At 46.0% G+C, this 136,848-nt stretch overlaps 1 long non-coding RNA gene across 1 annotated transcript; it reads right to left on the bottom strand.

Moving 5' to 3' along the window:
* Positions 1-18,127: 18,127 nt before the first annotated feature.
* On the bottom strand, positions 18,128-87,612 carry LOC143711489 (uncharacterized). Its single transcript, XR_013194857.1, has 4 exons — positions 87,547-87,612; positions 86,846-86,942; positions 36,107-36,249; positions 18,128-21,055 (listed from the first exon to the last, which is right to left on the bottom strand). It is a non-coding gene; the product is annotated as an uncharacterized LOC143711489 (long non-coding RNA).
* Between the last annotated feature and the right edge of the window lie 49,236 nt (positions 87,613-136,848).

Raw genomic sequence — 136,848 nt, 5'->3', positions numbered from 1 at the left:
TTCATTCACCGGTTCACAACCTTTTGAACAAGATCTGAATATTCACATCATCCTTGGAAAACCGCTGGGTTGTGGTATTATTGGACATCGCTCCCCAACTCTGATGCTCCGCATCGAATGTCTGCACGCCGAAGAGATCTCTTTTCTGGTGGTGGAAGGTGTTTTGTATTTAATGTTGGTAACTGGGTTATCCTGCAGTTGTTTTCTTATGCTGTAGATGGCGTAATGTTACCATGTATACATTGAACATGTGGACAGTAAAAGAAGTCAGTTCTAAGCGTACTTGGTTTCCATTGTGTTATTTATAGCACCTCAGAATATAATGATATCCTGATAGAGAGACACAACAAAATTGGCGACGAGGTGTGGAAATATTGACTTTAACCTCAATGGAGAAGATTAACGTAAACAAGAGTACTTGCTGACATAGATGAAGAGTGCATGGTGTTGCAGAAGACACTAGCAACAAGCGAACAGTGGGCCAATTCAGGATGGCGACTATCAGGCATATTGATGCTTTTGACGAGGCCATCAAACAGTGGAAAAAATATATTGAACGGTTTGACCACTTCACAAAGGCAAATTATATCAACCAGGAGAAACTAGTACCAGTGCTGTTAAGTGTTATGGGCACTAAGACGTACTGCCTTCTACGGAACTTGATTGTTCCAGCTAAACCAGGAGAAAGAACATATCAGGAGATTGTGACGACGTTAAGTGAGCATTATTCATCAAAAAGCCCCTCATAGTAGTGGAACGATTCCGTTTCCACAAACGCAATTAACAGGAAGGGGAGACAGTTGCACAGTATGTAGCCGTATTAAAAAAATTCTCAGAACATTGTTACTTACACATTTGCAAGAAGCACTACGAGATAGATTTGTTTGTGGATTAAACAACGAGGCGATACAGAAGCGACTTTTCACAGAGGCTACGCTTACTTTTCAAAAAGCAAGAGAGATAGCTGTTGCCGTGGAAACCGTCGCCCACGAACCACAGCAGCTCAGCGGTTCCCTTAAAGTCAATGCAATGCATGTTTCCTCGCACAAACAGCAACGTAATTGTAAGAGATGTGGAAAAACTAACCACACGGACGAGGACTGCTGGTACAAGAACCAAGCCTGCCATTCATGCGGAAAAAAAGGCCACATCGGACGAATGTGCAGAAATAAATGGAACTTTGAGAGAGAAAGAAAGCACAAGAGTACGTTTATGTCAAGTAATCGACGTAATAAAGTTGATAAGAGAAGGGTAGTAGGGCAGTATCCTTGATTTCAAAAGGAAAATATGACAGTAACTTGCAGCATATTCCACTGCAGCCAACTGACATTATCTAAAAAACATACACCGGTGAAGCACTAGCGCCAGTAGGGGTTGTCAGTGTAGCGGTGAAGTTGAACAATCAGTTGGCGCGATTGCCTTTGTATGTTGTTAACAGTGATGTACCACCATTATTTGGTAGAGAATGGCTGAGAGCTATAAAGCTAAATTGGCAAGACATAAAAACAGTCAAACAGGGAGTCACAGACATTATGGAGAGTGTGTTAGAACAACACTTCCAAGATTTTGGAAAAGAACTAGACACCATGAAAGGAATCAAGGCAAAAATTACACTCAAGCCTGACCATACTCCAAAATTCTACCAGCCACGAGTAGTACCTTATGCTATTCGACCAAAAGTGGAGGAATTTGAATTTTCCCGTTTAACAGAGATGGGAGTGATTTCACCAATGCAGTACAGTGAGTGGGCCACACCGGTGATACCAGTTATAAAAAAAGATGGCTCAGTGAGATTGTGTGGTGATTATAAAGTGACACTAAACCCAGTAATTTGTGTTGATCACCACCCAATTCCACGCATAGAATATCTTTTGCATCTCTGGCTGATGGTCAATTATTCAGTAAGCTGGACTTTTCAAGCACTTACTTGCAAATGCCAGTGGCACACGAGTCGAGAAAACTACTCACCATATGCACTCAAAAAGGGGGCCCCGCCCGCTGCATTATTTCAGAAAGCAATGGATCAAATCCTTTTGGGAATTCCAAACACTCACTGCTATCTTGATGACATACTGATAACAGGACGAGATAATGTGGAACACCTCAAGACATTAGACCAAGTACTCACCAGACTGGAGAAATATGGACTGAAATTGCAGCGTAAAAAATTTGAATTTTTCAGACAGTCACTGGAGTATCTGGGTCACTACATTGACACAGCTGGATTACACAAATCACCAGAAAAGATCAAAGCCATAATGAAAGCACCTGTACCGACCAATGTAAGTAAATTACGCTCTTTTCTTGGGATGATCAACTACTATCGTTTCATTCCAAATCTGGCATCTGTTTTGAACCCCCTCAATGCTTTTTTTATGTACAGAAAAGAAATGGTGCTGGAGTGTGGCATGTGAACAATCATTTCAGAAAGGGAAGGATCTCCTTACTTCATCAGCTGTACTCACACATTATGATCCAGAATTACCCATTCGCCTCGCCTGTGATGCTTCCCCATATGGGGTGGGGGCGGTGATATCACATGTGTGCCCCGATGGGGAGGAAAAGTCGATTGCTTTTGCGTGCAGGACACTCAGTAAAGCGGATCTGGGCTCTGATATTAGCAGCCCATGTGTTATGATGAGGTGGAAGCAAGGAGGAAGCAGGATCCAATTGCAGCACACTTTATTTAATAAACTCAAACTACATAAAGACTCTGGCTAGGGCACAAGACTCAGGAACAGAACCACCAACATCAAGGTACAACAACACAACATTAAGAACTCACAAAGACTGAACAAGACACAGGGCTTAAATACATACTGGACTAACAACGAGACAAGGGACACCTGTGAACATTTAAACAATCAACCAATGACACAACAGACAGGGGAACACAAGGCAAGATCACATGACTAGAACAGGGGATCACATGACAGACAAGAACCAGGAACAAGAAACAAAACCCAAACCGTGACATAGCCCCCCCTCTATGGGCGGCTCCCGACGCCCATCAAAACAAAAAAAACACAAGTTCAGGAGGGTGGTGAGTGGAGGCGGTCTTGGGGGAGGGACGGAGGGCCAGGCTCGCACTGGGACCAGGAACCAGGACACAGGAATGGCGAGCCTGAGCCACAGAGCCTGGGTGGACCTGGCTCTTGAGCGACCAGGGCAGAGCAGGATGCGCAGGCGGTGGCCAGGGCGGTGAAGACCCCTCGGGCGGCCACGGCGGTGAAGACCCCTCGGGCGGCCACGGCGGTGAAGACAGTCCATCGGGCGGCCAGGGCGGAGAAGACAGTCCATCGGGCGGCCAGGGCGGAGAAGACAGTCCTTCGGGCGGCCAGGGCGGCGCAGACACCGGCTCAGGAACAGCAGACACCGGCTCAGGAACAGCAGACAACACACACACTGACTCTGGCTCAGGAACAGACAACACACTCACTGGCTCGGGAACAGACAACACACTCACTGGCTCGGGAACAGACAACACACTCACTGGCTCGGGAACAGACAACACACTCACTGGTTCGGGAACAGACAACACACTCACTGGCTCGGGAACAGACAACACACTCACTGGCTCGGGAACAGACAACACACTCACTGGCTCGGGAACAGACAACACACTCACTGGCTCGGGAACAGACAACACACACACTGGCTCGGGAACAAACAACACACTCACTGGTTCGGGAACAGACAACACACTCACTGGCTCGGGAACAGACAACACACACACTGGCTCGGGAACAGACAACACACTCACTGGTTCGGGAACAGACAACACACACACTGGCTCGGGAACAGACAACACACTCACTGGTTCGGGAACAGACAACACACTCACTGGTTCGGGAACAGACAACACACTCACTGGCTCGGGAACAGGCAACACACACACTGGCTCGGGAACAGGCAACACACACACTGGCTCGGGAACAGGCAACACACACACTGGCACGGGAACAGACAACACACACACTGGCTCGGGAACAGACAACACACACACTGGCTCGGGCTCAGGAACAGACAACACACACACTGGCTCGGGCTCAGGAACAGACAACACACTCACTGGCTCGGGCTCAGAAACAGACAACACACACACTGGCTCGGGTTCAGGAACAGACAACACACACACTGGCTCGGGAACAGGAACAGACTCTGGCTCGGAGACGGCCATCTTGTCCGTAGACACTGGTTCAGAAGCGGCCATCTTGTCCGTAGACACTGGCTCGGAGGTAGTGATGTGAACAGTCTCTGGTTCGGCCATCTTGTCCGTAGACACTGGCTCGGAGGCGGCCATTTTGTCCGTAGACACTGGCTTGGAGGAAGTGACATGAACAGTCTCTGGATCAGCAGAAGTGACTTGAACCGTCTCTGGTTCGGCCATCTTGTCCGTAGACACTGGCTTGGAGGAAGTGACATGAACAATCTCTGGATCAGCAGAAGTGACTTGAACCGTCTCTGGTTCAGCCATCTTGTCCGTAGACACTGGCTCGGAGGCGGCCATCTTGTCCGTAGACACCGGCTCGGAGGAAGTGACTTGAACCGTCTCTGGATCGGCAGACGTGACTTGAACCGTCTCTGGATCGGCAGACGTGACTTGAACCGTCTCTGGATCGGCAGACGTGACTTGAACCGTCTCTGGATCGGCAGACGTGACTTGAACCGTCTCTGGATCGGCAGACGTGACTTGAACCGTCTCTGGATCGGCAGACGTGACTTGAACCGTCTCTGGATCGGCAGACGTGACTTGAACCGTCTCTGGATCGGCAGACGTTACTTGAACCGTCTCTGGATCGGCAGACGTGACTTGAACCGTCTCTGGATCGGCAGACGTGACTTGAACCGTCTCTGGATCGGCAGACGTGACTTGAACCGTCTCTGGATCGGCAGACGTTACTTGAACCGTCTCTGGATCGGCAGACGTGACTTGAACAGGCTCTGGCTGGACGTGGCTGACGTGAAGCTCTGGCTGGACGTGGCTGACGTGAAGCTCTGGCTGGACGTGGCTGACGTGAAGCTCTGGCTGGACGTGGCTGACGTGAAGCTCTGGCTGGACGTGGCTGACGTGAAGCTCTGGCTGGACGTGGCTGACGTGAAGCTCTGGCTGGACGTGGCTGACGTGAAGCTCTGGCTGGACGTGGCTGACGTGAAGCTCTGGCTGGACGTGGCTGACGTGAAGCTCTGGCTGGACGTGGCTGACGTGAAGCTCTGGCTGGACGTGGCTGACGTGAAGCTCTGGCTGGACGTGGCTGACGTGAAGCTCTGGCTGGACGTGGCTGACGTGAAGCTCTGGCTGGACGTGGCTGACGTGAAGCTCTGGCTGGACGTGGCTGACGTGAAGCTCTGGCTGGACGTGGCTGACGTGAAGCTCTGGCTGGACGTGGCTGACGTGAAGCTCTGGCTGGACGTGGCTGACGTGAAGCTCTGGCTGGACGTGGCTGACGTGAAGCTCTGGCTGGACGTGGCTGACGTGAAGCTCTGGCTGGACGTGGCTGACGTGAAGCTCTGGCTGGACGTGGCTGACGTGAAGCTCTGGCTGGACGTGGCTGACGTGAAGCTCTGGCTGGACGTGGCTGACGTGAAGCTCTGGCTGGACGTGGCTGACGTGAAGCTCTGGCTGGACGTGGCTGACGTGAAGCTCTGGCTGGACGTGGCTGACGTGAAGCTCTGGCTGGACGTGGCTGACGTGAAGCTCTGGCTGGACGTGGCTGACGTGAAGCTCTGGCTGGACGTGGCTGACGTGAAGCTCTGGCTGGACGTGGCTGACGTGAAGCTCTGGCTGGACGTGGCTGACGTGAAGCTCTGGCTGGACGTGGCTGACGTGAAGCTCTGGCTGGACGTGGCTGACGTGAAGCTCTGGCTGGACGTGGCTGACGTGAAGCTCTGGCTGGACGTGGCTGACGTGAAGCTCTGGCTGGACGTGGCTGACGTGAAGCTCTGGCTGGACGTGGCTGACGTGAAGCTCTGGCTGGACGTGGCTGACGTGAAGCTCTGGCTGGACGTGGCTGACGTGAAGCTCTGGCTGGACGTGGCTGACGTGAAGCTCTGGCTGGACGTGGCTGACGTGAAGCTCTGGCTGGACGGTCTCTGGCTGGACGGTCTCTGGCTGGACGGTCTCTGGCTGGACGGTCTCTGGCTGGACGGTCTCTGGCTGGACGGTCTCTGGCTGGACGGTCTCTGGCTGGACGGTCTCTGGCTGGACGGTCTCTGGCTGGACGGTCTCTGGCTGGACGGTCTCTGGCTGGACGGTCTCTGGCTGGACGGTCTCTGGCTGGACGGTCTCTGGCTGGACGGTCTCTGGCTGGACGGTCTCTGGCTGGACGGTCTCTGGCTGGACGGGCTCTGGCTGGACGGGCTCTGGCTGGACGGGCTCTGGAACTGGTTTGACGGGACGAGATTCAGGCAGGACGGTGATCCTTGCAGACCGTACGGACCTTAGCGGGGAATCTGCCAAGCTGGACATCAGCCCTGAACGCCCATAGACCGATCCGGTGTCAGACCCGCTGACTGGCGTGACGCGGGGAAACTCAGGCTCTGCAAGTGCCGAACCGCCCAAGGAAAGGGCCAGATCAACAAATCCTTTCAGGGTCCAGCCAGTATGATCCTCCGGCATCACTTGAGCGATGTGCCAATCCAGCCCGCTACAAAACAGGTCCACGAGCTGGGCGTCATTTAGCGCTCCCAGATGACAACACGCCAAAAAGTCCCTCACATACCTCTCCAAGGGCTGGCCATCTTGAGACAGAGATGATAGGAATTTCCTTAAGGCCTGGTTGCTAACAACTGCTGGATCCATTGGCGGTGAGTTCTTCTGTTATGATGAGGTGGAAGCAAGGAGGAAGCAGGATCCAATTGCAGCACACTTTATTTAATAAACTCAAACTACATAAAGACTCTGGCTAGGGCACAAGACTCAGGAACAGAACCACCAACATCAAGGTACAACAACACAACATTAAGAACTCACAAAGACTGAACAAGACACAGGGCTTAAATACATACTGGACTAACAACGAGACAAGGGACACCTGTGAACATTTAAACAATCAACCAATGACACAACAGACAGGGGAACACAAGGCAAGATCACATGACTAGAACAGGGGATCACATGACAGACAAGAACCAGGAACAAGAAACAAAACCCAAACCGTGACACCATGACTATGTCTTTGAATATTAGAAAGCAGCCTTACATGCCAACGCAGATGGACTGTCGCGGCTGCCATTACCAGTGACACACACTGAAAAAACGGACACGGTGGATGTGTTCTATGCTGCCCAGGTAGCCACCCTGCCTGTCAGTAGTGCTGAAATTAGACATGACACCCTAAAGGATCCCACTTTGACACCTGTGCTGGACATGGTTTCAACTGGATTGTTTCAGAAATCTAAAAGGGAACCTCAAGACTTGCTACACTTTGTGACACGTCGCCACAAGCTCACAGTTGTTCAAGGATGTTTAATGTGGGGGAGTCATGTCGTAGATGGACCGGCTTCGCTACCGGGTGTTAACTGATCTGGTGTTAACTGATCTGCATTTGGCCCATCCTGGGGTGGTAAGGATGAAACATCTGGCCCGCAGCCATGTCTGGTGGCCAAGTATTGATGGAGAGATTGAATCTCAGTCCAAAGCATGCCAGTCTTGTCAGCGTATCCAAAATGCCCCCAGTCCTGCACCACTTCACCCATGGACTTGACCAGCTCATCCTTGGGAAAGGATACATGTAGATTTTGCCGGTCCCTTTGAAGGCCATATGTACTTCATTATTGTTGATGCGCACTCCAAATGGCCGGAAGTCTCAATTATGGATAGAACTACCACCAGCAAAACCATTCAGGTCTTACGAGGACTTTTCAGTCATTATGGCATTCCTAATGTCATTGTCAGTGACAACGGGCCAGAGTTTTGTGCTGAGGAGTTTTCACTTTTCCTGAAGGCAAATGGGGTGCAAAATATTCGATCTGCCCCATATCATCCCTCTAGCAATGGGCAAGCTGAACGTTTTGTCCAAACATTCAAAGACGCTCTAAAAGCTTAAAAAGGGTCAGCTTCAATCCAACAGAGACTTGATGGATTTCTGTTAACATACAGAAACATTCCGCATGCTACCACAAAGGAGTCACCTGCGATGCTATTCCTCAATCACAAACTAAGAACCCGGCTAGATCTTCTAAACCCTAGTCTTGCCAAAACAGTGAGTCAGTCCCAGGATGCCCAGCAGTTACGACGCCAAAAACACTCTAAGTTCAGTGAATTTATGTTGGAGAGTCCGTTCTTGCTCGTGACTACAGAAAGGGGAAAAAAATGGATACCTGGAGTGGTGATGTCCAAAACGGGACCTGTCTCCTACATCTTCAATGTGAGTGTTTCTGGAATCTGGAAACGTCATGTAGATCAATTACTGAAACAAGGGACTGAATCCTCTGAAACTCAGATGGAACCAGAAATTCCTGCTGGTCCTGATAATTTTCAGGCACATCCACTTCAGGAGAACATCGAGTGAAAGACTGACAATCTTGTGGAGGTGACGATTGACAAACCAGGGTCAGGCAACATTGACCAATCACCCCCGGGGACTGTACAAACGGGAGAGACTATTAAGCATTATCCTACCCGTCTCACTAGACCACCTGACCGTTATCAGGCATTCTAATATATATAAAAGGGATAGATTCATGAAGAGTAAGATGTGTCACTTAGTAGTGGTTAAAGTTGAATTCAAGAAAATAAATATTCCTTTTGTTGTGTTTGATAACCCTTGATTTAAGTTGGGAGGAAATGTTATGTATTTAGTGTTGGTAACTGGGTTATCCTGCAGTTGTTTTCTTATGCTGTAGATGGCGTTATGTGACCATGTATACATTGAACATGTGAACAGTAAAATAAGTCAGTTCTAACGAACTCGGTTTCCATCGTGTTATTTATAGCACCTCAGAATATAATGATATCCTGATAGAGAGACACAACAAAAGAAGGGTCCACTGCAGATATCATCCTGGTATGCCCCTGGTTAAACCATCACAGTCCACAAATCAACTGGGCCACTGGGGAAGTCCAGCGATGGGGAGAGATATGCCACGAAACCTGTATCTCCTCCATTGTCAAGAAACCTTCTCATCCAGCTCGTTCATCCAATAACTCTCAAACCATCTTCTCGCTGAACTTAACATCCATTTAGAGTCCCCATGTGACCAACCAGATGGAGATTCCTTCAGAATACGGGGAGTTCCAGGATGTTTTCATTAAACGACTGGCAACCAAGCTACCACCTCACCGGCCATGGGACTGTGCCATCGACCTGCTACCTGGGGCCACTCTTCCTAAGGATAAAATCTACCCTTTGTATATCCCGGAGCAGAAGGCCATGGAGGAATACATCAAGGAGTAGTTGCAACAACAGTTCATAAAACCATCAACATCACTTGCCGCTTCCAGCTTCTTCTTCGTTGGGAAGAAGGACCGAGTTTTCGCTACCTTCTCCCGCCGCTTCATCAAGAATTACAGTCTCCTAATCTTACCACTCACCTCTCTGCTCAAGCATCGACCTAAGTCTCTGTCCTGGATACCATCAGTCACGGAAGGTTTCAACCACCTACGAGAAGCATTCAACACCGCTCCTATCCTCACTCACCCGAACCCCAACCTTCCTTTCGTCATTGAAGTGGTGATTGGAGCGATGCTTTCGCAGCAGCAGGGTGAGCAACAACAATTATTTTCTAAGAAGCTGTCCCCGGCAGAGCAAAACTACGATGTGGGAAATCGTGAGCTCCTGGCAATCAAGCTAGCAGTGGAAGAATGGCACCACTGGCTGGAGGGAGCCAATCACAGGTTTGAAGTCATTACGGATCACCGGAACCTGGAATACCTTCGAGAAGCCAAGAGACTCAATCCTCATCAGGCCCGTTGGGCACTTTTCTTCACTCATTTTGACTTTTAGTCACCTACCGACCTGGAAGTAAGAAATGCAAAGATGCCTTATCACGTCTCTATCACACTGATCCTGAAACCAAACCTCCGGAGACATCCTCCCTCCAGCCATTGTGGTAAGTCCCATTCAGTGGGCCCTTGACGAACAGATTAGCCACGCTCACCGAACCAGCTCCGCCGAGAGGTCCGGAAGAAGAAGAAGTATTATTTATATAGCGCCTTTCCGTAGCTCAAGGTCGCTTTACATTGTACATTACAATACATTTACACACCCTTACACACATTACAAACACGTAGGACACATGTAGTCACATTATCCAAAATACATGTTAAATAGATATGTTTTTAGCTGAGTCTTGAATGTAGCCACAGATGAGATATTACGAAGTTTAAAGGGGTAGTGAATTCCATAATTTAGGAGCATTAACACTAAATGACCTTGCACCTACAGTAGACAACCGGAAACGATTGATGGACAATAAACCAAGTTCAGCTGATCTAAGAGACCGAGCAGGGCGGTAAGAGTAAAGTAGATCTGACAGATATAGAGGTGCAAGACGTTAGAAGACGTTAGTCATCTTAAAATGAATATGTGATGCCATGGGTAGCCAGTGAAGGTCATGAAGCAGAGGAGTAATGTGAGCAGAATGCCTGGTGGAGGTGAGAACACTTGTTGCTGAGTTTTGAACATACTGTAATCTTGAAAAATGTTTTTTGGGCAGACCAAGAAATAGAGCATTGCAATAATCCAGACGTGATGTGATTAATGCATGAATTAATGTTTCAGCATAAGCTAAAGTGAGAAAAGATTGAAGACGTGCAATATTACGAAGGTGGAAAAAAAAGAGTTTTTAACAAGAGAAGAATAGTCAGAGCCAAAATATAGAGTTGAGTCGATCAAGACACCTGTCACGGGTGTGGTGCAGGCAGAAGAAGAAGAAGGTCAAAAGTTCCAATTTCAAAAACTTTTACTTTCAATATAACATATAATATAACTCGCACGGATACAGACAGACAGACGGGCAGAAGGTTCCCCCACACACACGCTAAATAAAACGTAGAACAGACGAAGAGTGAATTAACTGAAGGTAACTAAATACAGACACTAATTAACATTGATTGAGTGAAGACAGGTGAAACAGATGATGATTAACTAGTGTGATGAGTCAGCTCAGAGAGGAAATATTAATAATCAATAATAACTGGTTATGATTAATTATGCATATTTGGGTCAGTTAATTGTATTAACTTGATGTAGATAACTTAATATTACAATCACTTAATCAGTTCGTCCAACGAACTCTTGATTATTCATTTATTCTAAGAAAAGGGTATCTTCCATGGCCATGGAAGATTAATTATTTCTTAGCATGAATAGTGCTTTGAGCATGTAACAAGATAAAAAATTGTATAAGAGACTTTGTTTTTGCAAGCAGTGAAGTCGAACCAAATACATGTTGTGCACAAGTTTTATTAACTAAATCACGAACATAACTAAACTAAACAAACATACATACATGTATACATAAATAGGTGGTGAAAGTGACAGAATGAAACCGGAGGTAGGAAATGGAACTTTGGAAAAGATCCATTTAACCATGAAAAGAACCATCAATATTATCATTTTCAAAGCACATTTTAAAATTGATACTTGCATTGCATGGCTTTGCAGTGGACACAATTCTTGAAGTTGTTGAAAATTGACGTCGTTGACGGTTCCGTGAGTGTCAAATGTTGAAGTTGCAACCGTTTCCTTATCCGTTGGATGAAGAAGATGATGAACTTGCATGGGTAGTTCGACTCTGTTCTGGTTGGAGGTTTTCTCTCTCTCCATGAGCACATGGCTGGTTGAGTCAAGGCCAGGGGAGTGTTGTCCCCAGTATCAGCAGAAGCAGTGTTGCGGCCGGATGAGAAAAACTAAGAGAGCGAGGTCACTGTGGACTGTCTCTAATAAAAGCCTGAGGAGAAAGTCCCACCTCCGAGTTTGCTTTACCAATGAGAAGGGTGGACTTTCTGGTGGGAGTTTCCTCTGTGGGCAAGATTTATGAGTCTTTGTCCTAAGTGTGGTTGGACCTCTGCCTTACCCTTTTTCTGTTCATTGATGCTCAGATATATATAACAAATCCACACTGTAGTCTAAGATAAGGGGATGCACATCAAAGTGTGAGTCATTAAATGAAGATTAATTAGGTAGGAGACATGATACAGGTGAGGTTACATTGACCGTTGGTTGGTTGTATAATATAACACATACCATAGTATATACATAATAGTACACAAGACAGTGAATCATTTACACAGTTGCTGGGATGCATGTTCATTTATAGATCAGTTAGTCTATGATTAATGCAGCAATGTCTGTATTAAAGATTGTTTCTTTCTTCCCATTGTCTCTCTCTTGCGCATGTGGCCAAATTCCTTTTTACAGCAATAAAAGCAACTTATCTGATCGTATCCATGGTAACCCAAAGGCCCCTCTTGCACCCGCTAGGGGGGTGGGGCCACAGGTCCCAGAGTGAGCTTTTAAAGATTATCTGTTAACCATAACAAATAATTGTGTCTGGTCCGGGTGGGAGATGTGACCAGGGTGGAGCCAGAGAGCTGACGAACCTAGGAAATGCCCAGGGTCCAGCAGGACATGGTGACGCCGCTGGCTCTGGTGACAGAAGTGCAGGCGGGGACACAGAAGGGCATGGGGAAGACAGAGGGAGGACCAAAGGGGAACTGAAAGGAGTGAGGAGTCCAACAGAGCGGGGGGTATGAAGGGACGAGGCGTAGCCAGAGGAGAAAAGTCCAGATGTGAGGGAAGGTCGACGAATGACCAAAGTGGATCCGGGGGGACGAGGGAGCCTGGCAGAATTAGGGAACTGAAGGGCCACGGTGGAGCTGAGGGAGGTAAGAGCCAAGGTGGAGCAGATGGGACGAAGACAGGGCTGACGTGAAGCTCAGGCTCGGCAGGGCTGACGTGAAGCTCAGGCTCGGGCGGGCCGACATGAAGCTCAGGCTCGGCAGGGCTGATGTGAAGCTCAGGCTCGGCACGGCTGACGTAAAGCTCAGGCTCGCCAGGTTTGACGTGAAGCTCAGGCTCGCCAGGGCTGATATTAAGCTCAGCCTCGCCAGGGCTGATGTGAAGCTCAGGCTTGAAGCTCAGGCATGACGTGAAAATCCGGCTGGTCAGGCATGACGTGAAGATCTGGCTGGTCCGGCATGACGTGAAGATCAGGCTGGTCAGGCATGACGTGAAGATCAGGCGAATCAGGCATGACCTGAAGATCAGGCTGTGATGGTGGTTGAGTGACTGTCACCATCAGCCTTACTCACTGTGAAGGCTGAAACACTCAAAAAGCATGTGGTCCAAATATTGGGCAAACGTGCCTGGAATTGCCGCCGCTGGAGCTTGCTGGTACAGATGTACGTCCAATCTGCACCAGAATACGGTTTTTAGGACGTCATCTGCCCAGCTTACCCCATGAGAAATCTCCAGGAAGCTAGCGACATATTCCTCGATGGAGCGGCAGTCCTGTAAACAGTGTATCAGACGATTGGCTGGGGTTGAAAGGAAGCGGGTCACTTCCATGCTTCTTTTTAAGTCCGTTCTTCTGTCACGGTGTGGTGCGGGCAGAAGAAGAAGAAGAAGAAGAAGAAGAAGAAGAAGAAGAAGAAGAAGGTCAAAAGTTCCAATTTCAAAAAACTTTTACTTTCAATATAACATATAATACAACTTGCAGAGATGCAGACATGCAGAAGATTCCCACACACACGCTAAACACAACGTAGAATGGACGAAGACTGAATGAACTGAAGGGAACTAAATACAGACACTGATTAACATTGAGTGAAAACAGGTGAAACAGATGATGATTAACTAGACTGGTGATACAAATGAAGACACGTGACATGAAGAAGGCAGACAACTGTGACAACAGCAAGGTTACGAACAGATGATGAAGGCTTAACATGAACTCCATCACTATCAAAGGACCGGTCCATTCTTTTGACTGAGGCAGCAGAGCCAATCACCAAAAGTCAAACACAAAAGAATCATTTCAGCATATAAATGGACAAAAAAAATACAACTTTTTACCCTTTTCTTGTTGTTTTACACAAAATAAAAATTAATAATGTAGGAAATAGTCTCAAGGCACTTAAAAAAAAAAAAAAACAACAACATCCGTTTTTCCATATAATAATAACTTAACCAGAGTCGGGGCCACAGCAGATCTACTGGAGGGGCTTTGGGTATATATATATATATATATATATATATATATATATATATATATATATATATATATATATTTATAGCCAGAATTTTATATATACAGGCCTATTCTGAGTTTCGGTTCATTTAGGCTATGAGAGGAGCTCCAGTTCACGCGCCGGCACCTCCGTTTCTTATCTGTCGTCTGCTATATTTACTTCTTATTTATTAAATCCAGGCAATTGGTTGATTAAACATTGATTAAAATTAAGATACAATTAATACAAAACGAAATTCAGGTTAAAGAAAGGTTTTGTGCTTTCTGTTTGATGTCTCTGTGAAAGTTTTAAAGCATCTTTTAGTGCCGCTTTCAGAGCGCTCACGTCCGTAACGGAGAACACGTCCGTAACATTGTTTTTTCCTCATAAATGCTAACACGAAAAAAAAAATAAATAAATGAATATTTTATGTACTGTGGAGACTGAGAGCCAACCTCTTACTTTGGTTTGCGCAGTGTAATTCACATAATCACTAAAACATATTTTGCCCCCTTAGTTATTATTATTTTATTTTTTAAGCAATCAGAAATCTGAGCTAGCCTACTTTTGAAACATCTCGCGCCACGGATGTAACAAATACTAATAAACAAATAATACAGTAAATTAAACATCTCCAGTTAACTAGCAGAGCATTCATTTCATTCGTTTGTTAAATAAGATGCGATCTAGCACGCTGAAATGAGTTTTTTTTTTTTTATCAAATGATCAAAGTGCTCGTTGCCGCTGCGATTGGTGTGGATACAGTGTTCTCTTGTGGCTTGTGCGGAGACTCTCTATTCGTTCAGGATATATCACAAAGTAAAACGCACACAAACCCTGTTTGATATACAACCACTGATAAACATAATTAGTTTTAATGAGGAAATACAAACCATTGAAACCATTGAAATACAAACAAAAATAAGTCGGATCGGATCTATGTATTTCTTCACGTAAAAATTCTCGCCACCAACACTTATTAGATCTCGTTAAACGAAAAATTAAACACAATGTACTATTTAAATCGATTGCTGTCCCACCCACTATTTAATATTAAAAAAATAACTAAAAGGGATATTTTATTGGGCCACGCCATGGCCTGTGGTAGGAGGGGCATCAATGACCGCTAGGGGGGGCACGGCCCTCGAATGCCCCACCACAGGGCCGGCCCTGAACTTAACCAAGAATAAAATCTTGGACCTCGTTAATATTACATCTCCATTGTGCCATCCTTAGGGCCAAATTCTATTATTCATTTCAGAAAATCTACACAATGTCAAAGAAGTAAAACAATGTAAACTCACAGTGATCCCAATACAGCTCAAAGCATTGCGGGAGTTCTTGAATCAGCAGTTTGTCAGCAAAATGACTTGACTGAATTGCATATCCTGCATATCCTTCATAACCACAGGTTTAAAGACTCTCATCGGGGACCAGGAGCTGTGTGTGCAACAAACAATCAGTATCTGTGGTTCAGTAGTGGCACAGAGGCCCAGACTGAATAATCAGCCTCTCTGTTAATATCCTGCCAGACAGAGCATTGAGCCAGAGCCAAACTCCCTTGCACATCTCACAGGGTGGGAGCTTTTCTAATTATTTGCATTCAAGGCCATGCCTGATCTCTCTTTTTGGATGATCTATTGTGCATTTTTAAAATTAATTGTTGAGGGGGGAAAAACTTTTGTATGATTTATTTTATAACATTAAACTTTTCAAATCCTGGAGAAAATCCTGTTTAAATTTTAACAATAACATTTTAACTTTGCATTCAATGTAAGACGGAGATGTTATATTACCTTTAATCCCTTATTGTATTTCCTAAATGTGACAGTTGAGGCCTTGAGACAAGAACCATAAGTTCATATTTTAAAATTTTGAATAACATTTTTTTAATTTGGACTGTGAACATTATATTATATATTTTTTATTTTACTTGAAGATAGAAAACAAAAGCTTCCCACTTCTAATGAGATAAGATTTTTCAGTGTCAATCTTAAAAATAAAAAGTTTAATTTAAATTTCTGGAATGTGAAAGAACTGTATATGTCCAGCAAATGTTGAATAACAGTATAAGTCCAATTCATCATATAACTTTAAACCACTGGGGATCTGATTCCTTTATCTTAGTTTTAATACAGTAACAGAACCTTAAAGAAAATATTAAGCATTTCTTTCTTTCAATTTCTTTTTTTTTGCTAATGTAAATCACAGAATACAGACAATACAGTACGAATAATGAAATATAAACATATAAACAGAAAATAAACATCAGCACAAACAATAAACCGTACATACTTACAATAAACAATTCATATAAACAATTAACAACAGTAAGAATGGTAAACAATGCATATTTACAATACAGATACACATTATCATTCCATGCTATGGTTCCATACTACCTCCATGCTAGTTTACCATGTACATCTTCCTTTTTTTTTGTTCCTTTAACTTTTATAATAGTGCAAATAAACAGACAACCTAAACAACATTGACCTCGCTTAGAGAGGGCATAAATAATCACCCCATTCATAAATAAATACCTATAAATTACCTAAATACCTAAATATGTTATGGACAATGTATCTAATTAAAATCATGCATGTAATAAAAAGTTAACAAACGGAAAACACTAGGCTATATAAAACCTGCCTGTAGGAGACTGTTGGTCAGTTGAAAGACTGACATAAATGTGCGCTTACAAACAGCAAGTATTTGGCCTCCTTGTTGCACATGCTACTTGAAGGTGTACTTCCTCTTAGGAGCCTCAGTGTCAGGCCCACGTGTTCTTCTGCGACTCACCTTGTGCTAGAAGTAAAAAGACATTAAGTAAAAAGACATTTACCATAGCGGACCAAAGACAGGCTAGCTGTCTTGCAGAGCTGTGAAGTAATTAAGTACGTGAGTAGGCTTTGGTTAGGAGAATGAATAAGCCATGTGTGTGCCTTTTAGGGGACCAAAGCACTGTGGTCTGTAATGCACTTGGTGGCCTACTTGATGCCCATCATCCTTCATCCATCCTCACAACATTTAACATTTACAGTGATTAGGCACATGTGCAGTCTTAGTGAATTGAAGGGATACAGTAGAGACAGCCTCTCGTAAGAGACAGCATAAAACTCTGTAAAGAGATGGAGTTTTCTTTGGGACACGTCTCCTTGCACACCTTGCCCTTAACAGAAACAAAGTCACATTAGCGTTTTTAGCTATAAAACACTTTAGAGCTATTAAAAGGCTTATTAAGGTTACTAGCTAGAATATATAACAGTGTACACAATCAATAAATGGTAATTCTAATGTTAGCCTACGTGATGCAGCTAGGCTGGCTTTAGGGACGAACCTAAAACATTTCAATTCATTTCTCCGTGGTTATAAGGTAGAGACATGCTTAAAACGTCCCCTGAATCCTCATTTTCTCAGGTTTCATGACTTAATCTGTTAAACAGAGTGAGCTATATGAACTGTAGTAGACGACGCCCAGTAGCCTACACGCCCCTCTGACTGTAACCTCTATCTTTAGGTAGATACTTTGTACATATACGGTTCTTTCCTTGTTTTAGCTCTCCTCTTCGGTTCACAACACATGTGGTTTCCCAGCAACCCCTAAATGACTTCCTTGCTCTGTCCTTCCATAATTACTACGTCATTTATTACCTTCACATCTATCCAATCACGTCCTTATGCTCTCTGTATAACAGATTGGTACTTACACACATTTGAGTTCTTAGATACTGTCTGCTTTAACTACCACCATCCTCCCCACCACCACCAGGATGGTCCTGTCCATACCTCCCAGGGGGTCGGCTGCGCCCCTGCCTTCGTCTTAAGGCACGAAATGCAGATCTGCTACCCTCGGATTATGGACTACGTACAAAGTACGCCAAAAATAACTCTATAAATAATTGCTTGCTGGTGTCACGGGTTGGTGTAGGCAGAGGAAGACGAGAAGTCAAATTTCCAAGAACAAAACTTTTAGTTTTAATAATAATTCTCAGGGTACAAACAGGCAGACGAAAAACACTCTTGTGAAAACAACTCGTAACATAGACATTAACAAGGTAACATCTACATCAACATCTTACAAGGACCGACAAGGACAGACTGAACAGAAGCAAACTAAATACAAGCACAAATCAAACATAACAAGGTGAAGACAGGTGACACGGATGAAGATAACGAAGAACAGGCTGGTAAGTGAGGGAGTGAGTACAGGTGTGGAGACAAGGAGGATTCTGGGGAGTGTAGTGCAGACTCAGACAGACAGGTGCAGACGAAGACTGTGACAGCTGGGCTGTTGTAAGACTGGAAAAACTGGAAGGACTTTAAGAGAGGGCCACTCTCTGAGAAAACAAAGGAAATTAACATTTGAACTCCCCCTCATGCATTATTGAGACGAAGGTCTCACCTCCCTCATCCTAATCTACATTTATCTCCCCCATTCTTCATCCTGGCAGAGATCTCCCAAACTCACACAAGAATCTAAATGGTTCAATGTGAATGATTATCATCAAGGTTTATACATGTTTGGTATTATTTGAAATGTCTCGGTGCGACTGGTACAATTGTCTCATTCCCAAAGAAGTAAATCAAAAGGTAATAAAGTTCTTAGGAAGTTTAGAAATATCTTCCACACTGGAGGGTGTGTCTTTGAGTTAACACCCTCTGACCATTGGACTGAATGCTAATTTTCCACTGCTAGCAAATGGTGACTTACAGGTAAATTCCACTGTGGATGATGTTTAGATTTGAAATGAGGTCTGGGTATATAATGAAACGCAGCGAGAGCTCGGGGCTCTTTTCTGTATCCAGATCAGCCCGTGAGGTCAAGAGCCGAGTCTCTCTGCCTCACGTATTTCTTGTCGGGTATTTTCCTCTTTGTTCTAGAGCATTTGATGTTTTGCATTGATTACCTTGGAATTGATCATGGAATTGTAATGATACATTTACCTGACATATTAAATTGTGATATTTGATTATTCTAATTGACTTTGACATTATTTTCATTCAAGAGTTTAAAAGAATAGTAAAACATTCGCTCACATTTAATGATGCACATTTATGGAGTCAGATGAAATAACGAGTTAATACATATGAGAAAATGTATTGCATTTAACCAAAAATACTTTGCCGCGAGAAAAGACAGTAACACGCAAAGACCTTCACCGCTAATTCGAATACCGCCATTGGATCGAGTTAGATGGCCTTACACTGTCAATAAATGAATGCTTTGTTACATCATTATATCTCCCAAGTCCCAAGTCCCAAGTATCTCCTGGTAGAACTATAAGACATATCTTTAGTGTTTCTATTAGTCAAGTCAAGTCAATTCAAGTCACCTTCATTTATAAAGTGCTTTTAACAGTATGGATTGTTTCAAAGCAGCATTAAAGTGATAATAGAAATTACGTAACAGATTGTTTAGGCTTTACCACAGCTCTAGGACAAGGCTATTGTCCAGCTAAAGATAGTCTTGACTGATTCACCTCCCTTGCGAAGATCATTAGTTATTAACTTAGGGGCCGCTAACATGACACAATTATAACAGAAAAACTCCTAACGCATTCCGGCTGCCCATCCGCACAAAATAGCGCCTGGTCTCTCGAGAACGCACTCCCTGAAATAGGTTCGAAGGTGAAAACGATTATCCGTTTTCTCTGAGCAACTCTCAAAAACGCAAACCCGCGAAAAAGCAGACAGCGTGCACATGTGCATCACGTTTATTATATACTGTTTGTATTTTTTTAAACAATATCTAATATTATTATCTAGTACATGTGTAAAAAGTCAGTTTTTCAAAAAAGTACAATATTTGCCTCTGAGAAGAAGGGGAGTTGAATAACAATCTAAAGTACTTCAAAATTATACTTTCAAAGTTTTATATATAAAGTCCAGCAACGGCTGTACAGAGGTGCATCCTCTGAAGGCCGCGTCGGCCGCGCACTTTGAAGGACGCGGCTTTCAAAAGATGCTGCCCCTGAATTGAGACACAGCTAAAGAGTGAAATGGAGGTCTGCGCTCTTATACAGGTCCTGATTGGAATGCTAATGAGGGACAGGTGCAGGTTATCAGTATTCAGGTGAGAGTGAGCGTTGGGTGTGTGAGACAGTGGAGCCTGGTGAGACCGTGACAGTTCCCCTGAGCGTGGTGCTCGGGTCACAGGGGATGCGATTCATGAAATAAAGGGTTGGGTCCAGGATTTCATCCCTGGGGACCCATTATCTTTCCTCAGGTCTGTACCCCTCCCTGTCATGATTCTGCCTTAGTGTTCTTGATTTTCCCTGGTCGTGAGGCAGGATCATGACAGAATCATGCTTTGTGTACAAGCACATGGCCTTTTGCTTGGGCCATGTGCTTGTGTTGTCTCGTTACGTAACCCCGCCCCCTTGTTATCCTCGTCTTGTCATTATTGGCTAGTCAGTTTCACCTGTCCTTGTCATTAGTGTTCCCTTTATAATCCCCTTGTGTTTGCTGTCCTGTGTCGGTTCATTGTTTGACTTGTCATATGTTGTGTGAGTCATTGCTAGATTTACCTGTGAGTACCGTTTGAGAGTTTTGTGTAGTGTATTTCTGATCCTGTTTCTGTTATTAGTTTATAGTCTAGTTTGTCAAGTGTTAGTCTAGTTTAGTCTTCCCTTGTCAGAGTTGTCCTTGTTTTACCCCCTCGTGGGTTTTGTTTTCCCTGTTTTCTGTCTGCAATAAACGTTCTGTGTTTGCATACTGTCTGCGCCTGGGTTCATCCGCCAACCACATGACACTCCCAGTCAACGAGGTATTCCAGTCAGCTTCCATGGCGTCGGGAGTCAGGGATTTCTCTCTCGCCATTGACGGTTCCGTTGCCCAGGATTAGAGGAAGAGGGGGTTTGTCTATGAGACCAGGCTCTGTGGGAAAATCAGAAATAGGATGGTGGTAAGGCTTGAACAGAGAGACATGGAAGGTACAGTGAATTCTATAGTGGGGTAGTAGGTGCAGTTCATAAGTGACAGGGTTTATTTGACAGATTATGGGGAAGGGACCAATGTATCGGGGACATAGGTTCTTGCTGGGCAGGCGCAGTCTGATGTCCTGTGTGGAGAGTCACACCTTCGGTCAGGGCTGGTAAGTAGGTAAGTAGGAATATTGGTCCTCCGACCTTGGACCTTCTGATAGCGCACTGCCCGGTGAAGGTGGTTGTGAGCTGTGTCCCAGACCCTCTCACTCTCATGGAATCAATGATTGACAGATGGTACTTTTGAGGGTTCCCTGGACCATAGGAACAGAGGGGGTTGGAGTACTCGTTGAAACGAAGTCTGGTTGCTGGCTGGTGGAGGAAATTCTGGGCGTAAACTATTTGGTAATTTACCTGATGGTAAATGGCATTTTTTTTTAAATGGCACATTCCTGGCATCCTTTGAGGAACCTTCTGATTTCCTGTGCCATGTATGGCCACCAGAACGGATCTTGTTGCAGCGAGAGGGTTTGATTGGTCCCAGAGTGACCAGTGGCCACGGGGGAATGAGCATACTTTATGAGAGGGAGGCATTGAGGTCTGGGTAGGTAAGTGTCATCCGGGAAATACCCCGGCAGAGCAGGTTCGGTGGCATTGGTATCACTGGTTTGGACTGATAATGAGACTGGCTGAGAGGACAGGTTCTGGATCCTCAGTCGTTTTATCTGGAGCATGGAGATGGGACAGGGCATCGGCTTTGACATTTTGGTCCATGGACGATAGGAGAATGAAAAATCAAAACGTGTGAAAATAATCCCCATCTTGCCTGTCTGGGGTTCAACATTTTGGCTTCTCTAAGATGTTCAAGGTTGTGATGGTCGGTGAGTCCTATAAAGGGTGACAGGCTCCCTACAGCCAATGCCTCCATTCCTCCAGAGCTAGCTTGATGGCGAGGAGCTCACGATTTCCAATATCGTAGTTTTGCTCTGCCGGAGTGAGCTTCTTGGAAAAGGCACATGGATGGAGTGGAGCACACCCCTGCTGCTGTGAAAAAATTGCTCCCACACCAATTGTTGAAGTGTCAACTTTGATCACGAATGGGTTGTTTGGATCAGGATAGATCAGGACTGGTGCACTGGTGAAGGCATCTTTCAATATTTGCAACAGCTTGGGTGATTGTGGGGGTCCAGGACACAGAATTGGGCATGCCTTTCAGTAAGGTGGTGAGTGGAGTGGTAATGAAAGTTGTGAGGCTCGTTTGGGGTAGAAGACGTCACTGAAGCGGGTATAGCAGGCTGGAATATCCACTGACTGCTGCTCCACAGGGCTCTTGATGGAGGTAGAGTTAATCTAGAGGATCTTGGGGTTGGAAGGAATAGGCCGAGGCAGGTCAGAGAAACATTGATCGGACTAGAAAAGGATGGGATTGTGGGTCACCAGCCATGGGCACCCTAGTATAATGCCCGCGGTGTGCTGTTGTAAAATAAAGAAAACAAACAGAGTGCACTTTCTGCCGTTTCATTCTCTGCAAACTTTTTTTCTGAAACGCGTTTAAAAAATGAACTGAATGAGACCACACAGACATGAGAGATATGTCTTTAGGAAGCTTGAAGTGTCTACTTTTAAATGAAGTAAGTTATATCGAAAACAATTATTCTCTGTATATATAATCCATATGAAACCAACGAGAGGTAGAGTTTTTCACGCATCTTGCTCATTATCTTTAATGTGACCACACCCATACGCTGTGCAGCCTTCACATGCAAATCGTCCACGTGTAAACGTGTACATGTAAATGCCCCATCATCTCGATAAATAAAGCATCAATCTTCATCCTTCTTCTGCTTTTCATCGAGTTTGAAAGACGTGCTGTGAGTTTACCTTGAATTTACCTCAGAGGAAGAACGCGATTGATCCAGCGGAGGTGAGTAATTTATTCCTACTTACATTAGTTAATGTGTTATTGTTACATAAACTTGAACACATTTTACAAGTTGAACTATTACCAGACTAAAATATGTCGATGGAAACATGTTGAAATTTGCCATCCATTTAATCCTACCCCACTTTAAAATAACATTAAAATTTAGCATGCATTTCTAGCAGGTAAAATGCAGTAAATATAAGACATCCTATCATATTTCCTCATCTTTCGCGTTCAAAACTGACTGCATCCACACAAGCAGAGTGCAGATTGCGTGCAGAGTCTACTGCCTTAGCAAATTGCATAAATTAATCCCGTTCTTGCCAATGTGTCTTTGTAAAAATGGGGATTTAGCAATAAAGCATGAAGAACAAATATAGACACAGACTGTGCATAGAGATCGATTTAAGATTCAAACTCTCTTCAGAACAAAAACATATCACACAGGTGAGTTCTTGTTTTAAAAGTTGATCATATATTATACGAGCAAAAGAATGCATTTCCCGAATTGCAAATGTGACATTGATTTGAACAGTTCAACAAACAAAAGGGTAATATTACGTGATATTTATATTAAACACATTATTATCAGTATTTTTTGCTCTATGTTGCAATGAAATAATAGTTCTAATGAAAGCCACAGCAGAACTGCAGCACACAACGGTGTTTCATGAACGAATCCACGGCTTTTTAACAAATCGTGAGAGTAAATGATTCAATGACCCATTTATAAGTACAGCTACTTGCTTCATCACTAAATTAATGATTGACTCGATGACTCATTCATTGAGACAGTGACTTACCGCCACCAACTGGCAGTTTTAGTTTAATATTTAAACGTATCACTTCATTTTTACCATCATTGCATATTTCTCTATTGAACTTTTTTATTTATTTAAAGCATTTCTTATTTTATAAAGGTATTTGTATAGGTAAAAAATGCTCTGTAAAAATCGATTTGAGGGGGCAAATATTGTCCCTTAAAGAAAAAAAAATATCTGCAGTCTAAGTGAAAGAGAGGGGGTATGCAGAAGGTTGTTAAATGCCTCACCGTACGAGACTCTAAAAAGTTTGAGAACCACTGCGCTATAATATAAAACACAGTACAATATAAAAGTCATGAGTGTTTACACTTAAAGGGGTCATATAATGCCATTTTTGTACAAGTTAATATGAATCTTTAGGGTCTAAATGAAAACTTTGTAATATACTTTTATTATAAACTATCATTAGTATTGTAAGAAAACACTAATTTTACAGCACGCCGTTTCTGTTTTCAGCACGCCGTTTCAGTGCATATGCCTTTAAATGATAATGAGCTTTGCTCACTCCGTCACTCTGTTCTGTGGGGCGTTTTGACAATGCATGTGTAGTGTTGCCTTGACAACAGTTGAGGGTATATTTTGCAACAAGAATGGCAGCGGGAGTCTCTGAGGACACACCTGTTCTACCATACCAATTTGAACCATAGTCGGACCCGGAACAAGATGACGGCCCAGAAGAAGTTCGACAATTAAGGCTCAAACAGGACGTTTCTGAATGGTTTGTTAACGTAATGTCACTTTGATCTATTTTTGTAACTTATGTACTGGCAGGGTAACTTAGAGTAGTGAGATACAGATGCTAACGTTATGTGTTTACTGATGTATAGGTTAGTTCGTTGACAGATTGATGTTGAAAAACTTTTTTTTTGGTAAATGTAGGCTTGTCAGTGATGCGTAACTGTCACGGAACGTGCAAGGCAAAAAAAAGGTGTGAGGACTCAAATGCAAGAGAATTGTTAATTTATTACAAAAATAAACAAACACAAAGCAAAAACCCACGAGGGGGAAAAACACAATGAATAAAAATGAAACAACTAAACCTTAACATTAAGCAGATCACGGGGAACGGGGAATCACGGGGAACAGGAGACATTAGACAAACAATCCGACAAAGACTGCAAACAAGAGGAGACTTAAGAAGGGAACAAATCAAGAGGGGACAGGTGAAGAACTCAAACAATAATCAGGTAACGAGGGGGAGGGATCAGACAACGACCAGAGCACATGGCCCAAAATAACAAAACACCCATGTGCAACACAAGACAGGACAGGCATGTGACACTACCCCCTCCCTACGGAGCGGCTACCAGATGCTCCATAAGACCAGGGCGGGACAGGTAGGAAACACCAGGTCGGGACGGAAGGAAACACCAGGGCGGTACGGGAGGGACAGACCAGGGCGGTACGGGAGGGACAGACCAGGGCGGTACGGGAGGGACAGACCAGGGCGGGACGGGAGGGACAGACCAGGGCGGGACGGGAGGGACAGACCAGGGCGGGACGGGAGGGACAGACCAGGGCGGGACGGGAGGGACAGACCAGGGCGGCACGGGAGGGACAGACCAGGACAGACCAGGGCGGGACGGGAGGGACAGACCAGGGCGGGACGGGAGGAACAGAATGCTTACTCCTGGGAGGCCAGGGCGAAGCAGACAGTCCATCAGGCGGCCAGGGCGAAGCAGACAGTCCATCGGGCGGCCAGGGCGAAGCAGACAGTCCATCGGGCACCCAGGGCGAAGCAGACAGTCCATCGGGCGGCCAGGGTGAAGCAGACAGTCCATCGGGCACCCAGGGCGAAGCAGACAGTCCATCGGGCGGCCAGGGCGAAGCAGACAGTCCATCGGGCGTTCAAGGCGAAGCAGACAGTCCATCGGGCACCCAGGGTGAAGCAGACAGTCCATCGGGCGGCCAGGGCGAAGCAGACAGTCCATCGGGCGTTCAAGGCGAAGCAGACAGTCCATCGGGCACCCAGGGCGAAGCAGACAGTCCATTGGGTGGCCAGGGCGAAGCAGAAGACCCATCAGGCGGCCAGGGCGAAGACACCCAGGAACAGCAGACACCGGCTCAGGAACAGCAGACACCGGCTCAGGAACAGCAGACACCGGCTCAGGAACAGCAGACACCGGCTCAGGAACAGCAGACACCGGCTCAGGAACAGCAGACACCGGCTCAGGTACAGCAGACACCGGCTCAGGTACAGCAGACACCGGCTCAGGTACAGCAGACACCGGCTCAGGAACAGCAGACACCGGTTCAGGAACAGCAGACACCGGCTCAGGAACAGCAGACACCGGCTCAGGTACAGCAGACACAAGAACTGTAACAGTCACAAGAACAAACACAGAAACAAACACTGGCTCTGGCGCTGGAACAGGCGCTGGCTCTGCCTCCGGCTCTGGAACGGGCACTGGCTCTGCCGGCTCTGGAACGGGCACTGGCTCTGCCTCCGGCTCTGGAACGGGCACTGGCTCTGCCTCCGGCTCTGGAACGGGCACTGGCTCTGCCTCCGGCTCTGGAACGGGCACTGGCTCTGCCTCCGGCTCTGGAACAGCAGACACTGGCTCTGCCTCCGGCTCTGGAACAGCAGACACTGGCTCCGGCTCTGGAACAGCAGACACTGGCATGTCCAGGATCCGAGACAGACGCTCCAGATAGTCCGTAAGTGCCTTGGCGGCCACACAAATGGGCATTTCCGGATCTGTCTCAGACTTGGCAGACTGGACGTACTCAGTCTCTGACTGGGCAGACAGGACGTACTCAGTCTCTGACTGGGCAGACAGAGCGTGTGCTCAGTCTCTGACTGGGCAGACAGAGCGTGTGCTCAGTCTCTGACTGGGCAGACAGAGCGTGTGCTCAGTCTCTGACTGGGCAGACAGAGCGTGTGCTCAGTCTCTGACTGGGCAGACAGAGCGTGTGCTCAGTCTCTGACTGGGCAGACAGAGCGTGTGCTCAGTCTCTGACTGGGCAGACAGAGCGTGTGCTCAGTCTCTGACTGGGCAGACAGAGCGTGTGCTCAGTCTCTGACTGGGCAGACAGAGCGTGTGCTCAGTCTCTGACTGGGCAGACAGAGCGTGTGCTCAGTCTCTGACTGGGCAGACAGAGCGTGTGCTCAGTCTCTGACTGGGCAGACGTGACGTGAACAGTCTCTCGCTGGGCTGACGTGACGTGAACAGTCTCTCGCTGGGCAGACGTGACGTGAACAGTCTCTCGCTGGGCAGACGTGACGTGAACAGTCTCTCGCTGGGCAGACGTGACGTGAACAGTCTCTCGATCTCTTTTAGATAAACGGTCCGACAAAGACTGCAAACAAGAGGAGACTTAAGAAGGGAACAAATCAAGAGGGGACAGGTGGAAGAACTCAAACAATAATAAGGTAACGAGGGGGAGGGATCAGACAACGACCAGAGCACATGGCCCAAAATAACAAAACACCCATGTGCAACACAAGACAGGACAGGCATGTGACAGTAACGTTATCTCAGTGTTAGGTACAACTGTCAGTGCTGAAACATTAACCATAACACGTTGTTCATTATAAATGTGGGATTATGAATTATATTGAGAGCGTCGTAACGTTACATAGAAAACATGCCGTAATATACCCTGAGTGTAAACATTAGCCGCATTTATCATGAAGCTGTCACGGTTTATGGATTCACTGTCTCTCTCTCGTCTCGCGTGCGGTTGTTGTGTGTGTGTATGTGTGTCTGTGGGCGTGGTCACTGATCACTGCTGATCAGCAGCGCCAGCTGGTTTCAATCCGTTTGTCCCTTTATAAGTTCAGTAACTGGTGTCTCATGTTGTCAGGTCGTTGTGGTTTCCCCGGTGTGTTCCTGTGTTTGTGTTCGTGTTGGATCGTGGATTCCCTGTGTCTTCGTCTCATCTGGATTCTTCACCTGCACTGGATTACCAAGCACTGCACTGGGTCTTCACGGGTTATCACCAGCACCAGTCGCTCACCGAGGTCCCTGTGTCACCTTCCATCTCGCGCTGATCGCCTGTCCTGCACCTGTGAAGAGAGTCCTGAGTTTTGTGTCTGACCTTCGTGTCTGCGTACACCCAAATAAAGAGTCTTTTGCATTTACATCCGTCTCTGTGATCCATTACAGAATGATCTGACCTGAATTATGGATGTAGCAGAGACCACGACTTGGGACGAGTTCGCCACTCGAAGCATCTCGGGGATGGATTCTCAAGAGGAGACCATCGCCAATTCAGGTCGGGCGATTCAAGCGCTCGTGACACAGGTGTCCGAGCTCACCCAGCAATTTCAACAACTCAGATTTCCCACTGCGCCACCCACACCGCCTGTTCAACCCATTCCACCGGAACCGCACCAGCAACGTGAACCTCGTCTTCCTACGCCTGAGGGCTATGCAGGTGAACCAGAGTACTGTAGAGCCTTTTTGACTCGGTGTTCGATGTATTTCTCGTTACAGCCACTGACGTTCAGCCAGGAACAGACGAAGGTGGCCTTCGTTCTCACCCTGTTGTCTGGGAAGACGGCTCTTTGGGAACGGCGGTGTTGGAGAACCAAGACCCATGCTGCACCTCGTTCCTGGCACTCTCCGAGGAGATGAGACGTGTGTTCGATCGGGCGGTAGCGGGTAGGGAGGCGGCCAGACTACTCGCTGATCTCCGCCAAGGTAACGGCTCGGTGTCGGAATATTCCATTCAGTTCCGCACCCTGGCTGCAGAGTGCCGTTGGAACGAGGAGGCGCAGTGGGACCGATTCCTGCATGGGTTGGCTGATCGTGTCCAGAGGGAGATATATATGCTGGACCTTCCCACTAACCTTAATGGACTGATCGAACTGGCATTAAGAGTTGACGCACGACTGGATCGCATGGGCCGCTTCCAGCAGAGGAACCCGTTTCGCGGCATGGAGACCCTGTGCGTCGACAATCTGGACACGGTCAGCCCAGCTTCCGATTCTGAACCCATGCAGGTGGGCAGAGCTCGGCTTTCCAGGGAGGAGAGAGAACGGCGGAGATCCCAGGGACTTTGTTTGTACTGTGGGAAAGCGGGCCACTTCATCTTCGCCTGCCCGGTAAAAGATCAAGCCCGGTAGTAACAATGAGGCTACTATCGGGTGGGATCTCAGCTGGGAAGACCTCATCATCACCATCATCATCTACTCTCCTTCCGGTAAGACTAAGGTGGGCGACCCACACGCACGACACTGAGGCTTTGGTGGATATGGGAGGGGAAGGTAATTTTTTGGACTCTGGACTGGCTCAACGTCTTCATCTTCCCATCTCCAGGCTCACACACACCATTTCCGTTAATGCTCTCAATGGACAACAACTTCCCCATATTTCTCACACTACTGAACCCATCACACTCATAACATCTGGCAACCACACTGAGAAAATTACATTTCTACTCGTGGACTCTCCACTGGCACCCGTGGTGCTGGGTCACCCCTGGTTACGGCAACACAATCCCAGAGTCGATTGGGGTCACAATTCTGTTTCCATGTGGAGTAATGTGTGTCATGAGTCATGTCTTGTGTCAGCGTGTTCGTCTGTTCCTGTGTCTGTGTTTCAGGAGGAGGCGGTGAATTTGTCTAACGTGCCCGAGGAGTACCAGGATCTGAAGGAAGTGTTCAGTAAGTCTCGGGCTGCTTCTCTTCCTCCTCATCGTCCCTATGACTGTGCCATAGAGTTAGTGCCAGGTCAGTCTCCGCCTAAAGGCAAGTTATATTCACTTTCTGTTCCAGAGAGGGAGGCTATGGAGAAATATATTTCTGATTCTCTAGCTTCCAAATTCATTAGACCTTCCTCATCTCCAGCGGGGGCGGGGTTCTTTTTTGTGGGAAAGAAGGATGGATCTCTGCGACCGTGTATTGATTACCGGGGGTTGAACAACATCACGGTAAAGAATACCTATCCTTTGCCGTTGATGTCTTCAGCCTTCGAGCGGTTACAGGGAGCATCCATTTTCACAAAATTGGATTTACGTAACGCTTATCATTTGGTTCGCATAAGGAAGGGCGATGAATGGAAGACTGCGTTCAATACCCCTAGGGGGCACTTTGAATATTTGGTCATGCCTTTCGGGCTGTCCAACTCCCTGGCGGTCTTCCAGGCACTCGTCAATGACGTGCTGAGAGATATGGTTGACCAATTCATTTATGTCTACCTGGATGACATTTTGATTTTTTCATCTTCTCTCCAGGAACACGTTCAGCACGTCAGACGAGTGCTTCAGAGGTTGCTAGAGAATGGGCTTTTTGTCAAGGCGGAGAAATGCGTTTTTCATGCACAGTCTGTTCCTTTCCTAGGGTACATCGTCTCATCTGAGGGAATGCGTATGGATCCTGACAAGGTTAAGGCTGTGATAGATTGGCCTAGTCCAGATTCCCGTAAGGCCCTACAGAGGTTTCTGGGGTTTGGCAATTTTTATCGGCGTTTTATTCGCAACTTCAGCCAGCTAGCCTCGCCTCTGACTGCCTTCACCTCCCCCAGAACGACGTACAGGTGGTCTGATGCAGCTGAGGCTGCATTTACCAAACTCAAGAGCCGCTTCAGTTCGGCTCCCATCCTCGTTGCCCCTGATTCATCACGTCAGTTCGTGGTGGAGGTCGACGCGTCAGAGGTGGGGGTAGGAGCAGTTCTCTCCCAACGCTCTCCTTCAGATGACAAGATGCATCCTTGCGCGTTTCTTTCTCATTGTTTATCACCTGCCGAACGTAATTATGACATTGGCAACAGAGAGTTGTTGGCAGTCAAGTTGGCACTGGAGGAATGGCGTCACCGGTTAGAAGGGTCAGGGGTAACTTTTATTGTTTGGACCGATCATAAGAACCTTGAATATATCAGAACCGCTAAAAGACTCAACTCTAGGCAGGCTCGGTGGGCACTTTTTTTCGGACGTTTTGACTTTTCTCTCTCGTACCGCCCGGGTTCTAAGAACATCAAACCCGATTCCTTATCTCGTATTTTTGACCAATCCGAACGCCCGGCTACTCCCGAGTGTATTTTACCTGAGACATTAGTGGTCTCCACTCTCAGATGGGAGGTCGAATCGAAGGTCATGAAGGCCTTAGAAGGGGTAACGCCTCCGCCCGATTGCCCACCGAATCGGTTATTTGTGCCGGAGGGGTATCGGTCCGACGTCATCCGGTGGGGTCATTGCTCCAGTGTAGCTTGTCATCCTGGGGTCAATCGCACCAGTTTTTTGGTCAAACAACGATTCTGGTGGCCATTGATGGCTCGTGACATCCACAGTTTTGTTTTGGCTTGCTCGGACTGTGCCACTGGTAAGACTTCCAATCGAACCCCAGATGGGTTACTCCAACCGCTGTCTGTCCCTTCGAGACCCTGGTCCCACAACGCGCTAGATTTTATTACCGCCCTCCCGCCCTCCCAGGGCAAGACGGTCGTTTTGACTGTCGTGGACCGGTTCTCGTAGGCGGCCCATTTTATTCCCTTGCCTAAATTACCCTCCGCCAAGGAGACAGCGGTAACTGTCGTAGATCACGTCTTTCGTTTACATGGCCTCCCGACGGACGTGGTCTCCGACAGGGGTCCCCAATTTGTGTCCAAATTTTGGCAAGAGTTTTGTAAATTACTGGGGGCGACTGTCAGTCTTTCTTCGGGTTTTCACCCCCAAAGCAATGGTCAGACCGAGAGAGCCAACCAAGATTTGGAGAGAGTGTTGCGATGTCTGGTTTCCAGGAATCCTTCATCCTGGAGTCAGCAACTCTCTATGGTGGAGTACGCCCACAATTCGTTGCCAGTGTCAGCCACGGGTCTTACTCCGTTTGAATGTAGTTTAGGTTACCAGCCACCAGTTTTTGTTAGTACAGAATCCGAGGTCGCGGTCCCCTCCGCTCACGCCTTCGTCCAGAGGTGTCTCCACAATTGAAAAAGAGCCCGTGAGACTCTTCTCCAATTTGGGGCTCGCACCAAGGCTAAAGCCGATCGCCACCGGTCGAAGCCTCCCGTATACGTCGTGGGTCAAAAAGTGTGGCTTTCTACTAAGAACATTCCTCTCCGGTCCGTATCTAATAAACTTGCTCCCAAATTTATCGGCCCGTTCCCTGTCACCAAAATCATTAGTCCGGTGGCAGTCCGCCTCAAACTTCCTCCTGCGTACAGGAGAATTCATCCCGCCTTCCATGTGTCAAAGATCAAACCCGTGTTTCATTCACGTATTAATCCGCCAGTCCCGGTTCCCCCCCCCCCCGCCGCGTCTCGTAGATGGGGAACCAACGTATTCGGTTAATCGTATTCTGGACTCGAGAAGGAGGGGACGCGGATTTCAGTACCTGGTGGACTGGGAGGGTTACGGTCCGGAGGAGAGAAGTTTGGTTCCTGCTAGAGACATTCTGGATCACTCCCTTATCGATGATTACAATCGACAGGTAAGGCCATCGGGGAACGCCAGGAGGCGTTCCTAGGGGAGAGGGTACTGTCACGGTTTATGGATTCACTGTCTCTCTCTCGTCTCGCGTGCGGTTGTTGTGTGTGTGTATGTGTGTCTGTGGGCGTGGTCACTGATCACTGCTGATCAGCAGCGCCAGCTGGTTTCAATCCGTTTGTCCCTTTATAAGTTCAGTAACTGGTGTCTCATGTTGTCCGATCGTTGTGGTTTCCCCGGTGTGTTCCTGTGTTCGTGTTCGTGTTGGATCGTGGATTTCCTGTGTCTTCGTCTCATCTGGATTCTTCACCTGCACTGGATTACCAAGCACTGCACTGGGTCTTCACGGGTTATCACCAGCACCAGTCGCTCACCGAGGTCCCTGTGTCACCTTCCATCTCGCGCTGATCGCCTGTCCTGCACCTGTGAAGAGAGTCCTAAGTTTTGTGTCTGACCTTTGTGTCTGTGTACACCCAAATAAAGAGTCTTTTGCATTTACATCCGTCTCTGTGATCCGTTACAGAAGCGTGCTAGGCGATTTGCGATTTGCAAAAGATTAATATTTAAAGGTTAATAAAACGTTACATTCACCTCTTCTGGATGTGTAGCAGGAACACGAATAGTTGGTACCGATTCTGTTTTCAGGACCAGCTTCTTTGCAAAACCAGATTTACACTGACCCTCGTTTAGAAAGCAGTCTGGTGAGAAATGATTAGCGCAGACATAAAAGCATTTACGTAGATCGTTGGGAATATTACCTTCAAAAATAAAACTCAGCTACTGCGTCTTCAGTGGTCCGAATTTAGGAACATTAAAATGACTGTTGTGTTCCTTATTACACCCAAGAACAGAACACCACAATCCCTTAGACGCCATTCTGCTCTGGTGTATCAACAATGGCGGACTATGATGACAGCTCGCTCAGGGCGGGTCTGTGTCGAAATGCTGCTGTCAATTAACAATCGTGGGAGGGGCGTCCGTTTTATTGACGTCACAAAATCGAACGGCTCAATTTGAGGCAAGGGAAAACATATAAGGAGATTAAAACAAAAACACTGGATGGATTTTTATCATGATGGTTGTGTACAGGCACTGCCAACACACAATTCAGTACAATCAACTTGTAAAAGTGCTATACCATTATATGACCCCTTTAAAGACAATGAATATTAGAATGTTCAGTTCAGACCAGTGTTTACTGTGAAATACTGTGTTCATGATTATCTGCTCAAACGTAGAGGTTTACAATGTGATAAACAATACTGTTTCATATAGTAAATGGTCTCTGTAAGCACTGTGAGTTGTATGTAACGCAACAAACATTACATGTTTTTTCTCCAAACTCACTTCATAATGTCAATTAACGTTCAACAATTTTAATGACATAAAATAACCAAACAACAAAATGAAAGTAAAGACAGCATCCCCTCACGGACGACTGCTGTCACATATAATAAAACAAAACACAACATAAGTCCAGGCCTGTTCCTCTCTCTGTCTTTACTGTTGTTGTTCCTCCTTTTAAGCTTCCGCTCCTCTGTGAGAGGTACGAGAGCGGTGCGTTGCGCAGGTGTCGCTCATTAGTAATCATGCCACCGGCCTCCCGCTGCTCTCTCACGGCCCTCTGCCTCGTCCTGCTCACCACATACCCCCATCGCAGGCCGGGGGTACACCCGAGACGATGGCGATGACTCCTCAGAGTTCGAGCAGTCGGCAGGAGTCCCCCGTTCCCTTCTCCTCCCCATCATGGCGGATGGCAGCAGCCTCCGGCTCATAGCTCACGGCTCACGGCGGTGACTCCTCCACTCCCTTACGAATGGCAGCCGCCCCTCCAGCACCCAGGCAGCCGCAAGCGACCTCGTCCAATCCCCTGGCAACTCACTTCAGCGCACCATCTCGAGCGTCCATGGCGGCGGACTCTGCTAAGCCATGTTGATGGCACTGCGGATTCCCCACAACGGTGAGGGCTCTTTGACAGCGCTTTCCTCCTTCTTCCGGGTTTCGGCACCAGTGTAATGCAGTTCTTTGTTGTGGGAAGGAGGCGGCGTGAACCGGCGAATGTTCAACAACTTTAATGACCAAACAACAAAACGGAGAAAAAAAAAGAAAGAAAAAACAACAACAAAACGAAAGTAAAGACAGCAGTCCCTCACGGACGATGAGTCCAGGCCTGTTCCTCTCTCTTTCTTCACTGTCGTTGTGTCATGTGGGTGAAGGAGAGAACCCAAACGCAGACGATATGCAGCAACAGGGATTTATTGAGGCACAAAACAGTAAACCAATAACCCACGGGGGGGCAAAACAGAACTGAAGGGCAGTACACCAAGACTAAGACAAGAGAATAAACTAGGACTAGACACTGACTAAAAAGACTAGAACAAAAGAAACAAACAGCTACACAAACTCACAATACTTATCACAAGATTCAGACAAAGCACTCACAAAGAGTAACACGCATTAGTTAACAATGTACCGACCCTGGACAGCAAACACAAGAGTGATTAAATAGGGAGAAACTAATGAGGGGAACAGGCGACACAGACTAGGTAATGACAAGACGAGGATAACAAGGGGGCGGGGTATCTAACCAGACAACACAAGCACATGGCCCAAACAACAGGCCATGCGCTTGTACACAAAACATGGTTCTGCCATGATCCTGCCACAAGACTAGGAAAATCAAGAACATGATGGCAGAATCATGACACGTCGCTCCTCCTTTTATGCTTCCACTCCTCGGTGAGAGATACGAGACCGGTTGGTCGCGCAGGTGTTGCTCATTAGTAATGACGCCACCAGCCTCGTGCCACTCTCTCACCGCCCTCTGCCTCGTCCTGCTCGCCACATCTTTATACTTCATATCCTGGAACGTCATAAGTCACATTACTTCTGTAAGGCATATTTGGACTTTTTCACGAGGGCGCCCTCCAGCTCCCAGTGAGTATTAAACATACACAACATTTCTAATAATTTATAGTCATAGGCCACCTGCATTGGAAAACCTGCAGTTTTCTGTTAGGTAAAATATTTTTATTATTATTATTATTATTTTATGAAGGCCTACAAGTAGGCACAACAAACCTTATGTTCTTTATATTCTTGTGAATTTTAAATCACAATTAGATTTATTCCCGCCAAAATCGTGTAGCCCTAGTTGCTCCCAATAACAGCATGTTCACAATTGTTTTGTTTATTTTCTTATAGGGACCAGGTGCCACTGATGAGTCCTGCTTACTCAAACTTTCACATGATTCTCTTCAAACTGTTTTTCTCTAAGAGCGCTGTCCCAACATCAGCAAGCTTCTACATGAACATGGTAAAATGAAAAAGCAAACATCTTGGTTTTTTGTCTTGTGTGTGCCTTTTTGTCCTTCGTTATGAAATTAAAATACAAACTATCAAAAAGCCATTTGTTTATTCTCCTCACAATCCCATTTAGCTAATTTAGCTGAAACACATCAATTTCATTATTATTCATACCCTCCCCACATAAGCCTTTCTGATACAAAAAAATGTCTTACAAATTTTAAATCAATATTTTGTTTTATCTGAATGAACGGGCAGGATGATTTTCACATACTTTTGAAGCTAAAAATTACCCTTTTACCTTATTGACGAAGTACATTAATTAGTGGTCACGATACTGGAATTTCTAACTTCAATACAACACCTTTAAAAATGTCAATATTCAGTATAATTTTCAATACCATGGGGAATTTTTTTTATCTTTTTTTGTCCATAAATTTTGTCAAGGCAATCTTTTTTTTATAGCTTAAAAAGCACAAAACTCATTGTAACAGTAATCCATTTGAAACAGAGGATAAACAATGTAAACAGTTAGTAATGGAGAAGTCTATATTGACTGTGACTGGAGCGGGAGAGCACTCACCTCTTCAATGGCAGCGGTAAGAGCTGAGTAAACAGGCAAGTAGGATTCACAGGACAGGGGATCACTGGAGTATCATAGGCAGATACTAGTAGTCTTACTTGGAGATCGCAGGAGTTTCACAAGGAAATCACTTGGAGTATTCTCTGGTGAGTATAGAAGGTAAGGAGGTGGTAATCCACGTTGGAAACCAGTCAAATATACAGCATTCCAATGGAAAATGGTGAATATTAAGAAATATTAGGATGACCAATCTGAATGAAGTATTCGAGAGACCTGAGTAATAATTATTGTAACATGTATAAATGACATCAGTGAATATACAATTTTTCGTGTTCTGCATTTATATTTATGTATCATACCCTATGGGTCTTCCTACATATTTATGTCTATCCATCCAAGTCCATTTTTTGGCTTTGAGCCATATTTCTCTGAAGTGTATTGTCCTGGCGCACCAGAGAGCAGATATCTCTCCCTGAGGCTGTGGATGAAATCTTGGCTCTCTGCTGAGTTCTGTCCTCTGCTGTGTTCCCATAACTCTGTGTGATTTACAGCGGCTCTGCCACACTGAGGGGTAATAAGCAGTGTAATTTGCTGGAAGGTGTGACTGGACTGAGTAACCAAAGCTGCAGCCTCTACAACACGTCCATGTGTCTCACACATGCAGGTGAGTGAGAAACAAACACAATCAAGCTGCCACATTTCTATTTCTTTCTCTAGCTTCCTCTGTAGTAAGCGCTCATCTGTGACCCTGTTTACTTTCTGTTTACTGTTTACTCTCCCTAATTGTGTTCTTCGAAATCAAATACTTTAAATGAGCACTCTCTGTGTTGTTGAGATCTATTACAAATTGCATTTTGAGGTGGTTATTGTAGATGTCCAGAGGCAATAAATCTACAATAATAAATGATCACCATTTATTATTGTGTATATATCGGCGGTGTCATTTGGTGTCACCAAATGACACCGCCGTGGGTGTATGAATGAGTGAGTGAATGGGTGAATGTGAGGCAACATGTAAAGCGCTTTGGTGGCCATTGGGTCTGCTAAAGCGCTATATAAAACATGCAGTCCAGTCCAGTCCAAATGATGTAAAGGTTAGAATGCCTTGTGTTACAAAACCCTATTTAAATTCGGCAGTAAGGGGAACATAACATAAAGGACACGTGAAACCAAAATACGATACATAATATTTATTTAAATAACCAAACTATCCATAACACGAAGGAAACGCGTATCAAAACAAGGACAACTCCAAAAGTATTGAAGCAACAAATATTGACAAAGCCAAAATTAAACTCACAGACTACAAGTCGTACTTGACAGCACCATGCTGATGATACGTTGGATTCAATATTAGAGGTGTGAATAAATTCTAGCCATTTCATTCTTATCCAACGTACAGTTAGAAAACGGAATAAAACTTGAGCGTTTGAGCAACCGACCACACATCTCCAACCAATATTGCTCTGTGACATGTCAACGGTTGCTTTGGCCAGGTGGTATTTATAGTATAGGGGGTGGAATGGTAACTGGGGTCCGTGAGGATGTAAAAAAAATTATGGCTTACTCTCAATTTATTTACAGTGCCAATAAGAAAGACAGTCCACATGCAGTGAAGTTTATATACAGGTGGACATAAAAACCTAAAAAGTACCACAAAAAATAAATAAACAAATAAAATAAAGACAAAAACTCTCCATAACATATCCACAGTGTACAAAGGTTTGCTTGAGGCAGCGCAGTTGCACTCTCGCTCCGACTTGGTTAACAAGTCCTGATTGTAAGTCTGGCCTCCCTTTTTATAGGACTCCGCCTTCTTTTGCAAACACCCATTGACAGTAAATATATTTAAGTTCTTACCCGTTACATTTTATGATTTACGCACCGCCGTCACCTTCCTGTCGTCATGTGCGCATTGCGTTGCTTCCTGATATCGTGCGCAACCATATATAATCTATATTTAAAACAGTTAAGTCTGGTTGAACTATGTATTTATTAAGTGAGATACTAAGTTTTGAATGCTTATATCTCCTAAATATGAATTTTGTCATTTTTTTGGAACACACCAGCTTATTCAGAACCTTAAGGCTGACATATTTATACTAAAAGCTAACAAACTTCAATTTTTATATCACATTTTGATGGCCTTTAATCAGCAATGCATACTAGTTGCACAGGGGCGGAACTAACAACCAGACTCAGACAGAGAGAGAGAGAATAGCAGAGTCATGACTTCACATTGTGAGAAACACACTCGAGGCACAGGCTGAAACACTTGTTGGACCACTATTTCCAAAACTCTTGGCACTGAGAAAATGTACTTTTGATAAGTCTGTTTTCTTGACATCAATCAATTGAACCGATTAGAAATAGTTACAGGGACGAAATCATTTTCATACATGACCACAAGCCCCCTGGAAGATTGCCGAACTTATATGATTGGACTGCGATTGACAAGAAAATAGTATTTCAGTTCCCCTTCAGGGACTACCGCTGCGTGAAATCGCAGTGGGAACGCCCTCAGCGTGACGCGTCTGAAGCATGAATGAAATCAGTCAATGGAGAGAATGAGCGTACGGCGAGTGACGTCATCGACCAGGAAGCTATAAATATCCCCTGAGTACACAATACGCCAGCTTTTAGTTACTTCAGCAGCTCTGTGTGTGTCTGAATCTGTCGATTGTGTTTGTCTGTTTTGTCAGGAGTTTTCACTATATATATTTTATATAAAAAAACCAATATGAGCGAGCAGTATAAGAAGTGTGTTCCCCCCTGTACACGGTACATCACGGGTGGGGATTCACACGAGCTAAGTGTGGCTTGTTTGGGAGTGCAGCAATGCCCAGTCGGCTCTCGAGGGAGTCGATTGTCAGCATTGCGAGCGTTTTCCCTTGAGAACTCTGCGCTCGCGGCGATCGCTCTTCGAGGAGAGTGATTTGCTGCGAGCTCCCCGAGGCTCGGGTCCCGCTTCTGTTGAGGCAGAGCGGCGGCGCTTGTCTTGGGGCTCGCAGATGGATCTCGCTGGCGACGTTGAGACGGGCTCCGCCCTATCTCAGCTATCTCCGACGAGATCTAGTGCCTCTCACCCGGCTCTGGAAGCACGCGCTGCGGCGGTTACTTCTGCCCGGGTGGAGGCACATGATGATGTTGAATTGAGATTTTCCAGTTCTGAGGAGCTGGATGTCGAAAGTTTATTATCAGAGAAAACTAGTTTATCACATTATACTGCAAATGAAGAAGGTTTGATGGATGTATTATCTCGGGCTGTTGAAAAGCTAAAAAAAATAAAAAATAACAGTATCGAGTGGCCAGCTGAATTTCTAGAATTCCAGCTGGAGTTAGGATACTACTTCATCAAAAAAAAAAAAAAAAAAAAAAAAATTCCTGACGTGCTGAACGTAAGGGTTCTGAGGGTGGTCCCTATCGTGAAAGACCTGAGTTCACTGCACAAGAACACGGTGCCCTGTCTTTTCCGATGCCCTCAGTGGTCTGCTCTACTAACCTTGCCTTCACAGGGCGTAGAGAGACTCGGCGAGCGATTTCCCGAGGGACGCTCGCCCCCTCCGAGGAGGGTTGTGGAGTGCCCAGACCAGCTGTTCCCTGCCAGTACGTTACAGGGCGCTGTGTCTGTCACTGGGGATGTTCAAATCAGATCCGAGGACGGGTTTGTCATGATAGATCTAAAGGACGTTTACTTCCATGTATCTATCCTCCCTCAACACAGGAAGTTCCTGAGGTTCGCTTTCGGGGGCGAAGCGTACCAATATCGGGTTCTTCCGTTCGGCCTAGCACTGTCACCCCGAACATTCACGAAGTGTACGGATGCTGCTATAGCCCCGCTGAGGTTACAGGGCATCCGCTTTCTGTACTATATAGACGATTGCTTGATTCTAGCTCAATCGGAACAACAGGCGGTTCGGCACCGAGATGTCGTTCTTGCTCATATCAAGTGACTTGGGCTGAGGCTCAACGCCAAAAAGAGTGTTCTTTCTCCATTACAGAGAACCACTTTTCTAGGTGTAGTGTGGGATTCAACGACGATGCAGGCACGATTGTCACCTGCTCGTATTGCTTTGATTCTCGCTGCAGTAGATCAGGTCAAGCTAGGCCAGTCATCCACTGTAAAACAGTTCCAGAGACTGCTAGGTCTCATGGCAGCTGCGTCCAACGTGATACCTCTTGGCCTCTTGCACATGAGACTGTTACAGTGGTGGCTCAGGACCAAGGGATTCTCCCCGAGGGGAAATCCGCTTCGCATGATCGTGAGTTTGCGACGGTGTCATCACGCCCTGATCATGTGGAAAGATCCTTGGTTTCTTTCCCAAGGCCCTGTGTTAGGAGCTCCTTGTCGTCGCGTTATGCTAATGACAGATGCCTCTCTCACGGGTGGGCTCAGGGTCTGTGGGAGGACCATCATCGTCTGTGGCAATTAAACTGCCTAGAGATGTTGGCGGTGTTTCAGGCTCTGAAACACTTCCTCCCAGACCTAAGGGGCCACCATGTTCTTGTCCAGACAGACAACACATCGGTGGTTTCTTATATCAACCATCAGGGGGGTTTGCGTTCTCGCCCGCTTTACAAACTGGCACGTCAGATCCTTCTATGGTCCCAGGGGAAAATTCTTTCTCTGAGAGCTTTTATCTCCCGGGGTATTTAAATCAGGGGGCAGACATCCTGTTAAGACAGGGGCCGAGGCCCGGGGAATGGAGTCTTCACCCCGAGGTGGTGGAACTCCTATGGAAACATTTCGGTCTTGCCGAGGTAGACCTATTTGCTTCTCGAGAAACATCACACTGCCCGCTGTGGTTCTCTCTCAGCCATCCAGCCCCGCTGGGGTTGGATGCGATGGTACATCCGTGGCCGAGGTCACGCTTGTACGCTTTTCCCCCGATCGCTCTGCTCCCAGGAGTTCTGGAGAGGGTTCGCCGGGACGGGCTCAGTCTCCTGCTAATAGCCCCGTTCTGGTCGGCCCGGGTATGGTTTGCGGACCTAGTGTCTCTCCTCAACGGCTCTCCCCTAGAGATACCGATCAGGAGAGATCTGCTCTCTCAGGCGAGTGGGTCGATCCTTCACCCCCGTCTAGAGCTATGGAGGCTGTGGGCTTGGCCTCTGAGGGGGCCCAGCTCATAGATTCTGGTCTCTCGGCTGAGGTCGTTGAGACCATCCTCCGATCCAGAGCTCCCTCCACGAGGAAGTTATATGCCGCGAGGTGGAAACTTTTCACCTCTTGGTGTGGAGAGCGCCAGCAGGACCCAGTTAACTGCCCGGTTGGTACAGTCCTGGATTTCCTGCAGGACCGTCTCTCCACAGGGTTATCCCACTCCACACTGAAGGTGTATGTGGCGGCCTTAGCTGCTTACCACACCCCTTCAAGTGGAGGTTCCCTCGGGAAACACCCGCTTATGTCTCGCTTCCTTCGTGTCACCTTGAGGCTGAGGCCTGCAGTTCGCACAAGGGTACCAGCTTGGGATCTGGCCGTCATCTTAGAAGGTCTCTCCCTTGCTCCTTTCGAGCCCATCGAGGAAGTTTCGGAAAAGTTTCTTACTCTAAAGACTATCCTTCTCGCTATCTCATCTCTAAAAAGAATTGGAGATATTCAAGCACTTTCGGTGGCTCCCTCGTGCCTGGAATTTGCTCCTGGTTGGTTAAGGCCTTTCTCTTTCCGAGACCAGGTTATGTTCATAAGGTTCCAACTGTTTCAGTTAGACCTATAGTTCTGCAGGTTTTCTGTCCTCCGCCTTTTCTGACGTCAGACCAGGAGAAAATTAATTTGCTGTGCCCAGTTTGGGTTTTGATGCTTACGTCCACAGAGCTGCCCTGTGGAGGAGACTGTTTGGGTCACCTAAGAAAGGGTGTCCTGCATCTAGAAAAAGGATGAGCAAGTGGGTGGTCGAGGCCATCCCACTTGCTTATGGTTCGGCCCATCAGCCTTCACCTTTGGCTGTAAGGGCTCATTCCACCCGGAGTATGGCTGCTTCTACAGCTCTTCTTTCAGGAGCTTCTCTTCAGGACGTTTGTGATGCGGCAGGCTGGTCCTCACCGCACACTTTCGTTAGATTTTATTCCCTCGATCTTAGCTCCACTCCCGGGGCTCAGGTTCTCTCGTCGGTTTGTGTCTCCTAATGACACACGACGGGGATTTGGTCGTATGGGGATGTGGGTATTGCGTTCCCACTGCGATTTCACGCAGCGGTAGTCCCTGAAGGGGAACGTCCCGGGTTACGTATGTAACCCTAGTTCCCCGAAGGGACGGACGCTGCGTGTCCTGCCATACTCTCGGCATCCCCTTGGGTCGCTGCTTCAGTAACTTTTAAGCTGGCGTATTGTGTACTCAGGGGATATTTATAGCTTCCTGGTCGATGACGTCACTCGCCGTACGCTCATTCTCTCCATTGACTGATTTCATTCATGCTTCAGACGCGTCACGCTGAGGGCGTTCCCACTGCGATTTCACGCAGCGTCCGTCCCTTCGGGGAACTAGGGTTACATACGTAACCCGGGACGTTTTTCTACTTCAAAATTTCATGTTTACTTCAATGTGTTACTTTCAATTTCTTTGTAATTACTTGTGAAATTAGGGCACAAAGAACACAGAAAAACCAGGACAGGAAACACAGTGAAAACGAAACCAAAACATAACATACATGTTACATCACCATTTGTTAAGATCCAAACTTTAACAACTACTAATGATTCCAACAAGAGTTGGTGTCTTTATTTTAGTTTGAAGCTGAATTTCTTCCCAGGGGGCTCGGTTTCAACTGAAAGAAGACCACTGTTAGTGACACTTACACGTCAGAATCATCTGTGAATAGTGGCTCTACCCACAAAAGAGGGCAATTTTCCTTTCTTTTTTTCTCTTTTTGTTCTCAATGACATATGCCTATCCTCTGTCCATTTATTGAAAGAACACATTGACACACACAACATTCTTCCTCCCAACACTGCATGGTCTCTAAGTGCTTTTAACTTGATGTTTTTGGCTCCCTTAAAAAATTGTGACATGCAATAAAGCTGTCAGCACACGTATTAATGATGGAAAGACAGGCAGGGGAAACAGCCGCTCTCCCATCAAAAATCTTTCTCTTCTGGGTATGTGCAAGTCTTTGCGGTGACGTCTTTCTCGCTGGAAGTTACTTTATGGCTGTGTCAAGACTGTACAAGCATATAAAGTTGTGAATTATTCAGGGAAAAAAAGATTTTCAAGGCTGAATGCTTTTTGCTGATGGAATTTAGATTTGACACTGGTGTGTCTGTGTGTGTGTTTTTTCTTTTTATTTCTCAGTAGTCAAGCTTTTGAAAGTATCTTTCAGACTGAAGCTGATGAAGAAATCTGTGGTACTTATAGGAACAGTTCTTCCCACAATAGAAATTCTGTCATAATTGATTCACCTTCATGTCATTCCAAACTGCAGGGCTTTGAATAAATTCTATGGAACACAAAAGACGATATTTTGAAGAATGTTACAGCTATTATTGTAATTTTTAAATTCAATCTCTTCATTATCACTTCAGAAGTCTTGGATTAGTTTTACACTATACATATATACTTTTTGAAGCTTGAAAGGTCTGGATCCAATTTCATAATATGGATAAAACATTCTTCAAAATATCGTCTTTTGTGTTTTGCAATACAGGTTTGTATTGACATGAGAGTGACTATGTTGAATATGCTTCTCTTTCAAAGTGGAACTTCAACACTGCATCTTGCATTGACGCTATGAGAAATGCATCAGCGTGACTGGTGTCTGAAGCATGTGTGACAAACATGAAAAATTTTTTGGACAACGCCAGTCCATGACGTCATTAGCGGAGTGACCATTAGTTAGGGCTGTGCGATATAGTTAAAAAATGTATCACGGTATAATGTTTTATATCGTTCGGTATCGATAATTATTGACATTTTTTATAACTTTTTTTTTTAAGACAAGTAGAAAAGTTTAAATTTAAAAAAAATTTTTAATTTATCCTCATTATTAAGGCAAACAACAAATTATATTAGTTTTAGCAGTCAAAAATAAAATGTAAACAAAAATATCTTCATGTCTTATATTAATAAAAGTAGATAAAAGATAAAAAAGTAAGTGTTAAAGAAACTCTTGAAGCTGTTCTTGAAAATGTTACAAAATGTGTGCAATGTAAAAGTGTACGAGGAGGCAGGGCCTCGTTCCTCGTCTCTCCCCCTCCCTTCGCCACCGGGCAGTCCGCAGCAGAAGGCCCACGAGCCTTCTCTGCCGTCTGCTCCTCGGTAGAAGCAGGTTGGTGTCAAGCACGCCCAGACCCCGCTCTTGGTGGCTACAATGCCACCAGACCCGGGTCCTTGTCTTCCACCTCGCTGCCCCTCCGCGGGTACGCCGGTGGTCCGAGTGGGTTCGTTGGGGCGGTACCTGGAGGCCTGGCTAGCGCTTCCGAGTCCGTCCCGGTGGCTCATCCGCACCATTCGGTTCGGCTATGCAATTCAGTTTGCACGCCGGCCCCCCAAGTTCAGGGGCATCCACTTTACCCGTGTGCGGTCGGTGGACGCCCCTGTCTTGCGGAAAGAGATCGATGTCCTGCTGGCGAAGGACGCGATCGAGCCGGCCCCTCCTGCCGAGATGAGGTCCGGATTTTACAGCCCCTACTTCATTGTACCCAAGAAAGGCGGTGGGTTACGACCAATCCTGGACCTGCGAGTCTTGAATCGGACCCTGCACAAACTCCCGTTCAAGATGCTCACGCAGAAACGCATTTTCGAATGCATCCGTCCCCAGGATTGGTTTGCAGCGATCGACCTGAAGGACGCATACTTTCACGTCTCGATTCTTCCTCGACGCAGACCGTTTCTTCGGTTTGCTTTCGAGGGTCGGGCGTATCAGTACAAAGTCCTACCCTTCGGGCTGGCTCTGTCACCCCGCGTCTTCACGAAAGTCGCGGAGGCGGCCATTGTTCCCATGAGAGAACAAGGCGTTCGCATCCTCAACTACCTCGACGACTGGCTCATTTTAGCTCACTCGCGAGATGTATTGTGCGATCACAGGGACATGGTGCTTCGGCACCTCAGCCGGTTGGGGCTTCAGGTCAACTGGGACAAGAGCAAACTCGGACAAGAGGAACGCGTCCAGTCAGTGCTCACCTGCCACAGGTCTTTTCGAGGCAGGACAGCGGTTCCACTGAAACAATTTCAGAGCCTCCTGGGCATATGGCAGCCGCAGCCGCAGTAACGCCGCTCGGCCTGTTACATATGAGACCGCTTCAGCGCTGGCTTCACGATCGAGTCCCGAGGTGGGCGTGGGACAGCGGCACGTTCCGGGTCAAAGTGACCCCGCACTGCCGCCAAACTTTCTCCCCGTGGTCGGATCCTGTGTTTATACGGGCCGGAGTGCCCTTAGTCCAGGTTTCCAGGCATGCTGTGGTTTTCACAGATGCCTCTGCCACCGGGTGGGGGGCCACGTACAATGGGCATGCAGTTTCAGGTCTGTGGACGGGGCCTCAACTGCATTGGCATATCAATTGCCTAGAGTTGCAAGCGGTACGCTTAGCCTTGCGTCGCCTCAAAGGGGTTCTCAGACACAAGCACGTAATGGTCCGTACGGACAGCACTGTGGCCGTTGCGTACATCAACCATCAAGGTGGTTTACACTCCCGTCGTATGTCGCGACTCGCCTCCCACCTCCTCCTATGGAGTCAGAAGCATCTGAGGTCGCTTCGTGCCATTCACATTCCAGGGGAGCTCAACCGTGTGGCAGACGAGCTCTCACGGCTGCCTCCCCTGCCAGGAGAGTGGCGACTCCATCCCCAGTCGGTCCAGCTGATTTGGAGTGTCTTCGGAGTCGCACAGGTAGACCTGTTTGCCTCTCCGGACACGACCCATTGCCAGTGGTTTCACTCCCTGTCCGAGGGGACCCTCGGCACGGACGCCCTGGCTCACAGCTGGCCCCGGGACCTGCGCAAGTATGCGTTTCCCCCAGTGAGCCTTCTTGCACAGACTCTGTGCAAGGTCAGGGAGGACGAGGAGCAGGTCCTTCTTGTGGCGCCATATTGGCCCACCAGGACTTGGTTCACCGAACTCATGCTCCTCGCGACAGCCCCTCCTTGGCCAATTCCTTTGAGGAAGGACCTTCTTTCTCAGAGACGGGGCACTCTATGGCACCCGCGTCCAGACCTCTGGAAACTCCATGTCTGGTCCCTGGACGGGACGCGGAGGTTCTAGGTGGTCTACCACAGGCAGTGGTAGACACCATCACTTCCGCTAGAGCCCCCTCTACGAGGCGCCTCTATGCGTTGAAGTGGAACCTGTTCGTCGATTGGTGTTCCTCCCGTCAGGAGGACCCCCGGACTTGCCCGATCGGTGTCGTGCTTTCCTTCCTGCAGGATGGGTTGGAGCGGAGGCTGTCCCCCTCCACCCTCAAAGTGTATGTCGCAGCGGTAGCCGTGCATCACGATGCAGGGGAAGGTAAGTCCCTAGGGAAGCACGACCTGGTCATCAGATTCCTTAAGGGTGCCAGGAGGTTAAATCCACCTCATGTTTCGCACTCTGTACCCTCTTGGGACCTTGCTCTGGTACTTAGAGCTCTTCAAAGTCCTCCCTTTGAGCCTTTGCTGACGGTAGAGCTTAATATCCTGTCCATTAAGACGGCGCTCCTGTTGGCATTGGCCTCTTTCAAGAGGGTCGGGGATCTGCAGGCTTTTTCGGTCGACGAATCGTGCCTAGAGTTTGGGCCGGGCCTTTCTCACGTTGTGTCGAGACCCCAGCTCGGATATGTGCCCAAGGTTCCTACCACTCCCTTCGTGGACCAGGTAGTGAACCTGCAAGCGCTGCCCCAGGAGGAGGCAGACCCAGCCCTGGCTTTTCTCTGTCCCGTCCGTGCCCTGCGGGTTTATATTGACAGAACGCAAAGCTTCAGAACCTCAGATCATCTCTTTGTCTGTTACGGAGGCCAGCAGAAGGGGAAGGCCGTCTCCAAGCAGAGGTTAGCCCACTGGTTGGTGGATGCTATCACCCGAGCATATGAGTCTCTGGGTGAGCCTTGTCCTCCCAGGTTGCGCGCTCACTCCACTAGAGGTGTTGCCGCTTCCTGGGCTTTGGCTCAAGGCGCCTCGCTGACAGACATCTGTAGAGCTGCGGGCTGGGCGACACCTAACACGTTCGCTAGGTTCTATAGCCTTCGTGTGGAACCTGTTTCCTCCCGAGTTCTGGCTACGGCCAGTGGGTCTAGGGAATAGGTTGTGTTGGCTTGCTACGCCACTCCGCCTCAAACAGCGGATACTTGCGTTCTTTGCTCTGTATTGCGCCATACGTTGGTGAGCCTCGTGAGTTCCTCCTTCACCCCTCCGGTGGTGGGCGTGGCGGACCGCCCGGCACCAGGTCTGCTACCTCTAGTAAGGAGTTGCTAGTAGACTGGGCGCTCCAGTGGTTTCTATTGTGACCCATGTTGCCACGTGCAGCTCAGCCGTGTCTTTCCCTTGACGGACTTGTTCGTCGTCCCTGTTGAATACGCTCCCACTTCCCTTGGATTGGGACTACCTCAGGGACTGCCATATGTTTCACTATTCCTTCGGGCTAGTACATTGTGTATTCCTGGCCTTCCTCAGTCAGGCTGGGGCTTCCGCAGCGTTCCCTCCTCTCTTGAGGGAACGCTTTCCCAGTGTTATCCAATTCCACTGTGCGGGTCTTGCGGAACAGCAGTGTGGTTCCCGTGCTAGCTCCCGCAACTTATTTCAAGAAACTGCTGCAGGGTAGCTTAGCTGGGCGCTGGAAGGGGCCAGCACCATGGCGTTTTATTAGGGATCCCAATTCGTCAGGGAACTCCCCCGACGACACGTTGGAGTTCCCAGGACGAAAGGGAACGTCTCGGTACAGGGGTACAGGGAACGGAGACGTGTCGTCCCTTCGCCATGTCGCTGTACCTTCGCGGAGGACTGGACACTGTTCGGCTCCACAGCGAAAAGCATTGCGCAATGTTTACTACCGCCATTTATACCCGCGCTGGTGGGCGGGTCGTGGAATGCAAATCTTGCATGCCCATGTCCATTGGCTCGTTTTTAATTCTCTCGAAGGCAGTTGGCTCCCTAGCGTGATCCCAATTCGTCAGGGAACTCCCCCGACGACACGTCTCCGTTCCCTGTACTCAGGATTACATACGTAACCGAGACGATTTTACGAATTGGCGACTGGGCTAGCCTAGCTAACTTATATCCTTTTCTCAGACTGTTAAAGTTAACAGCGTACCGGCAGTTCACTCTTTGGGCGAGGGGGGATTTGGGAAGGATGAATAAGATTCCGTTCCCATCCTGTGCAGTGAACTAACGTTACATCTTTTCCCCTCAGCCGAATATCAAGGATTCTAGTTTGCGTTGGACTTGTAGCTAAATAAAACATTTGATGTCAGATGCTTCATATACTTATTGACGTTTTCAACACATCTGTCTCTCGTACCCAGGATTAAACACTAGAAATCACGACTAGAATAATTTTGTTGACAAGGCCAGGGGGTAGAGAGAAGCTAGCTCTGATGGTGTTGGTTGGCAATGGAGTAGCCTACCATGCCAGTGACGTATTCGAATTTTGAAATCCAACATGTTGAAATCCAGCCAGTGTAACAACAACAACATTTTCAACGTACCATTTTATCCCTTTTAACAAATTCTGCCATTTTAATAATTATACCAATGAGAATAAATAAAATACATCTGTTATATCACATTTTTTCAAATTTCAGTTCATCTTTGAGGTAGAGCAACATGTAATAAGTAGGGGTGTAACGGTTCACAAAATTCATGTTTCTGTTCGATGTGACACAGTGGTGTCATGATTAGGTACTTTTTCGATACAGCAAAAAGAAAGAAATGCCAGAGAAATTTCCATGATTTATTTTTTAATTTTATTAAAATAAATTATTTTTAAATAAGTGTGGGTTCCCTTTCGAGAGGTCTCTGATATTGCATAAGTTAGCTCAGAGAGTTAGCTTAGTTAAGTTATATTATATTACATTATAGAATATTGAAGCAATTTTTTTTAAACGCAGTGCAACTGCACAGCAGACATTCAGCTGAGCGCCTTAGCTCACTCATTGGCTTGTGCTGCGGCAACTGTGAGAACCTATGGTGAGTTGGCTAGGATGCCACACGCAGCAGGCTGGACGAATGGTTCCTGCAAGGGTGCCGACAGGCCCCTCAGCAGAGACCCACCCCCTTCTTTTCAGAAGTGCATGGCGAGCTAACGAAGTCATGGAAAGCACCATATTCAGCTCGTCTAAAGCCATCCTTCTCCTCAACGCTCTCGAACAGTGACGGCGCTGTAGAAAAAGGGTACGAAGCGATTCCTTCCCTCGAAGAGGCGGTGGCCACACACCTCTGCCCGCCCACCGCTATGGGATGGAAAGCTAAGGCGATCCACCCATCGAAGCCTTGCCGCACCACTTCGGCCGAGCCTACGCCTCCACTGGCCAAGCTGTGTCAGCATTTCACACCAAGGCTGTCCTCCAGGTTTTTCAGGCCAAACTTCTCCGCTCGATGAACGAGTCTAGACCTGAACCGGAAGCTTTCAGAGACCTTTTTATGTGCCTACACATAAACTTTCTAGAGATGTCACATGAACTGTCACGAAAAGCTTCCCTCCCATACATAAAAGGTCACCACGTCTTGGTCCGGTTGGACAACATGTCAGTGGTTTCCTATATAAATCGCCAAGGCGGTCTCAGGTTGAGGAACCTGAACACCATGGCCAAACACCTCTTGCTATGGGCTCAGCTCAACCTGCGCTCGCTAAGAGCAGCGCACGTGCTAGGCATTCTGAACCAGGGTGAGGATATGCTATCCAGAGACAATGTCCTCCAAAGGGAATGGTCTCTTCACCCGCAAATGGTTCAGATAATATGGAGCATCTTCGGCGAGGCAGAGGTCGACCTCTTCGCCTCAGAAGACAACGCTCATTGCCAAACATTTTTCTCCAAAGACAGGGTCGCGCTGGCCCAGAACTGGCCATGCCGCCCGCTGTACGCATTCCCGCCGGTCGGTCACGATGCTACCTCAGGTCATCGAACGAATCAGGGAGAGCAAGTGTGCAGTGCTCTTGGTAGCCCCGCTCTGGAAGAACCAGTCATGGTTCTCCGAGTTGACTCAGCTGCTGGAATCAGCCCCATGGCCGATACCACTGAGGAGAGACCTCCTCACCCCGGTGAAGAGGACGGTCTGGCAGTCTGCTGACCTGAAGCCGCTTTCACTCAAAACTGCCCTCTTGCTAGCACTGGCATCAGTCAAGCGAGTGTGTGATTTGCAAGCACTCTCAGTGAGCGCTTCCTGCCTTGAATTTGGGCCCAACGACTCCATAGTCATCCTTAAGCCAAGGCCCGGGTATGTTCTTAAAGTGCTCTGGACTCCGAAAGAGACGTGAACCTGCTCTGCCCTGTGAGGGCTCTCAGAGTCTATTGGGAGCATTCTGCCCCCTTCAGGCAGTCAGAACAGCTCTTATGTACTTTGGAGGCCGCACCAGAGGTTGTGCGGTCACGAAAAGCAGAGACTGTCAAGCTGGATAGTTGACGCTATCTCGCTGGCTTATGAGTCGAAGGGCCGCCGTTCTCTCATAGGCATCAAAGGTCATTCAACGAGAGGCATGGCCTCGTCATGGGCATGGTTGAGTGCACACACACACACACACACACACACACACACACACACACACACACACACACACACACACACACACACACACACACACACACACAAAAAAAAAAAAAGGGTAACGTGCATCCCTGACATTGTGAGCTTCAGATCCGATTTGCCAAATTCACATTTAATCATACTTTAGAGGAATTTAGGCTATGTATTTTTCAGCCCTAAATTGTCTCTTTAGCGTGGCAGGTGTTCTGACAGGCTTTAATACTCTTGAAGGGCTGAAGGAGCCTGTGGATATCATATTTTACCACCCGCAGCTGCGGTTTCTGTGTGTTTCACTGGTGATTTTTCTCTGCTAAGCACTCAAAGAGGCCAAGTCCTCTGCATATATTAAAACTCACCTCAATCATCTAGCTGCACCTTATCAAAAGCAGGGCTAGACGGGGGAGGGGGGAGCATGTCAGGTGATGGTCTTCACTGTTTGAGGAAAGACTCATGGCAACCACATCATGTGTCACAATCTTGTCAGTGCATGTAGTATTTATTGCACTTATGTTTAGAAAGGGATTATTATTTTAATCATATGTAAACACATTTGTAAAGGAAATAATGTCTTTTACTATGGATTTTGTTTCTATTTTGCCCTCACAATATTTCCATGTTATTTATACATTATTATATATACAGTTTTACCCTTGAGAATATTACACTATAAAAGGTAAATATAAACAAAGACCGAAATAATCATAAACATTTTCTAACGTATAGCCTATACATTTTTACAAATTGTAGACGACTATTCGTCAGCTGTGGTGTCCTTTCAGTCACCATTTTGCTAATAAAATAGTTTCTGTTCTAGGTTGCAATTAAAAACACAAAAGTCTCAAAAGAGCATGCTTGAAAATAAATAAATTAGCGTGAAGATAATTAAGGTAAACATCAGAATATATGTATTGTGCGCTATTCCCAATCAAACTGTAATTTTGTCAAATTATATGTGAAAATTCACATAAAATGTTGCCTATGAAATTAGCCTTTACATAACAAAGAAGTCTGCCAATTTGATTCAATTGAATATAATTTCCACCACAGAATCTTGTCAACACAATACACAATTTGACATAAATGTACCATATATGAGTAGTATATGCTTATAATACAGCAGAGGTTACACACACAGTGTCATTTCTTATTAAATTCCAATGAGAGAAAGAGGCATGAAGAGAGATGAAAATGGGATGTCATCGACTTTTCTAGCCTGTTTGGCACATCAGTTCCCTTTCGAGGGAACTCAACACTGCGTCGAGAATCGACACTTTGGGGACGCTCCCTTAGCGCGCGCCTCTGATGTCAGAATGAAACTAATTCAATCCTGATTGGTGTTGCGTCGTGATTTAACATGTGACGGCATAACCGGATGCATAAAAGTGACGCTGACACACACACACACATCAGCTTTAGCTCTTCAGCAAGCGCTCTCTGTGAAACTGTCTGTCTTATTTGGTGTTGTTTATCTGTGCAAAGCTCTGTATTATGGCGAGTGAACAATACACTAAGTGTGTGCACCCCTGCCCAAGATAATATATATGCCACGGGTGGGGACACGCATCAGCTGTGTGTGTGTGTATTGTTTAGGGGCGCAGCACGCACTGTCAGCTCTCGAGAGGGCTGCCTGTGCACACTGTGAAGCACTTCCTATTAGAGTGCTGCGCTCCCTCTTGGCTATATTATTTCCTGATGATGGCCAGGCTCACGATCCCCGCGGTTCGGGTCCCGCGTCCATTGAGGCGGCGCGACAGCTTAGATCGTGGAGATCGCAGAAGGAACTCGCGGATGAGAACGAGACTGCTGAGGCACCTTTTCTCTCATCATCCGCAGATTCTATGACACTCGTTCACGACGCAGAAGCCCGCGATGCGGCTTCTTCTGCCCGTGACGAGTGCCCAGTGCTCGAGCTATCTGTTTATAAGGAAGTAGATGTGCTCAGCATCGGGAACGAGCAACATGAGTCACACTCGCCGGCTTATGTTTCTGCTTATGTAGAGCTCATGGAGGTTGTGATGGGTGCGGTGGCCAGACTAAATAAATATATAAATAAATATATTTATATATATAAAATATATGAGCTGGCCACAAAATAAGCAGGATGATCCCCGTCAAAATGAACTAGACGAGAGATTCCTGCAGCACCGTTCACAACCTCAGAGCCGGGGCTTACTGTAAGCCCCGTAAATATATATGTGTAGATCCTGGGAAAAACCCCATTCTTTAGGTATCTCACCACATTCATTATATGTTTATTCGAATGTGGTGGGTGCGAGAGAGTCGGGTTATGGCAAGTTGCCGCATATGGAGGAAGCTTTAGCGTGCTATCTTTCTCCTGAATCCGGCATCTTCACTTTAAGCCCCGGCGCTGCCCAACAAACCGTGCAGGGACACCTCTGCACTGGTTGGCTGGGCTTATATGGTGCAGGAAATCGATGTTGCTCTTCCGCCGTTAAAAACGTTTCGGGACACATCGGTTTCCAGCGAACGCAGGCTGCACTGTCCGCCCCACATTTTTGCGTCCAGGCACATTCGCGTTCGCCAATCGAGAATCTTTTTCGGTCCAGCCCTTCCGGAAACCCGCTTCAGGGGGTCGAGAATGAATCCCGATTAATACCCGAAGCCAGGCTCGAGAGCCTGGTTCCTTTGGTAAAATATTTAGAAAAGAAAAGGTCAGGCTGGAGCGTGCCTGCACTCTAGGACGATTTTGCAGGCGTACCAGGCCGATCTTCTTAAAGATCTAAGTGAGGCAAATATTTCCTGTTGGCCGCTCCGCTATCTCCTTCTGGCCTGTTTTCCAACGCTGTCACTACAGGCGTTGACAGGTTTCAGGAAGCAAAAAAAAAAAAAAAAAGAGAGCGTTGCCTCTAGAGGCCCTCCTGCGGGAGTTTGGCAAACAGATGAAGCACTCTCAACCGAAGTCCTCCAGCCGTCCTTCAGGCGAAGAGGTCCTAATTGTAGGACCTCTGAGGGCTGCCCCCCCATCCCCCCCCCATCCCCCCCCCATCCCCCCCCCCCCCAATCGAGGTTGTTCTAGCAGCAGGTGCCCTCAGGGTAGAAGATGTTGTCACGCCGTCTTTGACGCTTCGGGCCACATCGATTTCCAGCGAACGCACTCCGTGGCGTTTGCCCCAAAAGCTTGCAACAGGGCACCGACTATGGTCACAAAATCTGTATCGACTTTTATCCTGCCGGTCCTCCGCTTCAGGAAGTCGAGAATAGTGCTCGGAAAACACCCGAGGCCAGTCTCGAGGGGCTGGTTCCCTTAGTAGATTTTGTAGAAGAATGGCAACGCCTTCCGAATATATCTCTATGGGTACAGATTGCAGTTCGGTGCCCGACCTCCCTAGTTTGCTGGGGTGGTACCGACTGCAGTGATTCCAGAACAGGCTCGGGTTATGGAACAAGAGGTACAGACTCTACTGGAATTTCGGGGCCATAGAATGTGTTCCCCTACCAGACAGGGTTTTACAGCCGGTACTTTATAGTTCCAAAGAAGGATGGCGGACTGAGGCCAATTTTAGATCTAGGGCTTTTGAATCGTTCTTTGAGGAGATTCAGGTTCAAAATGCTTACTATTCCCATTATCGTGAGCCATATCAGATCCGAGGACTGGTTTGTCACGATGGATCTAAAAGACTCTTATTTCATGTCTTCATCCTTCCATGTCACAGGAGGTTCCTGAGGTTGCTTTCGGGGGCGAAGCATACCAATATCGGGTTCTTCCGTTCGGCCTAGCACTCTCTCCCCGCACGTTCACAAAGTGTATGGATGCGGCTCTGGCTCCACTGAGGCTTCAGGGCATCCGTATACTGAATTACATCGGCGACTGGCTCATATTGGCCCAGTCTCGAGAAATGGCAGTTCGGCAACGGGATGTCGTCCTTGGCCACATTCAGAACCGGGGGTTGAGGCTCAACACTAAGAAAAATGTGTTGGACCCAGCTCATACCCAGTATAGAATTCGGTTACGATGCGGGCACGTATGTCTCCCGCTCGTATCGAATCCATCCTGGCCATGGTGTCCGGGATAAAGCTAGGCCAGGCCATCACCGTAAAGCAATTTCAAAGACTGCTGGGCCTCATAACAGCGGCATCCAACATAATTCCTTTGGGCCTGTTTCACATGATGCCTCTTCAGTGGTGGCTCAAAGCCAAGGGTTTTTGCCCCAAGGGGAATCCGTTCCATATAATAAAGGTTACGCGCAGATGCCTTCGTTCCCTATTAATATGGAAGAAACCTTGGTTCTTGTCCCAAGGGCTAGTGGTAGTGGCGTCATGTCGCCGGGAAACTGTTTCGACAGACGCTTCCCTCGCTGGCTTGGGCGCGGTCTCGGACGGCCGCTTTGCCAGGGGTCTGTGGCAGGACCATCATCATTCTTTGCATATAAATTGCCTAGAGATGTTGGCTGTGTTCAGGGCTCTGAGGAGCTTCCTCACAGACATCAAAGGTTACCACGTCTCAGTGGTAGCTTATCTAAACCGACAAAGAACACTCAGATCGCGCCCACTATCCAGATTGGCGCATCAGATCATTTTATGGCCCCAAGGGAAAATATTATCTATAAGAGCAATATATGTCCCGGGGGATCTGAATCAGGGAGCGGACATCCTGTCGAGGCAGGGGCTGAGGCCCGGGGAATGGACATCCAGAGGTGGTGGAGTTCATATGGCAGAGGTTTGGACCAGTGGAAGTGGATCTGTTTGCGTCTCGAGGGACGTCCATCCCACTGTCCACTTTGGTTCTCCCTCACTCATCCAGCCCCGCTGGGGTTGGATGCCATGGTACAGGCCTGGCCGAGGCTTCGCCTGTACGCTTTTCCCCCCGATCGCTCTGCTCCCGGGGGTCCTGGAGAGGGTCCGTCAGGAGGGCATCAGTCTTCTTCTGATAGCCCTGTTTTGGCCAGCCCGAGTATGGTTTTCAGACTTAATTTCACCCCTGATAGCTCCGCCATGGCAGATTCCTCTGAGGAGGGGTCTGTTGTCTCAGGCGGAGGGCACTATTTTCCATCCTCATCCAGAGCTGTGGAAATTGTGGGTCTGGCCTCTGAGGGGGCTCAGTACCTAAATACTGGTCTATCATCTGGGGTGGTCGAAACCATACTTATCTCTAGGGCTCCGTCTACTAGGAGATTATATGGCCTCAAGTGAAATATTTTTCTACTTGGTGTAGAGAACTTGAGTTAGACCCAGTTAACTGCCCAATGGCTTCAGTTCTGGAGTTTCTTCAAGATTGTTTATCTGCGAATCTCTCCCCTTCCACACGTAGGGTGTACGTGGCTGCCATTGCGGCGTTCCATGCACCACTAAATGTTGGGCCTTTCAGGAGGCACCAACTGGTCATACTATTTCTCCATGGTATTGGAGGATGAGACCGACAGTCAGGTCCAGGGTTCCTTCCTTGGACCTGGCGGTGGTTCTCGAAGGGCTATCCCTGGCTCCCTTCGAATACCTCCAGTCGGCTTCGCCTAGGACCTCACGTTCAAGATAGCCTTTCTCTTACCTATTTCTTTAAAGAGACTGGGAGATCTCCAAGCCCTGGCATTATCGCCAGTTTGCTTGGGGTGTGCCCCCGGCGGAGTTAAGGCCCTCCTGCATCCGAGACCCAGCTATGTGCCTTAAGTGCAATTTATCATGGCTAGGTCCATGGTCCTGCAAGTATTTCATCCTCCACCTCATGTGTCGGCAGAAAAGAAGAGGTTCCTTGCTCTGCCAGTCAGAGTTCCGAGTATTACCTTGAGAGGTCCTCTTCTTGGAGGAGGTCGGACCTACTGTAGTGTGTTTTGGATCACCTATTAGGGGCTCCCGGCTATACAAACCATAAGTAGGCCTACAAGGTGCGGAATTTCCCTTCACCTTTGGCCGTTAGAGCTCATTCTACTAGAGGCATGGCGTCCTCTAGGGCCCTCCTTTCGGGAGTTCCCATCAAGGAGATCTGTGAGGCAGCCGGTTGGGCTACCCCACACACTTTTGTTAGGTTCTATAGTCTGCACCTCCCTAGTACGCTTGGCGCACACGTGCTCTCGTCCTAGCTGAGTGCCTGAATCAGTTTCACTCCGGGGCAGGCCTGTTTTCGGTGCGTGGCTTAGTGGGCATTCGTTCCCCAAAGTGTCGATTCTCGACGCAGTGTTGAGTTCCCTCGAAAGGGAACGTCTCGGGTTATGACTATAACCCTTGTTCCCTGAGAAGGGAACGAGACACTGCGTCATCCTGCCACGCCCCTCGAGGCCTTAGAGCGTCTTGCTTCATCGCGGAGCTGATGTGTGTGTGTGTCAGCGTCACTTTTATGCATCCGGTTATGCCGTCACATGTTACATCACGACGCAACACCAATCAGGATTGGATTAGTTTCATTCTTACTTCAGAGGCGCACGCTAAGGGAGCGTCCCCAAAGTGTCGATTCTCGATGCAGTGTCTCGTTCCCTTCTCAGGGAACAAGGGTTATAGTCATAACCCGAGACGTTTTGTGTGCAAGAAAACGTCTCAGGTTACGACTGTAACCTATGTTCCCTGAGAACAGGGAACGAGACAAAACGTCATCGACGCTATGGGGAACGCCTCAGGCGTGACAGGTGTCTAAAATCACTATCAAATCACGTCAATCACATTGACCGGCGACAGCCCGTGAATCATTAGAGTAAATGATTAACGTGCGACCTGGAAGTATATAAGGGCGCCTTGCAAACATGACAAATCACCTCATCGACGCTATGGGGAACGAAATACCTACTCCGCCATGCTGAGGGGAGTGCATGCCCAAGGGCAGTGACAACTGTCAGAACCAGCAACTTCAAATGAAACTCTAGAACCACTCAGGTCACACTGGGCTGTCAGTGACAGCATTCCCTACGGTCATAGCCAAAGCTAAAGCCACGCAGGAAAACCTTCATAAACATGGTTAAATGAAGGCCTACCTGGGCCTGCTCCGGGCCTGGAACCACAACTTCCAATTAGAAGGGGTCCCTTCCAGGGAATGTGGCTAGGGAACCCGAAGGAACCCCAGCCAGTCACTATTCAGGGGAACGTACTCACCCCGAAATGCCACCAGGACGGCCTGACCTGGCGTCAGAACATAGACACTAGTCTGGCCAATTCCTGTCTGTCTGAGACAGAGCCTCTGGGCAAATGCCTTAAGTAAGGCATCCAGCGCGAGGGACTGTCAAGCTGGCAGCGAACCACTCGGCCCGGATCACAGAGACGGGATATCCCGGAGAGTATGACTCACCATAGTGCTTTCCAACCCTTGCTAGCGAGGGGAGTTTCTCTACTCGATCCACGGATCAACCCAGTGTCTGTGTTTCAAAACACTGAGGAGGCCTGTGAAGGCCTGAGGGCTGATCTAACTGGGAGGCCTCACGAGAGGCCTACGACCGTCTGACCAGACTCAGGAAGCCTCATGCTCATAGAGACCCTCGGTGAGGGGAGCACAAGGTCCGCCTGGTAGGCAAACCAGGCTGTAGGCAGGAAAGGTTCCGGGAGGGAACCAGAAGCAGAGAATGAACACTTTAGCGAGTCAGGGCGCAAGCTCGCCTTCAGCAGCTGCCTACTAAGGCTAGCTGAGACTGATAGCAAGAGGTCACTAGCTTCATAACCCCAGCACCATTAGGGAACCATTCACAGGGAGGCCTGGAGAGGCCTACTACCTGATCACCACCATCTGTGGGAACTCATCATCAGGGAGGCCTGGTGAAGCCTACTACCTGATCACCACAATCTGTGGGAACTCACCTTCAAGGAGGCCTGGTGAAGCCTGCTACCTGACTGTTCCCATTCAGGGAGACCCAGTAGGGCCTAAACCCTGACCACCACAACATTTGGGAAAGTCACCCTCAGGGAGGCCTGGTGAGGCCTACTACCTGACCGTTTTCATTCAAGGAGGCCTGGAGGAGCCTACTACCTGACAGCCACAATATTTGGGAGCTCACATTCAGGGAGGCCCAGAGAGGCCCACTACCTGATAGCTAACGTAAGTGGAAATTCACCTTCAGGGCGGCCGGGTGAGGCACACAACCTGATAACCACAGTATGTGGAGAACTCACCTTCAGGGAGGCCTGGTGAGGCCTTCTACCTTGTAACCACAGTTTGTGGGGAGCTCAACTTCAGGGAGGCCTGGTGAGGCCTACTACCTGGTAACCACAGAATGTGGGAAGCTCACCTTCAGGGAGGGCTGGTGAGGCCTACTACCTGGTAACCACAGTATGTGGGGAGCTCATCTTCAGGGAGGCCTGAGTGGCCTTCTACCTGGTAACCACGGGTAGCTATGAACCCTGAGTCCGGGTGATAGTACAAGGTGGCCTGCTAAGGCCAGCCAGCTGGGGACTCACCTTTCAGGGAGGCCTGGTCGGGCCTACTATCTGATAGCAAGTCATATTCTGCTAACATACACTGAAAAAACACCACGGCCAACCACGTAAAGTGAGCTGGCCTACAGCGCCCTCTTGGGGGCTGCCCAATCAAGGAGGCCTGCTGAGGCCTACTACTCAATGGCGCAGCCTTCGTTGGCAGATAAGCTGTTCACACAGCGCCTACAGCATCCTGGTGCCTAATCACATTGCCCATGGCAGTGTACTTTGCAATAAAGCTAGCACCCTTAAAGCAAGGGGAGTATAACATACGCCACTCTGCCTCAATGGAGGCCCCAGTTAGTCAGGGGCCTACTATCTATGCATGGGAGTCAGCTCAGGGCAATGCTCTAGCTTCAGGGGAGCGTACTTCGACCAACAAATCACAGGGGAATGAGGTTACCAGGGTGCGGGCCTGCCAGCGGCTCTAGGGGTGACAGAAATGTATCTGTGCCCAACCTAGGGGAGTGGGGCTTGAAAGACAGCCAACTACCTGCAAACCCAGCGCTCGAGCCGTAGCTCAGCGAGGTAAGTGAAGCCTATACTGGCGGCCTAATCTGTAGGTCAGTACTGCACGGCAGGGTTGGGCAGGAGACCCAGTCTTCTTCGTGAAGCGAAAGACGGCCTAACCCTGCTCAACAAAGACATAAATATCGCGGAGGCCTGTTTGAGGCCTACCATGTCCTCAAACCATCCTCTGCACCACGCTGTATTACTCTAGTCGCCCCAGAATGCAGAGAAGGGGGCGGGCCTTGGCCTAACGACTCCCACGGGAGGAGGCTGTTATACAGGGATGCTAGAAACCTACATTCAAAACGTGAAGAGTCAGAGGAAGAAATGCTAAACTAAGCAGAGCGCCTCAATTTCCCAGGTACAGACTTGGCCAGCTACAGAGGTGGCCCTGGTGAGGACCAGCCAGCAAGCATAGATCTATCTGAGGGCTCGGAGGAGCCAGAGCCACTAAAGAATATAGTCTGTATTATTCCATACAAAGGGCTGCAGAATCGCTCATCCTACTGAAAACTGAAACAGAGCTCAAGGGGCGAAACACTCAGGAAAGTCAAAACGGTCCCGTGGGCCGGACATCAGATCTATCTGAAGCACTAGCGTCAGTCAACACTCTAAATAAAAACTTCTAAAAGAGAGAGACCAACTACTCTACCCTGAGGTGGCTTAGCAGCCTGAAGGCTAACACAGTTACCGTTCTGGCCACCTAACAGGGAACTTCAGGGCCCTAATAATCCAATAAAGTTCTCTTACCTTAATACTTTGACATGACCCCATAACTCTATACAGGGAATGCGGTCTGTAAAGAGACACATTTTATTTTTTAATCACAAAAAATACTCTCCAAAAGACCAGTCAGCTCACCTGCGGCGTGCAAAGTAAAGACCCGCCAGATAGTTCTTTTAAGAACCCGGGATCCGCCACTTCACATGCCTGAAAGGGGCGTTTCCACAAACCAAGCCTAGGTGGGCCGTCAGAACATAGTTCTCATCATAGGCCCACTCCCGCTTGCCGGGGTACGGACGCGGATCTCAGCGGTATACAGATATACCTTCGCCTCCCTGAACTTCCCCAACACCGCCTCTACGGAGGTGCCGAAGAGTTCGGAAGGCGAAACCGGCGAATCGAGGAGAAAGGCTTTTTCTTTCTCCCCGATGTCGGCTAGATTTAACCACAGATGCCTCTCCGTGGCCACGATCGCCGCCATCGACCGTCCGATCGCGGCAGCGGTTTGCTTGGTAGCCCGGAGAGCCAGATCTGTGGTGCGGCGCAGCTCAGCCACCGCCTCAGGGGACATCCCTGCCCCCTGGTCGAGATCCCCCAGCAGGTCGGCCTGATACGCCTGTAACACTGCCATGGTGTGGAGTGCAGCACCAGCCTGACCTGCTGCCGTGTATGCTCTGCCATTCAAACGAGCCGTTGTTTTCAGCGGTTTGCATGGCAGGGTTGGAGCTTTCAGTGTCGCTGCCCGCCCAGACATGAGATAGTTCACGAACGTCTCGTCAATGGGCGGCATTGACACGTACCCATGCTCTCCGATCCCCTCAACATCAGAGAAACTGGCCCGCTGATGTCGATGGATACGGGCAGAGTATGGGTTCTTCCATGCCCTCTCGATCTCCATATGTTGATCAGGAAGGAATGGAAGGCTCACCTGAGCTGGTGGTGTATGGCCGGGTAGAAACCGATTGTCGAGCCTACCGCGAGCGGTCTCTCCTCTAGCGCGCTGCCAGGGCAGCTGCAGTCTGTCGGCAGCGTGCTCCATCACATCCACCAGCTCTGCATACACGGGGCAGGATGGCTGAGGAGGTTCAGGATCTACCTGATCATAAACCTCCTCAGCCATCTCCTGCATGTCCTGAAGGGCATCAACTGCAGGTACAGTCGGTGAGTAATCTTCCCCATCGACCTGCAGTTCGCCCTCGTCAGCCGTCGAATCATCGGAGAGGTTTACAGCCCTCTCGAGGCGATCGACGAGCTCCATCTGGGAGCCCCATGATGTAAGTCGCCGCTCGGCCTCGGCACGAGCAGGACCTGCACCATGAGGACCAGACGCTGAACCCCCTTCACTCGAGAAGATGGCCAGACGAGAGCGGAGCGTTTTAAGAGAAAAACGCTCGCAGTTCGCACAGAGGGCTCCCTCGAGAACCTCCCGTGCATGCTCTTCTCCCAAGCAAAAAACGCACAGCTTGTGTGTATCAGCCGGTGTCAGAAACCTCGGACACGGGTCGGCACACTTACAAAAACAATCTGCCTTAGCTGTGCGTTTCATCTTTCTCTTACCTCTTCCGTATACTTTGAATAGCGTTTCAAACAAACAGTCCCTGAAGACGATGAGATGATTTGTCATGTTTGCAATGCGCCCTTATATACTTCCAGGTTGCACGTTAATCATTTACTCTAATGATTCACGGGCTGTCGCCGGTCAATGTGATTGACGTGATTTGATAGTGATTTCAGACACCTGTCACGCCTGAGGCGTTCCCCATAGCGTCGATGACGTATTGTTGAGTTCCATTCGAAAGGGAACATCCCTCAGAATGAGATCTTAATTAGTGTCCTCCATCATGCCACTCTGCCAACACACAGGACACACACAAAGGATATAAAAATCTTTTTCACAGTATTATTTATCAGCTGTGACAATTTATCCAGAGCAATCACTGCCTGGTAAAAGAAGAAAGAAGAGGGGCAACATCAAATTCTTCTCTGACCTTCTTCTCAATAGAATGTGAACACTTGGAAATGAAGATGGAAGGCCAGACTACTGCGAGAAAGAAAAGGTGAGCTTTTTGTTGATCCTTAGATAAAGTGGTCTCCATTTTTACAGGAACATTTCCATATCATTACGGCTTTAAGTAACTGGCAGTTTCTCATCTTTAGTTCTTGCTGTGTTATGTTTTGGAAATTCAACCAAAGTTAATTTGGAGAACATTCTAAAAAGATTAGTAGACTACACTTTGTATGTGATGATGTGATTTCAACCTGCATCAGTTAGTTTTTAATCGCTCTGACATGTTTGAGGATTTTTTAATTGTTTACTTCTATGCCATTTTGTTTAGACTTTCCTTAAACAGCCAGAAAAAAGAACAAAAAATTTAAAAACTGTTATTGTTGTAATGCACGATTAAAACTCTTTTCATAATGTGATTGGTTCAGCCTCTAAATTAGAATTTTTTGAAAATCTGCATAATTCAAGTCAAGTCACCTTTATTTATATACAGTAGCGCTTTTTACAATTTCAAATTGTTTCAAAGCAGCGTTACAGAGATAACAGGAATAGTAAAGTTGTAATAGTATTGTTAAATTCAAAATTAAATGTTAAATGTCCCCAACTAAGCAAGCCAAAAGCCAATGGCGAATAAAGGCGAATACCAAAACATAAAGGCGGAACCAAAACTCCATCAGGTGACAGAATGGAGAAAAAAACCTTGGGAGAACCCAGGCTCAGTCAGGGGGCCAGTTCTCCTTAGGCCAACAAACGAACAGTGTATGAATATGATTTAGGCGGCATAATAGGTCAGAAGTCAGATTGGATCAAAACTTTCACAATATTTATCCAGTTCATCTGGTTAGGGGTCGGAGTCATCACGCCGGTATGGAGATGAGTTTGTTGAGGTGTCCATGAGGTCTTCACAGTGTTGATGAGGCTGGCACTTCATAAGTGTACTGAACAGGAGATTAAAAGATTTAGCGAATCCTCCAATATCATCACATGATATTGTAGGATTCGCTAGTTATAAATTAAATCTTTTAATCTCCTGTTTTGGCTTTTTTAAATGTTTCTTACTCTCCATAAATTTGCTTGATTGTCTTGATTTCTACAGAATTGTAATAGAGTTTTACATTTACATTAACAGATCATTCTAAATAATAAAGATTTTAGCGGTTTAATATATATCTTTAATAAAATAAGAATAAGCATAGCCAAAAACGTGGAATTAGCAATAAATAAAGTTAATGAATGATTGAATGAATGAATGAATGAATGATTGAATGAATGAATGAATTAATGAATGAATGAATGAATGAATGAATGAATGAATGAATGAATGAATGAATGAATGAATGAATGAATGAATGAATGAATGAATGAATGAATGAACGAACGAACGAACGAACGAACGAACAAAACGAACGAACGAACAAATGAACACACATGGTATGCTGAAAACTGACTTCTTTTTGTGTCAGAAGATTTAAGCAAACGTGAAATGTTCTCTGATGTGGTGATGTGTGAGGTTAATGGCTTTCAAGCATTGCCGTGCTGACTTTTTAATCAGTCTCTTTACAATTCTGCAGAGTACCATTGTTCTTCTAACTGAACAGTAAAGGCTTACAAGGTTTATATAGAAGATTTTGAAATCCTTATAGTTGGCTTAGAAAGTTTTGACAATGTCCTTGACCCTACATGTTTCTGCCTCTCTTTGCTCTCCTTTCAGAGAAAACTCTAAACTCAAAATAGTGCTCTGAAAAAATTTAACAGTGTTCATGCCACATTGATCATGTTCATCCATTGCTTTTGTAGGAATGACCTCCTATGACCTCCTATTCATAGCACACAGAGATATAGCTCATGATGAATCACACCATTACCAAGGATTAGAGGAGGATTCTTCCATAGAATTTTATTTCAAAATTTAGATAACATGGAATGTAGCTGATTGTCTAACTCAGACTTAAACAATCTCTCAGTGATCCTACAAATTCTGTATTTGCATATTGTGAACCAAAAGAGCAGTGCGTTATTGATTGTTGAAGATGAAACAGAAAGGGCTTCTCTATTCATTCTTCTTTGAAGTATCCAGGTACTATACATAATGCATCATATTCTGCTCTCTCCACAGACAATATTATCTTTGGCAAGGTTTTCTCTCAGACACATATTGAGAAGACTCTTCCCAGGTTCAATAAGGAATCGCTCTGAGGAATGATGTCAGAGTTCCACAATTATTACCTTAGCCCTTTCCTTTTGTAAAGCCTCATCTTGTCTGATCAAAGCTTCTTTTTGAAGCCTTTATTTTCCAACTCTCAACGACCTTTTTTTTTTCTGTAGAAAGTTTCCAATTGACCTTGTTCATGATTTTAAAAACACTTTTTTCAAAAGTTTAAAGAGACTCAACTGTATATTGTTGACTGCGTTTGTGCAATATGTCTTCAGGGGTCAGACCTTTAATTTTCCTGTTGACCATTTCACTAAATCTCATCTCATGGCTTGAATGGCTATGGTCTTAATTTTGTCATTCTGGAAATCAACATTTGTGAGATTAATTCCACTGGAACAATTGAGGTTTATTGGTATTTTCCTTTACAGCAAAATAAGCTTACTTGCTATTACAATATCCTTATTGTTTTAAGACAATCATTATGTGGAAAGAAAATATGCATGACTAATGAAAGCACAAGATCACGCTTTAAAACAATATAGCTGCGTTCCAAGTGTGAACAATTCAGAATGTCCAAGTGTGAACAATGCAGAATGTTTGTTTTGCTTTTTTGTGAAATAGCAAAACAATTTAAAAACGTCTCAGGTTACGTATGTAACCCTGGTTCCCTGAGAGGGAACGAGACGCTGCGTTGAGCATTGGGAACGCTCTGTGTGATTGCGTCGTGAAGCACGTGTATAATCAGTCCAATGGAAGAGCTAGACGTCATAGGCGGGTGACGTCATAGACCAGGAAGCTATAAAGCACACCTGAAAACAGACCGCGACAGCTTCTGAAAAAGCCTGAAGCAAGTCGATCAGGGCATGCAGGAAGTATGGCAGGAAAACGCAGCGTCTCGTTCCCTCTCAGGGAACCAGGGTTACATTCGTAACCTCTGACGTTCCCTTTCAAGGGAACTCGAGCTGCGTTGAGACGCGGTGGGAACCCCATACCCACAACACCATAAAGACAAATGCCCGTTCTGTGTGAAGTCCTTGCGCACACTAAGAAGCAAGCAACCTAGCCCCAGGAGTGGAGAGGTGTAAGTCATAAAATCTGACAATGTATGTGGTGAGGACCAGCCTGCCGCATTACAAATGTCTTGAAGGGGAACACCCGAAATTAAAGCCTAGAGGCAGCCATACTCCTGTAGAATGGGCCTGAACAGCCATAGGTGAAGGCTGTCCGGCCGCTTCATAAGCAAGTGAGATAGCCTCAACTACCCACTTGCTCATCATCTGTTTAGATGCCGGGAAACCTAACTTAGGTGACCCGAAGCAGACAAATAATTGTTCGGATATACGCCACTGAGCAGCTCTGTGGACATACGCATCCAAAGCCCGGACAGGGCGTAACAGATTAAGTTTTTCCTGATCTGGGGTATTAAAGGTGGAGGACAGAAGGCCTGCTGCACAAATGACCCGCACATTTAGTAGGGACCTAGAAATACAACCCGACCTGGGGTGAAGAAATACTATCACCATAGCAGGTGCAAATCCAAGTACGTGCAGGCCTCAGCCTCATGTACCACGGAGAAGACGAAATTAAGGATCTCTCCTCAGAGATAACCCAGTAAAGAAACATTCACACAGAAATCAAGTACTGTACCCACGGGGCAGAAACAAGATTCAGAAGGGGTTCTCTGCACCAGGCAGAGAACAGCATATTTAGTCTTCTCGTCGAGGAAGCTGTAGACCGGAGTATGGTCTCCACGACCTCGGTCGAGAGACCTGAATCTATGAGCTGGGCCCCCTCAGAGGCTGAGCCCACAGTATCCACAACTCCAGAGCTCCCAGGAGCAAAGATATCGGGAAAAGCGTATAGGTGTTGAGGCAACCACACCTATTACATCACATCCAGTCCAAGCGGAGCTGGATGCGTGAGGGAGAACCACCAGGGCAATGCATTGTACAAGCGATGCGAAAGGTCGACTTGTAGTTTGACCGAAGTTCTCCCTAAGAAGCTCCACCACCTCGGGGTGAAGTCTCCATTCCCCGGGCCACAGCCCCTGCCTCAACAGAATATCTGCTCTGATATACGAGACCATCAGTGTGTTGTCCGGACCCTTCGCCGAGCAACCACTCATGATTGCCCCCGAATGTGAGGGAAGCATCCGTCGAAAGCATTATGCGTCGACAAGAAGCCCCCAACACTGGGCCTGGGCGAGGAACCAAGGTTCTTCCACATGACCGAGGCACGAAGGCATAGCCGCGTGACCTTGATCATGCGAAAACGGATTTCCCCTCGGAGAAAACCCCTTGGTCCTGAGCAACCACAGCAGGGGTCTCATGTACAGAAGGCCAAAAGTAACTACGTTGGACGCAACTGCCATGAGCCCCAGCCAAAGACCTTTCACCGAGCGGCCACTCATGACCGCCCCCCATCCTGTGAGGGAAGCATCCGTCGATAGCGTGACGCGTCGACAAGAAGCCCCCAGCACTGGGTACGGGGGCGAGGAACCAAGGTTTCTTCCACATGGCCGAGGCACGAAGGCATAGCCGCGTGACCTTGATCATGCGAAAACGGATTTCCCCTCGGAGAAAACCCCTTGGTCCTGAGCCACTACTGCAGGGGTCTCATGTACAGAAGGCCAAAAGTAACTACGTTGGACGCAACTACCATGAGCCCCAACAGTCTCAGAGACTGTTTTGCAGTGAGTGACTGAACTAGTTTTACATTCTCTACGGCTGTGAGAATCGCAGAAATACGTGCACGAGACAGACGTGCTTGCATTCTTGTTAAATCCCATAATACACCTAGAAAAGTGATCCTCTGATCTGGGAGGAGTACACTCTTTTTGGTGTTGAGCCGCAACCCCAACCCCCTTATGTGGGACAGAACGACATCTCGATGTTGAACTGCCAAAAGCTCGGACTGAGCTAAAATCAACCAATCGTCGATATAATTTAATACGCGAATGCCCCGGAATCTCAGAGGAGCCAGAGCTGCATCCACGCATATTGTAAAAGGTGCGGGGTGATAACCTAGGCCGAAAGGAAGAACCCGATACTGGTATGCTTCGCCCCTGAAAGCAAACCTCAGGAATCTCCTGTGATGAGGATGGATAGATAAGGAAGCGTCCTTTAAGTCTATTGTGACAAACCAGTCCTCGGACTGAGTCTGTGACACAATCATATTTAGCGTAAGCATACTTTGAACTTAAGATACTGAAACCTGCTGTTTAATTGACGCAGGTCTAGAGTAGGACGCAACCCCTCATCCTCTTTTGGAACAATGAAGTAATGGCAGTAACACCCTGAGTGTCTGCCGGGAGGAGGAACCCCTTCTACAGCTCCTTTTGCAGAAGTGTCAGTACTTCCTGCTCCATAACCAAAGCCTGCTCGGGGTCCACCACAGTGGGGAGGACCCCTAGAAATCTGGGCGGACAAGAACCGAATTCTGAACCCTTTTCTATAGTGTGCAGGACCCACCGAGAAATATGTGGCAGTAGTTTCCACGCTGCCAGAAATTCTACTAGGGGAACCAGTCTCTCAAGACTGGCCTCTGGATTTGTTTGAACAGTCACTACGATGCCCTGAAGCGGCGAACCAGCAGAGAACAACCAAACTGACCGTTCTACGACCCTCCTCGGAGGATCATATGGGGACGCTGACACCTCTGTGCCCTGAACGGCGAACCGGCAGGGAACAACCGAACTGGCAGCGCTGCGACCCTCCTCAGAGAGTCGCACCCCAGAGGGCGCCGAGGAGAAACGATTTCTCAAAAACCATCCCTACCCCGGAGGGGACCACCCTTTAGAAGCCTGATAGCCTCGGCGTGCAGGACCCACCGAGAAATATGTGGCAGTAGTTTCCACGCTGCCAGAAACTACGATACCAATTCCTCGGAACTGGAATCGCCAGCACTGGATCTGGCAGGTGAAAGCTGAGATAGGGCGGGGCCCGTCCCAACCCCCGCTGTCAGATCCGTTTGCGAACCCCAATAGTACCAGAAAGCTGATGTGTGTGTCCCCACCCGTGAGGCTTCCTATTTGTCCAAGCTTTTTTTAGAGATAAAATAGTCCTCAGATCTTGCATATCTCTAACTGGTTAGACTGCTACCGCCACCCAAGTCCCCCTCGATTGTGGAGGACCCAAATGGCGATGCTCGTTTTGCACTCTGTGCAGCGAGGAGCTTAGTAGACCGAGACTACCTTACCCAGCAGTCTCAGGAACATTAGATTGGAGTGGAAGAAACCTCAGGAACACCGCTGAATGGTTTATTTCTTAGTTTTTTGAAAGCGGAGCGTCCAGAAGAACAAACATAATTTTTATCTTATTTTTCTTTCTTTTTAAATCAGAAAAAAAATATATATATAATATATATATATATAATATAAATATATCACTCCGTGGCCACCAGCAGGAAAACAACTGAACTCGCCGTGCTGCGACCCTCCTCAGAGAGTCGCCCCCCAGAGGACGCAGAGGAGAAACGATTTCTTGAAACCGTCCCTCCCCAGTATAGTTTATCTGTTTTTGCACGACGCAATTCTCGAATAGCGTCAGTGGTGACAACCTCACATTCATCCATGTCTTTATAATTCACCCACCAGCGCTGCCTAATAAAATTTTCTTTATTTATTTAAGATGGCTGGTGGGTAACGTCGGGGTTAAAAATGATGACGCCGACTCGGGAGAGAGAAAGCTAGCAAGCATCTCTTTAACCCGAGGCACTGTCATACCATAATACTTAATACCCATAGCATTACTATAGTTAGACGTTTGGGCATTCAACACATAAAATAGAAACCGGCTTATTCCACGATCTCAACGCCTCAGTGTGGTGTGGAGATAGGGAAAAAATGGCAGTCCCCAACGAGGAGGCTGAGATACAGAGAATTTCTGTTTTTAGATATATTTCATCTAATAAACTCTCTTTTTCACTCTCATAATGTTCAGCTGGCCAGAAATATTTAACTAGCAACAGCACTAGATAAACCTCCTTTTAAGCTCCTCTTTATTCAACAGAGTTATGAGCTGACTTATTTATTAATTTATTGAAAACTCAAACATCTGTCTTTTTCTTAATATCTTTATTTGTTTTGTTCTCTTTTTTTTATTTTTAAACAAAACACTAACGATACCAATTCCTCGGAACTGGAATCGCCAGCACTGGATCTGGCAGGTGAAAGCTGAGATAGGGCGGGGCCCGTCCCAACCCCCGCTGTCAGATCCGTTTGCGAACCCCAATAGTACCAGAAAGCTGATGTGTGTGTCCCCACCCGTGATATAACGTGGGCAGGGAACAACACGAAGCTGCTTGCTCTCTTTTGCCATAATATATATATATTGCAACTTGACAGACAACAATAAATATGACAAGGACAGAATACACAGATCGCTTGCTGAAGGCAACAGAAGCTGTCGCGGTCTGTTTTCAGGTGTGCTTTATAGCTTCCTGGTCTATGACGTCACCCGCCTATGACGTCTAGCTCTTCCATTGGACTTATTATACACGTGCTTCACGATGCAATCACGCAGAGCGTTCCCACCGCGTCTGAACGCAGCTCGAGTTCCCTTGAACTTCAGGGAACTTCAGGGAACTGTAAACCCATTGAGTTGACTAAATGTACAAGTTTCACAATGGCTCAATTCAAAATATCCATTTGACATCTGATGTGGCTTTAATGTTTTTACACAGCTCATCAAAACATGTCAATTTACAGGACTGTGTGCATCCTGCATTGAAAGAAAAAAGTTCTTCATGCCTAATTCACTTGCCTTTCATAGTTTTCTCAATTAGTGAGGTCATTATGCTCTTTCAGGCTGCACTATTAATGGCAAAGTCCTTGGAACTTGCAAGGTTCAGAATAAAGACTATTTCCTTTCTAACACTTAGTAACACAGTTTAGTCTAAATCAGACTTCAAAATCTGTTTCCTCCAGGAGTAAAGGAGCATACACTTATCTTATTTCTCTTGATGGCAGAAATGGAAAGAGGAATGCTAGTGCTCCATTTCAAATTCATACAATAATCGCTCTACATTTTACATAATTGTATTGTTGATTGCATTTGTTAGGTCAAACTATTCAACTTACTTAAAGTATAAATTTTAACTTGGTTGCAAGAATTGCATACCTTAAACTATATGAAAATAAATGTAAAAAGCCTATATAATATTTAATTTGAGGTTGTATTCAAGATTTTCTGAAAGTTAAATGCTCTTTAAAAAAAATAAACTTCTGAATATGTAAATGGCTATAATCCTGAAACAGATATGAAAGACCTGTTTGTGTACATATTTCAGCACAGTATACCATACAGTAGGTCTACTATCTGGGAATAAAAATGTTTATCTGTTATAATGGCGAATATATCGGATGTGTGTCTAACGTTACCTCTGAGTGCAGGTGAGGACACATTCGAGCTGCATTCGGTGCTGTTGGAGCTGGAGTCCGTGGAGAAGCAGATCCGTGGTCTACTAGAGAGGCAAGCCGAGCTGCGAGATCGGCGATCAGCGCTTGAAACATCACGCGCCGATGCTCACAAGTCAGTGACTTTTTGACTCCGACTTCATCTACTCTGTGTGTTTCTCTGCACAGGACGCAAGCACCCAGGACGCGATCATCCCTGGCTCGATTCACTCCAGCACCGACACAACACCATGGACCCGGGGTGATCCCACAGTGGAAGACACGAGCCAGGACCAGAGCAAGAACCTCTCCGCCCCTCTCGGTCTTCGAGATCTCCACCCGGAACCGCTTCTCCACTCTTGGGGAGTCGGAACGCGACGACGCCGTGATCATCGGCAGTTCCATCGTCCATCATGTCCGTGCTACCTCAGGTAAGGGTAAGGTCCGTACTCACTGCTATCCTGGTGCTCATGTTCTAGATGTCGCTGCACATGTTCCCGAGATCTTGAACGGTGACGAGCGCGTCGGAGCTGTTGTGCTGCACGCGGGAGTGAACGACATCAGGCTGCGGCAGATGGAGGTTCTGAACAAGGACTACAGGAGCCTGATCGAGACGGTACACAGCACATCGCCTGAAGCAACGATCATCGTGTCTGGACCGCTTCCCACGTAACGACAAAGACAGGAAAGTTTCAGTAGATTATTTGCACTAAATGAATGGTTAATGTCATTGTGTAATGAACAGAAACTGCTCTTTGTAAATAATTGGAATCTGTTCTGGGAGCGACCTAGGTTCTACCGTGCTGATGGCCTGCACCCTAGCAGAATCGGAGCGGCTATTCTGTCGGACAACATCTCCAAGACGTTACACACCATCTGACTAGTAAGTCAAAGTCCAAATCACAGTCTTTGCTGTCCCAACTTAATTGATATAAGTAGTGTAGAACATTATATAGAAACTGTGTCTATTCCTTGTTTAGTAAGGCCAAACAATAAATCTACTAGGGCTGCAACAACTAATCGATAAAATCGATTATAATCGATTATGAAAATCGTTGTCAACGAATGTCATTATCGATTAGTTGGTCTGCTTACGTCACGGGGAGCGTTTACTGGTACGCACACACACGCAAGGTCTCTCTCCCTCAGGCGCTCTGCCGAGCGCGCGCGCTACACGGTTTGGAGCAGTCTCTGTCTCGCATGCGCGCTCTTGCTTGCGCGCTCTAGATTTCGGGAGTTTGAACTAATTCGCGGGCATCAGGGAGCCGCAATCAATATGCGGGGGACTCCCGGGACTTCCGGGATCTTGGGATGTCTGTATTTTGTCTCGAGCATCAGGTTGCGCAATCAGTTCGCTCGCAACGTAAGTGATGGATTAAAATAGCGCTACCGCAGAAATAGGTTAAATTAAAACGGTCTTTTCAAAGCGAAGCACTAAATATAAAGGCAGTTAATAACAGCAGTAGTAAAATATTGTTTTTTAGTCACTGTACTCAGTGGTTTTCAGCGAATGCTTGTGCACTAATGCATAATTTCTCCTGTCCTTTACTCAAGCCTGTTAGCTTGCTGGGTAACGTTACCTCCATTCCGTTCTCTTTTTATAGCATTTGTCTACTAAGTTTTAATTGTTTTTCAAACGCGATCTACTGCGGCTCTACGTTCACACAATTGTTTTCAGTCTTTCTATATTTATTTAATCAATTTATCCTTATATTATTCTTTTATATATTATATATAATATATATTATATTCTTTATCCTTATATTCCTTATATATAATTAATTTTAAATAAAAATTAAATGAATTATATATTTTAGATGTTTTTAGTTTGTTTTTAGTTCAGATATTCACATCTGAACAACATGTCTGTGTAAATTTGTTTTAACAAAAATTGTGTTAAAACATAATATGTTGGATATCATTTTTTTAACAATAATCATGTTTGTCAACTTGCCATCAGCAATTATCATTAAAAACAATGCAAATATTGATATTAGTAAAACTCAATGTGTGGCTTTTGCACTTTTTAAAGTACACTTTTACACATAAATACCCTGATTTACGGTTTTATTTAGTTATAAAAAAAAAAAAAGCTAATTTAATTTCTATCCGATTAATCGATTAATCGAAAAAATAATCGTCCGATTAATCGATTATCAAAATAATCGTTAGTTGCAGCCCTAAAATCTACTGTAGGATCTAGGAAAAATCTTATTGTAATTAAACCAGAAAATCTCAAAATCAGTGAACAAAAACAATTTCTAAAGCTAGATCTTCTAAACATTAGATCGCTCACACCTAAGGCGGTTATTGTATATGACATGTTCACAGATAATAGTTTCGATGTATTTTGCCTTACTGAAACCTGGCTTAAACCAAATGAGTATTTCGGTCTAAATGAGTCTACTTCACCAGGATACTGTTATAAGCATGAGCCCCGTCTGATAGAGGTCTTCACGGGTCCAAAAATTCATGCCCGAACCGGAAGAGACCCTTAATGTGCTACATCGAACCGGCCCGGACCCGTCTATTATTTCAAAGGTTGGACCCGGACCCGTGCAGATCCGAGAAATGCCATAAATGTACTGCCCGGACCCGACCTGGACCCGTCTATTATTTGAAAACTGGACCCGAACCCAGCGGGAAGACACAAACCCGACTGTCACATATTATTTCACACAAGTTGCGAAAAATAAAACTTTTTGTCTTACCTAATTTTAGTAGCAGTCGTCTCACTTCCTTGTAACGTTACCTGACTGACTGTGATGCATTACAATCCACCAACAAGAAAGTTCTATCCATGTTATTTCTCTCGTTATTCCAAGCTTAATCCACTCATTATTTCAGCTTTAAAAGTCCATTTGATGTCACAGTGATGGATGGCAAATGCAACTTTGCACATGTACATTCTGACTCGAGTTAACTCGACTCGTTTTGTTTGACAATACTTTAAAAGTCAACAAGAAGTGATGTCACCCGACATCGCTTAGAGCACCTTTAATTATATCATATGGAACCAATATATACCATATGGAACCGATATAGATATTGTACCACAAAATAATGATGTCACTGATCATTATATGGTAACGCAGTGCTCAGATGAGGAGGAAGGAGGGTCTAGCTAGCCTTCGTTTTGTTTGACAATATTTTAAACGTCAACAAGAAGGGATGTCACCCGACATCGCTTAGAGCACCTTTAATTATATCATATGGAACCAATATATACCATATGGAACCGATATAGATATTGTACCACAAAGTAATGATGTCACTGATCATTAAGTGCGCGGATGAGGAGGAGGGAGGATCTAGCTAGTGCGCGGATGAGGAGGAGGGAGGATCTAGCTAGTGCGCGGATGAGGAGGAGGGAGGGTCTAGCTAGTGCGCGGATGAGGAGGAGGGAGGATCTAGCTAGTGCGCGGATGAGGAGGAGGGAGGGTCTAGCTAGCCTTTGTTTTGTTTGACAATACCTTAAACGTCAACAAGAAGTGATGTCGCCGACATCGCTTAGAGCACCGTTAATTATATCATATGGAACCAATATATACCATATGGAACCGATATAGATATTGTACCACAAAGTAATGATGTCACTGATCATTAGGTGCGCGGATGAGGAGGAGGGAGGATCTAGCTAGTGCGCGGATGAGGAAGAGGGAGGATCTAGCTAGTGCGCGGATGAGGAGGAGGGAGGGTCTAGCTAGTATGCGGATGAGGAGGAGGGAGGATCTAGCTAGTGCGCGGATGAGGAGGAGGGAGGGTCTAGCTAGCCTTTGTTTTGTTTGACAATACCTTAAACGTCAACAAGAAGTGATGTCGCCGACATCGCTTAGAGCACCGTTAATTATATCATATGGAACCAATATATACCATATGGAACCGATATAGATATTGTACCACAAAGTAATGATGTCACTGATCATTAAGTGCGCGGAGAGGAGGAGGGAGGGTCTAGCTAGTGCACGGATGAGGAGGAGGGAGGATCTAGCTAGGGCGCGGATGAGGAGGAGGGAGGGTCTAGCTAGCCTTTGTTTTGTTTGACAATACCTTAAACGTCAACAAAAATGTATGTCGCCGACATCGCTTAGAGCACCGTTAATTATATCATATGGAACCAATATATACCATATGGAACCGATATAGATATTGTACCACAAAGTAATGATGTCACTGATCATTAAGTTCGTGGATGAGGAGGAGGGAGGGTCTAGCTAGCCTTCGTTTTGTTTGGCAATATTTTAAACGTCAACAAGAAGTGATGTCACCCGACATCGCTTAGAGCACCTTTAATTATATCATATGGAACCAATATATACCCTATGGAACCGATATAGATATTGTACCACAAAGTAATGATGTCACTGATCATTATATGGTAACGCAGTGCGCGGATGAGGAGGAGGGAGGGTCTAGCTAGCCTTCGTTTTGTTTGACAATACTTTAAACGTCAACAAGAAGTGATGTCACCCGACATCGCCTAGAGCACCTTTAATTATATCATATGGAACCAATATATACCATATGGAACCGATATAGATATTGTAGCACAAAGTAATGATGTCACTGATCATTATATGGTAACGCAGTGCGCGGATGAGGAGGAGGGAGGGTCTAGCTAGCCTTTGTTTTGTTTGACAATACTTTAAATGTCAACAAGAAGTGATGTCACCCGACATCGCTTAGAGCACCTTTAATTATATCATATGGAACCAATATATACCAAATGGAACCGATATAGATATTGTACCACAAAGTAATGATGTCACTGATCATTATATGGTAACACAGTGCGCGGATGAGGAGGAGGGAGGGTCTAGCTAGCCTTCGTTTTGTTTGACAATACTTTAAACGTCAACAAGAAGTGATGTCACCCGACATCGCTTAGAGCACCTTTAATTATATCATATGGAACCAATATATACCATGTGGAACCGATATAGATATTGTACCACAAAGTAATGATGTCACTGATCATTATATGGTAACGCAGTGCACGGATGAGGAGGAGGGAGGGTCTAGCTAGCCTTTGTTTTGTTTGACAATACTTTAAACGTGAACAAGAAGTGATGTCACCCGACATCGCTTAGAGCACCTTTAATTATATCATATGGAACCAATATATACCATATGGAACCGATTTAGATATTGTACCACAAAGTAATGATGTCACTGATCATTATATGGTAACGCAGTGCGCAGATGAGGAGGAAGGAGGGTCTAGCTAGCCTTCGTTTTGTTTGACAATATTTTAAACGTCAACAAGAAGGGATGTCACCCGACATCGCTTAGAGCACCTTTAATTATATCATATGGAACCAATATATACCATATGGAACCGATTTAGATATTGTACCACAAAGTAATGATGTCACTGATCATTATATGGTAACGCAGTGCGCAGATGAGGAGGAAGGAGGGTCTAGCTAGCCTTCGTTTTGTTTGACAATATTTTAAACGTCAACAAGAAGGGATGTCACCCGACATCGCTTAGAGCACCTTTAATTATATCATATGGAACCAATATATACCATATGGAACCGATATAGATATTGTACCACAAAGTAATGATGTCACTGATCATTACATGGTAACTTGCATAATACGTACTGCTGAAATTTGTCATGTTGCGCCACGTTATCGACCAGGCAGAACAATCCTTCCAACCACTATAGATAGATTCTCAAATAGCTTACCTGATCTATCTCAGCTGCTCTGTGAACCAGAGTACTATTTCTGCCATTCTGAATTCCGCCTTTGTTTTATCCTTCATTAGCTAAATATTATATTTGATGTTTTGGCTATTCTGGATTGTTTTTTCTTTGAAACACATCTTGGAGTTCTCATGGCAACAGGCCTGTACACAACAGCGATAAACTAAAAACGGAAAGTTTTTCGTTCGCGTTTTTTGAGGGCAGACGACAACATTGTCAAACCTAACCCCGTGTACATGGATCTGCGAAAATGACTAAAACACTGCATTCTGCCGGCAGACCAGTAGTTAGCGGTCCCTTTGTAAAGAAAAACTACACACCTGTAGACTGAACGCGTAATACGCATGCGCATGAAATCACAGTTTTCACAAATTAGCATTTTTGTAGTTTACAAAACTTTCTTGTAGTTTACTAGTCAATAACAGTATAATTTTCAAAATCTTGCTTTTTGAATCCCGTTCTAAATAGTTTGCATTTTCAGACCCCCAAAACGCGGTTGTTGTAAATGGACAGCCAATTTGCATAAAAAGTTTTCTGCTTTTAGATGAAAAGAGTGTCATGTAAATGGCCTCTCAGACTGACTCAAGAGTTTAACAGACTGGATACTTTATTTAATAAAACATGTATTTATTCATTTATCTATTTATTGTACATAACAGAACAGATTATGCATATAAAAAAAAGACATCAATGTCTTTCTAAGAGAATATTCCTGTCTTAATTGATAGTACGTAATCTATAAATGGTGTCTAACAGAGTGTTTTTTGTTTTATCTTAAAGGGGACATAACACACGCAGTTTCTGCCAATCTCATGTTAATCTTGAGTACCTATAGGGTAGAATTGCATCCTTCATATCTCTGAAGACTCTTTAATCTTATCAGATTTATAAAAGACAGATTTTTTCTGAAAATAGCCGAGCTCCTTGAGACGTGCCGTGCAGCACAGCCAACGGCTTCTGTTAACCGAACTTGCACGTTAATGGGCGCACTCTTGCTCTTTCTCTGGTTGTGTGTGCATGCTCTTCCGGGAGAAGTGCCCATACTAGGAATTCCGCCCCTTATGATGTCATTCAGGGCCATACTCGAAAAAAACTTTACAAAGTGTATTTGGCACAGAAATACTCCATCATACATCCAACTCGTTTTTTTAAACTTTGGCTATGTTTAGCATGAGAATCCAACTCTTTAACAGTGTAAATAAGTCAGAATGCATGAAATAGCATTAAACATCCCCTTTAAAATTCTAAAGATAATTTAACTTTTGTTTGGAGAACTTAAGCAAAACAAATATTGACCTACATGAAGTAATATTTTGGCTTGCATGTGTCTAAAGGAAATATATTGACCATAGTCATATAATTTGTGATCTACACAACAAACTTGATTTCCCAATTAATGTAATTCTCTGAAATGCAGATTATATTATAATTATGCAAATATGAATGAATGAAGTACGCAAAAATTATTTTTGATGTTGAATTAACTGAAATGGAAGTGTGCATCATGTTTTTCAGTGTATTGTGTAGTTTCCATGTTTTAGTTCATAATGTACAGGTCTTTTCTGTCTTTCTTTTGATGAACATTGAAGTATCTCTCTGATCAGACAACATTTAAAACAGGATAATAAAGAGAGTATGTAATCACACCACACTGCATCATCTTCATGGCTGTCCTTTAGATCTCTTTTTGTGCCATAATGTTATTCACTTCAAATGCTCTAACGGGCATCGATATTGTGCTCTGATCTATGAAGGGTAATGCCAGTTAATGGAGGAGCAGATGATCTGTTCTTCCTCAGTCTATGGAACGTAATGGGGCACTGAGGAAGAGCTTAAATCTGAACCCTGACAACACTGTAATCATTCATAATGTACTGCCTGATTGGAATGTATTGCTCTATGGTAGTTTGAACTGTTAAAGGTCTATGGAAGAACAAGATTGTAAACTCAAATTTCACTGCATAACCAAACAACCTTTACTAAAGCATAAATAAAGCACAAACACAAGTAAAGAAAGAGAAAATGAAGACAAAATTATGACATGGTGGTTGTGAAATTGTCACAGCTAGTGTTGCATAAAGTGCATGAAGACGAAGGTTCAGAGCCCGTACGTAATGTTTGTTTGGAGAGGTAGTGGGGGGCTGGGCAGGGCCAGCAAGACAGACAGAAGACAGACTGGTTCTAGGCAATAGTACTAGGACTAGAAAAAATGTCCTCCCCAAACTCAAAACCAAAGGGGTCTTGGCAAAAAACTCACTCTCAGTAGCTTCACTTCCACCAACACTCCCTTGGCGATGGATGGCTTGGCAGGCTAACACACCTGGTCAGGTAGGCGCTACACGGGCTCCATAGCGATGTGATCCTCGGTCACTCTTGGGGGCGCGGGCTACGTCACAGCATTATCCTTCACACTGGTGGGCTCAGGCTGTCGATCCTAGTTGTCTGGGTGGTTCTGGCTGGGCACTGGATCGGGAGTGGGGCTGGCAGCATCCTCAACGGTGAACGCTGATCCGTAGGAAGCCAGCACCCACTCCACATGAAGTGAATTGTCATGAAGCTCCCTCTAGGAACCTCCCCGGACAACTATGCACGTGTGGCGGTGTTGAGATGCAGGAAAATACACTGGCAGTCATCTGGGAAGGTGGTCTGATGGCCGAGATCCAAAAACTCCTCTAAATGTTCCAAGAGGTAGCATTTCCCCATGCTCAAGGCACATAAGTTTAACTAAAAACCATGAAGGGGTGAAAAATGAACCAAAAACATGAACTGACAGAAGAGATAAAATAAAGTTTCAGCAAACACATAGCTAAATACTTTGTTGGTCCAGTGTTCTGTCACAGCTAGAGTTGAATAAAGTGCTCGAAGACACAGGTTCATAGCTCAAATAGGGTTTAATATTATCCACAGGTAAATCCAAGCAAGGGCGTAGGTTTAGGGGGGGACGCTAGGTACTTGTCCCAATCAATATTTTGAGATGACAAATTTGTCCCCACCAATATTTAGCAAGCTCCTTTGAACTGCTATTCTGATATTTGCGCTGCATTTGGATCTTTGCGCTGTATTTGGATCGATTCCAACGGCCAGGACGACGACAGTACAAGATACGCCGTAATTTGATTGGCGGCAGGGTATCTGACAGGCAGGCTACACGCGCGGGCCGGGACTACTTTTTGTGCTTGCACTCACTGGCAGCGAGCGGGTCGGAGGTGTGTGTGTGTGTGTGTGTGTGTGTGTGTGTGTGTGTGTGTGACGACGCCGACGGTAAGTTACCAGGGCTGTCTCTCTGCCTGCCATATTCAAAGGCTAGTGTAAAACATTTATAATATTCAGTTTTTTTGCCCCTTTTTGTACTTTGTAGATCAGCTATGTCACCCAAGAAGAAGAAAGGGGACATACGAAGCTTTTTTCATAAAGCAGAGTGTAAGTAGGCAAAAATAACTAGTCACACAAATAACTAGCAGTTAGTAGTAGTGACTGACCAGGCTTTCAAATGCAGATTCTACTGTGGAAAATAGTATTAACTGGTGATCCTGGTTACCCAGGATATTGTTACAGTTAAACCTAGCTTCTGCAATCTTTCAAGGTTAGGAGCATTAATTAGGGGTGTGCAGCACGGATAGACTCATAGAAGTCGGGCTATCATGATAGAATGCTAACTTACGTTAGCAAGTCACTGAATGTTAATTAGCCTACCTTAACTTAGAATCTTGCAGTCATAAACAGTGGATCATCTGAGACATTTTTCGTTTCTACATTCTGTTTATGTAATGTATTTGTGAGTGTAGCCTACTTGCTAGCCACATGTGCTGGAAAAATATGTTGGCAATGTTAAAAGGGCAAAAGTTAACACTGTTGGTTATTCAAATATAATGCATCATTATTTGATTGATAATATCCAAATAAGAATATCTGGTAGGAGGGTTAAACTTGCTAGCCATATGATAGACTACAAAAATAATTTACCATTTTGTATGCAGGAAAAGACAGCATCAAACCGCAACAGATTTACATTTATTCATTTAGCAGACACTTTTTATCCAAAGCGACTTACAATTGAGAACAATAGAAGCTGTAAACCTAGGATAACAATATGCAAGTTTTATGACCCTTCCCAGTTTAATCTAATGCACTTTTTTTAAAGAATAGAATGGGGGGAGGGGGGATGTCCCCACCTACACTAGGCTTTTACACTAGGCTTGTTTGCTGCGGTCCGAGGCCGAGCGCGATTGATCCCGGCGCCCTCCGCAAAATTGGTCTGTTTTCACACTCAACTTGATTCTATCAAACTCTGGTGTGTTTGCGTGCATCTTACGTCATTGCAAACGTGCACGGCGCATGATAGAAAACACGACGCGGGTCAATATATTTCAGCAGTATGTTTTTTATTAATTTGGTGCTATTATGCATAGCTGAGTAAACAACACAAAAGGTTTATTGTGTGTGTGTGTGTGTGTGTGTGTGTGTGTGTGTGTGTGTGTGTGTGTGTGTGTGTGTGTGTGTGTGTGTGTGTGTGTCGCATAAGCTGTCTTTCTGCTGCTTGCAAATGGACTCTTTTAAGGAGACAGTGGATTTCCATTAATTTGTTGCCCTGATTGCACGCACTATGCGCGAATACACTGCAGACTCACTCTTGCTCGTAGGTAAATCTTCATATCTTACGTGTGTTTTATTTAACTAAATACATCATAATCGGCTAAAACGCTTGCGCAGCGGCAGGATACTTTACTTTCTGAACAATTGCGCACCCGAGTCCGTGTTGCTTGCACATACACGCGAACCGCAGCACGGTTCGGGATCAACCGAACTCAGACCACCTCCTCCAAGTAGTCTCGGGTTCGATACCCCAGTGAGCAACCGTGCCCCGTTCCGAACTAAACTGCCAGTGTGAAAGCCCCCTTAGATAACACTGGACACTGAACTGAAACAGAACTGAACATATAGGTGATGATGATGGTGATGGATGAGTGCACAGATGAACATAATTAGTGTCTGTGACAACAAATCAATGATAAAGGCAGACTATGACGAAACACAAGGAGTCAAAACAAATGTGATTGTGACAGAAATGTTAGTGGTTAGTGATACCTGTGTGAGTTTGAAAACTAATTACTAAAATCCATTAAAAATTACATTGACACCAGTTGACACTAATAGAAAAAAAGTCTAATAAAATGTGCTACAATTACTTTGGTGTCAGAATACCTTTTTGGATTACTAAATGTTGGGATAAAACAACAGTGATAGCAAGCTGGTAAAATGTAGCAGGAGAAATGACTGTCTGTGACTGTTAAATAATCTTGATTTCAACAGATAAGGTTGAAAGCACTGAAAGGTCATCATATAGAGACTAATGATCAATTATTATTGGCTTAAATCAGAAGTTTTTAGAGATGTGTGATATTAATTAATTTCACGTAAGAAACCACTTTTCAGTAAATTTATGTTTCGGACTAATGGAAGTTAAAAAATGACTTGAAAATCACACATTATGATTCACCATGGTAGTATCATGTAAAATACCAGAAATGATCATATTCTTTGGTTGAACTATGGCTTGGGAAAGGGAATAGTTTGGATAAAGTAATTTAATAATTTCAATCTGATTTAAGAAATAGAACCTACTTCACTTATTTTATGTACTTACATAATATGTAATCTGCTTACTATTCAGTCGCCGGCAGTTTAATACCTTTGTACATGATGTGCATAGCCAAATAATATTCCTGCTGTATGAAGATAATGCTGACACCCCCCTGACCTCTGAGTCAACGTTAATTTAATTCAGAACTGATACGTCTAAGAATAATAATTCAATTGTTATATCTGGATGTCAGTTGGGTGCTTTAATTTAATACACAAGGACAATCCTTCCTGCAGATAAGATGACATAGTTTACTAAGCTAATGAAACGCTATTAGTGCTGTTTTAAAGAACCTTAAGGGGAAAATGAATGTGACATTTAATTTGCGTGTCTCTCTATATGTCACGTCCTTCATAGTTTTGATAAGATACATGATGCAAGTAATAACAAACACGGATACTTTAATAAACTCTATAATGCACGAAGAATAGTTATCACATTACATATAGACGCGAACAGGCAAGGGGCTGAACAGAACAAGGAGAATATATACAAAGGCTTAACAAGGCTTAACAAGGGAACACAGATGAACGTAATCAATAATCAAGGTGACCAACTATGTCACAATGAAGACTAAACTGAAAGGGTAAACTTGAAGCCAAGATATGTGAACAAAAACTCAACTAACCAAGACAAAACTCGACGACAATGCATCCCTGAAGTGCCAGCCTCATCAGCCCTGTGAAGGCCTCATGGACACCTCAACAAACTCGTCTCCATACCGGCGTGATGACTCCGACCCCTAACCAGATGGAACTGGATAAATATTGTGAAAGTTTTGATCCAATCTGACTTCTGACCTATAATGCTGCCTGAATCATAATCATACACTGTTCGTTCGTTGACCAGAGGAGAACTGGACCCCTGACTGAGCCTGGGTTCTCCCAAGGTTTTTTTTCTCCATTCTGTCATCTGATGGAGTTTTGGTTCCTTGTCACTGTCGCCTTTTTCGCCTTTCTTCGCATTGGCTTTTTGCTTGCTTAGTTGGGGACATTTAATTTTATATTTAATAATATTATTACAACATTCATTTCCTATTACTATCTCTGTAAAGCTGCTTTGAAACAATCTGTATTGTAAAAAGAGCTATATAAATAAAGGTGACTTGACTTTAAGGACACAATATTTAAATTGAAGCATAACTTCGATTGCATTAGTAGGGATTATTTATCAGTAGTCTCATAACTTTGATAAGGTTACTACCATCCATTAGCACCCATGGATGTGGATTAATTCATTCTAATTATAAAAATAATAATTCTTAGTTTGCCTTTGTCTCTCTTTCATTTATTTTCTTTTTCAATTTATGAGTGTTGGGGGGTATTCGAGTTTCAATCAGATATTATTACCATACTCTCCATCACTCCAAACCTTTTAAAGTGGTAAAAGAGTGTGTGACGATTTGGTTTCTGGACCCATGCTCAGAAGCATGCAAAAATAAACTATAACCACTGGGACCTGTCAATTAAACCATAGTGCATTAACTCTCCATAATTAACTAATTGTGAAACTAATGTGTTTAAAAACAGAGTTTACCCATAAAACATACCCCCATCACAAGCCCACCACTGACACCACAGATAGATGACCCAACTACACAGTAGCACAGTAGTTGACTGGGTACTAATCTTCTTAAGGCTTATTTGGGTGGACTTGGTTCCTTGATACCAAATCGAACTGAAATTGTAAAAATGTGACAATACCAAACATTTTGCAGTACCAGTAGTACAGGGTACCATCTTTCAAATGGTCCCATTCATATTTGTGTTTTGCGCTCTAACGACTGTTAAAGATTTTTATTTACAACAGTATTTGTTTATTTACAATTTTAATTATTGTAGTAAAACATGGACATGTCTGTCGAGTGCGTGATCATTTATGTTAGTCAAAATCCACTTAATACCACTCAAAAAACAGTTTTCCTGCAACACAAATTCACTTTGAAATTTTCAAATTAGTTCAAGAGAGATTGTTCTCGTTGTTTTTGCTATCATAATTTCATTGGAACCATGAAATTGTACCGGTACCAACTACTGAAATTTTAATTGTGTGCCAACACTAAACAAGCACATTAAAATAAATTTTTACAATGATATCACAGCAGTTTAACTCCAACCTACGTCTCATCTAATACAACATATGACAAACTAAATAACTTAACACTTAGAAACGTCCTGCTGAAGACATTATTGCGATGGTGTTTCAGTTCGATCAGCTACTTCTTCCAATGTTTCGGTAAGAGTTATTCTGTTATTTGTGAGTTTAGATAAATTTTCATGGACTTCTAATTTGCATTCTTCAGTTCCTGTTTTTCTTTGTTCAGTTTTCCCGCCTCTCCTTTTTTATCATGGTAACTAATATGATTTGCCATCACGTTCAGCTGTGTCGTCGTTGATCAACTTGTTTACCTGTGTATTTAAGTTCCTGTGTTTTGAGTTCTCATTTGTCTGGTCATGTTAATGTTAAGTTGTGTTTGCTCGCTTGCCTGTCTTTTGGATTTTTTACTCATATGGATTATTAAAGCCTTTTAGAACTCGATCTTCATCTTGTTCTTCCTACAGCCCAAATGTGACCGTTGCATTATCTGACTCAGACTTGAGTTGATACGGTAAAACCGCTACTATCATCATTACGGTTCATATCACTGTGTAGCCTATACAAGTGTGACACTCACAAAATAAGTTTTGTTGAGAATTACTTTTTGTTTCCTTTCCTAATGCAATAGCATTTTATTTTATTTTGATTTATATAATTGAATATTAAAGGTATTGTAGGTAGAAATCCCCAAAAATACTTTTTTCCAATTTTTTTCAAACTGTCTTTATATATCAATGCATAATTAAAATGTAAGTACTCTGGAAAATAAATTATAAAAATCGAGTTTCTGTAGTTCTCTCAGGACTGTAATAAACACAGCTCATTATTCCATTCGGGACGAAAGAAATGATTGGCTGGGGCGACTGTCACTCTCCCTCGCTACCATGGATACCACCTCTGCTGATACAGGAGGAGCCCAAATGCGCGCACCCGTTTGAAAAGGAACTAGTAATAACAAACAATTATGGCAGAGAAAGAACAGTCACAATTCTCAGTAACGTTACCTGCATATAGAGGCAGCGAAGTCAAACGAGTTAAAAAAAGGAAGACAGTATTTGAAAAGGCTGTGAACAAAAAGTATTTGGATAAATAAAGAAATCATAAGAGAGTCGGTGTGGCTTTCCAGCGTCGGCTACAACTGAGTGATCTCAAGGGGCTGAAAAGTGACTCCATGATGGCTTTATTTCTGCTGGACAGGTAATCTTGCTGTTTTCATTTTGATGGCATTTATTTTTTCATGAAGCATGTATCACTAGCACACCTAGCTACCTAATATTAGCTACCTAACGTTACGTAGCATAACTAACGGTACTGGCTTAGCTATGACAGTGTAACTTTGGTGTCGACTAGTATAACGTTACTGTTAGTGAGCCAGGGTTGAGACGATAAATAAGCAATAGGCCTATCTGCAGTCGAAAGCTGTTTTATTTAATTTCGCCGAATCTAACTTTAGGTTAAAAAGTTTAGGGGATCTATTTTTATACCTAGCTTTACCCTCTGCCTAAACTGTGTTCCTATTTTCACCGTGAACTCTACCTACTCCGTTTTTTCACGTTTGGTTTGTTGTTATATGCTCTACATATGTTTACATATGTCTTTATGTTGTATCTGTATGTGCTATACAATCTATGTTGTGTGTGTGTGTGTTATATTATCTTGGGTCTGCAATGCAGTTGTGAGAAGGTGTTTGAGTGTATGTAATTCAGTTTATCTGTAAACAATCTTATGTTATGAATCTTACAAATTCACCTTCATCACAGTGTAACTGATAGTAACGGCAAACGTGTATCAATGAAGCTATTTATAGCTTTGCCTTATATTGAGTTTGATTCCATTACGAGCTAGTAAAATATTTTAAACTTTACAAGTATCGTTATGCGAGCTGGATAGTGAGTACTAACAGCCATGTTAATTGTTTATATTCATACTGATAAAGTTAGTTATTTTATTACTTGTGATTCTGACATGATGTCACTCAGGGCCGTGCAGAGACCTCTGGAGGGGCAGGTGCTCAAAGTATAAAAGGGGGCACATGCGGAACAAGGCTTTAAATAGGGCTGTGCTCAAAATATCAATACAGTAATATATCAATACGGATGATTCTGTATTGATACAGTAGCAAATGCATTGATGCAGTTTTGAAAAAGAAACAGAACAGAAAAGACAAATTTTACGTTTAAAAGTTAAAAAAAATTATGAATGTGCAGTGTGCACCTATTAATAACTCTGGGATTAGAAACTGAAGTATCTTAAGTTGTCCCAACCTGATGGCTTTTTCTTCTCTGTTATACAGAATAATAAAGAACAGCTGTTATAGTAAACTGTGTAGGACCAAATCAACGTGGCCCATGTTTCGTATAGTATAGTTTTATTTAATGCCATATCAGCATCTATGGCTATTTTCATGGCATAAACTAATTTACACAAATACAAGAGTTACATTTATACAATGAAAATAAAAACAAAGCAAACAGAAACAGCAATTAATACTTTACAAGATTTTTAACATTAATGTGATACCTGTTCTGGTACATTCTTACTAAAGTCCTTAAGTGCGTTTGCTGCCTTTGCTGTTGTTGTTACTGCTGCTGCTGCTGCTGATACTGCTGGAGCTGATCTGAGACATTAAAACAAACATATAGAGATATATTAGCTGATTAAATCATTTTTATGTAACCATGACAAGATGTAAAGACTGCTGACAGTGTTTGGAACCTTCACTAGCTCACTGACCTGCTGTAAAGCTGTAGATTCTGCCCAGGCCGCTATAATATAATAATATTATAATAGTGGCCTATATAATATTACTAGGGGAGATGTTCACAGAGGCTTCTGCACACAAAACATAAGATATTTGTAAGCTAACGGTATGTGATAATAAGCCTAAACTCTTACCAGATTTGTGATGATAATTTTTATGGCACTATACGTTTTTTAAATAAATACTGTAATAATAATAATAATAATAATAATAATAATAATAATAATAATAGTTTAAAGTAAAAATAATAGTTTTTAGTCAAATAACATAAAAAGACCAGACCTCTCGACGCCCGTGAAACTTTTCTCCCTCAAACAGCAAGCTAACGTTACTTCTACAGCCTACACACAGCAATATAAACAACATCTCAGCATGCTCTTCACGTCGTTCTTGTAAAATAATAATAATAATAAGTAAACAAACATCAAAATCACTTCGCTGAGAATAAAACACCACTTACCAGCAGCCGCAGAGTTGAAGATATCCTCTGGCAGTGCGCGTAGCCGCGCGAAATCAAAAAATGCGCGTGCAGCGTGAGGAATCGTCCCGGACGAGTTCGTCAGGTGAAAGGTCATCATGTGGGTCATTATATTTACGGCTAAATTATTATTCATTAATTTTACTAATAGTTAGATTGGGCAGGCATCCACAAAAGGGCCTTTAATTACAAAAAAAAGGAGAGGAAATTTTGCCTTGACAAAAGGGCACTTTGGGCACCAAGGGGCAAAAGGGCAGGTGCTCGAGCACCCAAAGCCCCCCCCCCCCCTCTGCACGTGCCTGATGTCACTACATCTGGTAAAGCTGGTAAACACGTCCGACTCTTCCAGCTGAGCGAATGGCCGGGATCGCGCGTTCATTTGTTTTGGGGGCGTGGCTTTGGAAGGAGCCGAGTAGGGAGGGAGTGGGAGTTAATGGCATAATGAGCTGTGTTTATTGTAGTCCTAAAAGGACTACAGACACTCGATTTTTATAATTTCTTTTCCAGAGTACTTACATTTTAATTATGTATTGATATATAAAGACAGTTTAAACAAATTTTGACAAAAAGTAATTTTGTGGATTTCTACCTACAATACCTTTAATGAGAGGGTACGGAAAAAGCACAATGACATGTATTTCCTAAAATGGACACAGGGTGGCAGTAATCGCGAGTAGCGTCACACGGGGACATTTAACGATGCGCAGAGCAAGATGAGCTCATAATCCGAGTCGGGATTCATAGGCCGTTTCTCAAAACCAAGAATGCAAAGAACGGACTTGTGTTCTTGGGGAGAACGCTCTTGCTAGTTGTTCTTGGAAGAATGCACTTACGAGGTGACGAGCACACAGAACGCTGCTGACAGTTTGAGGCGATGTGTTCTTGCTGGTATTGCGCAATACCACCGCACAGCGTCGTCTTCAGTACCCAAACATAACAAGAATTATTGATGATAACAGCCAGGTTTTTAGCATGACTGGCCCGTTGGCTCGCTAGCTACACCCGCGTGCGCGTATGGAGATTCTTCACTACCGAAAATGTTTGAGCATATTTTCGATTCGCCATAACTTTTCGTAAAAATGGCAATATTTGAAATCTACACAGTAGATTTCTCGCATCAAATGCTCTCAGAAGTTAATTTAGTGATGAAATAGCATACGAAATTGTAGAAAAACGACTTCGTTGTTCTGCCTTTCTGCTCCCCGCTCCTTCCTTGAATGCCGAAATGAATACTGGGATATTTCTGCCGTCAAGTTCACACAAGTTACCAACCGATGCATCCTCGGTAAAATGGGCGTGTCAAGAACACTTCCGGGATTTTTAACCGTTCTTGCCAAAATGCAAACTTGTGTATTGAGACAGTACTTGGGCAGCGACTGATGACGTTTCACAAGTCCACAAGCACACAAGTACAGACAAGAACGCATATTGAGAAACGGCCATAAATTTTGGGGCATCTCGCCCGGGGGGCGGGGTTACGTCCTGCGTCACATCTCTTCATGCGGGTTCTCGTCGACCAGGGTCAGCGCGCACACAGGCAGGCACAGAACTAGCTAGCGAACCTAGGTCTTAAATCGAATAAGTTATGTTTACAACACGTTTTTTGATGGAAAAGTGATGTTTAATTTCCATTGTCTTTGTTTAGTGAACGAAAGCGAAATTAGGAATTGCGGTCTTTCAGTTTGTTTATCGTTACCTAGCTACCATGGGTTTAAGTTGTACAAGATGTGCTGTAGCCTTAATTACAATGGCCAAGTCGCGTTTCATATTAACAGATGAATAGGCTTCGCTCGGTTTATTAAATACATCCAACCTTAAATGTCTCTTACAAACTATGAAGGGACAATGAATCAATCAATACACTGACATGGCAATGCTAGACAGATAGCCTACTTTGTTTGCACAGCCCTACCGTGGTTTTGTCACTTTTCTCTCCACTCCTAGACCTACGTCTGGTGACAGCGGGGAAACTTTTACCTCGATAAAGTTAGGCCTACTTATTGTATTGCAGAAAAGTAAACTCCAGTTAACCAGTTCATGTTTCTTCTTTAGGTGATTCAAGCAGTAACGACTAATTAGACTCAATACTGCTATTACAGATGGAATTATGAAATAGAAACAGGCCTTAATGCAAGATTTTAATCATGTAAATACACAATACATTTTTTTTGTAATGTGGGAAATATATACAGCATTTGTCAAATTTTCCCTTAAACCCCCCACCTCCACCCCCTTACCAACAACACATGGATCAGCATTAGTCAGCAGAGTACAAATACATGGGTGAAGTAATCATACAAAATAAACACACACACAAAAAGAAAGAAACAAAAAAGAAAAAGAAACACCTATCTACAAGATATAGTGAAGCAGTGTGGCTGTGCTGATCCTTCAGTACAGGTCCTATTCACCAGGCTTCTTGACCCAGGCGTTGCTTGTGTTGCCCATGAGGGAAGCATGAGGGACTTGTCTGTCTGCCAGGAGACCTGGTGCGCCTTCTGTGTTGCTCGAAGCCAGGGGAAGATGGAGTCCTACAACATGTGAAGAAAAGGTTAGGGTTACAGTGTATGAATACAACTTTGTCTTGTGCACACACGCGCATACCAAGGTTATAATCGTTATATAATAAATAATTTTTTACTTTAACACTGAATGTTTGCTGCTTCAATCCATTAATCCAGATGAGTATGCAATTGACTGTATAGACTAGAGTAAATAGGGTGTGAATTCTGTATAGATTTTTGGTACGGCGGTTGGACTTTGTAAGAGGTAAAGGAATTTCAAGGGGGTGTGATTAAAAAAAAAAAAATTGTATGATGTTTTTGTTGAGTTATTATTACACAATACTTATTCTGACCTTTTTGAATCTTGCCCCTAACAAATAACCCAAAAAAACTAAAACTAATAAAAACTAAACTGAAACTAAGCATTTTCAAAAAAATAAAAAATAAACTAAACTAGCCAACACACTTTAAAAAATAATTAAAACTAAACTGAATTTGTAAACAAAAATTCAAAACGAAATAAAAATATAACAAATGAAGAATGCAAAACTATAATAACCCTGGCGCATACACACACGCACACACAAACACGTCTTCTTGCATTCTGGCCGGTCACGTTAACTTCCCACTCAACAGACGGTCAAGATTAAGTTACTCTATCTAGCTATTCTAACTCTATCTAACAGTCGAAATCTTAACTAAACAGGAAAACAATCTAACATGATTAAAAACTTACCCTCCATCGTGCAAAAAGATGTAACGTTACACAGGCCGGTAACGTTAACTTCCCACTCAACAGACGAGTCCAGAGAGACGGTTGGAAAAACTATAGAATCTTTGACGGGTGCGCGCTGACCCTGGTCGACGAGAACCCGCATGAGAGATGTGACGCAGGACGTAACCCCGCCCCCCGGGCGAGATGCCCCAAAATTTACGAATCCCAATCCGAGTCAATGGAGAATGAGCAACTGTGTTCCTGCGTCACTGATTTCTCTGTAATATTTGATATATTTCCAGGTCAGTTACACACCTTTTATGTGACTCCAGATGTGTATAAACTTATATGAATCCATAGTGAAGTGTGCTCCATAAGCTAAAAACATGTCAAATGTGTAAACAGTTCAAATTGACAGTACGCAGTTGAGAAAATGGCGGTCGATGCCCGCAGATTGTTTTTTATTTATTTTCTATGGCTTCGGGGCATTTGTGGGTTATTTCAGCGTGTGTGGAAAACAGCTATATGTGTTAAAAGGGTAAAAAGTTAATGTGAATGTACAGCATAAGACCAGTTACGGCTGCGAACATGTTTAAGGGCGCACGTGTGTTAATATTACAATAACACAGAGTAAGTTCATAGAACTGAGTGCCAAAGTTATGAGGCAGAGATGTTCATTTTTGAAGTGTGTTTTATAGTGTAAATGTGACAAAACTTAACTGCAAATGAGAATTATCCTGTTGTATAAAGTGAACACTTATAAAACAATTTAAATGGAAAATGTGTGTTTTTGGTTTCATACAGAGTTTGATAAGCTAATGTTTGTAAAATATGTGAGTATACATTTATCTGAAAACAGACCTTTCAAGAATATATTGCTTCATGTTATCCAAATGTGGATATAACCTGTGCTTAAATGCAAAGCAGACAAAATAACAGAAAACAACTCATGATTGCAGATGCAAAGTTAAATTGAAGTTGAAAATAAAATAATCCGAGTCAATGGAGAATGAGCAACTGTGTTCCTGATTCACTGATTTCTCTGTAATATTTGATATATTTCCAGAGCACTCCTAGGAGAGGATTATATATATATCTGCCAGCGGAGACCTAGCCGGGATCCGCTACAGATTCTTGGGGGCTTGTCCGGGATCCTTCGGTGCCACCTAGCTGAGCGGGAGCCGAATGATGACAACGCTGAGCAGTGATTAACCCTGTCCAGCCCTGGAACTGCGAACGAGTGGAGGTCTACGATCCGGAGCTGACTGCATCATCGTCGAATTGTGTTGCTAGCCGTGGGGAGACGAGAAGCCATAATGTCACGTGGTGGGAGGAAAAGCCTAGTGTGGGACATTAGGAAAAGCTTACTCACCCTGTCAGCTGGAGAGCTTCTTCAGGTCGCCAGGGCGGTGGAGCCAGTGTCGAGCGAGAACCAGTCAGAGCTTGTTGAGGGAGACGAGGAAGGATGTTACGATTACATCAACTCATTCATGTACAGTAAGCAGTTACTTGACACGGAGGACGAGGGAATGGTTCAGTTGTTGATATTGAAAGACGCTATTGACGATGTGGTGAAATGTCGTGATGATGATGTGTCGATGTCAAATGTAAAAGGTGATTCTGAGTTATATACTGAGCGGGGTAAGCTTGATGACCGTGTTGATTTTATTGAAGGTTCAGTCATTACCCAAACAGCCCTTGAAAACACCACAGACACTCACAAACAGAGCCACCACACATTCAATGTAGCTAGGGCTGCGTCACCTAGTGATATTGCTGAACTAAATTCAGGCCCAATAGCACCAGCAATTTTAAATGCACCTGACACAGCTAACACTGAGTTACTTTAAGTGCTAGCTAGCTATGAAGAAATTAGCAAGAAACTCATACAGTGCTTACCAACACATGCTGTACCGCCACAGACACAGTTAACTCAGTCCTTAGACCTTCTTCAACAGCCAGAAAGAAAACCACCGGGTGAACTTGTCTCTCAGTCGGCACGTGAGGGAATGGTGCCCTTAAGGGAACTCAGCTACCTGCCTCGGAGAGAGTTCAAAGTGCAAGGCGGACAGATCGGTGACCAATCTTCAGACATCAGCTACAATAATGTCTGTAGACAAATTGATGATGGAATCAAAGAAGGATTTCCCGATTCAGAGATTGTTCGTGGTGTGCTGAGAATCATGAAACCAGGCATATTCAAAGAAATGTTGATAAACAAAGACGACATGACAGTGACTGAACTCAAGGTGTTTCTTCAAACTCACCTAAGAGAAAAAAACAGCACAGAGTTATTTCAAGAGTTGATGTGTACGAAACAAGATGAGAACGAGACAACACAACAGGTTCTCTATCGATTGATAGGTTTAAAACAACGCATCCTGTTGACATCAAGGCTGGCTGACACTAACATTAAATACTCTACATCTACAGTGCAAGATGTTTTCTTACATACAGTGTACCAAGGCTTTGGACACAAACACACTGACATACGCAGAGAGCTCAAACCTTTGTTGACAAACAGTGGGGTCACTGATGAGATGATTCTGCGTCATGTGATGAAAATCACTAGTGAAGAAAACGAGAGAATGAAAAGACTTGGCTCATCCCGCCGACAGACTGTAACGAATGTGCACAGCGCACAGCTTGAGTCGGATGTGGTAAGGACACCTAGCACAAAGTCAGAGAGTGTAGAGTCCAAATCAAAGCAAACAAAACCAGATTCTTTGAGAGAGCTCACGACCAAAGTAGAGGAGCTCACCAGACTGGTTGAGACTATGCAAAAACAAAACCAACAACAGCTAACTCACAATGGGCGTCAGCACAGTCAAAATAGGACCCCATCAAAACGTGGAAACCCCTATGGTTGTCCAAGCTGCGTGGAACAAGACAGACAAGACTGTAAACACTGTTTCACATGCGGGGAGGAAGGACACCGTTTAGCAGGCTGTTTAAAACGACCAAAGAGACAGGGAAACTCCAATCGGGCACTGGAGAGGGACATCTAGTGGCCGGGTCTGGAGATAAGTCCCAACCAGAAAGTGAGGTCAACAATGACACAAAACGCCCCTCCTCACCCTCAATCCCAGTAACGAGAAGCACATTAAGTCACTGTAACCAAGTAGCTCAGCTCCCTCCACAGTCACCACATGTAGCTAAAGCTAGAGCGGTTGCTAGCCTAATTGGCAAACAGGCCCTAGTTCAGAGCTGTCTAAATGGTTTAGCAGTCACTTCTTTGCTCGACTCTGGGTCACAAGTCAGTATAGTTAGTCGTTCCTGGAAAGAAGAGTACCTACCTGACCTCAGTATTCACTCAGTCTCTGAGATCTTGGGAGAGGAGGAGCTGAAAGTTATTGCGGCAAATGGCAGTATCATTCCATATGATGGGTGGGTAGCTATCACAGTGAACTTGCCAGGGAATTTAGACCCCAACCTGTCGATTAGTGTGCCTTTCATCATCAGCAGCTACCCCATGGATAGACCATTGATTGGCTTTAATGTTTTGGAAGTGCTAAATTGTGGCAAACCAGAGAGACTAGTGCCAGTACTTGCTAGCCTTCTTAGCAATGCCATATCTGTTCCCAAATAAACAGCTGAAGCTCTTGTCAGATTTATTCAGACAGCAAAACCAGTTATGCAGCAGGGACGCTTAAGAACAGGTGCCAAGGATATCGTGCTCCCAGCTGGTCAAGTGTTGTGGGTGAGATGCCGGGTTCCGTCAAACATGGATGCCTCTACCCGATTAGTGTTGTTGGAGACGGATGAAGATAGCCTACCGTCTGGACAGTGGGATACAGGGCCAGGTTTGTTTGAAATCCAGAACCCAACAAAGCCCTATGTCACCATTCCAATTGGTAATAACACTAATCATGACATCAAAATACCACATAAAACAGCTCTTGGGATCCTGCAGCGTGTTGAAAATGTTGTGGAGGCAGATATCCTGGACAAATCACTGCCTGCAGCGACTGTCAGTCAGGTCACTACCACTCAGGTCAGCAACTCACATCCATCTCTGTGGGACCCACCTGTAAACCTCGACAATCTGGAGGAAGAACAGCAAGAGGCTGCTAGAAATATGCTTCATGAGGAGTCAAACGCCTTTGCAAGGGATGGAAATGACCTTGGCTGTATTCCAAATCTGCAAATGGTGATCAATCTCAATGACGACATTCCAGTGCAGAGAGCGTACACATCCATTCCCAAACCACTGTTTAAAGAAGTAAAAGATTACATTCAAGATCTTCTTGTAAAGGGTCGGATAGTGAAATCTAAGTCTTCCTATTCTGCTCCAGTTGTATGTGTGCGGAAGAAGGACGGCACTCTCCGTCTCTGTATAGACTATCGTCTCCTAAATCAAAAAACTGTACCCGACAGACATCCTCTGCCGCGAATACAGGATTTGAAAGACACGCTGGGTGGGTACTCAATGTTCAGCATACTGGACCAAGGTAAAGCTTACCACTAGGGGTTTATGGCAGAAGGATCACGCCATCTCACTGCCTTCATCACTCCCTGGGGGCTTTACGAATGGATACGAATCCCGTTTGGACTTTCCAATGCACCTGCAGCTTTTCAAAGGAGCATGGAGGAGATGTTAGGCTCTCTGAGAGACGAGTACTGCATCCCGTACCTGGATGACCTACTGTGCTACTCCAGATCTTTCAGTGACCACGTGGAGGTGATTCGCAAGGTCCTCCAAGCACTGCAGCATCATGGGGTGAAGCTACGGCCAGAAAAGTGTGAGATGTTTCGGAAGGAGGTTCGCTATGTTGGACGCTTGGTGAAACTCAAGTTCCTTGCTCTGAAGTGGGCAGTGTGTGAGAAATTTAGAGACTATCTCTTCTATGCTCCACATTTCACCATTTACACTGACAACAATCCGCTTACTTATGTCATGAGCCCTGCCAAACTCAATGCAGTTGGACATCGCTGGGTTGGAGAATTGTCAGAGTTCCACTTCAATATTAAATACAGACCTGGGAAAAACAATATAGATGCTGACACGCTCTCACGCATCCCACTCGATATTGACAACTATGTAGCTACATGCACGGAGGAGCTGTCTCAGGATGTGCTGCATGCGACTTGGGAATATACGTGCCCAAAAGAAAGATGTAGCATGGATCGCTGCACTTTACACCTCCTCTGCTGATGTGATACCACAGCCTAATTCACTCTTGCCCAAAATAAACCATGAAGAGCTGGCAAAAGCCCAACGAGAGGACCCTGGAATAGGCGAAATAATGAGATGGAAAGAGGCAAATAATGTTCTTACTGATGAGGTAAGAAGTTCAGTGAGTGGGCTCACTCGCAAGCTTCTTCATGAGTGGAATCAACTACATGTGGAGAATGGAGTCCTGTACCGCCAAACATCAGAGCGAAAACAGTTAGTCTTACCTACCAAGTATCGGTCAGTTGCCCTAAAGCATCTCCATGACAACATGGGACACGTTGGCACTGAACGTGTGCTTCATCTCGCCAGAGAACGTTTCTATTGGCCACATATGAAGAGGTGTATAGAGGAGTATGTCACCAGGAAATGCAGCTGCATAAAGCAAAAGAAACCCACCACACATGTGCGTGCGCCAATGGGTTGTCTGACTTCTACTTCCCCTCTTGATCTGGTTTGCATAGACTACCTACAGCTGGAGAAAAGCAAAGGAGGCTATGCGTACATTCTGGTAGTAATAGACCACTTTACCAGATTTGCCCAGGCTTACCCCACCAAAAACAAATCAGGACAAACTGCAGCTGAACGGATATACAATGACTACATCCTTCGTCTGGGTTATCCAAATCGTCTCCACCATGATCAAGGACGTGAGTTCGAGAACAATCTGTTTCGCACTCTTGGACGGCTGTCAGGGGTCGGACACTCACGCACATCTCCATGCCACCCACAGTGTAACCCTGCTGAAAGGTTCAACCGTACACTGCTGCAAATGTTACGGACATTGACAGACAGAGAAAAGGAGAGATGGAAAGAACATTTGTGTCACGAATCAGTGACACACAAAGGATATGTGGATAAATGGTCAAAAAGGATGACGGAAGTGTATAAGATTGCAAACAAATCCAGCCTGGCATCAAGTGCAAAGAACAAGTCCTACTATGATCAAAAGGTGAGGGGAGTGGTCCTCAAACCAGGAGATCGAGTACTGGTCCGAAACATGGGTGAGCGAGGTGGACCCGGCAAGCTACGCTCATACTGGGAGAAGAGGATCTATGTGATGGAGTCAATCTCGGACAATCCGGTATATGTCATCCATCCTGAGGGAGACCCAAATGCAAGGAAAAGAACCATACACAGAAACTTGCTGCTGTTAGTGAATGACTTGCCAGTTGAGAACCCAGCACAGCCAGCTGACTCTGTTGTAACCCGCCGTCAGAGGCAAAAGCAGCCTCAACATAGGGTAAACTCTGCTGACAAGGATGGAATATCGGACACTGATGAGGAGGATGAGTGGACAGGAGGTTATTGGCTGAGAACACCTGTAGTCAGGAAGGAAAATGATCAAGTTGGACATGACAGATCAGCGGCCTCAGAGAGAGAGCAAAGTACGTTGTCAAAGTCATCTCCTACAACAGTGCCTGGTCAGACTCCAAAGAAACCGACCATGACCCACAAAGAATGTCCAGATACATTACTGATGAGGGAAACCGAAACGATGGACGCATACTTACCAGATGGACGAGAGGCACCTGTAAGAGACTACATACACACGGGTGAGACAAACCTACCTGAAAGAGAGCACGAACAAAAAAATTACTGAAAAAGAAGATAAATTGAGCTTAACGGATAGAGAAGTGGAAGTAGTGGGAGAGGAATCACAGACAAGTAAACAACTTGAGAATGCTTACCTATCCCAGCTTGAAGAGACAAATGGACAGGAGGAGCAAGTACAAGAGGAAAGACCGACTTCTCCCTCTACTATGACTTGGCCTGCAGAAGGGACACACAGAGAGGCTAGGAGGTCGGCCAGAGAGAGAAGGCCGAGGCCGATATTCACTTATGAGTCACTGGGCCAACCCTCATTACAAACCCATGTAGAGTCCATTTCCTCACAATCTACCTCACCCTCCCTACCTTTCATGCCACATTTGCATAGCCAGTTCATTTTACCTACTGCTTATACACCTCATATGTACATGCCTTATACATATCAAATGCCCGTTACTACACACGTTTACTAAAAAACAAACAGAGTAGGAGTTTTAGTTTTGTTTTTATGGGTAAATGTCGGGAGACATTTTTGTTTGTCGGGGTGGATGTGACACTCACAAAATAAGTTTTGTTGAGAATTACTTTTTGTTTCCTTTCCTAATGCAATAGCATTTTATTTTATTTTGATTTATATAATTGAATATTAATGAGAGGGTACGGAAAAAGCACAATGACATGTATTTCCTAAAATGGACACAGGGTGGCAGTAATCGCGAGTAGCGTCACACGGGGACATTTAGCGATGCGCAGAGCAAGATGAGCTCATAATCCGAGTCAATGGAGAATGAGCAACTGTGTTCCTGCGTCACTGATTTCTCTGTAATATTTGATATATTTCCAGGTCAGTTACACACCTTTTATGTGACTCCAGATGTGTATAAACTTATATGAATCCATAGTGCAAGCAAGCAAGCAAGCAAGCAACTTTATTTATATAGCACATTTTTTAAACAACAGACGTTGCCCCAAAGTGCTTTACAGAATAATAACATGGAAGTCATACAACAAAACAGACATACTTTATTCAAAAGCTAAAGAAAATAAATACGTTTTTAAATAAGACTTAAAAGTTGTAATCGATGGAGCTGACCTCACATGGAATGGGAGACTATTCCAAAGTTTGGGACCTACCACGGAAAAAGCACGATCTCCTTTTGATTTTAAATTACAACGAGGTACCTTTAAAAGTCGTTGATCGGAGGACCTGAGAACTCTAAAAGGAGAGTAAGGAACTATAAGATCACTGATGTACTGGGGGGCAAGGCCTGACAATGCCTTGTAAACAAACAAGAGAATTTTAAAATCAATCCTAAATTTGACCGGTAGCCAATGTAGGGATTGCAGTACCGGAGTAATATGTTCTCTCTTTCGCACCCCCATTAAAAGCCTTGCCGCTGCATTCTGCACTAACTGTAGGCGGACAAGAAGAGTCTGGGGGAGACCGATATATAAAGAATTGCAGTAGTCAAGCTTAGATGTAATAAAAGAATGAACTACAATTTCTAAATCCTCACTAGATAAAAAATGCTTTACTTTAGCAATTGATCTCAGGTTAAAAAAGCTTCCTTTGACAACAGCACCAATCTGTTTCTTAAAGTTAAGTGATGAGTCCATAATCACCCCTAAACTCTTTACATGATTCCTAGTCTTTAGGGATAAAGAACCCAAATGATCAGGAAAGCAAGAAGAGATGGGAGAGTCTAAAATCAAAACCTCAGTTTTACTCTCATTTAATTGGAGAAAGTTGCTAGATAGCCAGAGTTTAATGTCACTGTAACATTCCTGTGCTTTGTCCAACGAACAGGTTTTATCTAAGCTCACAGGAAAGTAAAATTGGAGATCGTCTGCATAGCAATGATATGAAATGCTATACTTTCGAAAAACACTGCTTAAAGGAAGCATGTAGAGCGAAAACAGCAACGGTCCCAAAATCGACCCCTGAGGGACACCACAAACTAAAGGGGCCAATGTGGAAGAAAAGTCTCCCAGATTCACAGCAACTGTCCTGCCTTTTAAATACGAAGCAAACCACTGAAGAGCTATACCCTGCACACCAACCCAACACTCCAGGCGATTGAGAAGAATTTCATGATCTATTGTATCGAAGGCAGCGCTCAGATCCAATAAAACCAGAGCAACATGTGATCCAGAGTCCAACGATAATAATACATCATTAGTGACCTTGAGCAGTGCCGATTCTGTACTATGACAGGTCCTAAAGCCTGACTGGAATGTATCTAAAATATTATAAGTATTCAGATATGAATATAACTGTGAATAGACCACTTTCTCTAAAATTTTCGAAATAAAAGGTAATTTAGAAATTGGCCTATAGTTGTGATATACTGTATGATCCAAGTTAGGTTTTTTTAACAAGGGATGAAGAATTGCATGTTTAAAACTATTGGGTACCACTCCGTTCATTAGAGAACTGTTAATTATAGCTGTTAGGCTAGAACTCACAGTAGGAAAAACATCTTTAAAAAGATGAGTAGGTAGAACATCCAGTCTGCAGCTACCTCCGTTCATTTTAGAGACAATATCTGCCAGCTGCGCTGGTGAAACTGGTTCAAAGTTAGAAAAAATATTAGACAGCGCAGGATTAATTAATGAACAGGAATGTACAGGTACTATTTCACTTCTGATCTTCTCAATTTTCTGAGTAAACAACAATAAAAAATCTTCACAAGTCTCTTGTGTGGCATCTCTCATAACATTCCTTGAGGGGTTTAAAATAGAATCAATTGTGTCAAATAGTACTTTTGGCCGATTTGCATTATCTGAAATTACCTTAGAGTAAAATTTCATTTTTTCCTCTTTTACTACTTTCTGATAGTTAGCCAAAGAATTTTTTAATATCTCAGAGGAAACTTGAAGTTTATCTCTCTTCCACTTCCGTTCAGCTTTTCTAGTGAAGTGTGCTCCATAAGCTAAAAACATGTCAAATGTGTAAACAGTTCAAATTGACAGTACGCAGTTGAGAAAATGGCGGTCGATGCCCGCAGATTGTTTTTTATTTATTTTCTATGGCTTCGGGGCATTTGTGGGTTATTTCAGCGTGTGTGGAAAACGTCTACGGTTACGTATGTAACCCTCGTTCCCTGAGTAGGGAACGGAGACGTTACGTCGGATGACGACGAATGGGGTTTCGCTTAGAAAGCCTATCAACTTCGAGTATTACAAAACGAGCCAATGGCAAGGAAATGCCATGGGTCTGCGGAATTTGCATGGCGTAACTCCGCCCCACCTCGTGGGTATAAAAGGAGGAAGCCGGCAGCAAGCAGATATGTTTCTTCGCTGAGGAGCCAAGACTGAGCTCAGGCGATCCCCGCGGTACAGCGGAAAGTGGCAGGCAGACGTAACGTCTCCGTTCCCTACTCAGGGAACGAGGGTTACATACGTAACCGTAGACGTTCCCTTTCGTTGTCACTCCGAGTTACGTCGGATGACGACGAATGGGGTTACCAGTCTAATCACGCCACCTTCTCAGCTGTCTTCCAGTGCCCTGCGTAAATCGAGATCCCTGTCAGCCTGGACAAAGGACTCCATATAACACAGGAATACCAAGGTACACTGGGAAGCATATCCCAAGCTTAGGGGAAGTATGCAATTAATGCCAGCCCGGAGGGGGGGGGACTTAGAGAATACACATTTAACCCGAAGGAAGCATATGGAAAACACTGGGGTGTCCAGCCGCAGGTGGAATATTTCAACCCCAGGGGTGGCAAGGTGGCTTGCCAAGGGAAAGACACACGCTCAGAGAGGCTTACAGTGGAAATACACATGTGGGGGTCGCTCAGAGGAGGGACCATGCACACGGGAGGCACCTAGCCGACGCACAGGCAATAGACACTGGCGCCGACGTCAGGAGTGCTGGAGGAGCTCAGGGCTTTCGGAGAAGCTCACCTGAGGAAAATATCGCACGTATCCAGTCCGTGGAGTGGAATGGCGAGCAAGCGAAGACACCTGAGCGGGTCCGGTACTAGCTGGTTGAAGCGAGTACACGAGAGGACACATCTGGTGAATGTGTTAGGTGTCGCCCAGCCTGCAGCTCTGCAGATGTCTGTTAGCGGGGCGCCATGCGCTAGAGCCCAAGAGGACGTCACACTCCGGGTGGAGTGGGCAGTCACACCAAGGGGGCACGGTCGACCTTGCTGCTGTCAAGCCAAAGCAATGGTGTCCACTATCCAGTGAGACAACCTTTGCTTGGAGAGAGCCTTTCCCTTCAGCTTCCCACCATAACAGACAAAGAGCTGGTCTGAGGTCCTGAAACACTGCGTTCTGTCTACATAGGCGCGGAGAGCGCGTACTGGACAGAGCAGTGCCAAGGCTGGGTCTGCCTCCTCCGAGGGCAGCGCTTGCAGGTTCACCACCTGGTCCCGAAAGGGAGTGGTAGGAACCTTGGGCACATATCCAGGCCGGGGTCTCAGGATCACGTGAGAGGAAGCCGGCCCAAATTCCAGGCACGCTTCGTCAACGGAGAATGCGTAAAGGTCCCCAACCCTCTTGATGGAGGCCAGTGCAACCAGGAGCGCTGTCTTCATAGACAGGAACTTAAGCTCGACTGATTGCAGGGGCTCAAAGGGAGCACTCTTCAGGGCAGTTAAAACCACTGAGAGGTCCCAAGAGGGAACGAGAGGAGGACGAGGAGGATTTAGTCTCCTCGCTCCTCTCAGGAACCTGATGATCAGGTCGTGCTTCCCCACCGACTTACCTTCGATGAGGTCATGATGTGCGGCAATGGCGGCAACATAGACCTTCAGGGTGGAGGGAGACACTTCGACGGGTTCCACTTCAACGACAGGTTCCACTTCAACGCATAGAAGTGTCTCGTGGACGACGCCCTAGAGGAAGTGATGGTAGCCACCACTGCTGGTGGTAGGGTACTCAAACCTGCCTCGTCCCATCCAGGAGCCACACGTGGAGGTTCCAAAGATCGGGACGAGGGTGCCATAGGGTGCCCCGTCCCTGAGAAAGAAGGTTCTTCCTCAGAGGGATCGGCCAGGGAGGTGCTGTCGCGAGGAGTACTAGTTCGGGGAACCAGGTCCGGTTGGGCCAGTAAGGGGCAACCAGAATGACCTGCTCCTCGTCCTCCCTGACCTTGCGCAAAGTGTGCGCAAGAAGGCTCACTGGGGGAAACACATACTTGCGGCCCTGCGGCCAGCTGTGCGCCAGAGCATCCGTGCCGAGCGTGCCCTCGGTCAGGGAATAGAACTGGGCGCAATGGGTCGAGTCGTGAGAGGCAAACAGATCTATCTGCGCGTCCCCGAACTGGTCCCAAATCAGCTGAACCTACTGGGGATGGAGTCGCCATTCTCCAGGGAGGGGCTGAAGCCGTGAGAGCTCGTCGGCTGCACAGTTCAGCGCTCCGGGAATGAAGATGGCTCGAAGCGACCTCAGATGCTTCTGACTCCATAGGAGGAGGTGGCGAGCGAGTTGTGACATACGGCGGGAGCGTAGACCACCTTGATGGTTGATGTACGCTACAGTGGCGGTATTGTCTGAGCGGACTAGTACGTGTTGACCCCTGAGCAACGCCCGGAAGCGGTGCAGGGCAAGGCGTACTGCCAACAACTCGAGGCAATTGACATGCCACAGCCGCTGGGGTCCTGTCCAGGAGCCCGCAGCAGCATGTCCATTGCACATGGCGCCCCAGCCCGTGGTGGAGGCATCTGTTGAGACAACAACATGCCGGGAAGCTCGTGCCAGGGGGACACCGGCCCTGAGAAAACCGAGGTTCGCCCATGGGGTGAAGAACTGACGGCAGGTCGGAGTAACTGGTACTCGGAACGTGCCGTGTTGCCATGCCCACCTCGGGACTCGGTCGCGAAGCCAAAGCTGAAGCGGTCTCATATGAAGCAATCCGAGCGGCGTGACCGCGGCTGCAGATGCCATATGCCCCAGGAGCCTCTGAAAAAGTTTCAGTGGAACCGCACTCTTGCCCTCGAATTGTCTTAGGCAAGTCAGCAGTGACTGCGCGCGCTCGCTCGTAAGCTGCGCGGACATGGCGACCGAGTCGATGTCCATACCGAGAAAAGAGATCCTCTGCACGGGGCAAAGTTTGCTCTTCTCCCAGTTGACCCGAAGGCCCAGACGGGCTAGGTGCCGAAGCACTAGGTCCCTGTGTTCGCAAACCTGATCTCGAGAGTGAGCTAGGATCAGCCAGTCGTCGATATAACTCAGGATGCGAACCCCTTGTTCTCGAAGGGGAACAAGGGCCACCTCGACGACCTTCGTGAAGATGCGAGGAGACAGGGCTAGCCCGAATGGGAGAACCGCGTACTGGTATGCCTGCCCCTCGAAAGCAAACCGGAGGAACGGTCTGTGTCGAGGAAGAATGGAGACATGAAAGTAGGCGTCCTTCAGGTCGATCGCTGCAAACCAATCCTGGGGCCGTATGCATTCGAAAACGCGTTTGGCGGTGAGCATCTTGAACGGCATCCGGTGAAGGGAGCGGTTCAGCACGCGCAAGTCCAGGATTGGCCGTAACCCACCGGTTTTCTTGGGGACAATGAAGTAGGGGCTGTAGAAGCCGGACCTCATCTCGGCTGGAGGGACAGTCTCGATTGCACCCTTCGCCAGCAGGGTGGCAATCTCTGCTCTCATGATAGGGGCATTGCCACCGACCAAAGTGGAGCGGACTCCCCTGAAGCGGGGAGGAGACCGTGCGAACTGAATCGCATAGCCGAGCCTGACGGTACGCGCGATCCAGTGGGACAGACGGGGAAGCTCTAGCCAGGCTCCCAGGAACTGAACCAACGGGATCATGTGAGCCACAGGCGTCCCCCCGGAGGGACAGCGAAGCGGAGTAACTGGCCCAGATGTGGACGGCATAGCGGCCCGGAGAGGGGGCACAGTTAGCAACCGCGCCCTGGCAGAGGGGGCCAGGGGAGGACCAGGCTGGTCGTCCCGCGGGGGCCTGCTCTTCCAGGGGTCTGGCGACAGAGGGTGACAGGGGCGAAGCGGTCCGTGGACGGCACGCCGTGTCAACCGCCTCTGGGACAGAGGGGGGCGAGGAGAGCACGGCTTGTGGGCGGCGCTCTGTGTCGCCCGAGAACTCTGTGAGCTCAGGGAAGAGGGGATTGTTTCTGACTTTAACCACATTAGGGTGCTGCCCACCCGTGGGTGAGCAGCGGGGAGTGGAGAACAAAAGATTCTCCCCCGGCCCTCCACCGGGGGAAGGAGTGGTCCTGCTACCACCTCCTGCGAAACAACCATCATCCCTGAGCAGCCCGTCTCAGGAGCGCCGCTTGGCCCGGCGTTTAGCGGGGGGCGGGGCAGGAGAGGGCTGTGGCACCTTCTTACGGCTTCCTCCGCGACCGGCCCTGGGTGGAGGCTGCTGCGTGGTCCGGGCGGGAGGGGCGGGAGCCGCAGGAGGGCGCCCTCGGCGGGAAACAGGTCGAGGCGTCTGCCCGGCCGGCAAGGTGGAGGCAGCAGCGGGCCGGCGGGGCAGAATGTGTCTGATGGCCTCGGTCTGTTTCTGGGCAGTTGAAAACTGTTGGGCAAAGTCTTCAACTGCACCGCCGAAGAGGCCGGCCTGGGACAAGGGGGCGTTAAGCAGACGGGTCCGCTCAGCGTCCCGCATGTCAGCCAGGTTCAGCCACAGATGTCGCTCCTGGACCACAGCTGTGGACATCACCAAACCCAGGGAGCCGCGGTAACCTTCGTCGCCCGGAGAGCAAGGTCGGTCGCGGCGCGCAGCTCATCAAAGAGCCCTGGGTTTGTCCTACCCTCGTGCATGTCTCTGAGCATCTGGGCCTGGTAGACCTGCAGAGTGGCCATAGCATGCAGTGAAGCAGCCGCCTGTCCCGCCGCTCTGTAAGACTTCGCCACCAGGGTCGACGAAAATCTACAGGCTTTGGATGGGTGCTTAGGCTCGCCCCGAGAAGAAGCACTCTGAGGACATAGTTGCATGGCAACAGAGCGTTAAACCGGGGGAAGCCCAGTGTACCCACGGGCAGCTGCCTCATCGAGGGGAGGAAAGGCGGATGAGACCAGCGAGCGGTCCCGAGAAGACAGGGGGGTCTTCCAGGACTTCGAGATCTCATCATGCACATCCGGGAAGAAAGGTATTGGGGTTTGCCGAGGACGAGGGTCGGCGGCCTTACCCAAAAACCAATCGTCCAGCCGCGAGCTCTCAGGACAGGGTGGAGGCCTCCACTCAAGTCCGATGCTCGCGGCTGCCCGGGAAAGCATGGCCGTCATCTCCGGATCAGACTCGAGCACAGCCGTATGCACACCGGAAGGTGGCAGCTGTGACGAGCCCTCACTTCCAGAAGAGTCAAACCCGCCTAGTGATGCTGCAACAGACATGGCTTCTTCCTCTGTAGCTTCAACTGAAGCACGCGGCCCACCAGAGGGTAGACCCGCGGGAATCAGCAGTTCACTAGCGGGCACCGTCATTGAAGAGGGGGGCTGGGGTCGCGGACACATAGTCGGCGCCTTGTTCCAGACCGTAACCCTCAGATCACCCTGGCCACCAGCCGCAGGACGGGGGGTGGATGAGGGGACTCTCACTCTTGCGAGTTCACGGAGTCTCGACCGTAATGACGCGATGGTCATGTTCCCACAGAGAGAACATGAGTCATCCACGAGCGCTGCTCTAGCATGATCAATGCCCAAACATACTATGCAACGCTCGTGCCCATCAGAGTCCGATACCAATCTGCCGCAACCAGAAGTACACGGGCGAGACATCTTTAAAAAGACGTGCCACGTGTAAGCTCTTTTAGTGAGAGAAAACTCAAGTGTTGAGGCACCCGGGGAGAAACGCACCAACTGGCAGACCACTGCAACAGATCAGCAGGAAGCACGCTCTCGCCGTAGATCGCCGTCACACCAACACTCGAGGTACTCGTTTGTAAAGCTGACAATTCAGAGATGGCTTGTGGAGAGAAGAATACACTTGGCTCCGAAGCGAAAACATATCTGCTTCCTGCCGGCTTCCTCCTTTTATACCCACGAGGTGGGGCGGAGTTACGCCATGCAAATTCCGCAGACCCATGGCATTTCCTTGCCATTGGCTCGTTTTGTAATACTCGAAGTTGATAGGCTTTCTAAGCGAAACCCCATTCGTCGTCATCCGACGTAACTCGGAGTGACAACGAAAGGGAACAGCTATATGTGTTAAAAGGGTAAAAAGTTAATGTGAATGTACAGCATAAGACCAGTTACGGCTGCAAACATGTTTAAGGGCGCACGTGTGTTAATATTACAATAACACAGAGTAAGTTCATAGAACTGAGTGCCAAATTTATGAGGCAGAGATGTTCATTTTTTAAGTGTGTTCTTATAGTGTAAATGTGACAAAACTTAACTGCAAATGAGAATTATCCTGTTGTATAAAGTGAACACTTATAAAATATACATTTATTACAAAAAATACTCTTTTGATAAGAGAACAAAGATGACAGATGTTAAAGAGACAAATGCAGGTATGATTGATGATAGACCAAAAATGTGATTTAAATGGAAAATGTGTGTTTTTTGGTTTCATACAGAGTTTGATAAGCTAATGTTTGTAAAATATGTGAGTATACATTTATGTGAAATCAGACCTTTCAAGAATATATTGCTTCATGTTATCCAAATGTGGATATAACCTGTGCTTAAATGCAAAGCAGACAAAATAACAGAAAACAACTCATGATTGCAGATACAAAGTTAAATTGAAGTTGAAAATAAAATAATCCGAGTCAATGGAGAATGAGCAACTGTGTTCCTGATTCACTGATTTCTCTGTAATATTTGATATATTTCCAGAGCACTCCTAGAAGAGGATTATATATATATCTGCCAGCGGAGACCTAGCCGGGATCCGCTACACAAGTGCTAAGAAAGACTCCAGAGATGAAATACAGACATGGTTGAGGGTGGGTTGAGGGTGTTTTGTTTCTGACTTGAGCCAATCTGCACACTTGTTACATTTCTTCTTCCATCTCAAAACAAAAACAACTTAAGAGGAGAGTATAGCTAATTTTCAGGTTCACCAGCTGACCTGCAGGACAATTATGCAGATCCTGGACCCAGCAGTGCACCTGAGATTTTATTGCAGACAGCAGTTTTAACGCTGGACACCAGCCAGTACTTCCTCTGACCATGAGAAAATAAGAAATTAGATGCATTCAAATGAAGTAGGGCCTGTGGGTCAGCTGGTGAGTCATATTCGACCGAGTACAGGAATGTACTTGTTACTTTTTAGCTACAATATTATTGGCAGAACCTTCCAAGTTATGGATTAAGACTTTCTATTTAGATTTATTCAAATTGACTTAGAAATGAGGAACATCACAAGCAATTACTACATGTTAGACTGATATTGATATTGAGATGTTGACTAGCAGTCAAACTCAAAGGTGCTGTTTTTGTGTTCAAACCCCAGACAAATCTATTATAAATATTGACAAATAACTTCTGCAGTTCCTTCACAGATTTTGGTTGTAGTCAATTGGTTACTAACTGGACCTAAACAGATCAATATGAATTCCCTGGGGACTGAGAACATTATGAATGAAATTGTGGTGGTGTGGAAGTCACACTTGGTATTGACACATAACTGATTCCCATAGACCCAAACAAACACACAACATTGACACAACTTTGATACAACAAGTTTGATACAACCTACCAAAAAGATTGACATCTCTTCATTGTGTAGTGAAGACTGTCACAACCCTGTCACAATATTTTGGTTTGACTAAGGTTCAGAACCATTGATTAAGGTTCTGCTCACAATCAGATGTGAATTTTAACCCTTTTTAAATTTCAACACTATTTTGATGGCTGGTCCATCTGTAGAGAATGTGCTGGGGATTACTAAATATTGAGTAATTGCACATGTTTAATTTTCAGGTTAGTAAATAATGACACTAAACCCACCGTTTTTGACATTTGTAAGATACATACATAACGATTCAATTACCAATATTATTATAATACTAGTGTAATACTGTAACATGTAGTAGTGTTTTAATAAAGCTTATTATTATAAGAACAGTGTCACAAGGGAGAAAAACAAAACATGGCATTAAAGTTGAAAATTGTGTCTGAAGTGAACATGGTCCACAAATCACTCGCGTATAACAAATTCAGTTATAGACAAGTTAAACAGATATTTTTTTGTAAATACCCAAGCCTCATCTATCTTTTATAAAACAGAGAACACGAAAGGCAAAGTGATATTTGCCTGTAATTGCATTCAGCCCCCTATTTGTCAACTCAAAGCGAAAACTTGCAGTCTTTAGGGGAAGTTGATGGTCTGGTGTACCTTAATCGGGATTGTGTGATGTGCCTGCCACTATTTCAAACATAAACTCCCAAGGGTTTGTATATTGGTAACTGGGCAGCTTCTCACTTCATCGAACGCTTCAGCCAGATCACTATATTGAAAAGTGATAGAAAGGTCAGAATTTACTTCAGGGCTTTTCTGGGTAGAGCGACAAACCAAGGCAGCAATGAAAATAGCAGGAACTCTAACTGGTAACTTGACCAGCAGACCAAGAAATCCATGAATTGAGCTTCAGCTGCCATGACTAGCTGAGTACTAAGGGGTTCTGTGGAGAACATGTGAAAAAAATTGTTTTACCACATCTCAGCCAAAGCTGTGGTTAATTGATAAAGCATCAAGCTGCCAAATCTTATGGGGGAACAGGGAGAAACAGGGAAACTCTGTTTCTCTGAAGACAAAGATCAGTTCTTATGAAGAGCTAAATAAACATGAAAGGGGAATATCATCTTTAAGTTTACAAGCGTCTTATGCTTTATTATTTATAATGCATTATTACAAACGTGATTATTAATCATTTAATGTCAGCAAGTCAAAAGAACAAGCCTACCTAGACAGCAATAACAATACTGACATTTAGTCTTACCTCTCTTACTCTTAATATATTATAATACATAACTCTTGTATCAATTTTATGTACTTATGTTTGTCTTTTATTGTTCAATATTTGTGTTGTACAAATACTATACCTATTGTTTAATAAAATAAGTGTTGTGATATTTTCAAGCATCTCCATTGATGCTAATCATGGTATTCCAAATTTTATAAGCTGAATTGGACTATTTACCAAATATTTACTTGATTATTGTAGGTGTGAAAGTTACCAACTCATTTCAGCATTTCCATTACGATAAAGTCACAAATATTTACAGAGTTAGAGTAATGTTAAATGTTACAGTATGCGTGTGTGAAGACTGTTCCCTGTAGCTCAAATGGCCTACATTATCATGTTTCCAGTCTGGTGTACATCTCTTCTCGCAAATGTTTGTTGCTGGTTTCTTGAAATAGGATGCATGGTTTTTGCATTATTGAATTGAAGGGTTTTGTGCTAAATTAATGAGATTCCCTGTCATGAATGTCAGAGAATCTCCTGACAGTGGATGAGAGAAGAAAATATATTATTTTTATAAGAAAAAATAAATTTAATCCCATTTCACACCCTGAACTAAAAAGTTCCGCCAACAGTAGAAAAGGTGCTTTAGTGCCTTTAGTGCCTAAGACCAGGTTTGAGGTTTATAATCTGTATTCATTATTCCTGTATATATACATGCCCAGCAGTTTTTAAATTCTTTATGATGTGTTAATTTCAGGGGCTGACAGTAAGTCATCTTAGACATTACCTTATATAAACCTTTAGTGTTCCATACACTACTTATACATGTATGTAATCTCTCTGTCAACCACAATATTGATCTTTTGGCATTTAGTCATGCACTACTACTAACACTAACAGTTGAATGATATATCCACTAAGACCAAGTTACATTTAATTTAAACTAGCATGATTAGGTTAATGTATAAATGTTCGATAGTTGTTTTCTCAATCATTATCACTCTGATCACGTTGTCTAGTCGAGCAGAGATGATCAACAGAGCAGTATGCTGATCAAATTCCCAGTCCTTCAGTGTAAGTCATAATTACATTCACTGACACTTAGGGAACTCACTCGCTTCTCTCTGCTCTAATTTTCTCTTTGTCATTCCAGTCAGTTTGGCTCTGTATAACCAACTAATCTCCACGGTTACCATAACAACAAGATTACTCAGTCATCATGCAAGAGAAATGTAACATTGTGCACTTAGTCCATATCTGTGGTCAAATTTAAACCTTGTAGATAAGGTTTATTATACTGTATGGAAATTCAAACATCTTTGAAAACTGTACTGTTAGGATCTGAGAATCTCAAAAATTGAAAGATTTGAATCATTTGAAGTTATTTGATGTTTAGTGGCCCTTTCTGATGCAACACATCAATGGGAAGGAAGCAAACTGCCTGCTGGCTTCATTTTGCTGTATGTTTTTCTCAGGACTTTTGACACATCTCGGAATAGTTCGAAAGATGACAACAGACGTCGTCTTCTTGTAATCTGCTATTGGTGAGTAGCTACCCTAATCTTTTTGAAGATTAACGTCTCGGGTTATGACTATAACCCTTGTTCCCTGAGAAGGGAACGAGACACTGCGTCGAGAAATCGACACTTTGGGGACGCTCCCTTAGCGTGCGCCTCTGAAGTAAGAATGAAACTATTCCAATCCTGATTGGTGTTGCGTCCTGACGTAACATGTGACGGCATGACCGGAAGTATAAAGGTGACGCTGACACACACACATACCAGCCTCTCGATGAAGCAAGATGCTTTAAGGCCTCGAGGGGCGTGGCAGAACGACGCAGTGTCTCGTTCCCTTCTCAGGGAACAAGGGTTATAATCATAACCCGAGACGTTCCCTTTCGAGGGAACTCAACACTGCGTCGAGAAATCGACACTTTGGGGAACGAATGCCCACTAGGCCACGCACCGAAAAAAGGCCTGCCCCGGAGTGAAACTGATTCAGGCACTCAACTAGGACGAAAGCACGTGTGCGCCAGGTGTACTAGGGAGGTGTAAACTGTAAAACCTAATAAAAGTTTGCGGGGTAGCCCAGCCGGCTGCCTCACAGATCTCCTGGAGGGGCACTCCCGAAAGGAGGGCCCTAGAGGAGGCCATGCCTCTAGTCGAATGAGCCCTAACGGCTAAAGGTGAAGGCAAGTCGCGCACCTTGTAAGCCGAGGTAATAGCCTGAACAATCCAATTACTAATGGTTTGCTTGGATGCCGGGAGCCCCTTCTTAGGTGACCCAAAACACACCAATAATTGGTCCGACCTCCTCCAAGAAGAGGACCTCTGGAGGTACACGCTCAAAGCTCTGACGGGGCAGAGCAAATGAAGCTTCTCTTCTTCTGCCGACACATGAGGTGGAGGATGGAATGCCTGAAGGACCGTGGACCGAGCCGTACTCGTAGAAACCTTAGGCACGTAGCCCGGACTCGGGTGCAGAAAGGCCTTAACTCTGCCAGGGGCAAACTCCAAGCAAGCTGGAACCACTGCCAGGGCTTGGAGATCTCCCACCCTCTTAAGAGAGGTAATAGCTAAGAGAAATGCCAATTTCAGCGTAAGATCCCTAGGCGAAGCCGACTGAAGGGGTTCGAAGGGGGCCAGGGATAACCCTTCGAGAACCACCGCCAGGTCCCAGGCGGGAACCCTGGACCTGGTCGTCGGTCTCATCCTCCAAGTACCACGGAGAAAACGTATGACCAATGGGTGCCTCCCCAGAGGCCCATCACTTAATGGTGCGTGGAAAGCCGCAATAGCAGCCACGTACACTTTAAGCGTGGAAGGGGAGAGACCCCATAGAGAAACGATCTTGCAAAAACTCCAGAACTGAACCCACCAGGCAGTTTACTGGATCTAACTCCTGTTCTCTACACCAAGTGACAAACACATTCCACTTGAGGCCATATAATCTCCTAGTAGACGGAGCCCTAGACCTAAGTATGGTTTCAACCACCCCAGCTGACAGACCAGCATTTAGGTACTGAGCCCCCTCAGAGGCCAGACCCACAGTTTCCACAGCTCCGGGTGAGGGTGGAAGACTGCGCCCTCCGCCTGAGACAACAGATCCCTCCTCAGAGGAATCTGCAATGGCTGAGCCATCAGGAGTGATATCATGTCTGAAAACCACACTCGAGTCGACCACATTAGGGCAACCAGATGTAGACTGATGCCCTCTTGACGGACCCTCTCCAGGACTTCCGGAAGCAGAGCGATCGGGGGAAATGCGTACAGGCGAAGCCTCGGCCAGGCCTGTACCATGGCATCCAACCCCAGTGGGGCTGGATGTGAGAGGGAGTACCAAAGTGGGCAGTGGGACGTCTCTCGAGACGCAAATAGATCCACTTCCATTGGTCCAAACCTCTCCCATATCAACTTCACCACATTTGGATGAAGTCTCCATTCCCCGGGCCTCAGCCCCTGCCTCGACAGGATGTCTGCTCCCTGATTCTGAACCCCCGGAATATACATTGCTCTGATAGACAGTATTTTCCCTTGGGACCAAAGGATAATCTGATGCGCCAGTCTGCACAGAGGGAGCGATCTGAGTCCCCCTTGTCGGTTCAGATAAGCCACCACTGATGTATTGTCTGATCGTACTAAGACGTGGTAACCTCTGATGTCTGGAAGGAAGCTCCTCAGAGCCCTGAACACAGCCATCATCTCTAGACAGTTTATGTGCCAAGAATGATGATGGTCCTGCCACAGACCCCTGGCAAAGCGGCCTTCCATGACCACGCCCCAGCCAGTGAGGGAGGCGTCTGACGAAACGGATTCCTGGAGACATGACGCTCCCAACACTGGCCCTTGGGACCAAGATTTCTTCCAAATTTGTAGAGAACGAAGGCATCTGCGCGTTACTCTGATCATACAAAACGGATTCCCCTTGGGAGAAAACCCCTTAGTTTTTAGCCACCACTGAAGGGGCCTCATATGTAGAAGGCCCAAAGGTAAAATGTTGGATGCCGCTGCCATGAGGCCCAGCAATCTTTGAAATTGCTTCACAGTGATGGCCCGACCTAGCTTTACTCCTGAAACCATATTTAGGATGGACTGGACACGTGCGGGAGATATGTGTGCCCGCATCATAATCGAATTCCATACCACACCCAGAAACGTTGTTTCCTGGGCTGGTTCCAACACGCTCTTTTTCGTGTTGAGTCTCAACCCCAAATTCTGAATGTGGCCAAGGACGACATCTCGATGCCGAACTGCCATTTCCCGAGACTGAGCCAATATAAGCCAGTCGTCGATATAATTTAGTATACGAATGCCCTGGAGTCTGAGAGGAGCCAGAGCTGCATCCATACACTTCGTGAACGTGCGGGGAGAGAGTGCTAGGCTGAACGGAAGAACCCGATATTGATATGCTTCGCCCCCGAAAGCAAACCTTAGGTACCTCCTGTGACATGGAAGGATGGAGAAATGAAAATAGGCGTCCTTTAGGTCTATTGTGACAAACGAGTCCTCGGACCTGATTTGGATCACAATGATGGATATAGTTAGCAGCTTGAACCTGAACCTCCTCAGAGACTGATTCAAGTACCTCAAGTCCAAAATCGGCCTGAGCCCGCCATCCTTCTTTGGAACTATAAAGTATCGGCTGTAAAACCCTGACTCTCTGTCTGGTAGGGGAACACATTCTATGGCCCCTTTGACCAGTAGAGCCTGTACTTCTTGTTCCATAACCCGAGCCTGTTCTGGAACCACTGTAGTTGGTAACACCCCTGCAAACCTGGGAGGTTGGTGACCGAACTGCAGTCTGTACCCTTTTTCTATTATATTCAGGACCCATGTAGAAATATTTGGAAGAAGTTGCAACTGCGCCACTGCACACTGGGAGGTATTGCTGAAAAGCTGCCGACTGTTTTTTCGCCTCTGGAAACCTGTCGACGACAGTGGAAACTGCGTCGCCGAACAGGCCAGAAGGCGATATCGGAGCATCCAATAAAAAGGAACGATCCTTATCCTTCATGCCCGACAGATTTAACCACAAATGCCTCTCCGTGGCCACCAAAGCTGACATGGAGCGGCCAATGGCACGGGCCGTCTCCTTAGTGGCACGGAGAGACAAATCTGCAGCTCTTCTTAGCTCGGCAATATCAGCAGGTGTTGGTCCCTCCCCCTCATCTAAATCTTTGAGAATGTCGGCTTGGTACGCCTGCAAAATGGCCATCGAGTGCAGGGACGCACCAGCTCGACCAGCCGCAATATAAGCCCTGCTCACCAATGCAGAGGTGTCCCTACATGGTTTGCTGGGCAGCGCCGGGGCTTTAAGCGAGGATGCCGCTTCGGGAGAAAGATAGCTCGCTTCCTCCACACACTGCATCCTGCCATACCCCGCCTCTCTCGCACCCACAACGTTATGATAATCACAGGATGTGCTATGTGAGATGCGAGATGAGTGGGGCTTTTCCCAGGATCTAACTATTTCTTTATGGAGATCTGGGAAAAAAGGCAAGCCCCGGCGCTGAGGTTGTAAACGGTGCTGCAGGAATCTCTCGTCTAATTTACTCTGACGAGATTCCTCCTGCTCATTTTGTGGCCAGCTTATGTTGAGTCTGGCCACAGCAAGCGTTACAACCTCCACCAGTTCCTCATAAGCGGGAACAAGAGACGGCGAGTGTGACTCATGTTCCGCGCTCCCGATGCTGAGCACATCCACTTTCTCGGAAGCAGACAGCTCAAGCACCGGGCAGCGCGGGCTTCTGCACCATGAATGAGCGTTATAGAATCTGCAGATGACGAACGAGAAAGTGCCTCAGCAGCCATTTGCAGAAATACACCGCTCCCGGTCAGAAACAACCAATCAGAGCCAGGAGGAATGTCTTAGCAGTGTCAATCACGCTCGTGTACGCGCTGATCACCCCTCTCTTGCACAGCGCGAGCGTGTACTGTCGTTCGTGACTCTCCTGTTCAAACTCGTTCATCCAAATGAACGAATCTTTTTTCGAGTCATTTCGTTCATTCAACGAACGAAATGACTCGAGAAAAGATTTGTTCATTTTGAACGAGTCTTTTTCGGAGTCATTTCCTTCATTCAACGAATGAATGACTCGAAAAAAGATTTGTTCATTTGGATGAACGAGTTCGAACAGGATCACGAACGTGCATCACAGAACAGAGCAAGGCGAGCATTTGTGCTTATAAACTTAAAGTTTTTTATTTATTTTTGAAATGACCGATCGTTTCGCTAGATAAGACCCTTATTCATCGTCTGGTATCGTTTAAAACCCTTTGAAGCTGCGCTGAAACTGTCATTTGGTCCTCGAAACGTTTGTGTCCTATTGAAGTCCATTATATGGAGAAAAAGCCTGGAATGTTTTCATCAAAAAACTTAATTTCTTTTCGACTGGAGAAAGAAAGACATGGACATCTTGGATGACATGGGGGTGAGTAAATTATCAGCAAAAGTTTTTTTTTTAAAGTGAACTAATCCTTTAACCTTATCTTAGTAGCTATAACTTATAGAAAGAGTGAAACCTTATAAAGTTACATGTATTGCAAAGTACATAATGATTTGAGGACCAAGTTTGTAGTCAAAGTATGGGCAGGCCATAGTCAATGTAAAGCATATTGTTGATGTTTCGTCCCTATTAGTGAATGTTCCATAACTGTTTATAATCCGCCGTCATCGGTGGTCCTGCTTACTAGCCTGCGCGTTCACGGCAGGCTCCGCTGTGGGGGAGGAGCTGTTGGGGGGGGGGGGCTGTAGCGTAGCAGAAAGCAAGGGGGTTGGACCTGTAAGTTGTGCTTGTTCAAATTTTCAGGCTAAGTCAACATTTTCTCAAAACTCCCTACTGCAGCTTTAAGTAAAGTGCAAAATACACTTTTTCAGAATTTTCACTTCAAGTATATTTTTCTAAAATATATTTTTAGAAAATATACTAAAGTACAACTATAAAAGTTTGTGAAACCTCTCCTAAATGCTTAACCTATTCAGAACATTATACAATCTAAAAGTCTTAGACCACTATTGGAAAAGTTTCTATTTGGCATTTTTTATTTACAAACAATATTATCTTCATAACAATTACAATAGTAACACCTTAAAGGAAGGTTTCATTTCTTAACATTAGTAAACTACATTAGTTTACAAGAACTGAAAACTGTCACAGTCTTCGTCTGCACCTGTCTGTCTTAGTCTGCACTACACTCCCCAGAATCCTCCTTGTCTCCACACCTGTACTCACTTCCTCACCTGTTCATCGTTATCTTCATCCGTGTCACCTGTCTTCACCTTGTTATGTTTGTTTTGTGCTTGTATTTAGTTTGCTTCTGTTCAGTCTGTCCTTGTCGGTCCTTGTAGATGTTACCTTGTTGATGTCAATGTCGATGTTATGATTTTGTTCTCACCAGTATGTATCTTCTGCCTGTTTGTACCCTGAGGATTTATTATTATAAGTAAAACTTTATTGTTCTGGACTTTCGACTTCTTGTCTTACTCTGCGTACACCACCCGTGACAGAAGGACCGACCTACAAAATAAACATTCCTGCTGTGGCTCTCCTTTGCCTGGAACAGAAGGACCGCTCCCTGGAATCCCACACCAGGGATTTTCTGGAGTTGGCGTGCCTCACTCTCTATCCTGACCGCGCGCTGTGTGTATTCTACATCGCCAGCCTCAGCGAGCGGTCAAGGGCACGCCTTCCAGGGAGTGGTCCTCGCCACGATTTCGCCGCATGTGTTGAGTGGATGCTTGTAAATAATGAATCTACCTTTACCATCGACCTCGTAGAGCCTGCAAGCACCCGTCAACGCATTCCAGAGCCTTCACCGCTGGTCCCGTCCAGCACAGAGCCCTTCGCTGCTGGTCCCATCCAGCCCAGAGCCCTCGGCGCTGACGCCGTCCAGCCCAGAGCCCTCGCCGCTGGCGCCGTCCAACCCAGAGACCCTTTCACCGCTGGCGCCGTCCAGCCCAGAGACTTTTTCACCGCTGGCGTCGTCCAGCCCAGACACTTATTCACCGCTGGTAAGGCCAGCCCAGAGAATTCTTCACCGCTGGTTCCGGCCATAGACCCTCACCGTGGAGGGTCTCCGCCCTGGCCGCCCGCAGGTTCCTGCTCCGCCCTGGCCGCCCGCAGGTCCTGCTCCGCCCTGGCCGCCCGCAGGTCCTTCTCCGCCCTGGCCGCCCGCAGGTCCTGCTCCGCCCTGGCCGCCCGCAGGTCCTGCTCGGCCCTGGCAGCCCGCAGGTCCTGCTCCGCCCTGGCCGCCCGCAGGTCCTGCTCCGCCCTGGCCGCCCGCAGGTCCTGCTCCGCCCTTGCGGGCTGCAGGTCCTGCTCTGCCCTGGCCGCCTGCACGTCCTGCTCCGCCCTGGAGGCTTCCGGCTCCGGATCCGCCACGCCCTCGTCAGCCTCCCGGGCGCCCACCCCCTCGCCCCATTGATGTTCTACGGCGCGAGGTCGCGCCTGTTTTAAGGGGGGGCGTTCTGTCACAGTCTTCGTCTGCACCTGTCTGTCTTAGTCTGTAGACGGAGCCCTAGACCTAAGTATGGTTTCAACCACCCCAGCTGACAGACCAGCATTTAGGTACTGAGCCCCCTCAGAGGCCAGACCCACAGTTTCCACAGCTCCGGGTGAGGGTGGAAGACTGCGCCCTCCGCCTGAGACAACAGATCCCTCCTCAGAGGAATCTGCAATGGCTGAGCCATCAGGAGTGATATCATGTCTGAAAACCACACTCGAGTCGACCACATTAGGGCAACCAGATGTAGACTGATGCCCTCTTGACGGACCCTCTCCAGGACTTCCGGAAGCAGAGCGATCGGGGGAAATGCGTACAGGCGAAGCCTCGGCCAGGCCTGTACCATGGCATCCAACCCCAGTGGGGCTGGATGTGAGAGGGAGTACCAAAGTGGGCAGTGGGACGTCTCTCGAGACGCAAATAGATCCACTTCCATTGGTCCAAACCTCTCCCATATCAACTTCACCACATTTGGATGAAGTCTCCATTCCCCGGGCCTCAGCCCCTGCCTCGACAGGATGTCTGCTCCCTGATTCTGAACCCCCGGAATATACATTGCTCTGATAGACAGTATTTTCCCTTGGGACCAAAGGATAATCTGATGCGCCAGTCTGCACAGAGGGAGCGATCTGAGTCCCCCTTGTCGGTTCAGATAAGCCACCACTGATGTATTGTCTGATCGTACTAAGACGTGGTAACCTCTGATGTCTGGAAGGAAGCTCCTCTGAAGGCCGAAAAAAAGGCAAGCCCCGGCGCTGAGGTTGTAAACGGTGCTGCAGGAATCTCTCGTCTAATTTACTCTGACGAGATTCCTCCTGCTCATTTTGTGGCCAGCTTATGTTGAGTCTGGCCACAGCAAGCGTTACAACCTCCACCAGTTCCTCATAAGCGGGAACAAGAGACGGCGAGTGTGACTCATGTTCCGCGCTCCCGATGCTGAGCACATCCACTTTCTCGGAAGCAGACAGCTCAAGCACCGGGCAGCGCGGGCTTCTGCACCATGAATGAGCGTTATAGAATCTGCAGATGACGAACGAGAAAGTGCCTCAGCAGCCATTTGCAGAAATACACCGCTCCCGGTCAGAAACAACCAATCAGAGCCAGGAGGAATGTCTTAGCAGTGTCAATCACGCTCGTGTACGCGCTGATCACCCCTCTCTTGCACAGCGCGAGCGTGTACTGTCGTTCGTGACTCTCCTGTTCAAACTCGTTCATCCAAATGAACGAATCTTTTTTCGAGTCATTTCGTTCATTCAACGAACGAAATGACTCGAGAAAAGATTTGTTCATTTTGAACGAGTCTTTTTCGGAGTCATTTCCTTCATTCAACGAATGAATGACTCGAAAAAAGATTTGTTCATTTGGATGAACGAGTTCGAACAGGATCACGAACGTGCATCACAGAACAGAGCAAGGCGAGCATTTGTGCTTATAAACTTAAAGTTTTTTATTTATTTTTGAAATGACCGATCGTTTCGCTAGATAAGACCCTTATTCATCGTCTGGTATCGTTTAAAACCCTTTGAAGCTGCGCTGAAACTGTCATTTGGTCCTCGAAACGTTTGTGTCCTATTGAAGTCCATTATATGGAGAAAAAGCCTGGAATGTTTTCATCAAAAAACTTAATTTCTTTTCGACTGGAGAAAGAAAGACATGGACATCTTGGATGACATGGGGGTGAGTAAATTATCAGCAAAAGTTTTTTTTTTAAAGTGAACTAATCCTTTAACCTTATCTTAGTAGCTATAACTTATAGAAAGAGTGAAACCTTATAAAGTTACATGTATTGCAAAGTACATAATGATTTGAGGACCAAGTTTGTAGTCAAAGTATGGGCAGGCCATAGTCAATGTAAAGCATATTGTTGATGTTTCGTCCCTATTAGTGAATGTTCCATAACTGTTTATAATCCGCCGTCATCGGTGGTCCTGCTTACTAGCCTGCGCGTTCACGGCAGGCTCCGCTGTGGGGGAGGAGCTGTTGGGGGGGGGGGGCTGTAGCGTAGCAGAAAGCAAGGGGGTTGGACCTGTAAGTTGTGCTTGTTCAAATTTTCAGGCTAAGTCAACATTTTCTCAAAACTCCCTACTGCAGCTTTAAGTAAAGTGCAAAATACACTTTTTCAGAATTTTCACTTCAAGTATATTTTTCTAAAATATATTTTTAGAAAATATACTAAAGTACAACTATAAAAGTTTGTGAAACCTCTCCTAAATGCTTAACCTATTCAGAACATTATACAATCTAAAAGTCTTAGACCACTATTGGAAAAGTTTCTATTTGGCATTTTTTATTTACAAACAATATTATCTTCATAACAATTACAATAGTAACACCTTAAAGGAAGGTTTCATTTCTTAACATTAGTAAACTACATTAGTTTACAAGAACTGAAAACTGTCACAGTCTTCGTCTGCACCTGTCTGTCTTAGTCTGCACTACACTCCCCAGAATCCTCCTTGTCTCCACACCTGTACTCACTTCCTCACCTGTTCATCGTTATCTTCATCCGTGTCACCTGTCTTCACCTTGTTATGTTTGTTTTGTGCTTGTATTTAGTTTGCTTCTGTTCAGTCTGTCCTTGTCGGTCCTTGTAGATGTTACCTTGTTGATGTCAATGTCGATGTTATGATTTTGTTCTCACCAGTATGTATCTTCTGCCTGTTTGTACCCTGAGGATTTATTATTATAAGTAAAACTTTATTGTTCTGGACTTTCGACTTCTTGTCTTACTCTGCGTACACCACCCGTGACAGAAGGACCGACCTACAAAATAAACATTCCTGCTGTGGCTCTCCTTTGCCTGGAACAGAAGGACCGCTCCCTGGAATCCCACACCAGGGATTTTCTGGAGTTGGCGTGCCTCACTCTCTATCCTGACCGCGCGCTGTGTGTATTCTACATCGCCAGCCTCAGCGAGCGGTCAAGGGCACGCCTTCCAGGGAGTGGTCCTCGCCACGATTTCGCCGCATGTGTTGAGTGGATGCTTGTAAATAATGAATCTACCTTTACCATCGACCTCGTAGAGCCTGCAAGCACCCGTCAACGCATTCCAGAGCCTTCACCGCTGGTCCCGTCCAGCACAGAGCCCTTCGCTGCTGGTCCCATCCAGCCCAGAGCCCTCGGCGCTGACGCCGTCCAGCCCAGAGCCCTCGCCGCTGGCGCCGTCCAACCCAGAGACCCTTTCACCGCTGGCGCCGTCCAGCCCAGAGACTTTTTCACCGCTGGCGTCGTCCAGCCCAGACACTTATTCACCGCTGGTAAGGCCAGCCCAGAGAATTCTTCACCGCTGGTTCCGGCCATAGACCCTCACCGTGGAGGGTCTCCGCCCTGGCCGCCCGCAGGTTCCTGCTCCGCCCTGGCCGCCCGCAGGTCCTGCTCCGCCCTGGCCGCCCGCAGGTCCTTCTCCGCCCTGGCCGCCCGCAGGTCCTGCTCCGCCCTGGCAGCCCGCAGGTCCTGCTCCGCCCTGGCCGCCCGCAGGTCCTGCTCCGCCCTGGCCGCCCGCAGGTCCTGCTCCGCCCTTGCGGGCTGCAGGTCCTGCTCTGCCCTGGCCGCCTGCACGTCCTGCTCCGCCCTGGAGGCTTCCGGCTCCGGATCCGCCACGCCCTCGTCAGCCTCCCGGGCGCCCACCCCCTCGCCCCATTGATGTTCTACGGCGCGAGGTCGCGCCTGTTTTAAGGGGGGGCGTTCTGTCACAGTCTTCGTCTGCACCTGTCTGTCTTAGTCTGCACTACACTCCCCAGAATCCTCCTTGTCTCCACACCTGTACTCACTCCCTCACTTACCAGCCTGTTCATCGTTATCTTGAAGTACACAGAGCCTTCACCGCTGGTCCCATCCAGCACAGAGCCTTCACCGCTGGTCCTATCCAGCCCAGAGCCCTCGCCGCTGGTCCCGTCCAGCACAGAGCCCTCGCTGCTGGTCCCGTCCAGCACAGAGCCCTCGCCGCTGACGCCGTCCAGTCCCAAGCTTTCACCTCTGGTCCTCGTCCAGAGTCCGGACGAGAAGGACTTTTTTACTGAGCCTTCATCGCTGGTCCCGTCCAGCACAGAGCCTTCACCGCTGGTCCCGTCCAGCCCAGAGCCTTCACCGCTGGTCCCGTCCAGCCCAGAGCCTTCACCGCTGGTCCCATCCAGCCCAGGGCCTTCACCGCTGGTCCGTCCAGCACAGAGCCTTCACCCCTGATCCTTTCCAGCACAGAGCATCCGCCGCTGATAGCGTCCAGGCCACAGCCCTCGCCGCTGGACCCATCCAGCCCAGAGCCCTCGCCGCTGACGCCGTCCAGCCCAGAGCCCTCGCTGCTGGCGCTGTCCAACCCAGAGACCCTTTCACCGTTGGTGCCGTCCAGCCCAGAGACTTTTTCACCGCTGGCGCCGTCCAGCCCAGACACTTATTCACCACTGGTTAAGGCCAGCCCAGAGACTTCTTCACCGCTGGTTCCGGCCATAGACCCTCGCCGTCGAGGGTCTCCACCGCCACGGCCGCCTGAAGGGTCCTCTTCGCCGTGGCCACCCGAAGGGTCCTTACCGCCGTGGCCGCCCGAAGGATCCGCTCCGCCCTGGCCAACCGCAGGTCCTGCTCCGCCCTGGCCGCCAGCAGGTCCTGATCTGCCCAGGCCGCCTGCACGTCCTGCTCCGCCCTGGCCGCCTGCAGGTCCTGCTCCGCCCTGGCCGCCTGCAGGTCCTGTTCCGCCCTGGAGGCTTCCTGCTCCGGATCCGCCACGCCCTCGTCAGCCTCCAGGGTGCCCACCCCCTCGCCCCATTGATGTTCTACACGCGAGGTCGCGCCTGTTTGAAGGGGGGCGTTCTGTCACAGTCTTCGTCTGCGCCTGTCTTTCTTAGTCTGCACTACACTCCCCAGAATCCTCCTTGTCTCCACACCTGTACTCACTCCCTCACTTACCAGCCTGTTCATCGTTATCTTCATCCGTGTCACCTGTCTTCACCTTGTTATGTTTGATTTGTGCTTGTATTTAGTTTGCTTCTGTTTAGTCTGTCCTTGTCGGTCCTTGTAGATGTTACCTTGTTGATGTTGATATCGATGTTACGATTTTGTTCTCACCAGTATGTATCTTCTGCCTGTTTGTACCTTGAGGATTTATTATTATAAGTAAAATTTTATTGTTCTTGGAATTTCGACTTCTCGTCTTACTCTGCATACACCACGCGTGACAAAAATTAGGTAACATTTTATATTAAACAATATAGTTAATTCGTAGTTTATATAATGTAGTCTATACATTGTTGATATATAATTGGCCTATGTACAAATAGTAAGCTTCATTTATTGTCACTGTAATTTACTAATTATTACTGTTTATTAGCTCAGTAAAGAGTAAAAAATATATATTTTTATGCTTTGTGTATCCTTACCCTAAACCTAACCCGAACTGATGTACTTGTCACAATAGCGAGTTCCAAGATCCAAGTGTAAGTAAAGACAGTTTATTAAAGAGGCAACACGGGAAATGTGATACTGAAAACGCCACAGTTTGCAGGCGGGCGACCTGGAATCCGTAAAGTCCGGAAGCAAGACGAAGAGGCGAAATCCGCAAGGAGACTCCAACTGGAACTAGGTGAGAGAACAAACAAGAGTGACGAACCGACAACACACAGTGCAAACGCCCGCTAGATAAGGACAGCTGTCAAGCAGCAGCTGAGCCTCTAATTAGAGTGATCAGCTGTAGTTACTAGGCAACGCACACGCACTGAACACACCCACATCCCCAACACACCCGACATAAACTCAAGAAAAGAACACATAGATTTATGAATCGTGACAGTAGCCCTTCCCCTACGAGTGCCTCCTGGCACTCCCAGGAGAGTTTACCTGACGATTGTAATCATCGATAAGGGAATGATCCAATATGTCTCTCGCTGGGACCCAACTCCTCTCCTCAGGACCGCAACCTTCCCAGTCAACCAGGTACTGGAATCCTCGACCCCTCCGCCTAGAGTCCAGAATAGGTTTTACCGAATATGCTGGTTCCCCATCTACGAGACGCGGCGGGGGAGGAACCGGTACAGGCGGATTAATAGCTGAACGAAAAACGGGCTTTAATTTGGATACATGAAATACCGGATGAATTCTCCTGTACGCAGGAGGAAGTTTGATGCGGACTGCCGCCGGACTAAGAATCTTGGTGACAGTAAACGGGCCAATAAATTTGGGCGCAAGCTTATTGCTGACGAATCGGAGAGGAATATTCTTGGATGAAAGCCACACTTTTTGACCAACGATGTAGACGGGAGGCTTCAACCGGTGGCGATTGGCCTGATCCTTGGTGCGCGCCCCCACCTGGAGGAGGACTTGTCTAGCCTTGCTCCAGGTGCGACGGCACCTCTGGACAAAAGCGTGAGCAGAGGGGACCGCAACTTCAGATTCCATACTGGGAAAGACAGGTGGCTGGTAACCTAAACTGCACTCAAACGGAGACAGGCTCGTAGCAGAAACTGGTAACGAGTTATGTGCGTACTCAACCCATGAGAGTTGCTGGCTCTAAGAGGATGGATTCTGATGAACCAAACATTGCAACATTCGTTCTAAATCTTGATAGGCCCTCTCCGTCTGTCCATTACTCTGGGGTTGGAACCCAGAAGAAAGACTCACAGTCGCCCACAACAAACGACAAAATTCTCTCCAAAATTTGGAAACAAACTGAGGCCCCCTGTCAGAGACCACATCCATTGGGAGGCCATGAATGCAAAAAATGACAGCAACCGCTGTCTCTCTGGCAGAAGGTAATTTGGGCAGAGGGATGAAATGAGTTGCCTTCGAGAACCGGTCCGACACAGTCAAAATCAATGTGTTACTCTGTGAGGAAGGGAGACCCGAAACAAAATCTAGCGAAATATGGGACCAGGGTCTCAAAGGAACTGAGAGCGGTTGAAGGAGTCCAGCAGGGGGTCGATTGGAAGACTTAGAAACAGCACAGACCGAGCAAGCCAAAACGAAAAGGCGAACATCGCGAGCCATACATGGCCACCAGAACCGCTGTTTAACCAGAAACTTGGTGCGCTTCACCCCAGGATGACAAGACTTAGACTCTTGGAACAATGACCCCATCGGATAACTTCAGACCTTAAACTGTCTGGCACAAATAAACGACCAGGTGGGCATCGGGGCGGGGGCGTTACCCCTTGAGAGGCCGTGTGGACCTTCGACTCGATTTCCCATGTGACCGCTCGGCCCGACAAGAGAGTTATAACAAAAGCCACTTAAGACTCCTCAGTGGGAAATGATGAAGGTTGCAGAGAGATGTACAGGGAACATTTAGTAAAAAATGAACGACATAAATGTTGCTCACCGGAATAGAACGCTGGAGGCGGCAGACGAGGCTCAGTAGCATGAGTGGTCTGGCCGACAGAAACAGGTGGGCTGGTGACGTCTTGATGTTGCACTGATGTTCACTCATTCCTTAGTTGTTACAGCTGGGTAGTTATTTCCGAAACCTGGGTCATCAACGCCTGGACAGCGCGTCCCGGCGTTGATCTATCTATCTATCTATCTATCTATCTATCTATCTATCTATCTATCTATCTATCTATCTATCTATCTATATATATATATATATATATATATATATATATATATATATATATATATATATATATATATATCTACAGGGCTTGACATTAACTTTTTTGCTCACCTGCCACTGTGGCAAGTGGTTTTCTCTGGCCATAATTTTGATGTTGATACCATGGGGGAAACCTGCCATATCGATATTTTTAATATTATCTCATAATTTGGAAGCAGGTAAATTAGGCTGCTGTCACTTTATTAAGACCTGATGCACGGATCCCTTATACTGCTACACATGCGATTTCTTTCTCAACTATTTGCGATCACTTAAACCATAACTGAATGTGTTTAAGTGAATACTCACCAAGACTGGCATTTTAACTGTTTTTATGTGTATTTGACGATTTAAGCACAATAAGCAGCGGAAAAGTACTCAATTTAGTACTGAGAAGCAGTTTTATGTGCACACACTTTGGGTGTGAGCACAAAATCTGCAGGAATGAGTAAAATTATGCACAATACGCACAATGACACGCCGAAATTCAAGCCCTGTAACACCAACAATAATCATCTGGAGCAAATAAAACAAGTGATTGAGGGAAGGTGGGGGTGTGTCAACTCACTGTCGGAAAGACGAGAGAGCGAGAAAACACAGCTGTTATCGTGTATCTCTGCAGAAAATGAGTATTGGAGGCGTTTCAGATATTTCAGTGTCGAAATGTATAGAAAAATATATGTTTTTGACAACACATTGCAGTTAGTTTATTGTTTAAGATGCCACACACACACGTTTGTGTGTGTGTGTGTGTGTGTGTGTGTGTGTGTGTGTGTGTGTGTGTGTGTGTGTGTGTGTGTGTGTGTGTACCTGGTAAACCCTATTTTTCATAAATATGATAGGTCCAAAATGCTCACATAAAAATGTTATACCAAAAATATATTTTTTTTTCCCATGAGGAAAACAGCATATAAATCATACTAAGTTGTGTTTTTAGAAAATGTAAAAAAAATGTTTACAAGTTTTCTGTGATGATTAGGGTTAGGGGAAATAATACGCAATTTGTACAGTATAAAAATGATTATGTCTAGAGAACGTCTTAATATGAATGCAATTATTGTCCAATAAAGTTTTGTTTAAAGCACTTAATTAATGACATTTTATATCATCTTTTTAAATCCTAAACCTTTCTGTTCATTTCAGGTTTAAAAGAGAATAATAAAACAAGGTTTTTATATAGGTTTTAACACAGTTTACTTAGTTTCATAGGTTGCAGAGAGATGTACAGGGAACATTTAGTAAAAAAATGAACGACAATAATAAAACAAGGTTTTTATTTAGGTTTTAACACAGTTTACTTAGTTTCATACTAGTTTTATGCTAAGTGAACACGCGTTGCCTGCTCCACTTCGATTTGAAGTATTCTGTGTATACTTCACACAGGTGTGTAATTTAATTTATTGATTAGTGTTGTGTGTCACCTAATGGATGCTGATAGAAGCCAGCCCCATTGAACATTATCTATCAGCCCTGTCTATATGTCTCTAAAGTTAATTGAATGACCTTTCATAATGAACACAATTATCTCTATTTAGTCCTTGGAGGCCTGAATCAACACGGAGACAAATACTGTGTCCCTGAAGCATGGTTAGTTTATCTTTTCAAAGACTGCGATTATCTTAATTGGTTTGCATGTGGGGAAAAATATCAAAAAATTTAAGCTTTTTGATGATACCTATACAGACAGTTTCTACCCATATTAAAACAGATAAGACATGCAACAAGAGAACAAACAGTTTTTTTAAAGAATTGCATTAGGTGTAAAATTGTCAGTATTATAGATTTGCCATTAAAAGAAAAGTATTTTATTGTCACTTTCTTATTACAGAAATCATCCATATTCCCTCATTGTTCTCTTTTTTAAAAATTAAATTACACGGACTGGACATTTTCTGTCAATTTTTCTTCTTGCATTGTCTGTATTTAATAAGCTGATATTGTTTGTCGATATTGATGTCATATGTTTGAAGTTGAAAGATATTTGTATGACAGCCTTTAAAAGTCTTTGATTAAAATTGAAGCTTATAATTACTCTCACAAACATACAGAACTGTTTTATATCTTCTGGTTTATTGGACTGCATATGTGCATAGATTCATTCTAAACCCTGCCTGAAACTTTAGACCCCGGCAGTTAATGCAGCACTAAACATCCCCTCAGATAACATTTTCTCTTGATCAGGTTTTTTTTTTAACTCCCTCTTAAGTCAAATTTGACACGCCCTGTAATTATGACTGTGAAAAGACATTCAAACAGCATATGCGTTAGATGATCATGTAGAATCCATTAGAAACTTTCTTCTCAGGCAGTTTGTGGTAGATGATTCAGGATCAATCAAACACATTTGTCTAGGTTTTCAATTGGAGTTATTATAGAGCAACGCCATCTGTAGATTGTGTTTACAGCTGAAAAACTGAGATATCTATTCTCTGCTGGACTCTCGGAAGCCACGATTGAGAGACAATTACATTATTCTTACTATTGACTTTCTTTTGCTTGGTGAGTTTTTCTTTTGCTTTGTTGTTTGCCTGACAATTATAGTTGAGGAATAGAAAAATAATGATGTGTTGGATTTCAGTCAGAGACCATTATGGTTTCTTTCCTTCATTTGGTTTGTGTGTGCTCGTTACCAAAATTATACTTTTAATGAGATTGCCCTAAGAATAGAGAGAGAGAGAGAGAGAGAGAGAGAGAGAGAGAGAGAGAGAGAGAGAGAGAGAGAGAGAGAGAGAGAGAGAGAGAGACATTAACTGCAGGGCAAGCAGCCAAATCATTTGGTCCATTGCAACTGCCTCTCTCTTTTCACTTTCAACGACAGTTGGATCACAGAGGTGCCACCTACTGTGTGAGAAGAGGAGAATGAAGGATGGGTGGAACTGTGCATCGTTTAGCCTTCGGCATATGGTGCTTTGCCAGATATATTGGAGAGGTTTCACATTGTATTTATGAAAATGATAAATGACTCATGTAAATTTTTTTAATTTGTTCAAATGTTTATAAAACAGTCGTTTACTGTTTCAGCCAATAATTGCCCTATTCTCCTCATTCCTGATGAGGTTATAATGAGTGAGCACTTCCATTACTCCAATTAAAGCGTTTATCTCGGAGTCTCAGCTGAAAAATTGTTAAAAGTTCACCCAAAAAGTTAAATTCTGTCATTATTTACTGAGCTCATGCATGTTGTTCCAAAAATGTTTGTTGTTCTTTAATCTGTGTAACATAAAATAAAAATGTTGAATGACATTTTATGAAAATGAAAGGGACAGCAGCTGTCAAGGGCTTTTTTTTAAAAAGTTTTTATTCTCTGAAAATCTTTCCTTCAACTATAGTTCAACCAAACATGAAAATGTCATCCTTTACTCATACCGTTCCAAACTCATAAGACAAACATGTGTGTGATGCCCAACAAGCAATGAGATTTTGATGTGCTCTGGGTATGTGTGTAGATCAACATTTATATGTGAATAATAAAATATATATTAAGCAATCATGTCTTTTCAAATGACTTGCGTTAAACCTCTTGATTCATGGATTACATTTAGAGTGTTTTTATGTACTTTTTGAAGCTTGAAAAGGTTGATTACCTAGACTTTCAATAAATGGACAGAAGTGACAAGAGAATATTAAACATATCTTTATTTTTGTCCCCAAGATGAATGGAAGTCTTATGGGTTTTGAACGACATGAGGGTTAGTAAAGGCTGACAGAATTTTCATTTTAGGGTGAACTAACACTCTGTTCATCAAACTACCTGTATGGCTTCATAAGGCCTTGAATACAACATAAAAATTGTATTTCCAAGAAGTATTTTATTCTTTTTTAATAAGCCCATCTCACATTATATATATAATATATATATATATATATATATATATATATATATATATATATATATATATATATATATATATATATATATATCCAGGACATTCTTCAGATTTTCTTCTTATTCCACAGAAGACATACATCTTTGAGACAACATGAGGGTGAGTAAATTATCTAAAACTTTATATGTGTGTGTGTGTGTATATATATATATATATATATATATATATATATATATATATATGAAAACTATAATTTTTTTCCATTTTCAAAATGAACTTCAGTCAGCTTACTTAAATAGAGCTGGCCATGGTGCTGAAACAGAGAGTGAACCAAACAGTGTGGGTATTGTCCATTGTGCTAGAAGTCAACAGTCACAGTGCACACATTGGGTCTCATTCATGAAACACGAGCAGAACGAATTTTTGTGTAAATCGTGTGTAAAGTGGTTCTGGCGTAAATTTTCGGATTCATTAAATTGTTCGTATTTTCCAAATGTTAGTTGGTACGCAAGAAATCTACACCTGCTCCCATCCACGCGTAGCCTAAATAGTGCGCTTAACACCCGAACGTTTTGCTCATTAATAAGGCTGCATTTTAATTCATCTTAATCAGGTACATATTTCCACAGCATTTTGGAAAAATAATATATATAGTAATTACATACAGTTTTTCTTATTATGAGAGCCAGTAATAGCATCTGCGATGGTGGTCCTTCTCCAGTTTTAATACGATTTTTCCAAAGTGAACTTAATTCGTTTTTTGCTCTCAAGCTTAATGTCGAACCATTTTCTTCTCACTTCTGGGAATGTTCGATTAACAGATGAAACTCCATTGACTGCATCTGTAATATGCTGCCAAGCTTCCTTTTTTTTTAGGACCCGACACGCCACTATGTTTACGCCACTATGTAAGCTTGAAAATAAAATGTGGCGTTTTGAATGAACTTCTGATAATAAAACGTTACGTTGGATGACGACGGATGGGGTTTCGCTTAGAAAGCCTATCAACTTCGAGAATTACAAAACGAGCCAATGGCAAAGAAATGCCATGGGTCTGCGGAATTTGCATAGCGTATCTCCGCCCCACCTCGTGGGTATAAACGGAGGACGCCGGCAACATGCAGATATGTTTCTTCGCTGAGGAGCCAAGACTGAGCTCAGGTGATCCCCGCGGTACAGCGGAAACTGGCAGGCAGGCGTAACGTCTCCGTTCCCTGCTCAGGGAACGAGGGTTACATACGTAACCGAGACGTTCCCTTTCGTTGTTACTCTGAGTTACGTCGGATGACGACGAATGGGGTTACCAGTCTATTCACGCCACCTTCTCGGCTGTCTTCCAGTGCCCTGCGTAAATCTGAGATCCTTGTCGTGAGACTGGGATGGACGAAGGACTCCTATTTAGCACAGGAATACCAAGGTACACTGGGGAGCATATCCCATAGCTTAGAGGAAATATGCAATTATTGCCAACCCAGAGGGGGGGACTTAGAGAATACACATATGACCCAGAGGGATGCATATGGAGAACACTGGGGTGTCCAGCCGCAGGTGGAATATTTCAACATTAGGGGTGGCAAGGTGGCTTGCCAAGGGAAAGACACATGCTCAGAGAGGCTTACAGTGGAAATACACATGTGGGGGTCGCTCAGAGGAGGGACCATGCACACGGGAGGCACCTAGCCGACCCGCAGGCAATAGATACTGGCGCCGACGTCAGGAGTGCTGGAGGAACTCAGGGCTTTCGGAGAAGCTCACCTGAGGAGAATATCGCACGTATCCAGTCCGTGGAGTGGAATGGCGAGCAAGCGAAGACACCTGAGCGGGTCCAGTACCAGCTGGTTGAAGCGAGTACATGAGAGGACACTGGCTGCACTCGGAGATTGTAGAATCTGGCGAATGTGTTAGGTGTCGCCCAGCCTGCAGCTCTGCAGATGTCTGTTAGCGAGGCGCCATGCACTAGAGCCCAAGAGGACGCCACACTCCGGGTGGAGTGGGCAGTCACACCAAGGGGGCACGGTCGACCTTGCTGCTGGTATGCCAAAGCAATGGTGTCCACTATCCAGTGAGACAGCCTTTGCATGGAGAGAGCCTTTCCCTTCAGCTTCCCACCATAACAGACAAAGAGCTGGACTGAGGTCCTGAAACACTGCATCCTGTCTACATAGGCGCGGAGAGAGCTTACTGGACAGAGCAGTGCCAAGGCTGGGTCTGCCTCCTCCAGGGGCAGCGCTTGCAGGTTCACCACCTGGTCCCGGAAGGGAGTGGTAGGAACCTTGGGCACATATCCGAGCCGGGGTCTCAGAAACACGTGAGAGTAAGCCGGTCCGAATTCCAGGCACGCTTCGTCAGCGGAGAATGCATGCAGGTCCCCTACCCTCTTGATGGAGGCCAATGCAACCAGGAGCGCTGTCTTCATAGAAAGGAACTTAAGCTCCACTGATTGCAAAGGCTCAAAGGGAGCACTCTGCAGGTCAGTTAGAACCACTGAGAGGTCCCAAGAGGGAACGAGAGGAGGGCGAGGAGGATTCAGTCTCCTCGCTCCTCTCAGGAACCTGATGATGAGGTCTTGCTTCCCAACAGACTTACCATCGACCGGGCCATGGTGTGTGGCAATAGCGGCAACATAGACTTTCAGGGTGGAGGGAGACAGCCTTCGCTCCAACCCATCTTGAAGGAAGGAAGCACGACACTAATCGAACATCTCCGGGGGTCTTCTCGGTGAGAAGAGCACCAGTTGACGAAGAGGTTCCACTTCAACGCATAGACGTGTCTAGTGGACGACGCTCTAGCGGAAGTGATGGTAGCCGCCACCGCTGGCGGTAGGGTACAAACTGGTCCCAAATCAGCTGAACCGACTGGGGATGGAGTCGCCAATCTCCCGGGAGGGGCTGAAGCCGTGAGAGCTCTTCGGCTGCACAGTTCAGGGCTCCGGGGATATAAATGGCATGAAGCGACCTCAGATGCTTCTGACTCCATATGAGGAGGTTGCGGGCGAGTTGCGACATACGGCGGGAGCATAGACCACCTTGATGGTTGATGTAGGCTACAGTGGCGGTATTGTCTGAACGGACTAGTACGTGTTGGTTCTTGAGCACGGCCCCGGAAGCGGCGCAAAGCAAGACGTATAGCCAGCAACTCGAGGCAATTGACTTGCCAGAGGCGTCGGGGTCCTGTCCAGGAGCCCGCGGCAGTATGTCCATTGCACATGGCACCCCAGCCCGTGGAGGAGGCATCTGTCCTTACAACAACATGCCGCGAAGCTCGTTCCAGGGGCACTCCGGCCCGTAGAAAACTGAGGTTCGACCTGGGGGTGAAGGTCTGACGGCAGGTCGAAGTAAATGTTACTCAGAGGGTGCCGAGTAGCCATGCCCACCTGGAGACTCGGTCGCGAAGCCAAAGCTGAAGCGGTCTCATATGAAGCAATCCGAGCGGCGTTGTTGCGGCTGCAGATGCAATATGCCCCAGGAGCCTCTGAAAAAGTTTCAGTGGAACCGCACTCTTGCCCTCGAACTGTCTCAGGCAAGTCAGCAGTGACTGCACGCTCTCGCTCGTAAGCTGCGCGGACATGGCGACCGAGTCGATATCCATAGCGAGAAAAGAGATCCTCTGCACGGGGCAAAGTTTGCTCTTTTCCCAGTTGACCCGAAGGCCCAGACGAACTAGGTGCTGGAGCACTAGGTCCCTGTGTTCGCAAACCTGGTCTCGAGAGTGAGCTAGGATCAGCCAGTCGGCGATATAGTTCAGGATGCGAACCCCGTGTTCCCGAAGGGGAACAAGGGCTGCCTCGACGACCTTCGTGAAGACGCGAGGAGACAGGGCTAGCCCGAAAGGGAGAACCGTGTACTGGTATGCCTGCCCCTCGAAAGCAAACCGTAGGAACGGTCTGTGTCGAGGGAGAATGGAGACATGGAAGTAGGCGTCCTTCAGATCGATTGCTGCAAACCAATCCCTGGACCAATCCAGCGGGGTCATACGAACCAGAGACTTCCCCACCGGTGGTGCAGCAGAGCGGAATGACTGGCCCAGACGTGGACGGCATAGCGGCCCGGTGTGGGGGCCCTGACAGAGGAGACCAGGGAAGGATGAACGTTCCACGGGGGTCTGCTCTGCCAGGGGGCGGGCAACAGAGGCGGATGAGAGCGGCACGGTCCAGGGACGGCGCGCACTGTCAACCGGCTCTGGGACAAAGGAGGACGAGGGGTGCATGGCTCGGGGGCGGCGCACCGTGTCGTCCGAGAACTCTGTGTGCTCAGGGATGAACATGTCACTTCTTGCTTTAACCACATTAGGGTGCTGCCCACCGGGGGGTGAGCAGCAGGGAGTGGAAAACAAAGAATTCTCCCCCGGCCCTCCACCGGGGGAAGGAGTGGTCCTGCTACTATCTCCTGAGAAGTGACCCTAATCCCTGAGCAGCCCGTCTCAAAGGCGCCGCTTGGCCCGGCGTTTAGCGGGGGCGGGGCAGGAGAGGGCTGTGGCGTCCCCCTGCGGCCTCCAGAGCCAGCCCGAGTGAACGGGCGGGGTGGAAGCCGCGGGAGGGCGCCTTCAGCGGTGGGCAGACTGAGGGATCTGAGCGTATGGTGGGGCCGTCGGGGCAGAATATGCCTCAGTCTGCTCATGGGCGGTTGAGAACTGTTGTACAGCCCTGAACCGCACCGCCGAAGGGCTGACCTGGGATATGAGGGTGTCGGGCAGACGGGACCGCCGGACATCCTGCACATCGGACAGGTTAAGCCACAGGCTTGAATGGTGTACATCACCTGACCCAGGGAGCGTGAGGCCACTTTCGTCGCTCGGGGAGCAAGGTCAGTGGCGGCACGCAGCTCAATGAAGAGCCCTGGGTCAGTCCTGCCCTCCTGCATGTACATGAACACCTGGGCCAGGAAGACCAGCAGAATCGCCATGGCATGCAGTGAGGCGGCTGCCTGTCCTGGGCGCTATAGGATTTCGCCACAAGTGTAGACGAAAAACTACAGGCTTCAGACGGGTGCTTAGGATCGCGCCGAAAAGAAGCACTCTGAGGACACAGTTATTTTAGTATCACAACAGAGCGTTCAACCGGGGGACCCCAGTGTTCCCATGAGCAGCGGCCATGGGAAGGAAGGGCGGAGGAGATCAACGAGGGATCGCTGGAGGACATGGGGGTCTTCGAGGATTTTGAGATCTCCTGATGCACATCCGGGAAGAAAGGTATTGGGGCTAGACGGCGACGAGAGTCAGCGGCCACACCAAAACCAATCGTACAGCAGCGAGCGCTCAGGACAGGGTGGAGGGTTCCACCCTAGTCCGATGCTCGCAGCGGCCCGGGAAAGCATGGCCGTCATCTCAGGATCTGACTCGACAAATGCAATATGCACACCCGAAAGTGGGGAGAACGTGAGTCATCGACAAACGCTGCTCTAGCGTGATCAAGCCCAAGCACGCAGAGCAGAGAATGTGCCCATCAAAATCGGAAATGAGTCAACCGCCACCAGAAATGCACGGGCTTGCTGTCTTTACAAAGACGTGCCGCGTGCGAGCTCTTTTGTGAGAGAAAAGAAACTCTGAAAGTGTTGAAGCGCCCGGGGAGAAACAAACTCACTGGCAAACCACTGCACAGATAAGCAGGAAGCGCGAACTCGCCGGGAGATCGCCGTCACACCAACACCAGAGAATCTCGCTTGTCTGTAAGAAGCTGACAGTTCAGAGATGGCTTGTGGAGTGAAGAATTAACTTGGCTCCGAAGCGAAACCATATCTGCATGTTGCCGGCGTCCTCCTTTTATACCCAAGAGGTGGGGCGGAGATACGCTATGCAAATTCCGCAGACCCATGACATTTCTTTGCCATTGTCTCATTTTGTAATACTCGAAGCTGATAGACTTTCTAAGCGAAACCCAAACTCGGAGTGACAACGAAAGGGAACTTCAATTTCTGCATCTGAGAAATTTTTCTTTCTCATTCATGTCATAATATGATGCCCATATATAGTTGTCAGTCGGATTTAATGGGCGGGATTTATGGTAATTGAGAATGAACGTGCACGCGCATCCCATTTACGACTGATTGGAATTCATTAACACACACACACACACACACATTTCACTATCACATCTGACGTTTACGAAGTATTTGTGAATCAGGAGAAGAGTTTTCAGGAAGGTCTCTTCACGCACAAATCACTTGCATATTTACTTGTATATTTACGAATGTTTCATGAATGAGACCCAATGTCCCCTGCAAAACAAATACATACAATTCTAACAAAGAGACATTCAAGTGCAAAAATTCGCCAAACCTATTTTTCTTCAGACATTGACCTTGCATTTATTTATTGCTCTGTCAGCAGAAATGTCTCTTTAGAGATCGTCTGTATTGTATTAAACTCATTTTTTCTTAAGCCTCTTTATTATTCACATGGTTCTACAGAATTCTTGCAAAAGACGAACACCAGTATTGATCAATTCATCAACTAGAGTATTTTTATAGAGGATATTTGCTCAACAGACAAGGCACATTCATAACTACTGGAGAATTGGATTTTATTTTTGTTCCCTCCAGGAACAGTTGAATTTTGTATGTTCATTCATTTTTTTAATGCCCTGTTTATGATAGCCCCGTGCTTGATGTCTTATTAGGACACTTTTAAATTGAGTGTCAAGTGTACAGCATTTTGTTAAAGCTAGAAAACATCCCAGCTGGTTTGTATTGCCGCATGATGAGCTGGAGAGAGAGAGAGAGAGAGAGAGAGAGAGAGAGAGAGAGAGAGAGAGAGAGAGAGAGAGAGAGAGAGAGAGAGAGAGAGAGAGAGTAAGTAAGGACCTCTGTGAGTTTTGTATTAAACCCACATCTTTCACCTTAGTAACTCGGCGGGTGATTTTGAACAGAGTGAATGTAATTGATATTCAGAGGAAAGGCTGGTGCAGAACTGTCTAGTGAGCTTGTGGACAGCAGCCAGAAGATGAGGTGAAGGTCCATGCCCAGCACTGTCTTGGTGGTGATAGACAGTGTATGTGTATGTCAGTGTATGTTTTTGAGGTATAGGGGTTAGCAATCTGCCTGAAAAGCCTACTTTTAGATTAAATTACCTGCTGGTGAGCTGATTGGCTGAAAGGTAACAATAAATGCTTGAGAAGGGAGTCTGAATATTGTAATCTGATATGTAATCTGATATACTAGATAAATGTGAAGAATTTTTTCTAAAGAGTTTCTTTATTAAATTTATGTAATATTCTAAGGGATGTGTGTACTTTAGCCCCTTACCAGTCGCCCCCCTTTTTGGCAATCGAGTGCAAAATGACATACCCATAATAAAATGGTTGTTGCTAAGGAGTCCTTCTGACTACACACAAAACCAAGGTATCATTTAAAAGCTAACACTTGACAGTTTACTGTGCAATACTCAGAATTGCTCTAGCAATTACTAATAGAGAGATAAAGCAGCTCAAAAACAATGCACAATTTTTTTAATGTAAAATTCGGGATCACCAGAGATCCCTGCGGCTCAAGGGGTTAGTGGAACTAGTGGGTGTTTGGTTGTTTCCTGAGGCTCTGTCACTTTGTATAGCAATTTCAAGAGCTCTGAAGTTAAAATATGAAAATCATTGTGGAATAATGAATAA

This window comes from Siphateles boraxobius, unplaced genomic scaffold (assembly GCF_051911475.1).
Source record: "Siphateles boraxobius isolate OS27281-9 unplaced genomic scaffold, OSU_SipBor_1 119, whole genome shotgun sequence".
Lineage (NCBI taxonomy): Eukaryota > Metazoa > Chordata > Actinopteri > Cypriniformes > Leuciscidae > Siphateles > Siphateles boraxobius.
The sequence above is the reverse complement of the archived record's forward strand: the minus strand, read 5'-3'. Positions and strand labels throughout refer to the sequence as shown.